General features: G+C 44.0%; 1 protein-coding gene across 7 annotated transcripts; it reads right to left on the bottom strand.

Moving 5' to 3' along the window:
* Nucleotides 1–69,349: 69,349 nt before the first annotated feature.
* On the bottom strand, nt 69,350–143,708 carry LOC117892558 (protein O-glucosyltransferase 2). 7 transcript variants are annotated; one of them, XM_034798873.1, is made up of 8 exons: nt 143,572–143,703; nt 142,784–143,142; nt 122,062–123,068; nt 121,660–121,970; nt 99,304–99,435; nt 99,037–99,224; nt 71,317–71,503; nt 69,350–69,751 (listed from the first exon to the last, which is right to left on the bottom strand). In XM_034798873.1, exons 2-8 carry the CDS (start codon nt 143,092–143,094, stop codon nt 69,560–69,562), a joined length of 2,328 nt encoding a protein of 775 aa, XP_034654764.1. In that variant the 5' UTR covers nt 143,095–143,142; nt 143,572–143,703; the 3' UTR covers nt 69,350–69,559. The 7 variants fall into 7 exon arrangements, with proteins under 7 accessions (XP_034654764.1, XP_034654762.1, XP_034654763.1 ...); XM_034798871.1 differs by having other exon boundaries at nt 69,351–69,751; nt 121,660–121,999; nt 122,058–123,068; nt 143,572–143,702; XM_034798872.1 differs by lacking the exon at nt 143,572–143,703 and having other exon boundaries at nt 69,351–69,751; nt 121,660–121,999; nt 122,058–123,068; nt 142,784–143,152.
* Nucleotides 143,709–144,179: the final 471 nt, after the last annotated feature.

The following is a 144,179-nucleotide window of genomic DNA, read 5'->3' as shown; positions in this document are numbered from 1 at the left end:
ACCCCCTTGGTGGTCGAAGAACACTGAAGTCCTACGTAAAAACTGCAGAGCTAATTTTAATAAAGCCAAAAACAGCAACGAGGACGAACTATGGGCAGACTACAAGACCAGCCTTGCCCTATACAAGAAAGCAACTAGGAGAGCGAAAAGAGCCTCCAGGCAAAAATGCTGTACCGAAATCGAAGAAGCGGCAGAAGCCGCGAGGCTGCGCAAGATCCTCTCGAAAACAAATACCTCTGTGGGATACATCAAGAGCGCAGATGGTGCATGGACCAACTCCAGCAAGGAGTCCCTACACATCCTACTCGATACCCACTTCCCAGCCACCTCGATGGCGCACCTACTCACAAAACGGAATATTTGCTGGGCGGTGAACAGCTTCAAACCGTTCAAATCGCCAGGTCCAGACAAGGTCATCCCAGCTCAACTTCAGAGAGCTGGGGACCAACTTATCCATTGGCTACAATGTATCTTCAAAAATATACTAAAGGTAGGAAAGATTCCTAAAGCATGGCTCAAGGCGGAAATTGTCTTCATCCCGAAAGCGGGGAAAGCCTCCTACTCGACGGCAAAGGACTTCAGACCGATTAGTCTTACCTCCTTTCTCCTTAAAACATTCGAAAGAATAGTCGGACTACATCTGAGGACAATCAGCAACCCTCGGATGCTGTCAGACTCACAGCACGCATACCGGAAAGGCAAAGTAGTGGCATATGCAGACGACGTTGTCCTAATGTTCAAGGGAAAATTCCCACAAACACTCTGTGATCTTATGACCACAAAGCTTGCTCGATTGTCAGAATGGACAAGATCGTGCGGATTAGGTGTAAATGCCTCGAAAACGGAACTTGTGCTATTCACTAACAAGTACAAAACTCCGCCACTCAACATCCCAACACTTAACAAATGTAGGTTAACCTTTAGCGACAGTGCCAGTTACCTTGGATTGATAATAGACAGGAAGTTAAATTGGAACCTAAACACAAAAGACAGAGTGAAGAAGGCCCCAATGGCCCTATACACCTGCAAAAAAGCCATCGGACCAAAATGGGGCATGAACCCACGTATAGTCCAATGGATATACCAAGCTGCAGCCAAACCAATACTGCTCTACGGAGTCACAGTATGGTGGCCGGCTCTGTCAAAAAGACAATCACCGCTCAACTGGCAAAAGTCCAACTTTGCATCAGTGGCACTCTCCGCACCACACCAAATGATGCAGCCTTAAAGGCTTTATTACATGCCTCCGTGAATCTATTTACAAGACTGTTAAGGTCGTCTTGTGTATCAGGGTAAGTTGGTGCTGTTGGGGGAAGAAGTTCTTCCAGGGTTTTAGATTATGTCTCCCAGTTGTCTTTCCTGGGGTTGATATAACTATCAGCTATTGGGCATTCGAGAGATATTAAATGCCATCGTATGCCTGCAGGGCATAGACCTTGCAGGGAAGGAACAGGCAGCAAGGGCAGCAATACGTCTGCGAGACTCGGACCTATGGACGTCACGACCATATGGTCACTCAGCGATCTTTAGGTATGGATCCAAATTAGACAACAAAGTCGGCGGAGGAATCTACTCCGGACATCTAAATATGAGGCATGCATTTCGCCTTCCAGACCACTGCATTGTCTTCCAAGCCGAAGTCATTGCTATAAATGAAGCGCTAAGATGCCTTCAAGAGATCTCAGTCGCGGCTACTCACCTGAACATTTATAGTGACAGCCAGGCGGCACTGAAATCACTGAACGCGATTTCGTCGAATTCGACCACAGTGGCAAATTGTCGCAGATGGCAGGGCAATATGTTATTAGCCTAATATGGGTCCCGGGACAACAGGGCATTGAAGGCAACTGCATAGCAGACGAGTTGGCCAGGTCTGGCACTACACTCCCCCTTAATCAAGATAAGGAGGAAATACGTATGCCAATGGCCACTTGCAAGCTCAAAATAAAAGAGTACTATACCCTGCAGACAACCAACAGGTTGCAAATGGTCACGGGTTGTCGCATCACCCGACAAACGTGGCCAGACATCTCGAAAAAACGCACCGCTGAACTATGCAAACTCAGCAGACATAGGTGCAGCGTAGTCATTCGCTCTCTTACAGGGCACTGGCTGATAGGCAACCATGCAAATAGGCTGGGTGCCCCCTACAACGACTTCTGTCGTAGCTGTAGAGACGAGGACGAGGAGGAGACAGTAGAACATCTGTTCTGCTCCTGCCCGGCTCTCAGTAGAAGGAGGCTAAAATATCTGGGCTCACCTTTTCTTAATGACATTTCAGAAATGGCTACTATAGGCCCCAGGAAGATAGCAAACTTTGTGAGAGCATCTGGATGGAAGCACTGTTGACACCCTGACAAACGGGAGGAGACGAGGAAAAGATCCAAGCGGAATCACAAAGGGCCGAAACCGGCCTAAGTGTGTCTGGATTGTGAAATCCCGACGACCGCCTCAACCTAACCTAACCGTCTGTATGCTCACACTGTTACAAGTGTATTTAAAAAATGAGCCACTCCCCCTTCCTTCCCCGAAAAAAGGCGAAAACTTCACAGATCTACAATTTTGAAGATAAAAGAAAACTAAAATTTGCAGTGGCTAAACCCACCCCGTCCCGCAGCTTATATTTGTTTTTTTACACATTCTCTCATTCACACTCTGCTTTGCGCAGTGCCGCGTCTCTGCCCTGACTCTGCTGTGTGTGGCTCTAGGGAAGGGTGCCGAGCTAAAGGTTTCATGGGCTTCCATATATGTGTACATATTTATATAATTTATAATACTCAAATGCAATGACTAACGACCGTCCTGGTTTCTTTCCTGCAGATATTTCGTTGATTGTCCTCCTCCTCCCATCATGCAAGAGCCGCAAATCCCACTAAAAGCAATCTCCTGCATGGATCCATTTAGCATTCATTGTTTTATTAACCTTTTATTACATTTTTTCTTTTAATTAATTAATTTCTTCATTCTGGCTATAATAATGATCCAAGGATCCTAAGGATCCCTACGGAATGGCGTTTTTAGTTTTCTTTTATCTTCAAAATTGTAGTTTTGGGAGGTTTTCGCCCTTTTGCGGGGGCGGGGCTAATTTTTGAAATATGTACACTTGGAACGGTGTAATATCACATGAGTCTTCTCACAAAATTGGGTGACTCTAGCTCTTATGCTCCCTGATATCCAGACGCTCTTCAAGACGGACGGACAGACAGACAGTCAGGCAGACATAGACTTGGCTATTGATGCTGATCAAGGACATATGTAAATTTACATATGTATACTGTATGGGGTCGGAAAAGTTTCATTCTTCGCCTTTTTTTGAACAAATACAATATACCCTATTTACTCTAAGGGTATATCATATCTTTCAGAAAAAGCTGGTTTGTTTCGTAGAGGGAAATCGTGCGGGTATCTTGTAGGTGTATTTTAATAAATTAATTAAATAATTACTTATTAACTAAATGAAATTGTTTCATTAACACAATGACACCGATAATACCTATTTCTAATAATCATAGCCTAATCACTATGGGTAAAAAAGCCCGAATTTTTTCATTTATGTAATTTTTTTTGGGTAAAATATTTAAATGCGACTTAACTTTTCTGATTTCTAAATATCCAGATAGAACAAAACTCGTTTTAGAACATTTTTTGCTTTGACTTGTGAAAAAGTGCGGAAAAAATTGAGCAACATGCAGCTGTAATTGTAGCTCGATTACAAAGTTTATATACAAGTAAAAATATGGAAATAACAGGTCGAGGTATTTAAATTAATTGTTAATACTTGTTTTAGTATGGTTGTGTGTAGTTATTTAATTGTCCAATGTTTTGTTCGTGTGTCTTTTTAGCTTAATACTAACAATTGCACGTGTTTTCTGTGGAATATTACTTTTGCACAGCACACCAATGCACAGAGGTTCAAGTTACATGTTATTAACCAAATATTATAGAATCACGTGGTGTTAATGCTTTTTGACCGTTTTTGCCTTTATCGAAAAATTTTAAATTTTGCAGATGCTTATGACTTCACTCATGCAGCGCTGCTGGATGTCTGGACCAACAACAATCGTGAAGCAGACGCAATAAAATGTTGTAATTTATAGAGTATTGACAAAAACTGACGAACTAAAGATGAAACTATTACAATTCAAACGAAAACGAGAAGGGACGTGTGAGACGCATCTTACGCGTCACAACTTTTATACCCGGCACTCAGTCAGTGTTCATGCCGAAAAGCATGCACCATGTACTCACTCTACACAAACACAACAAAAACAACAAACTCACCTATAACCCAAAAGCTCTAGGCCGAGCAGCGGCCTGCGCGCCCAACTAGAGTAGAAGTAAGCATAGAATAGAAAAAACAGTGTCACGAATAAACTGAACACGCACGCTCGCTGTGTTATTACTTCGTCGAAATCCCGCGACTTTCCCCCAACTACCAGAAGCAAGTTGAAGGAAGACTAAAACTCGGAACTTACTGGCAAGAACCTCCCCCCACAGACATTGGTCCTTCGAGCCGGATATTCATCATTGGATTTTTTATCGTACGACGAAAAATCAAGGAGATCATCCCCCAATCCGCTCGCCCCAGCTTGCTCCAGAGAAATTGCCAGCTAAGTACATAAAAACCCGTCCAATTCCTCAATTTGTCATATTGCCTAAGATTGGCCTCCAATTTCCAACCGAAACGGTTCTGTGTATAGTGTATAGTGTGTGTATAGAGTGTGGAGAAAAAAGTGAAAAAGTGCAAGTGAAGACGAGAAAAACCGCTATTGTCTCCATTCTTTCTTTCCAAACGTACTGGCATATGTATATACATACATATCTGCCTATTTCGAAATATATGTACATATATTCCAAATATAAGTTTTTCCGCCAAAAATCGTACAAGTGCAACAACCCTTCAGGCGCACATATGTACGTACACATGTACATACATACATATATACATAGGCACTCGCAGATCTCCGCCAATTCCATTCCGCTTAGAAAAGCACTGCATCGAACTAGTGCATCGAACATGTTGGAGCGCACCTATGTGGGGTGGCGAACATACATACGCACATACATACGGTTTTTTTTCTTTGGCGCTCTCGTCTCTTGCACTGTACCAACATACACACATACGCACATATATGTACATAATCCGCACAAGTTATTTTAAATAATAAACACAAAATTCATAAAATAAAAGAAAGTTTAAGTGCATGTCCATAGTACGACTGTTTTGTAGGTGTACTTTATGTTTTTGTTCCTTTCCTCTGCCAAAAACTAACTCCATACACCCAATCCACTTTATATTATTTAAGTGCATGCTAAATCCATTTAATATTTCAGCAATTGTATACAAAATCCGCAGCCTGCAATAAAATGAAATATACACAGCGTTTTTCTTATATTAAAACAAATCATACCACATCTAAAACACCTTACATTCGTACATACATACATACATGCATGCATATCCACACCGTACGGGACCCGCTCCAAGCTTTTGCATACGTATGTACATACAAGTTAACACATAAGCAATAACATGGGCCACCCTAACTTAGCGCACAAGAAATGTGAAATATCATGTGCCGCCTTAACTTATCCAGTCCGATACGGAGGGCGCCGATGCAGTAGATTCCGTTGCAGCGGGCGGTTATCTGATTGGGCGCCAGCGATCGCATGATCTTGTTTACGCGCGGGCGGCTCTTATCTCTTGTGTGCGCGGCCGGCTCGCCGGCTAGGTTTCGGTGTAGGTTTAGAAGTAAGCTTTAGTTTAGAATTGGACGAATAAATGAACGGAGCGTTCACACAACTCCGACACGAGTCGTAAAACGTGCTTTGATATAATTATATTGTTGAGCCTTAAGGGCCAACGAAATAGAGGGCAGTTCTTCTGTAGAAGACCCAGTTGCCAAGGGCAACCACCATCCCCCGCTACAAGAGCGGGCCACGGGAACCCGATCGCTGCCGCCGGAGATAACGCAACGCATACCGCAGCTCGGACCAACACTACATAAAGATAATTGGCGCCCAACGGGATTTAGGATCCGCGTCCCCAAGAAAAATAACATGTAAGTGACTGTTCGGAAAAAATAAAGCTTGTGAGAGAATTTTTATTTCCCCTTCGCTGATCGTTCATGAGTTGGGACTATAGAAACAAGGTCGAATACGACAGCGACGAGAGCCTAGACTTATTGTACCAGCCCCCAGTCAGAACAGTGCAGAATCAATTTAAAATGGACCCAGCCATGATAAAAGCGTTAGTAGAAGGCGCAGTAGAAGCCCTCGTCGAACAGGAACGACGACTGAGTGCAGAATTTAGCAGGGAACTCGAAAAAGTTAAAAATAGTGTGAGCGCCCTAACTGTAGGTGTCCCTCAGGTGGAAACTTATAAGAGAGTGACCATTGACACTAATATAAAATGTGAAGTGAAACTAGATATCGTAAAATCAGTACCAACTTTCAACAGGAATCATGAGGAATATGTGTCTTGGAGACAATCTGCTCTAGATGCGTACGAAGTTTTCAAAAACTACACTGGTAGTCAGACACACTACGAGGCTGTGGTCATCATAAAAAATAAAATCTGTGGAACAGCTCGAGCATTGCTCACATCGCACAACACGGTGCTCAATTTTGATGCAATCATAGCTAGATTCGATTGCACATATGCGGACAAATACTCCCTACGAGTATTACGTCAACACTTGGAAATGGTTAGGCAGGGTGAAACCGATCTAATGGAATATTATGACGAAGTCGAGAGAAAGCTCACTCTCGTCACTAACAAAGTGGTCATGACTCATAATGAGGAGGCAGCTACCATTCTCAACGAGGAAATTACTAATGATGCTTTACACGCATTCATAGCGGGCCTCAAGAGGCCGCTAAAATTGTTCGTTCTCCCGGCACAGCCCAAGGATTTGCCATCCGCCTTAGCTCTAGCTCGCGAGGCCGAAAATAGCATTTGCCGCTACGTATGCAAAGGTGATCGAGGATAAAATCCATTCAGGCGACGGCAATAGACAGGGTCATCGGGCCCAGGCCAGACAAGGTAGAGGTCAGGAAAAGAACCCACATTTTGTGGGAAAAAGTAATCAAAATAGGCAGAAATCCTTGGGTGATCCTTGGCCAAAGCCAAACGATAAAGAGGCCCCACAACAAAACCAAGTGCAGCCTATGGAAGTCGACCCATCGATGTCTAGGTTTAGGCAACAGACCAATTGGGGGAAACCACAGAGCGACGTCACACAGGGCGAAGCTCAGAAAAGGCGGAACACGTCAGATCGTATATCTGGGCAAAGACGCCAACGGATAAATAATATAATACAGCAGGCCCCTAACCAAGGGGAACAAGAATATGCAAACTTAGCCGAGGCCGCGGTTGCGGAAATTGACGAAGAAAGTGACTCGGCTAGCGGCAACGACCTGTTGAATTTTTAAGGGAGCGCTCCCAATTGCCGTTCGTCGAGCGACAGTTGGCTGGCAGAACACTAAAAATTTTAATCGACACTGGTGCGGCTAAAAATTACGTAAAGCCCATAAAGGAGCTGAAAAACGTAACTTCGGTCGACACCCCCTTCACCGTGAGCTCGATACATGGCTCCAGTGAAATAAAAAACAAGTGCCTAATGCAGATTTTCGGGCTAAGCGCCCCATTTTTTTTGTTAGAAACTCTAAGTACGTTTGATGCCATTATAGGTTCCGATTTGCTAACGCGAGCGGGAGCGACATTGAACCTGCGCAGCAGAACAATCAGACACGGAAACGCAACTGAACAACTTAGGTTCCACAACTGTGACAAGGTAAATTTCACCAAAGTCGATGACCTGGTGATCCCAGGCTCGGTAAAATCCGAGTTCAAAAAGATGATACTGAAGAGAATTCAAGTTTTTTCGACCTCTAACGAGGCGCTTCCCTTTAACACCTCAGTCGTCGCCACCATCCGAACTGAGAATGACGAGCCAGTCTACTCCAAATTATACCCCTACCCTATGGGAGCAGCAGACTTCGTAAACAAAGAAGTCAAAGAACTGTTGAAGGACGGCATAATCAGGCCATCTAGGTCGCCATACAACAGCCCAATTTGGGTTGTAGACAAAAAGAAATCTGACGCCAACGGCAACAGGAAAAAGCGGCTGGTAATCGACTTCAGAAAACTGAACGAGCGAACAATCGCCGATCGATACCCCATGCCAAGCATACCCATGATTCTAGCGAACTTGGGAAAGGCAAAGATTTTTACTACCCTAGATCTAAAATCAGGGTACCCACCAGATATACATGGCGGAAAAAGACCGTGAAAAACTTCGTTTTCAATTAACGGAGGGAAATACGAGTTTTGCCGGTTACCCTTTGGACTAAAGAATGCTGGGAGCATTTTCCAAAGGGCAATCGACGATGTTCTACGAGAACAAATTGGGAAAATATGTTATGTCTATGTAGATGATGTAATAATTTTTTTCCGAAAACGAAAATGATCACGTTAAACACATCGACACAGTGCTAAAACGCCTCTGCGATGCAAACATGAGAGTGGCCCCAGAAAAGACAAAGTTCTTTAAAGAAAGCGTAGAGTTCTTAGGCTTCATAGTTACCAGGGGAGGAGCCAGGACCGACCCAGAAAAAGTAAGGGCAATAAAGGAATACACTGAACCCAAAACACTGTTCAGCCTCAGGTCCTTCCTCGGGCTGGCCAGCTATTACAGGAGCTTTGTCAGAGATTTCGCGACAATAAAATGGCACAGTCAGCAAACACATGTCCAAGAAAGTTGCGATTCAGTTCGGTGAAACGCAACGCATTCGACCGTCTGCGAAACATTTTGGCGTCAGAGGACGTCATCCTTACGTACCCTGATTTCAAACTACCCTTTGATCTAACTACCGATGCCTCAGCAAGCGGCATTGGGGCGGTCCTGGCCCAAAACGGCAGGCAAATCACAATGATATCGCGAACACTAAAAGATTGTGAAGTAAACTACGCCACAAACGAAAGGGAATTGTTGGCAATTGTATGGGCTATAGGGAAGTTACAAAATTACTTATACGGTACCAAGGAAGTAAGAATCTTTACCGATCACCAGCCCTTGACATTTGCTGTGTCCGATAGGAAAGCCTTTATAGATGAACATAACGCTAAGGTGTTCTACAAACCGGGTAAGGAAAACTTCGTGGCCGACGCCCTGTCCCGACAAAACATTAATAACCTACAAGAAGAGCCTTAGTCCGATGCTGCCACGGTGCACAGCGAGCTCTCTCTGTCTTACACAGTCTTACACAGTCTTACACCACGGATAAGCCCCTCAACTGTTTCAGAAACCAAATAGTTCTGCAAGAAGCTAGCCAGCCTCTACGGCGAAACTTCATAATTTTCGGCGGAAAAACACGCCACATTATTCACTTCAACAATAAGGACTCACTAATTAAGTCAGTAAAGGAGGTGGTCAATCCCAACGTCGTGAATGCAATCCACTGTGATCTTCCGACTTTAGCTACCCTCCAACATGCTCTGGTGCTGGAGTTTCCCGCAACCAAGTTCTGGCATTGCAAAAACTTCGTGAACGATATCACAGACGCAAGCGAGCAGGCGGAGATAATTACAGCCGAACACAATCGAGCCCATAGGGCCGCCCAAGAAAATGTTAAGCAGATCCTTCGTGACTACTATTTCCCGAAAATGACCAAACTTGCTAACGAGGTGGTTATGAACTGCAGAGTCTGCACCAAGGCAAAGTATAACAGACACCCAAAAAAACAAGAGCTGGGGGTCACCCCTGTTCCGTCATACGCCGGAGAAATGCTGCACATTGACATATTCTCCACAGACAAGAAACTTTTTTTGACCTGCATCGACAAGTTCTCAAAGTTTGCCATCGTACAACCCCTCTCCTTCAGGGCTATAGTAGAGGCACGAGCCCCCATTATACAATTGATAAATTTTTACCCGAATACCAGGACCATATATTGTGACAATGAGCCTTCCTTCAACTCCGAAACAATTACCTCTTTGCTTAAAAACCAATTTGGCATCGACATCGTAAATGCACCCCCTTTACATAGTAGCTCCAACGGGCAAGTAGAGAGATTTCACAGCACGTTGGCAGAGATAGCAAGGTGCATGAAAATCGACCAAAAGATTGAGGACACCGTCGAGCTAATCATGCGCGCCACTGTAGAATACAACAGGACGCTACATTCGGTCATAGACCAGAAGCCTGTAGAAGCAATCCATGTAAGCAACAACGATCTGAAGTTAGCAATTAGAACCAGAATTGATAAGGCACAAAAGGCCAATATCGACAGGTTTAACATCTCGAGGCAGAACAGAGTCTTTGAAGTGGGCGAAAAGGTTTACCCAAGGAATAACAAAAGACTAGGGAACAAGCTAACCCCGCTGTACTCAGAAGAACGGGTACAAGCGGACCTTGGAACGGCCGTTCTAATTAGGGGGAGGGTGGTCCATAAGGACAATCTGAAATAATCAAAACTTTTCGTGTGTGGTTACTACAGATTTAAGGTATCATTCCCGCAGGTTTGACGGAATACTCTTCCTAATCCCTTCTACTACAACTGCGCGGATCACCGCCTTTTATACCGTTAAAATGTTCGAGTTGTTCCCACATCCAGACATAGAACATAAAAAAAAATCCGTTGTCCGCTTTAATGATAACAGCCCTAAAGGTCGTAGCAAGTACCCCCGACGAGTTGGGCCTCGAAAAAATAGCAGCTTGTAGAATCAAACAATAGACTGATTAACTGAGTACTGATTAACACAGAGGCAGAGAAACAGGATGCTAATTTCGGAAGTCCAAATCTCATGATTACGATCACACTTGCCAAAGCGAATATCCCACAAAGACCTAAAATCTATTTTTACCGAACAGCTCACAGAGGTCCCAGTAGCTTATTTGTTGGGAGTATTATAAGAATATAAGAATTTTTCATTTCATATTTAAGTAGAATACCCCCAGGTTAAAATTATCTTTATGTCGCGAAGTACGTCGGCTCTGCTTCATGACGCACGCAACCCAGCCACCTGGCCATCACCATCCTGTTGCATCAATGCTGTAGTAGTGGACGATGGCATAATCATCATAAATGGGCAGCGAGCAACGGTCAGCGTTGACAACGGACCCCTAAGGACGACAAGAGAGGCCGACCTCATCACGCTCGAAGACAGAACCGTGATCAACAGCACCCTGTTCTTAAACCTCAACAATGCATTGAGGAAAGTTCCAGGAATCGTAGCTTCGCCTTTGCTGTCAATAACGGGGCACGATGAAGTCCTAAGCCTACCACTACTACAATCGATGAACGAGCACAACCTAAGGGTCATCCAGAACTTAGAAGCGACATGACATCCGGTGGGTCACCCAAGACCTGGTTCATTGCAGGAGTGGCGGTCAGCCTCAAGCTCTGTGGCCTTATCCTGTTGCATCAATGCTGGGGTCGAAGGAACTCCTCAATCGAGTTGCAAAAGGTCATCAGAGAGATAGGTATCGCCGAGGACGGAGATGATTTAAGGGGGGAGTAGTTAACACATAAGCAATAACATGGGCCACCCTAACTTAGCGCACAAGAAATGTGAAATATCATGTGCCGCCCTAACTTATCCAGTCCGATACGGAGGGCGCCGATGCAGTAGATTCCGTTGCAGCGGGCGGTTATCTGATTGGGCGCCAGCGATCGCATGATCTTGATTACGCGCGGGCGGCTCTTATCTCTTGTGTGCGCGGCCGGCTCGCCGGCTAGGTTTCGGTGTAGGTTTAGAAGTAAGCTTTAGTTTAGAATTGGACGAATAAATGAACGGAGCGTTCACACAACTCCGACACGAGTCGTAAAACGTGCTTTGATATAATTATATTGTTGAGCCTTAAGGGCCACCGAAATAGAGGGCAGTTCTTCTGTAGAAGACCCAGTTGCCAAGGGCAACCACCATCCCCCGCTACAAGAGCGGGCCACGGGAACCCGATCGCTACCGCCGGAGCCAACGCAACGCATACCGCAGCTCGGACCAACACTACATAAAGATAATTGGCGCCCAACGGGATTTAGGATCCACGTCCCCAAGAAAAAAAACATGTAAGTGACTGTTCGGAAAAAATAAAGCTTGTGAGAGAATTTTTATTTCCCCTTCGCTGATCGTTCATGAGTTGGGACTATAGAAACAAGGTCGAATACGACAGCGACGAGAGCCTAGACTTATTGTACCAGCCCCCAGTCAGAACAGTGCAGAATCAATTTAAAATGGACCCAGCCATGATAAAAGCGTTAGTAGAAGGCGCAGTAGAAGCCCTCGTCGAACAGGAACGACGACTGAGTGCAGAATTTAGCAGGGAACTCGAAAAAGTTAAAAATAGTGTGAGCGCCCTAACTGTAGGTGTCCCTCAGGTGGAAACTTATAAGAGAGTGACCATTGACACTAATATAAAATGTGAAGTGAAACTAGATATCGTAAAATCAGTACCAACTTTCAACAGGAATCATGAGGAATATGTGTCTTGGAGACAATCTGCTCTAGATGCGTACGAAGTTTTCAAAAACTACACTGGTAGTCAGACACACTACGAGGCTGTGGTCATCATAAAAAATAAAATCTGTGGAACAGCTCGAGCATTGCTCACATCGCACAACACGGTGCTCAATTTTGATGCAATCATAGCTAGACTCGATTGCACATATGCGGACAAAACATCCCTACGAGTATTACGTCAACACTTGGAAATGGTTAGGCAGGGTGAAACCGATCTAATGGAATATTATGACGAAGTCGAGAGAAAGCTCACGCTCGTCACTAACAAAGTGGTCATGACTCATAATGAGGAGGCAGCTACCATTCTCAACGAGGAAATTACTAATGATGCTTTACACGCATTCATAGCGGGCCTCAAGAGGCCGCTAAAATTGTTCGTTCTCCCGGCACAGCCCAAGGATTTGCCATCCGCCTTAGCTCTAGCTCGCGAGGCCGAAAATAGCATTTGCCGCTACGTATGCAAAGGTGATCGAGGATAAAATCCATTCAGGCGACGGCAATAGACAGGGTCATCGGGCCCAGGCCAGACAAGGTAGAGGTCAGGAAAAGAACCCACATTTTGTGGGAAAAAGTAATCAAAATAGGCAGAAATCCTTGGGTGATCCTTGGCCAAAGCCAAACGATAAAGAGGCCCCACAACAAAACCAAGTGCAGCCCATGGAAGTCGACCCATCGATGTCTAGGTTTAGGCAACAGACCAATTGGGGGAAACCACAGAGCGACGTCACACAGGGCGAAGCTCAGAAAAGGCGGAACACGTCAGATCGTATATCTGGGCAAAGACGCCAACGGATAAATAATATAATACAGCAGGCCCCTAACCAAGGGGAACAAGAATATGCAAACTTAGCCGAGGCCGCGGTTGCGGAAATTGACGAAGAAAGTGACTCGGCTAGCGGCAACGACCTGTTGAATTTTTTAGGGAGCGCTCCCAATTGCCGTTCGTCGAGCGACAGTTGGCTGGCAGAACACTAAAAATTTTAATCGACACTGGTGCGGCTAAAAATTACGGAAAGCCCATAAAGGAGCTGAAAAACGTAACTTCGGTCGACACCCCCTTCACCGTGAGCTCGATATATGGCTCCAGTGAAATAAAAAACAAGTGCCTAATGCAGATTTTCGGGCTAAGCGCCCCATTTTTTTTGTTAGAAACTCTAAGTACGTTTGATGCCATTATAGGTTCCGATTTGCTAACGCGAGCGGGAGCGACATTGAACCTGCGCAGCAGAACAATCAGACACGGAAACGCAACTGAACAACTTAGGTTCCACAACTGTGACAAGGTAAATTTCACCAAAGTCGATGACCTGGTGATCCCAGGCTCGGTAAAATCCGAGTTCAAAAAGATGATACTGAAGAGAATTCAAGTTTTTTTTTTTCGACCTCTAACGAGGCGCTTCCCTTTAACACCTCAGTCGTCGCCACCATCCGAACTGAGAATGACGAGCCAGTCTACTCCAAATTATACCCCTACCCTATGGGAGCAGCAGACTTCGTAAACAAAGAAGTCAAAGAACTGTTGAAGGACGGCATAATCAGGCCATCTAGGTCGCCATACAACAGCCCAATTTGGGTTGTAGACAAAAAGAAATCTGACGCCAACGGCAACAGGAAAAAGCGGCTGGTAATCGACTTCAGAAAACTGAACGAGCGAACAATCGCCGATCGATACCCCATGCCAAGCATACCCATGATTCTAGCGAACTTGGGAAAGGCAAGATTTTTTACTACCCTAGATCTAAAATCAGGGTACCACCAGATATACATGGCGGAAAAAGACCGTGAAAAAACTTCGTTTTCAATTAACGGAGGGAAATACGAGTTTTGCCGGTTACCCTTTGGACTAAAGAATGCTGGGAGCATTTTCCAAAGGGCAATCGACGATGTTCTACGAGAACAAATTGGGAAAATATGTTATGTCTATGTAGATGATGTAATAATTTTTTCCGAAAACGAAAATGATCACGTTAAACACATCGACACAGTGCTAAAACGCCTCTGCGATGCAAACATGAGAGTGGCCCCAGAAAAGACAAAGTTCTTTAAAGAAAGCGTAGAGTTCTTAGGCTTCATAGTTACCAGGGGAGGAGCCAGGACCGACCCAGAAAAAGTAAGGGCAATAAAGGAATACACTGAACCCAAAACACTGTTCAGCCTCAGGTCCTTCCTCGGGCTGGCCAGCTATTACAGGAGCTTTGTCAGAGATTTCGCGACAATAAAATGGCACAGTCAGCAAACACATGTCCAAGAAAGTTGCGATTCAGTTCGGTGAAACGCAACGCATTCGACCGTCTGCGAAACATTTTGGCGTCAGAGGACGTCATCCTTACGTACCCTGATTTCAAACTACCCTTTGATCTAACTACCGATGCCTCAGCAAGCGGCATTGGGGCGGTCCTGGCCCAAAACGGCAGGCAAATCACAATGATATCGCGAACACTAAAAGATTGTGAAGTAAACTACGCCACAAACGAAAGGGAATTGTTGGCAATTGTATGGGCTATAGGGAAGTTACAAAATTACTTATACGGTACCAAGGAAGTAAGAATCTTTACCGATCACCAGCCCTTGACATTTGCTGTGTCCGATAGGAACACAAATGCCAAAATCAAACGGTGGAAAGCCTTTATAGAGGAACATAACGCTAAGGTGTTCTACAAACCGGGTAAGGAAAACTTCGTGGCCGACGCCCTGTCCCGACAAAACATTAATAACCTACAAGAAGAGCCTCAGTCCGATGCTGCCACGGTGCACAGCGAGCTCTCTCTGTCTTACACAGTCTTACACCACGGATAAGCCCCTCAACTGTTTCAGAAACCAAATAGTTCTGCAAGAAGCTAGCCAGCCTCTACGGCGAAACTTCATAATTTTCGGCGGAAAAACACGCCACATTATTCACTTCAACAATAAGGACTCACTAATTAAGTCAGTAAAGGAGGTGGTCAATCCCAACGTCGTGAATGCAATCCACTGTGATCTTCCGACTTTAGCTACCCTCCAACATGCTCTGGTGCTGGAGTTTCCCGCAACCAAGTTCTGGCATTGCAAAAACTTCGTGAACGATATCACAGACGCAAGCGAGCAGGCGGAGATAATTACAGCCGAACACAATCGAGCCCATAGGGCCGCCCAAGAAAATGTTAAGCAGATCCTTCGTGACTACTATTTCCCGAAAATGACCAAACTTGCTAACGAGGTGGTTATGAACTGCAGAGTCTGCACCAAGGCAAAGTATAACAGACACCCAAAAACAAGAGCTGGGGTCACCCCTGTTCCGTCATACGCCGGAGAAATGCTGCACATTGACATTTTCTCCACAGACAAGAAACTTTTTTTGACCTGCATCGACAAGTTCTCAAAGTTTGCCATCGTACAACCCCTCTCCTTCAGGGCTATAGTAGAGGCACGAGCCCCCATTATACAATTGATAAATTTTTACCCGAATACCAGGACCATATATTGTGACAATGAGCCTTCCTTCAACTCCGAAACAATTACCTCTTTGCTTAAAAACCAATTTGGCATCGACATCGTAAATGCACCCCCTTTACATAGTAGCTCCAACGGGCAAGTAGAGAGATTTCACAGCACGTTGGCAGAGATAGCAAGGTGCATGAAAATCGACCAAAAGATTGAGGACACCGTCGAGCTAATCATGCGCGCCACTGTAGAATACAACAGGACGCTACATTCGGTCATAGACCAGAAGCCTGTAGAAGCAATCCATGTAAGCAACAACGATCTGAAGTTAGCAATTAGAACCAGAATTGATAAGGCACAAAAGGCCAATATCGACAGGTTTAACATCTCGAGGCAGAACAGAGTCTTTGAAGTGGGCGAAAAGGTTTACCCAAGGAATAACAAAAGACTAGGGAACAAGCTAACCCCGCTGTACTCAGAAGAACGGGTACAAGCGGACCTTGGAACGGCCGTTCTAATTAGGGGGAGGGTGGTCCATAAGGACAATCTGAAATAATCAAAACTTTTCGTGTGTGGTTACTGCAGATTTAAGGTATCATTCCCGCAGGTTTGACGGAATACTCTTCCTACTCCCTTCTACTACAACTGCGCGGATCACCGCCTTTTATACCGTTAAAATGTTCGAGTTGTTCCCACATCCAGACATAGAACATAAAAAAAAATCCGTTGTCCGCTTTAATGATAACAGCCCTAAAGGTCGTAGCAAGTACCCCCGACGAGTTGGGCCTCGAAAAAATAGCAACTTGTAGAATAAAACAATAGACTGATTAACTGAGTACTGATTAACACAGAGGCACAGAAACAGGATGCTAATTTCGGAAGTCCAAATCTCATGATTACGATCACACTTGCCAAAGCGAATATCCCACAAAGACCTAAAATCTATTTTTACCGAACAGCTCACAGAGGTCCCAGTAGCTTATTTGTTGGGAGTATTATAAGAATATAAGAATTTTTCATTTCATATTTAAGTAGAATACCCCCAGGTTAAAATTATCTTTATGTCGCGAAGTACGTCGGCTCTGCTTCATGACGCACGCAACCCAGCCACCTGGCCATCACCATCCTGTTGCATCAATGCTGTAGTAGTGGACGATGGCATAATCATCATAAATGGGCAGCGAGCAACGGTCAGCATTGACAACGGACCCCTAAGGACGACAAGAGAGGCCGACCTCATCACGCTCGAAGACAGAACCGTGATCAACAGCACCCTGTTCTTAAACCTCAACAATGCATTGAGGAAAGTTCCAGGAATCGTAGCTTCGCCTTTGCTGTCAATAACGGGGCACGATGAAGTCCTAAGCCTACCACTACTACAATCGATGAACGAGCACAACCTAAGGGTCATCCAGAACTTAGAAGCGACATGACATCCGGTGGGTCACCCAAGACCTGGTTCATTGCAGGAGTGGCGGTCAGCCTCAAGCTCTGTGGCCTTATCCTGTTGCATCAATGCTGGGGTCGAAGGAACTCCTCAATCGAGTTGCAAAAGGTCATCAGAGAGATAGGTATCGCCGAGGACGGAGATGATTTAAGGGGGGAGTAGTTAACACATAAGCAATAACATGGGCCACCCTAACTTAGCGCACAAGAAATGTGAAATATCATGTGCCGCCCTAACTTATCCAGTCCGATATGGAGGGCGCCGATGCAGTAGATGCCGTTGCAGCGGGCGGCTCTGTTATCTGATTGGGCGCCAGCGATCGCATGATCTTGTTTACGCGCGGGCGGCTCTTATCTCTTGTGTGCGCGGCCGGCTCGCCGGCTAGGTTTCGGTGTAGGTTTAGAAGTAAGCTTTAGTTTAGAATTGGACGAATAAATGAACGGAGCGTTCACACAACTCCGACACGAGTCGTAAAACGTGCTTTGATATAATTATATTGTTGAGCCTTAAGGGCCACCGAAATAGAGGGCAGTTCTTCTGTAGAAGACCCAGTTGCCAAGGGCAACCACCATCCCCCGCTACAAGAGCGGGCCACGGGAACCCGATCGCTGCCGCCGGAGCCAACGCAACGCATACCGCAGCTCGGACCAACACTACATAAAGATAATTTACATACATACCGAGAGCATAGCTTAAAGCAGCTGTTCCATTCCTCTTTGTGCTTATGGTGATACCCCGTACGACGCGGGTATATAGTTTTAATAGAAGGGTACGGCACTTAGAATATTTTTGAAATATTTATTTATTTTTTTTTTTTTTTGCCTCCTCAATAATTTTTTGTTGCCAATCATGACCCTCTTTGACCACTCCATTCCACTGTTCCGGGAGGAATAATAATACGAAATCAAAGAGGGCTTTGCAAAAATATAAAAAAAATTTGTGCCAAGTACTTTTGGGTGACACTCCGTAAACCTTTTACTCGATCGGTACGTTCCATTCCACTGTTCCGAGTGGAAATAATAATATGAAATCCAAGAGGGCTTTAGGAAAAAAACCTTTTGTGCCAATTACTGTTGGCTGACACTCCATAAAATCTCACGTACATGTTCCATTCCATCGTTCCAGATTTTTTGGTACATATAAAAAATAAATCAAAAATATAATTGTTCGGGGGGCAAGCTAACCTCTCGTTTTTTTTTTTTCCAAATTATCTCTCTCATCCAATCTCCGTTCCGTTTCCAACGTTTCATTTTCATAAGCTTTGCTTATAGCTTATTATGTCCATAGATCCTTCGGGTTCATCAAAAGTCGAACCCAAACTTACTCCAGTCAGCGTTGCTCGCGCACAGGGGCAAAGACTTTCGGAGGTCAAGAGAATGGCGTTAGCGGATTTTATCGCGGCATCAGACCGTCTCGGCAGTTTCGAGGCGAAGCTCGCTACTCCGTCCTCAGTGGTGGTGTCCACGTTTACCCTTAAGATCCGCCTAGAAGAAGTGAGGACCTTGTGGGAAAAGGTACGGCTAGAATGCGAGCGTTGCACCAAGGCTCTCAATGACACTGAACCCGATGGTGATGCGATGCAATCCATGCAAGCCAAATATGCGCATTGTTACTCAGTATATGAGAGGTGCGCTACAAGCCTACAGGAGCAAATCGAGAGCGCTTCGGCACCCCCCCCGTTATCCATCCCTAGCTCTCATCAAAGAGGCTACAGTCGTCTGCCCCCAATTGAAATCGAGGTCTTCCACGGCGATTATTTTAAAGTGGCCCACTTTCCGCGATCTATTTTCCGCAATCTACATAAGCAATCCAAGGCTGACTCAAGTGGAGATGATATATCACCTCTGCCACAAAACTCGAGGTGAAGCCAAGGTCATTGTGGAAAAAGCTCCGCTGACGAACGAGGGTTTCTGGTCCGCATGGACCGCCCTAAAAGAACGTTTCGAGAACAAGAGAACTCTTGTCAACAGCCAACTAAGAATCCTATTTAGTTTCTCCCCTATCCAAAATGAATCCGGGTCCGCTTTAAAAGAGCTCCAAAGTGCCATCCAGGGATGCCTCACGGCCTTAGAACACTCAGAGGTTTCCATTGACAACCGTTTCGCGGACGGCGTTCTGGTATTCCTGGTTTCCTCAAAGTTGCCGCAAGTGACCTTGTCTCTTTGGGAACAGTCACTTCCGAGCAAGAGCGACATACCGTCGTGGAGCGCCATGAACAAATTCCTGAGTGAGCGATATTTATCTCTAGAAGCAATGGAGAACGCGAATGCCTCCATGCAAGCGCTTTCCAGGCCCGAAAAAAGGGAAAAGGGCGGAAAAAAGGTTAATTCTTTTGAGGCAAAAGTAAGCTCCGACCTCCGCCAAAGCTCCGTCAAGATTCGCACCTGCAGTCTTTGTTCCAAAGAAAACCACCCGGTACGCCAATGCACACGCTTTCTCCAAATGACAGCTCGTGATCGAGCCAACTACATTAAGCAGCAAAAGCTATGTGTTTGTGGGAGGGCGGCTTCCTAGTGCTGCAGATAAGCCCTCAGAAGATCCAAAGTGTCCCGCAATGAATAGGCACAGTGGTGGTTAATAAATGGTGGTTTATTGGGCACTCGAACGGCGCGGTTGTTGGATTGTATGGGTGTATGTATGTGGGTGTGGAGAAAAACGATTATATGTATCGACGCGTACCGGAATGTACGGGGGTGGGTAGAATACTACTGCCCGCGAGCGCCAGCAAAGAAGGAGAGGGCGAGAGCGTAGGGAGTGAGAGCGCGAGCGAAGTCCGGCTGTTAACAACAGCCCGCTGCTAACTCGCTGCTGCTACTTTCAACACTATGCATGAACTGTTTTGCAAGAGGGCACCAAATAAAAGATTGCAAAAGTCAGCATAATTGCTTCACGTGCAAACGTCGGCACCACACGCTTCTGAACCGTGGCAGCCCTCCTCCAGATCCCTCTACAGCAGTTCCTCCCAAATCAAACCCAATTCAAGTCATAAAGTCCACTCAATCCCCCAATGTCCAAAGTCATTACACAGCAAACACACAAGGTGTTCTGCTAGACACGGCTATAATGCGAGGCTACATTCATCTCAGAGCGTCTCTTCAGAATCATCAAACTTCCGTTTCAACCAGTTCAAGTTCAAGTTGCGGGCTTGAACCAAGCAATCGCCGCCAGGCCTCAGAAGATATGCCACTTCCAAATCGGTTCTCCATCCAAACCGAGAGTTCATGTAGAAACCTCGGCATTCGTACTTCCAAATGTGGCAGGCGCCTTACCTTCGTATCCTATTCCTCAAGGTTTCATAAAGGACCTGCCAAATCTTCCGTTGGCTGACCCTTCTTTCCACAAAAGTTCGCAGATAGATGTGCTCCTAGGTGCAGATTTCCTTCCATCCATTTAGCTTGGCGGCTCTCAACACAACATTTGCGGATCACTGCTCGGTCAAGAGACCATTTTTGGATGGATCCTTACAGGACCTGTAGCTGAGTCAACTCGCACCTCAATTTCCTCATTTGCTACAAGAATAAATGTCAGCGCAGAACAGCGTTTAGAAAACCTTCTAACGAAGTTTTGGGAGGTGGAGGATCTTCCAGCCAGTAGGGTTGAAGACTATTCGGAGTCCCTCTGCGAGGACAATTTTGTTCGAACCACCCGTAGAGATGCAAGTGGGAGATATACGGTGTCGTTGCCCTTTCGGAATCCCGAATGCATAAACCTAGGGCATTCCAGATCAATCGCGCTAGCTCAGTTCCTGAAAAACGAAAGTCGGTTGAAACGAAACGTTCCGTTAAAAGAGCAGTACGATGGAGTCCTCCAGGAGTACCTAGACTTAGGTCATATGCGCAAGTGCCACAAAGCAACGATTCCGATAACTTCTATCTGCCCCATCACGCTGTCCAAAAGCCGGACAGCACCACTACAAAATTGCGGGTAGTCTTTAACGCCACCAGTAAGTCCTCGAACGGCAACAGCTTAAACGACATTCTCTATCCAGGAGCTGTTCTCCAATCCGATCTAACCATTCAGATACTGAAATGGCGGTTCTTCCGATATGTCTTTGGTGCTGACATCACAAAAATGTATCGAAAAATTACTCTCGACCCTTCGCATACAAGATTCCAACAAATTCTGTAAAGGAATATAAATGGCGAGCTCTGTGATTATGAGCTTATCACTGTTACGTTCGGGGTAAACTGCGCTCCATTCGTGTGCTGAAGGAACTTGCGCAAGAAGTCCTGAAGCGATTCCCACTGGCAAGCGACATCATATCCAATTCGATGTATGTCGACGATGTGCCCATACAATACAAGGTGCAATCTCATCTATAAAGGAGCTTCGCGCTGCACTTGACAGTGCGGGTTTTCCGCTGAGGAAGTGGACTTCGAATACAAAGCCGGTCCTCCAGGACATTCTTACGGACCATTTACTGTGTGCCGATTTCCTTGAGATGGAGGACTCTAGTTCCGCGAAGACCTTAGGCATACGGTGGCAAGCTGAAAGTGATGAATTCTTTTTTCGGCCATCCGAGGTAGCCATAAGCTCCTCTTACACAAAAAGAGAAGTTCTATCCCAAATATCCAAATTATTCGATCCAGCAGGATGGTTGGCTCCCTTCATAGTCCGAGCAAAGATCTTTATGCAGGAAATCTGGCTTAAAGAGCTCGGGTGGGATGACTCTCTGCCAAAAGACCTCCTTACAAGATGGCAGGACTTCCTCCTTAGCTATCCTGCTCTTCAACAAATTCGCATACCGAGATGGGCGCAGTATCACCCTCTCACGAAACTACAATTTCATGGGTTTTGTGACGCATCCCAGCGCGCTTTCGGCGCAGCCATCTACGTTCGTGTAGAGAGGGACAACCAGGTCTCCGTCCATCTCCTAACAGCAAAGACGAGAGTTGCTCCTGTGAAGACCGTGTCTTTACCACGCTTGGAATTTTGTGGGCCGTTCTTCTCGCTGAGCTGTCCTCGTATTCCTCCTCAACTATACCTTGATAGCTGATAGTCATGAGGGTCCTATACTTTGTCTTCCGTTTTATAAAGCGGTGTCAGAAGCCCGATACTCTATTTCAAGTCCAGCTCGGTAGCAACGAGCTCTCCGAGACTCAGGAGCGTATGGAAAGAATTCCAGCGCTTGCTAGACAAGTAGTCACTTCCAGCGTCCAGAACCATCAGTAACCTCAACCCCTTTATCGACCAGAAAGGTGTTCTCAGGGCATGCGGTCGGGTGCGAACCGAGTTATGATGAGAAACACCCGGTCATTCTTCCTTATTCCTGCGCACTCACGCGTCTCCTCGTTCGGTTTACTCATCGCATCTCCTTGCACGGTGGGAACCAACTTGTGATGAGACTCGTCCGATCCAAATACTGGGTCCCGAAACTGCGGACCTTAGTGAAGACGACTATTAATTCTTGCCGAGTTTGTACGATTTATCGACAGAAATTGCAAACCCAGCTTATGGGGGACTTGCCCAAGGAGAGGACATCCTTCTCTCGTCCATTTATTCGAACGGGGGTCGATTTTGCGGGACCGTTCGATGTCAAGACATACACTGGTCGAGCCTGCCGTATAACCAAGGGATATGTTTGTGTCTTTGTGTGCTTCAGCACGAAGGCGGTCCATTTAGAAGCAACCTCAGATCTCACAACCGAAAGGTTCCTGGCCGCCTTTCACCGGTTTGTGGCAAGGCGGGGTTGTCCTCAGCAAATATACTCCGACAATGGAAAAACATTCGTAGGTGCCTTAAAAGCCCTGTCCCATGACTTTCTAGTAGCCACAAGGGAGTGTTTTATTTCCGCAAATCCTCAACAGAACCTCACGTGGAGGTTCAATCCTCCAAGCGCACCTCACATGGGTGGCTTGTGGGAAGCGGGAGTGAAAAGTTTCAAGACGCTTTTCTACAAGTCCACGTCGACCTCGAAGAACACTTTTGAAGAGTTGTCGACCCTCCTCTCCAAGATTGCAGCGTGCTTGAATTCGCGGCCGATTTCTCCCATGTCAGAAGATCCGACTGATCTCCTAGCCCTCAGTCCAGGCCACTTTCTGGTTGGCGGTCCGTTGATCTCCATTGCAGAGCCAGGAATAAAAGAGGAAGCTGGGTCAATAATCAATAGATGGCAACGTCTGAAGGCTCAAAACCAGCACTTTTGTCTCCGTTGGAAAGACGAATACCTCAAAGAGTTACACAAAAGGAATAAGTGGCAACTCCCGACAAGAAATCTTCAGGCAGGCGACATGGTTGTCATCAAGGAAGACAACCTACCCCTCAATGAATGGCGCCTAGGAAGAATTGAGCGAACGCATCCAGGGGTCGATGGCATGGTCCGCGTGGTCGACGTTTTAACTGTCCGCGGCACCATTAAGCGGCCAGTAGCAAAACTCATTCTTCTTCCGGTAGACAGTGCTGTCCACGTCCCAGTATCCAACTAACCTATATGTTTGATGTTGTTTGTTGAAAATGATCCATCCGCTAATATTCCACGATCTCTCTTTTTGCAGCATGACACCTCGCCAACGTTCAGTACAGCGCAACCAGCCGAGAGGATCCAACAGCTTCCGCTGTCGAGTCTGCCGAGGAATCCACGCGCTAAGGAAGTTCCAACGTTTCCTGAAGCTGACCGCGAAGAAACGTCTACGGGCAGTGCTGATTAACAAGTACTGCCATAATATCCTGGCTCACCAGCACTCCGGGCGCTCATGCCGAAGCGGCGACAGATGCCGGGTGTGCGGAAAAGGCCACCCACACACTCCTTCACCTTCACATCGCTCCAGACTTCACGTCCGAAGTCACGCTCTCTTCCATCAAGGGAAGACTCTCCACCAGCTCTCCAGATCCACTGCTCCTCCGACGACACTGGCATCGCTCCTGCAATCCAGGAGCACCAGCATCCTTCCGACGGCATGGGTCGTCGTCGATACGGGGCACAAGACCTTCGAGGCTGGCGCACTCATTGATCCGAGCAGCCCAACCAGCTGCATCAACGCATCATTGGCAACGGCCTTTGGGCTTTCCGTCACTCGCGTTGGTGCCGAAATAGTCTTGCACCGCCTTCATCCAATCAAGGACAAGGAGCGATGTCAAGCTGGAGGTTGTGCTGTCTGTGCGACCTCAACTCCTGACAAGGACTCCGGCGAGACCCTTGGGCGACCACGTCAAGGACCACTTCGCTAACATGCACTTGGCGGATGAGAACTTTCATCATTGGTACTGGGGGCAGATGTCTACCCCAAGATTATTCTGCCGGGAGTGATCCCAAGCACAGAAGGCTTCCCTGTGGCCCAGAACACGGTGTTCGGATGGACCCTTTCCGGAACATGCAGCACGGCTTAACGTTATTACTTATTATTATTATTACTTCGTCGAAATCCCGCGACTTTGCCCCAATTATCAGAAGCAATTTGAAGGAAGACTAAAACTCGGACCTTACTGGCAAGAACCTCTCCCCACAAACAGTCAGTATACCTGTACCATATTGTTTTTTTTCGCATTTTACGTTTGACATTTTAAATGTTTTCTACACATCACATCTACATCTACTTCTACATAACTTCTCACGCCAACACGCTATTTTCGCACGCCCCTTTCCCCTAGAGCCGCACACTACAGATCCACGTCAGATGCAGAGCAGCGGCAGAGGCAGAGGCATAGGCCGCACACTGCAGAAGCAAAGTGTGAATGAGAGAATGTGAAAAAAACAACAAAAAGTGCTGGACAGGGTGGGTTTCGCCACTGCAAATTAATTTCTTCATTGTGGCTATAATAATGATCCAATCAGATCCCAATTTGGTGATCTGATAAATATGGTCATTCCCTACGGAATGGCGTTTTTAGTTTTCTTTTATCTTCAAAATTGTAGATTTGTGAGGTCTTCGCCCTTTTGCGGGGGCGGAAGGGGTCTTCACTCATTTTTGAAATACACTTGTAACAGTGTAAGCATACAGACGTCTGAATGCAAAATTTGGGGGCTCTAGCTTTTATAGTCTCTGAGATCCAGGCGCTCAACAAGACGGACGGACAGACGGACAGACAGACATGGCTCTATCGACTCGGCTATTGATGCTGATCAAGAATATATCTACTTTATGGGGTCGGAAACGTTTCCTTCTGTGCGTTACATACATTCACTTTGTGCACAAATACAATATACCCTATTTACTATTCGAGTACCCGGTATAGCAACTCACAACAAACTCACCTACAACCCGAAAGCTCTGAGCAGAGCAGCGGCCTGCGCGCCCAAGTAGAGTAAGAATTAAGCTTGATATATGAAAATAGTGTCACGAATTAACGGAAAGAACCTATACGCACGCGCGACTTTTTACTTTGGCGAAACCTCGAATTTTCCCCCCGAATAAACGAGAAATTGGAAGGAAGACTAAAGCAAGAACTTCCTGGCAAGAACCTCCCCCCACGAACATTGGGCCTTCAAGCAGTATCCTCATCATTGGATTTTTTATTTTTCAACGAAAAATCACGGAGATCATCCCCCCAATCCGCTCGCCCCAGTTTGCTCCAGTGAAATTTCCAGCTAAGTACATAAAAACCGTCCAATTCCACAATTTGCCAAATTGCCTCCAATTTGCAACCGAAAAGGTTCTGTGTATAGTGTATAGTGTGTGGAGAAACTCCATAGTGAAAAAGTGCAAGTGAAGACGAGAAGAACCTTTTTTTTGCATTTTTCTTTCCAAACGTACTGGCATATGTACATATCTGCCTATTTCCATATATGTATGTACATATGTACATACATACACCTCGCCAGTTTTTTCGCCAAAAATCGTACAAGTGCAACAACCTTTCAGGCGCACATATGTACATACATATGTATACATACATAGGCACACGCAGATCTCCGCTAAATCTATTCCGCTTAGAGAAGCACTGCATCGAACATGTTGGATCGCGACTAGGGTGGCGAACATACATATGCACATACATACGATTATTATACCCGGTACTCGAAGAGTAAATAGGGTTTATTGTATTTGTGCGAATAACGGTTGTATGTAACGCACAGAAGGAAACGTTTCCGACCCCACAAAAGTATATATATTCTTGATCAGCATCAAAAGCCGAGTCTATGTCTGTCTGTCTGTCTGTCCGTCTGTCCGTCCTGATGAGCGCCTAGTACTCAGAGACTATAAGAGCTAGAGCCACCAAATTTTGCATCCAGACTTCTGTATGCTGACACTGTTACAAGTGTATTTCCAAAATGAGCCACGCCCCCTTCCGCCTCCGCAAAAGGGCGAAAACTATTTTGAAGATAGCAGAAAACTAAAAACGCTATTCCGTAGGGAATGACCATATCTATCAGATCACCAAATTGGGATACGATTGGATCATTATTATAGCCACAATGAAGAAATTAATTTGCAGTGGCCAAACCTACCCCGTCCCGCAGCATTCACACTCTTTTTCGCGATGTTTATGGCCTCTACCCCTGACACGTCTCTGCCTATGCCACTGCCTCTGCCGCGACTCTGCAGTGTGTGTCTATACTATAGACTCTATAGGGGAGGGTGGCGAGCTAATGGAGCGTGTTGGCGTGAGCAGTGTTGTTGATGTAGATGACAGATGAAGAAAAAATGTAAAATTTGACAAAAAATGTAAAATTTGACAAATAACCGCTAAGTTGCAGATGTAGTACTGAGTGCCGGGTATAAAAGATGTGACGCGTAAGAAGCGTCTCACACGTCCCTTCTCGTTTTTCTTTGGCGCTCTCGTCTCTTGCACTGTACGTACAGCTGCGGCGTTTAAAATAGCACCATGAAAATATTTTTTTTCTTTGAGATATTTTGTTAAAATAGTGATTCTAAGGAAGGCTTTTAAAACTATTATATCAGCTTTGAGGCTTAATTCAACTTATCCGAAAGAAATGGTATGCTTTGATGGCTTAAGTTGGAAATATTTGGAAGGAAAAGGAAATTATTCCGGTATTTGGGCGGCAACAAAAATAGCACCAATTTCATAAAAGCTCAAAGAACTTCAAATTTATAAGAAAATTTCCCAATTTTTCATTACTATAGTTTACTTTAATTGTATTCAAAGGTTAATAATTTGTTTTAAAACTTTTGGAGACAAAAAAAAGGACTCAGAGTCATGTCATAAAGTGTTACCCGTTCGCGTTTTTCCTGGGGGATTCATCTCCACAAATCTGGCAGGACCCCAAAATTTCAAGCTTTTTCTTTGAATTCTGTCTGTTTACAGACGACTTAAGCTACCGGATATTAAATCAATTAAAATCATAATATATCAAAAAGCTTTTTATGATATACAAATTTTGGTGCTATTTTTGTTGCCGTTCAATTTCGCTTCTTTTTCGAAAAATTACCTAAATTATTGAGAGCCGCCAAAGTTGTAAGAGTAAGGACCTTCTTTCAGTTAGGAGACATCTCAACCTACTTTATATTACTTCAAAGTGCAAAAAATGTTGCATAGAACCCATTTTGTTAAACAATTAAGAATGTTGTACCACGCGGTGCTATTAATTTCGACGCAACTGTATGTACATACACACATACACGCACTTATACATAATCCGCACAAGTTATTTTAAATAATAAACAAAAATTCATAAAATAAAATAAAGTTTAAGTGCATGTATGTACATAGTACCACTTTTTTGTAGGTGTACTTTATGTTTGTGTTCCTTTCCTCCGCGAAAACTAACTCCATACACCCAATCACCTTATATTATTTGAGTGCATGCTACAATCTTTAAATACTTCAGCAATTGTGAACTCAAATCCGCAGCCTGCAATAAAATAAAATATACACAGCGTTTTTCTTCTATTAAAACAAATCATACCTTATACCAGGGCTCTGCACCCATTCAGTGAAGTGCGGTTGTGTGTGTAGCTTAAACACGAAGATGCCTACGCCAAAACCGGTTTATTGCTTTACACTGGGCGTTAGTTAACTCTTAACTTCCCAGCTGCGGACCCTTAGCTGCCGGCCACGGCGCTCGTCGCTGCCCAGCAAAAGTGCCGACCTTGCGCCTCGTGTGTGGTGTCCAGTGGCGGCCGGCATTCGGCGATCGCGACGACGGCGATCCCACGGGTGACGAAACTGCTCATTTTACAATATTGCAGAATTCGTCCCACCCAGTGGTCAATTCAGTTAACTCTTGTTAACTACTCCCTCCTTCAAGACTTGACCGTCCTCGGTCAAGCTCATGCTCTTCAGCATCTGCTCGATAGCGACGGTGTTACCCTTATGCTGCCTGCGCCGCATCCGCCAGGAAACGCCGACTAGTGCAGCGCACACGGCCACGCCCACGACAGCGGCCAGTACGGGGCCGATCGTAAGGTTTGTTTCGACTTTGGTCAGGTGCTGCAGATTTTCATCGTTCAGCTTGAGAAGATACGGCAGGCTCAACAGCGTTTGGTGGCGGGTTACATTAATCCTCGTCGAGGTAGCTACGCCAGGTACTTTCTTTGGCGCGTTGCGGAAGTTGGTGTATTTTGTCCCGTTGACGTGAGCGATTTGGTCAAAGGTTACCAAGTACGTTCCCGTAACATTTTGCTCGGGGCCGTCGTCGGTGGTCACAATGGCGGTGGCATCGTTGATTACCACGATACCCTCATCTATCTCTAAGAACAGGGGGAGGTTATTCGGCTGGGTGTCGCTGTGGGCCACAGCGCCAAAATGCAGTTCTTGGGCGCAGCTATTCGCCGGTGCCTCCTTACAGAAGGCTAATGATGGGGGCCCCTTGCATGATGAGACAGCGATGATCTTGCTGACGCGCTCTGCTATAATGTCCTCGGGTAGATAGATCGTTACACCCTAGTATTCTGGGAAGATGGTTATTTTCTTATAAATGAGCTTAGGTCTAGTCATTTCAATTACAAAGATGATTAATTCCTTATTAGCAGCGCCCAAAAGTTGGGCTACACTGATATCGGTGGAACCTTTCTTCAAAATCGCCTCTAAGTCATCGCTATCGATGATAGCTGGGTTTACGATATTTATTTTAGCCAGCGTAGTGGGGATCATTAAGTTCTGCAATTCGAGCGTCAACATTCTGTTTCTAGTTAAGAGTGTTTCATATAAATGGGCAGTGTTAATTTCTTCCTGCTTGTTTACTTTTAATAACTGGTTAACGGTTTCGGTGAGGGCATTTATCTGTGTTTGAGTCCTTGAACTTATGGCTATCTGTCTATTGTTTCTCGAATGCATCGGTCATACTCTGTCAAGTTCGTGGAGTGTTGGATGTAGAAGGTCTCGTTCCATATTACTGTCCGTCCGTCAATTATGGGGATGTAGTCTGCGTGCGTGTGTCCGTCAGCTTTGGGTCGGTCATGGCTGTCAAGGTCAAGACTGTTAGGAGGCAAATTGTCTTTGTGGACCACCCTCCCTTTAATAAGAACGGTGGTTCCCAGGTCTGCCTCTACCTTTTGTTCAGCGCAGAGGGGAGTTAGTGTGTTCCCTAACCTCCTGTTGGTTTTCACCAGGACCTGCTCGCCTACATCAAAGGTCATATTTTGCCTGGCCGAGTTGTTCCTATCTAGCTGTTCTTGTTGGGCTTTTATTAATTTCAACATAATTTCTTCCCCAAGGTCGCAATTTAAGTGGACCACATCCATTGGTGCCTTGTTTGTGACAGAGTAGATGGTTCGATTAAATTCGATGGTCGCTAGAATAACTAGTTCAACCGTATCGTCCACCTGGCGTTGCAATTTTAAGCACCTGGCTATTTCTAAGAGGGTGCTATGGAAGCATTCCACCTGTCCGTTTGATGTGCTGTGCAACGGTGGGGCATTCGCTATATCAATGTCGAACTGGTTCTTCAGTAAAGACCGAATGGTCTCTGAATTGAAAGCTGCCTCATTGTTACAGTAGATAGTTCTAATAGCTGGGAAGGTGTTTACCAATTGTAAAATTGGTATTTTTATACCCGGTACTCGAAGAGTAAATAGTATATTGTATTTGTGCACAAAGTGAATGTATGTAACGCACAGAAGGAAACGTTTCCGACCCCATAAAGTATATATATTCTTGATCAGCATCAATAGCCGAGTCGATTGAGCCATGTCTGTCTGTCCGTCCGTCCGTCTGTCCGTCTGTCCGTCTTGTTTGTCGGCTAGTTCTCAGAGACTATAAGAGCTAGAGCCACCAAATGTTGGCACCAGACTGCTGTATGCTCACACTGAAACCAGTGTATTTCAAAAATGAGCCCCGCCTCCTTCCGCCTCCGCAAAAGGGCGAAAACCTTCCAAATCTACAATTTTGAAGATAACAGAAAACTAAAAACCATTCCGTAGGGAATGACCATATCTATCAGATCACCAAATTGGGATCCAATTGAATTATTATTATAGCCACAATGAAGAAATTAATTTGCAGTGGCCAAACCCACCCCGTCCCGCAGCATATATTTGTTTTTTACATATTCTCTCATTCACACTCTGCATCGCGCAGTTTATGGCCTCTGCCCCTGACACGTCTCTGCCTCTGCCGTGTCTCTGCCCTGACTTTGCAGTGTGTGTTTCTAGGGGAGGGTGGCGAGGTAAAGGAGCGTGTTGGCGTGAGTAGTGTTGTTGATGTAGATGACAGATGAAGAAAAAATGTAAAATTTGACAAATAACCGCTAAGTTGCAGATGTAGTACTGAGTGCCGGGTATAAAAGATGTGACGCGTAAGAAGCGTCTCACACGTCCCTTCTCATTCATTATCAATTCTTTGAATTTCGCGTAATTGGGTATATCTATGAGTTTTGAACTTGATTTCAAACCTTTTGTGAAATTGTTTGGATTGATAATTTCCAAATACGCTAATGCACTCTTTTTGGTACATAGATATTCCTTAATGAGTTCTTTAGCCAAGGAGTTGGTCATTTCCTTTTATGTGATTTTGATAATCAATTTATGGAAATAGTGTTGTGTAGTTACTTTATCTTCATCTCCCTTGATCAATCTGGCGATTGAAATAGTTGATTGGTCGTTCTGTAATAAGAAAATGATTGAGATTGTATTGTGGCGCCTGCACTGTCAGAGACTTCTCCGAGTAGGTTTTCGTTAACTTTAACTCGGGAAAGGGCGTCCTCTACATGGTTTTCTTTGCCAGGTAGATATGTGAGTTTGAAGTCGAATTCGTTTAATTTGATCTTCCGCCTTTGTAGTTTCAAGTTTGGTTCTTTGAGATTGTTTAATCGCTAAGTATTTCGAATGTTCTTCCGAACAAGTATGATCGGAAATACTTAGTAGCCCAAACAATTGCTAACAATTCTTTCTCGATAGCGGAATAATTGATCTCATGTTCGTTCAGCGGTCGGCTGGCGTAGCAGATCGTCATAGGCTTGGCTATGTTAGCGAAATAAGGAATGAACTTCCTATAAAATCCGCATAGTCCTAAGAATGACTTGATTTGTTTTGTGGTTTCGGGGATGGGAACCCTTGTAATGGCTGTGATCTTGTTGGGATTTGGTACTATTCCTTCGGGTGTAACTATATGACCTAGGAACTCAGTTTCTTTCTTCAGAAGCTCACACTTATCCATTTGTAGCTTGAGGTTTGCGTCTCTCAGCTTGCCAAAGACTTTTCTTAGTGACAGAAAGGTGTTCGTCCAATGAAGTGGAGATAATTATTATGTCATCTAAGTACACCAAACAGTCTGTGAAAATTAAGTCCTCCAAAAGATCGTTCATGCATCTTTGGAATGTGGCAGGGGTGTTGGTTAGCCCAAATGGCATTCGAGTATAATCGTAATGACCATGTTTGGCGGAGAAGGCCGTTCTCGCGATCGAACTAGGTTCCATTGGGTTTTGATGGAAACCTTTTGCCAAATCGATTGTGGTGAAACATTGGCACTTTCCTTATTTGTCTAGGATTTCATCCATTCTTGGAGTTGGAAACTTATCCTTTGTGGTTATCTCGTTGAGCCCTCTATAGTCACGACTAACCTGTACTTCTGTTTTCCAGAAGCGTCTATCTTCTTCGGAATCATTGAAATGGGGGAACAGTAAGGCGATTTCGATTTATGATTTATTCCTTGTTCAATCATTTCTTTGATTTGCTTATTGACTTCTTCGTCATGTATTTGGGCATACTTGTACGGCTTTCTGTATACCGGATCTTCATGTTGTGTTTGAATTGGATGTTTAACAGTACTTGTGAAAGTCAAATTGTCAATCTCTGTACTGCACATCGCTGAATTCATACAACACCTTCTCCAATTTTTCTTTCTCTTCATCGTTCAGATGCTCTAGCCTTAGCTCGTGACATTCCCTTAGTTCATTATCGATAGCGGAAGTGAAGTATTGATCCCCTTCTGAGGATAAGTCAAGGCACTTCTGTGCGATATTATCTTCTTCTGAAGATGTATCTTTGCACTTATGTGCGATCTTAACTTCTTCAATTGCTTCTCCACTAATAATGATTGTCGCTGTAATTAATTATGGCTTTGCTAGCCATCAGATATTCTCTTCCTAGAAGGATATCATAGTTGTCCGAGAAGTTATTCAGGTAAAACTTCTGCTCACTGGGACAGACTTTTTTGGGGGCCCTAGATATTCTTTTGGTTAACTTAACTGGTCCGTTGATGGTATGGACCTTGAGGTTTTCTATATTTATAGGGGCATTCGGAATGTTTTCTTTTATGATGTTTATTGATGATCCCGAAACCTAAGGATTTTATTATTTAATTTTAGGTTTATATAGGATCCCCTCGGTTTCTTCCGAGGCTGTTTGATGAAAATTTACATCCATTTTCATCTGGTCGCTTTGGCTTTAGTTTCTAGATCTTCTATAAACTTACGAAGACTCCCATGGAATTTTGTGAAGAGATTTGTAGCAGAAGTTCTTCGTATGGTGTGTGGTTCTTGAATTCGTCTATTAGAGCATTCTTCAGCTCCAGCCAGGTGTTGGGTTGCACCATTTGTGAGAGTCGTTGTGCTTCTTCGGTCAGCTGCACCTCAATGGCTCCAAACAGTATTCGTGACTGTCTGGCGTCTTGCGTCGGGTACAGTTCTTGTGTGTACTCAACGCGTTTGATGAAGGAGCTCAGCTTTCCAGCGGATCCGTCATAGGCTGGCACTTGTCGAATTGACAGGAGTGCTTTGTTTAGGTGAATTTCACTAATAGTTGCAGGTGGTAATGCCTAATTAATTTTAGTTCACTTCACGTGTGTTTCACTCAATTGATTATTTAGTTGTTGGTTTATTTAAATCGTTGCTGTTGGTGATTTATATAATCGTTGCGATTTTGGTTACACAATTATTTCTTTGTATGGACTTTGATATGCAATGACTGCACCATCAAGTGGCCCATGCGACACCAAGCCAAATTATTGTTTTGTTGAACGTTTGTGTTTGGCCTATTGCTACGTTGCACCTAGGTTCCTTGGCGGCTTCACTTGGTCTATCTAGCTTCACTAATCTCCAGCAATCTAGTCGTTTAGATTTCTTCTAGTAGAATAGTACCGGAACACGTTAGTGTTTGTGAATCCCACCGGCTGCGCTGTAATGGGTGCATAATATGATGTAACACACGGGCACGTTTTTCTTAATCCAAATGCTTTATTTAATATCTTCGTAGTTTTTCTTATTTGTAACGCGTAATTGGTAACGCGTTATTGGTAACAAGCACGATCAAGTACCATCGTAAGACTGACCGTTCGAGAGCTCAAAGCACTGGCAGATGCCGCTTGCAAGACGTCAGCTGCCAGACGTCGTTTGCCAGATGTCGTCTGCCAAATGTCACCCGCCAGAGGCCAATCACAAGTGGTTATATTTATGCCTAATTGATTGGTACAGTGTACCCTCAATATATGCACATACTACAGAGCCAATAAGAATTCCCGACTTAAAAGTTTTTTTAAAAAGATATTTTATTTAACCGAACTTATATAATAGAACATAAGATATGATAATGAATTCCCCAACTCAATGTTAGAAAGTCTCAAACGGAGCTCTCTTCTTGTTCTCGAGTTATTGATCTCGAGACCTAAGTTGGGAAGCTTAAAGCTTATCTCCGTAAGCTTTCGGCTTTTCTGATATATGCTTTCAGCTTCGGCTGAGGGAGACGAAGCTTCGGTTGCGAGGGGCGTTGCTTTGGTGAGAGCGGCTGATGAGCGATGCGTTGGCCTATGTGTGGGAGGCTTGGGAGATACGTCGGCTTGGATGAAACAGGCAGCCGCAGCTGGTGATTGGTGTCAGCTTTCATCTTGAGAACTCACTTGTTTACAAGAGTTCTCCCTTCTATTGGAGTGTGGGACTGATTCTGAATAAGTCATAGTGTGGTGTGTGGGAACGAGCTGATAACGTATTGGTCAGCGACGTTCTATTGCTTTCCAGAGTTTTGGGTTGCATGGGACTTCCTGTTGTTTTCGGTATGGACGAATCATGCGTTGTTTATTCAGGTGTTGGGGTATCTTCTTATATGTTTATCTTATTTCATATAGATGCGAATACATGGGTGTAAAGGTGAGTGCTGGGCATATGCATAACGTGTATAGGTGTGGGTGTGGTTATGAATATGTCTAGTGCTTAACGTATACTTAATGCGTATGTGGGTGTAGGGCATTATGGATATGTTTATATACAATATTCAATGAAATAGTAGTGCCGCACCTCACCACTTTCAAAACTATTTTGAAGACATTTTCAATCATCCAAATTAAACAAGTGATACCTTTTTAGAAAGCCTGGAATGTACACATTACGAACCAGAAAGAATTTTGATTTACATGACTTTACAAAAATACCCATTAAAACTGCTGTTCAATGAAATAGTAGTACATTTTTTAAAAATCGAAAAAAAAACCGAAACTTAAGTTAATACCTATCTTTCATATTCTACATGTTTCTTGAGGTTTAATATTTAGTTTTTTAATAATTTTGATTTAGTTACTTCCTTACTCCCGCCTGGAAGGAATTAATAAGGTCCTGCCCAAGCTCCAATAGGATTTTAGCCAATCCTTTTTCAACCACTGGCTCTAACCTTACTCTGGATGCCGGAATTGCATTTATTATAATGCATTTGGCATTTCCCCATAAGATTTTGATAACATTCAGATCCAGGGACTGATTTGAACATCGAAAAAGGCCGATCTTTTCAGATGAAACCCAATTTTCCCACCCAGTTGGCGAGCTTTCTTGAGTATTTCGGATCATTTTCTTGTTGAAAGCTCCTTTTCAAAGGTTTTTTTCAACTGGAATATGAATGTAATGTATGAAAAAGCATGCTGGCCCACACAATTTTGTAAAATGCTCCAACTAGGAGGCTAGGAATTACCACTTCATGTGGACTGGAGCTCATAAGGATAAGCCCAACATGCCCAAAACCGTTTTTTTCCAGAATTTTAACACTAATCTGATGTCTGTGAACGCCAAACCTATTCTTTTTGTTATTTCTTACCATATTATACAACTTTACACTCATCAGTCAAAAGTATTTTTTTGTCACTGCTACACAGCTCAGCCACATGCGTTCTTGCAAACTTTAGCTGTATACCCCTATACTCTCAGAGACAAACGCGTAGCTTTCTGGGACTTCTTGCAATTAAATAATATGAAGTCATTCGTCAACGAGCTGTCATAACACTTACAGTGTGATATAAAATTGTTTTCATAATTTTTGAGGATATTGAAGACCTTCTCCTTGCCTTCGACCATCTTCGACCATCTACTAAAAGACAATTTTTTCGCATAAAAAATCATTTTTCAGGTTGCTTTTTTTAGTTTAAACTATTAAATTTAACAGTAAAAGCACATTCAAATTAGTTTTGAATTCCATTATACCTCCTGATTTTAGTTTTTAGTCTAATTCTAAAGTCTCCCATATTGGACCGTTCAATGATTACTTCTACGCTCCAAAAACAAAAGTAGCGCTACATTCAACATTTCTTTCATCATTATATTCAATATATAAACTAAGCTTACTGATGGTAACTCTTTTGAATTGATTTAATTTGTTTTCAATTTTTTTTTAATACTTGCACCCAGCACTACTATTTTATTGAACAGCAGTTTTCGTGGGTATTTTTCTAAATTCCTGTAAAACAAGAAGATGGAATACAAATGGAATAAGATTTCATCGGGTTTATATTGCTTACGTTCCAATCTTTTCAAAAAGGTATAAATTGTTTAATTCGAAAGACTGGAAGGGTCTCAGAAATAGTTGTGAAAGTGATGAGGTGCGGCACTACTTTCATTGAACACAACTGTATATATATACTACTTATACTAGCTCTTATACTATACTAACCTCACCCAAAGTTAGTTTCATATTCTTTTTTTTTTTTTTGTTTCCTATTTTGATAATTTTGCCTTCTTTGCTCTTTTAGTTGGGTTTAGCTTTAATTTTTCCCGAATATTAGCCTAACATATATCTTTCCTGCATGTTCGCGACCGGTTCGGTTAAAACGTCCAGACTTAAGTCATTTGCTGTTGAAAAGGAGGCTTTTCCCGCTTTTGGGATGAAGACAATTTTTGGCTTAAGCTATTCTTGAGGAATCTTCCCCACTGTCAGCATATTTTTGAAGATGCATTGTAACCAGTTGATTGGCCGGTCCCCAGCCTACTTCAGTTGAGCTGGGATGACCTTGTCTGGACCTGGCGATTTGAACGATTAGAAGCTGTTCAACGCCCAGCAGATATTCCGTTTTGTGAGAAGGTGCGCGATCGAGGTAGCTGGGCCTTCACTGAGGCGTTCCGGTTGTTGTGTACTCCGTGAAGTGAGTGCCGAGTAGGATGTGTAGGGACTATTCGTTGGAGTTGGTCGACGTACCATCTCTAATCTTAATGTATCCCACAGAGGTTTTGGTTTTTAAGAGGATCTTGCGCAGTATTCAGTTTCTGCCGTCTCCTCGATTTCAGTGCAGAATTTTCGCCAGGAGGCTCTATTCGCTCTCCTGGTTTCTTTTTTATATAGGGCTGATAGGGCTGATCTTGTAGTCTGCCCATAGTTTGTACTTGTTGCTGTTTTTGGCTTTATTGAAATTAGCCCTGCAGGAACTACGAAGGACATCAATTGGCTTTGACCACCAAGGGGGTTTCTTTCTCCCTCTAGGTTTAAATTAGACGGAGTATGTGCCCTGCGCGCCTCTTTTCGGCGTATGTGAACCGTTTAGCTTAGCCGCAATGTTGCTTAGCTGCCTCTCCAAGGTGTCAGTGTTGGGTGGAGCTGTGCCACCCACCACAAGATTGGGATATCTTTTTACATAACACAACATGTACATAATATTAATGTATTGCGTACCCATACTCTAATGGAAAATATTTTAAACGCAAAGTCAATTGTCGCTATACATTATTGGCATACATGTTTTGATATTTATATCCATTTATCCCTTGAATCTTAAATGTATTAAAAAAAAAATATATGAGCATATAAAGCATACACAAAATATATTTACATTGATATTATCTAGCAAGCTTCTTCATAAAGCCTAGTACTCAGATCGAAAAAAAGGAGCCGCTAAAAAATCAGGGATGATATTCGTATGGAACCGATAAGAAATTTTTGTGCGCACAAGTGCTGTCCACGTCCCAGTATCCAACTAACCAATATGTTTGATGTTGTTTGTTGAAAATGATCCATCCGCTAATATTCCACGATCTCTCTTTTTTTAAGCATGACACCTCGCCAACGTCCAGTACAGCGCACCCAGCCGAGGGGATCCAACAGATTCCGCTGTCGGGTCTGCCGAGGAGTTCACGCGCTAAGGAAGTGCCAACGGTTTCTGAAGCTCACCGCGGAGAATCGTCTACGGGCAGTGCTAATTAACAAGTACTGCCACAATTGCCTGGCTCACCAGCACTCCGGTCGCTCATGCCGAAGCGGCGACAGATGCCGGGTGTGCGGAAAAGGCCACCACACACTCCTTCACCTTCACATCGCTCCAGACTTCACGTCCGAAGTCACGCTCTCTTCCATCAAGGGAAGACTCTCCACCAGCTCTCCAGATCCACTGCTCCTCCGACGACACTGGCATCGCTCCTGCAATCCAGGAGCACCAGCATCCTTCCGACGGCATGGGTCGTCGTCGATACGGGGCACAAGACCTTCGAGGCTGGAGCACTCATTGATCCGAGCAGCCCAACCAGTTGCATCAACGCATCATTGGCAACGGCCTTTGGGCTTTCCGTCACTCGCGTTGGTGCCGAAATTGCTTGCACCGCCTTCATCCAATCAAGGACAAGGAGCGATGTCAAGCTGGAGGTTGTGCTGTCTGTGCGACCTCAACTCCTGACAAGGACTCCGTCGAGACCCTTGGGCGACCACGTCAAGGACCACTTCGCTAACATGCACTTGGCGGATGAGAACTTTCATCGGCCGAGCACCGTGTCATTGGTACTGGGGGCAGATGTCTGCCCCAAGATTATTCTGCCGGTAGTGATCCCAAGCACTGAAGGCTTCCCTGTGTCCCAGAACACGGTGTTCGGATGGACCCTTTCCGGAACATGCAACACGGAATAACGGAGAGATGAATGTCCTCCCCCGTTCCTGGGCGCCTCCTTCTTGTTGTTATTATATTGCAAGGGGCGGAGGATGTTCATGCCGAAAAGCAATGACCATGCGCCCTATCATTTCGACAAACACAACAACTCACAACAACCTACAACCCGAAAGCTCTGAGCAGAGCAGCGGCCTGCGCGCCCAAGTAGAGTAAGAATTAAGCTTGATATATGAAAATAGTGTCACGAATTAACGGAAAGAACCTATACGCACGCCCACCTTTTTGCTTTGGTTAGGCACGCTCCGAGGAGACGAGATTAATGCCAAGGTTAGGAGAGGATTCAGATATTGAAGCACACTCTGGAGAGGATTCCGAGGCTAAGCACACTCGGGGGGGAGGGTTCAGAGGTTGGAGCACACTCGGGAGGATGATTCATAGATTGAAGTACACTCAGGAGAGGATTCCGAGGTTAAACACACTCGAGAGGAGCGGGGTAGATATTGATAGCAGCAGAGTAAATAACTATCTTGTCGCCAGTACCGCTTTAAAATGTTGGGATGTTACTCCCAGGCTGTCCAAGATGGACTGCTCCAATTCGATACGGCGATCCTCCTTTTATTGCCGGCGATCAGGTGCTGGCGTTCAGGCAGGTCTAACGGGTTTTGGGGTTTGCCCGACCGCGTTCTGCGCACTGCTGTTGGTGTGGACGTTTTTCGGTGGGTGTTTAGCGCGCACGCCTCTTTTGTTTGTAGTTGAATATGTTTGTAATTCTTTCTGGTTTATTATAATTATTATTTTCTATTAAATCTTAGATATAATTATTTGCACAGTGGCTTCTTCTCTTAATTCCTAGGCTGATTGGGTATACATATATATGTGGTTATTAATATTGGTGAGTAATTATATGTGAGTATGTATATATATGCTTTATGGCGTCGGGGCTTTGTGTTGCGGCGCTGGGCGGCACAACTGTTTAAGTCGTCTACCGCTGCTTTATACAGCTGTACGGAGCGTTCGTCTTCGCAGGCTATTACTTTTGTTGTTCCCTGGAACCACCCCATGTCCTTGCAGACTGGAGGTGGGCCGGGGTCCTTGTCCAGGAGCTCGAAGCAGCGGTCGGCCAATGCCGCTTCCACCCACTTCCACTGGCTCCTCGGGATTCTGCCAGTGGCGCTGCCTTTGTCGATGACGCCTATCAGCGTCATCTCCTTGGAAATCTGCGCTAAGGACACGTTCGGCAGTATCCTGGATCGCTTTGCAGCTGGTCCAGGCGTCTCCTGAGAGCGTTGCCTTTTGGGTTGCTAGGCCGGTCTGTGTGGTTCCAGACTGAAGTTTGTAAGCATTCCTGGGGACCATTCCACCTTTTTCAGCCAGTCCTCTGATGGGATGGCTTATGTGCTGGCATACTGCCGACGGAGTATGTGCCCTGCGCGCCTCTTTTCGGCGTATTTGAACCGTTTAGCTTATCCGCAATGTTGCTTAGCTGCCTCTCCAAGGTGTCAGTGTTGGGTGGAGCTGTGCCACCCACCACAAGATTGGGATATCTTTTTACATAACACAACATGTACATAATATTAATGTATGGGTACGCAGAATACTCTAATGGAAAATATTTTAAACGCAAAGTCAATAGTCGCTATACATTATTGGCATACATATTTTGAAATTTATATCCGTTTATCCCTTGAATCCTAAATGTATTAAAAACGAGAAGGGACGTGTGAGACGCTTCTTACGCGTTACAACTTTTATACCCGGCACTCAGTACTACATCTGCACTTCAGCGGTTATTTGTCAAATTTTTTCTTCATCAGTCATCTACATCAACAACACCACTCACGCCAACACGCTCCTTTAGCTCGCCACCCTCCCCTAGAGACACACACTGCAGAGTCATGGCAGAGTCGCGGCAGAGACACGGCAGAGGCAGAGATGTGTCAGGGGCAGAGGCCATAAACTGCGCGATGCAGAGTGCTGCGGGTCGGGGTGGGTTTGGCCACTGCAAATTAATTTCTTCATTGTGGCTATAATAATAATTCAATTGGATCCCAATTTGGTGATCTGATAGATATGGTCATTCCCTGCGGAATGGCGTTTTTAGTTTTCTGTTATATTCAAAATTGTAGATTTGGGAGGGTTTCGCCCTTTTGCGGGGGCGGAAAGGGGCGGGGCTCATTTTTGAAATACACTTGTAATAGTGTGAGCATACAGAAGAACAAGATGGACTGACGGACGGTCAGACGGACATTGATGCTGATCAAGAATATATATACTTTATGGGGTCGGAAATGTTTCCTTCTGTGCTTTACATACAACCGTTATTCCCCACAAATACAATATACCCTATTTACTCTTCGAGTACCGGGTATAAAAACCATAAAGAATTACTTCACCCTGGAATAGAGAAAACAATCAATTGGTTTAACGAAAAATACTACTCCCTGACCACCAAAAATTGATACAAAATATAATAAACGAATGCACAACGTGTAAAATTGCCAAGACTGAGCATAGAAACACCAAGTTGTCATTTAAAGTAACACCGGAAGTCTTAAACATCCGAGAACGTTACGTAATGGACTTCTATCTGATAGGTAACCAACAGTTCCTATCATGTATCGATATATGCTCAAAATTCGTTACACTAATAGAAGTGAACAGTCGTGACTGGTTAGAAACCAAAAGGGCGATACTAAAAGTCTTTAATGAAATGGGAAAACCCCAAGAAATTAAAGCCGACAAGGATTCAGCCTTTATGTGCGCAACATTGCAAGCATGGCTTATCTCGGAAGATGTCAAGATCTTAATCACATCCAGTAAAAATGGAACATCAGACGTTGAAAGATTCCATAAAACGGTGAACGAAAAATTGAGGATCATATCCAGTGAGAATGACCTCGAAAACAAATAAACTAAATTTGAACGGATAATATACACATATAATCACAAGACCCGACATAATACTACCAACAGAACACCTGCAGATATATTCATATACGCGGGAAGTCCAGAGTACGACACTCAACTGAACAAGGTGAATCAGATCACCCAGTTGAACCAAAGTCGTAATGACTTTGAAGTAGACGCTAGATTTAGAAAATCACCTCTAGTGAAGTCCAAAATAACTAACCCTTTCAAAAAGACGGGTGAAACAACCAAAATAGATGAAAAACACTACGAAGAAAAGAATAGGGGACATAATACTACCAACAGAACACCTGCAGATATATTCATATACGCGGGAAGTCCAGAGTACGACACTCAACTGAACAAGGTGAATCAGATCACCCAGTTGAACCAAAGTCGTAATGACTTTGAAGTAGACGCTAGATTTAGAAAATCACCTCTAGTGAAGTCCAAAATAACTAACCCTTTCAAAAAGACGGGTGAAACAACCAAAATAGATGAAAAACACTACGAAGAAAAGAGATAACACATTACAAAATCAAATAGAAAAAAAAAGAAAATTAATATTAGCAAACACAATAATTCCAGGCCGCCCATCGAATCGGAAGGTAACGATCGACGGCAACATAATTAAAATCATCGTCCTCAACACATTAATGTTCCTTACAACAGAAGGTCCAGAAACGGATACCTCGACCTCACGATTAACTATGAATACCATTACTTAACAGTTAATGTAACAAAAACCGAAGAAACCTATCAAAACCTTCTAGTAATGGCTAACAAATTTCAAAACGTAATCCAAGTAAAATACCTAGTAGATTGTAGATTACAAAATATATAGTAAAGAAACTAAGCAAATAATAGAAGACAATTGTATAAAAGGGATTTTAAAACATAAAACCCACTAAATGTCCATACACAAGAACATTTAAGAATTTCCAAATTAATTACGTTGCACCAAATACATATATTGTTAACATAGAACCTTCCAAAATCCAAATTAAACCAAAACTGTTTAGACAAAGAAGTAACAATCGAAGGAAATAACATAATTAAGATTTACAACTGTTCAACCCAATTAAACGAATTCACAATAACTAATTCAATGCTTTCACACAAAATGTCTATGTGAGTTGTTCGGTGCAACAGCAAATACATAATCATTAAGATCAGCTCGACTTGTTTATATTCATACTTTCTTTATAATCTCTTATACTATTTTGCTATTGTCGCGCTCATCGCTCCCTCTTACAGTGAATAGAAGCGCACGCATATGTATGCACCCTTCGTACTGCTTATATTGCAGTGCTTTGACCTTTTCTTTGTCCCAGTCTAAAATATTGTCGATCGCCGCGCATCTCCGAGCAGTCCAATTATTTTCTATGTCCAACACGAACCCGTTATATTAATCGAGCTCTAAATTATTGTGAAGTTTACCTCACCGAATCGTAGTTCACGGCCACGCCCCTATAAATTGTATAAATTCGTCGAATAATAAACAAAATATATAAAAACGAGAAGGGACGTGTGAGACGCTTCTTACGCGTCACAACTTTTATACCCGGCACTCAGTACTACATCTGCAACTTAGCGGTTATTTGTCAAATTTTACATTTTTTCTTCATCTGTCATCTACATCAATAACACTACTCACGCCAACACGCTCCTTTAGCTCGCCACCCTCCCCTAGAGACACACTTTGCAGAGTCAGGGCAGAGTCGCGGCAGAGGCAGCGGCAGAGACGTGAGGGGCAGAGGCCATAAACTGCGCGAAGCAGAGTGTGCTGCTATAAGCTGCGGGACGGGGTGGGTTTGGCCACTGAAAATTAATTTCTCCATTGTGGCTATAATAATGATCCAATCGGATCCCAATTTGGTGATCTGATAGATATGGTCATTCCCTACGGAAGTTAGTTTAGTTTTCTTTTATCTTCAAAATTGTAGATTTGGAGGTTTTCGCCCTTTTGCGGAGGCGGAAGGGGGCGTGGCTCTTTTTTGAAATACACTTGTAACAGTGTGAGCACACAGAAGTATGGATCCAAAATTTGGTGGCTCTAGCTCTTATAGTCTCTGAGAACTAGCCGACAAACAAGACGGACAGACGGACAGACGGACGGACGGACAGACAGACATGGCTCAATCGACTCGGCTATTGATGCTGATCAAGAATATATATACTTTATGGGGTCGGAAACGTTTCCTTCTGTGCGTCACATACAACCGTTATCCGCACAAATACAATATACTATTTACTCTTCGAGTACCGGGTATAATTAAAACGGAGAATAATTTGTCGTAAATGTGTAGTCAGAGTTGCCGAAAAAGCTCGGCAGCTTCCAACATTTTGGTGACCCCGCCGTGATTGCCGTGAACTTATAGTGCGTTAAAGTGTTTAAACATTTAATTCTTCGAATTTTAAACATATAACTCAACATTTGCTAATAAAAGTAGCGAACCAAAAGTCGTTGTGGCTGACCGTGGCAGTGCTAGCGGCCCGCTATTCGTTTTCGTTTTCTATTTCACGCACTGTCGAGACCGGCTGCATAGAGCTCTAAGCGAGGTCCGATAGCTTTTTTCGCCTACTCTTTCGTCGTTTGCTTCAGCCATCACTCGTTACCGGCTGCAAGAACTCTCTTTGGAATTCGAACTCAAAATCAGTGCACTCTCTCGATCGCTTTACCGGTGCATAAGCTTAGCAAATAACAAGTGCCGAAAAGTGAACACACAAACGCTTGAAATTATATGTAAATTATACAATTCCCTGCGTCCCGGATTACATATTTGAAGTTGAAATCTAGATATATTTTTGATAGGCTAGAATCAATACGCACGGATATGGATATTGAGAAGCTGTGCCAAATGGATGAGTACGACTTTCGCGGACAGCTGTAATCACTTACGGAGCTTAAATCGAGTTTTGTTGTGGCACACACCAGCTTAGAGGAAATGGATTTTGAGTCCATGTCCAGGGAAGTACCTGCTAAATTCGACTCGTCCGTATTATCACTGCGGACCATTCTTCAGCGCGAGCTTGGAAGTCGGTCCAGCACCAAGCATTGTTCGACAATCAACCCCAACTCAAGTGCATCCCAATCAATCGTCAGCAGGAGCTGCCAAAGTTTAGTGGAATTTACACGGAGTGGGCCAATTTCTTCTCAATGTTCACCGCGATCATTGACAAGGAGTCCGAGCTGACCCCTATCGAAAAGCTGCAGCATCTACGTTCCTGTTTGAGTGGCGCAGCCCTCAATACCATCAGCTCATTGGAGATAAATGAGGCTAATTATATCGTGGCATTAGATATTTTAAAGCGTCGCTTTGATAATAAACGTTTTATTTTGCAGGCACACATCAGAGGGATATTTGGGTTGGAGAAGGCTGACGCATCGGTGGGCAAGCTGAGGGAACTGACTGACAGAGTCACCTCACATATTCGTGCAATGGAATCGCTGGCTAGTAAGGAAGAAGTAGCAGACTGTATTCTTGTACAGACAGTACTTCAGAAGCTGGACAAGGCCACTCAGAGCAGATGGGAGGAAACTTCGTCGAATCAAGAGCTGCCGTCATGGGAAAAATTGTCTGGATTTTTGGAAAAAAGATGTCGAACGCTTGAAAATGCGGATCAATCGACGCAAGGGCAAGATCAGTTTGGCAAGTCCTGAAAAACCGTGAGTACGCATCATGGAAAATCATTCGTCGCATCGAGCGCCCCGTTTCTTGTGTGTTATGTGAGGGCACGAACCATATGATTGCCAATTGTCCACGGTTTGCACCTCTGTCGCCGAATGATCGTCAGGTGGAAGCAAAGCGGCTCTTATTATGCCTTAATTGCCTACGAAAGGGCCATCATGTGAAGAATTGCAAATCCGGTCCCTGCCGCACTTGCCGATCCAAGCACCACACCCTTTTGCATTTCGTTCGTCCAACAGAGACATTTCAATCTGCTTCTACGAGTTAAGCCTCGCAACAACAACCAAGTCATAGCGCTATGGTTTCCATGTCGTCCTCATTGCCTCAAGCCCTAATATCCCAAAGTCATTCTGATGCTGTGCTGTTAGCCACCGTCGTCGTTTTAGTAAAAAATAGCGTTGGAACTTTTGGACTCGGGATCGCAAATACATTTCGTCACAAGTCTTCTAGCTAATCAGCTAAAACTTAGAAAAACCAAATCGCTTACCGCGGTCTCTGGCATAGGAGATGCTAGCTTCTCAACTGAAGGTATCTCGGTGGATCTCGTTCTGAAATCGCGGATTTCAGAGTTCACCACTAGCATCACTTCCGTCGTTGCCCAGAAGATCACGGACAATCAACCTAGCATCCCAATTAGGGCCTCTAATTGGAATATCCCGTCTAATATACAGCTTGCTGACCCTTCGTTCCACAAGCCGCAACGGATTGACCTGCTCATCGGAGCTAGACTGTTCTTCGAGTTGCTGTGTGTGAGACAAATTCAGCTGGCGCCTGGACCTCCGTTGCTGCAGAAGACACATTTCGGATGGATCATTTCTGGTGGCGGGCACTCGGCCCCAGACTGTCTTCGGGCGGGCAATCGTCCCCATTCTATCGTCGCTTATAGCAGCCCAATCTTCGGATTGCGGGCACTCGGGCGGGCATTTGGCCCCCAACACATCGTCGGTTATCGCAGCCCAATCTTCGGATGACACCAATCACAGCATTCGGCTTGATGAGCTGGTTCGTTAATTTTGGGAAGTAGAGCACATCTTTGAGCCAATCGCTAGGGCAACAAAGGAGGAGCTGCACTGAGAGGAACACTTCGTAAACCATCACACTCGTCTACCCTCCGGGGAATATTCTGTTCGCTTGCCTATGAAGCGAAGTCTGGAGTCCTTGGGTGATTCTCTTCTTGCAAGCTAAACGAAGCTTGGAAAATTTGGAGCGGAAGGAGTACTTGTCCCTCGGCCATATGTATGTCTCTGGTGCCCAGCGAAGATAGGCAAAAGTGCCAATATTTCTTGCCGCATCACTGCGTCATCAAAGAGGACAGCTCCACAACAAAGCTGAGAGTCGTATTCGATGGCTCTGCAGCTACCACATCTGGTCTTTCGCTAAACGATCTGCTTATGTCTGGTCCCACCATTCAAGCCAAGCTGTTTCACACCCTTATCCGTTTTCGTGCATTTCCTATTGCTCTTACTGGTGATATATCGAAAATGTATAGGTGTGTGCGTGTCTCTATGCCTGATACCATGCTCCAATGCATATTGTGGAGGGACTCTCTGGACGACGACATACAGGTCTTCAAATTAAACACAGTCACCTATGGTACTAAGCCTGCATCGTTTTTAGCTATTCGAGCTATGCATCAGCTAGCCATGGATGAGTCTTCGTCGTACCCATTAGGATCGCAAACCATCCTACAAGACTTCTACGTGGATGACATGATTTCTGGAGGCAATTCGGTCGAGGAAGTGTTGGAAATTATGACTCAAACCAAGGATCTTCTCGCTCGAGGCAATTTTCAATTGCGGAAATGGTGTTCCAACTCCCCTGATGTTCTTCGTATGGTCCCAGATTCCGAAAAGGAAAGTTTTTGAAGTTGGATGATGGAAGCGATGTAACCAAAGCCCTTGGGCTCATTTGGGAGCCCCATAAGGACAACTTATTATTTACATTTGCTCCTCAAATTGGTGTTGGCAAGCACACTAAGCGTTCGGTGTTGTCAACAATTGCACGATGCTATGATCCTATGGGTTTGGTCGGGCCCACATCATCATGCAGCGCATGTGGAGAGACAAGCTGCATTGGGATGAAAGTCTTCCTCAGCCTTTGGAATCGGCTTGGGCGGATTTTTGCTCGGACTACCTAAATCAAGGTTCGAACTACATGCCTTCTTTGATGCAAGCCTCCAAGCCTATGGAGCCTGTATCTATGCTCGATCAGCATAGTTCATTTACTTTGCTCGAAGGCTAGGGTTGCTCCATTAAAGAACTTCACGGTGCCTAAACTTGAATTATGTGCAGCGTTCTTATTCCTTCGTACCTTCGATTGCCCAATCCATTGATGGTCGGACTCCACTGTAGTCTTGTCTTGGCTACGAGAAGAGTCTTCCAAATTCAACGTCTGCCATACAACTTACTAGGGGCATGGAGTGGCGCTATGTGCCAACTGAGATGAACCCGGCTGACATTCTATCAAAGGGAGCAGCACCTCAGGAGCTCTTGCAATCGAGCTTGTGGATGCATGGACCATCCTTCTTGCAAGGCGAGAGAAGTTGTTGGCCTGAAAGGTGCTCGCCAGAAGTCAACCTTCCGGAAATTCGACATCGGGTGTTGCTGTCAGCTGAGCGGTTCGCCATCTCGCTGTCGTTTAAGCACATCAACTCATTCGGAGTCATGATGCCCATCTTTGGCTACGTTCACAAGTTCATCAGAGGAAAGAAGTCACCGGAACTCATTTCTGAAGACCTTCGAAATGGAGCACATCTGCTATGTCGAATCGTTCAACACGCCCACCTTTACCCTGAATACCGTGCTCTTCGAAATAGATGACTTTATAGATGACTTTGGTCTCATGATCGTTTGTGGCCTTCTACATCACTCAACTCTCAACTTCGATGCTCGTCACCCAATCATTTTGCACAGGGATCATCCTTTGACGTTCGCCATAATAAATAATTTTCATCGAAAACATCATCATGCTGGTCCGCATGAAAACCGTATCTCGAGCCTTGCGGAAATGCATTATCTGCTGTAGATCCAGACCTCGTCTAGTTGAACACATCAAGCCTGACCTACCAAAGGATCGAGTGCAGGATTCGCCTGCATTTAGAGTCAGTGGAATTGACTACTGCGGTCCCTTCTACTATAAGCCAGAAGGGCGCAGTCGATCGCTGATGAAGTGCTACATCAGCGTCTTCATCGGCTTTGCAACAAAGGCCGTCTGGTTGGAGCTCGTGAACGACTTAACAACTGCTGCTTTCTTGAGTACCCTCAAACGGTTCGTTGCCACTCGCGGCATTCCCCGGTGCATATGGTCGGACAATGCCACAAACTTTGTGGCTGCACAATCACTGCATCAACAACGGCTTTGATTGGAGATTTATACCACCTCGCTCGCCCCATTTCGGTGGCTTATGGGAGGCAGCTGTGAAGATGCCCAAGAAGCATTTTATTGCTCCATGGGATCTTCCCTCTTTACCTTCGATGAGCTGCGGACCTTGGTTTGCCAAATCTAGGTAGTAATCAATTCTCGACCTCTTATTGCTATTTCAGAAAACCCTGAAGATCTTGGCGTCCTCACACCAGGACATTTTCTAATTGGTCGTCCGCTGATGGAGTTTCCCAAGCCAGACGTAACGGGTCTCAACTACAATAGATTGGATGGCTGGCAACGCATCACCTGTGCCCAGCAGATCTTTTGGAAACGTTGGAGTGAGGAGTACTTGACTCTGCTCCAACAACGTGCCAAATGGTGCACACCGCAGCCATCGATTCAAGTCAACGACGTCGTCTGCATCAAGGATGAGAAACTGGCACCGTTGAAGTGGCCGTTGGCCAGGGTGATCGAGGTCATCGCTGGAGCTGATGGGACTGTGCGAGTCGCCGTCCTGCGGACACCATCCGGAACCACTCTTCGAGCTGTCAACAAGCTGTGCGTCCTACCCGTTGAGGATCCTGTTAAAAGCCCTGGTCTTTCAACGAGATCAGCTCGCCTTGTTTATATTCATACTCTCTTTATAATCTCTTATACTATTTTGCTATTGTCGCGCTCATCGCTCCCTCTTACAGTGCATAGAAGCGCACGCATATGTATGCACCCTTCGTACTGCTTATATTGCAGTGCTTTGACCTTTTCTTTGTCCCAGTCTAAAATATTGTCGATCGCCGCGCATCTCCGAGCAGTCCAATTATTTTCTATGTCCAACACGAACCCGTTATATCAATCGAGCTCTAAATTATTGTGAAGTTTGGCGCACCGAATCGTAGTTCACGGCCACGCCCCCATAAATTGTATAAATTCGTCGAATAATAAACAAAATATATAAAAACTAAAACGGAGAATAATTTGTCGTAAATGTGGAGTCAGAGTTGCCGAAAAAGCTCGGCAGCTTCCAACATGAGTAATAACATAACTAGATTAGAACCATTGTCTTATGTACAGACAAAAGAAATAATTATACAACAAACAAAATATAGTAATATATGGCAGATAGTTATAATAATTATGTGCATTTTATCAATAATAAGCATAACTGGGTATCTAATTGTCAAATTTAAGAAAATACCTAAAAATATAACTATTAAATATGTAAAACCTAAGGAAGAAGACGAAAAAGAAGAAAATAGTACTCCAATAGTTATAGAGGAAATTCCTTCCCTATACCCTAAAGTGAAAACCTGAGGACAGGCTTATAAGAAATGCCGGGGGAGTAACATATCCATAATGCCCTACACCCACATACGCATTAAGTATACGTTAAGCACTTGACATACTCATAACCACACCCACACCTATACACGTTATGCATATGCCCAGCACTCACCCTTACACCCATGTATTCGCATCTAAATGAAATAGGATAAACATATAAGAAGATACCCCAACACCTGAATAAACAACGCATGATTCGTCCATACCGAAAACAACAAGAAGTCCCATGCAACCCAAAACTCTGGAATGCAATAGAACGTCGCTGACCAATACGTGATCAGCTCGTTCCCACACTCCACACTATGACTAATTCAGAATCAGTCCCACACTCCAATAGAAGGGAGAACTCTTGTAAACAAGTGAGTTCTCAAGATGAAAGCTGACACCAATCACCAGCTGCGGCTGCCTGTTTCATCCAAGCCGACGCATCTCCCAAGCCTCCCACACATAGGCCAACGCATCGCTTATCAGCCTCTCTCACCAAAGTAACGCCTCTCGCAACCGTAGCTTCGTCTCCCTCAGCCGAAGGCATCATCACTCAATTACGAAGACGAAATATCAGCCGAAGCCGGCTTGTTTAAGTAGCTTTGGGTTAAAACTACCAAGTCTTGTTAGTTGCATTCCCATTTCTTTATCCTCTATGTATTCTGTGAAATGTAGTAGGTTAAAGATTAAAATTTCTAATTGCTGATTTTTGTTGTTTTCTTCGTTTAATTGGTTTATTATCTCAATTCCATGGTTTACTACTTCTATAACTAAATTAAGTTAATTTGTGTGGATGCCATGTGTGGCGAGATTTTCTATTATCTGTTCTAATTCTTTCCTGTCTTCTTGATCTAATGTGCCAAATAAGTATTTATAGGCGGTACCTACGATATTTATTAGGCCTCTCTTAATGCGTTTAGCAATTTTTAAGCCATTTATTTCCCTATTTAATTTATCTACTAGGTATTTTACTTGGATTACGTTTTGAAATTTGTTAGCCATTACTAGAAGGTTTTGATAGGTTTCTTCGGTTTTTGTTACATTAACTGTTAAGTAATGGTATTCACAGTTCGGATTTATTTCAATATTTTGTCCTTCTGTTGTAAGGACCATTAATGTCATGAGGACGATGATTTTAATTATGTTGCCGTTGATCGTTACCTTCCGAATCAATGGGCGGCCTGGAATTATTGTATTTGCTAATATTAATTTTCTTTTTATACCCGGTACTCGAAGAGTAAATAGGGTATATTGTATTTGTGCGGATAACGGTTGTATGTAACGCACAGAAGGAAACGTTTCCGACCCCATAAAGTATATATATTCTTGATCAGCATCAATAGCCGAGTCGATTGAGCCATGTCTGTCTGTCCGTCCGTCCGTCCGTCCGTCCGTCCGTCTTGTTTGTCGGCTAGTTCTCAGATACTATAAGAGCTAGAGCCACCAAATTTTGCATCCAGACTGCTGTATGCTCACACTGAAACCAGTGTATTTCAAAAATGAGCCCCGCCCCCTTCCGCCCCCGCAAAAGAGCGAAAGCCTCACAAATCTACAATTTTGAAGATAACAGAAAACTAAAAACGCCATTCCGCAGGGAATGACCATATCTATCAGATCACCAAATTGGGATCCGATTGGATCATTATTATAGCCACAATGAAGAAATTTATTTTCAGTGGCCAAACCCACCCCGTCCCGCAGCATTCACACTCTGCTTCGCGCTGTTTATGGCCTGGCCCCTGACACGTCACTGCCTCTGCCTCTGCCGCTGCCTCTGCCGCTGCCTCTGCCGCTGCCTCTGCCCTGACTCTGCAGTGTGTGTTTCTAGAGGAGGGTGGCCAGCTAAAGGAGCGTGTTTGCGTGAGTAGTGTTGTTGATGTAGATGACAGATGAAGAAAAAATGTAGTACTGAGTGCCGGGTATAAAAGTTGTGACGCGTAAGAAGCGTCTCACACGTCCCTTCTCGTTATATTTATACTCGGTACTCGAAGAGTAAATAGGGTATATTGTATTTGTGCACAAAGTGAATGTATGTAACGCACAGAAGGAAACGTTTCCGACCCCATAAAGTATATATATTCTTGATCAGCATCAATAGCCGAGTCGATTGAGCCATGTCTGTCTGTCCTTCCGTCCGTCTGTCCGTCTGTCCGTCTTGTTTGTCGGCTAGTTCTCAGAGACTATAAGAGCTAGAGCCACCAAATTTTGGCTCCAGACTGCTGTATGCTCACACTGAAACCAGTGTATTTCAAAAATGAGCCCCGCCCCCTTCCGCCCCCGCAAAAGGGCGAAATCCTCCCAAATCTACAATTTTGAAGATAACAGAAAACTAAAAACGCTATTCCGTAGGGAATGACCATATCTATCAGATCACCAAATTGGGATACGATTGGATCATTATTATAGCCACAATGGAGAAATTAATTTTCAGTGGCCAAACCCACCCCGTCCCGCAGCATTCGCACTCTGCTTCGCGCTGTTTATGGCCTCTGCCCCTGACACATCTCTGCCGCTGCCTCTGCCGCTGCCTCTGCCGCTGCCTCTGCAGCGACTCTGCAGTGTGTGTCTATAGGGGAGGGTGGTGAGCTAAAGGAGCGTGTTGGCGTGAGCAGTGTTGTTGATGTAGATGACAGATGAAGAAAAAATGTAAAATTTGACAAATAACCGCTAAGTTGCAGATGTAGTACTGAGTGCCGGGTATAAAAGTTGTGACGCGTAAGAAGCGTCTCACACGTCCCTTCTCGTTGGTTCTGTAATGTGTTATCTCTCTTCCCCTATTCTTTTCTTCGTAGTGTTTTTCATCTATTTTGGTTGTTTCACCCGTCTTTTTGAAAGGGTTAGTTGTTTTGGACTTCACTAGAGGTGATTTTCTAAACCTAGCGTCTACTTCAAAATCGTTACGACTTTGGTTCAACTGGGTGATCTGATTCACCTTGTTCAATTGAGTGTCGTACTCTGGACTTCCTGCGTATATGAATATATCTGCAGGTGTTCTGTTGGTAGTATTATGTCGGGTCTTGTGATTATATGTGTATATTATCCGTTCAAATTTAGTTTATTTGTTTTCGAGGTCATTCTCACTGGATATGATCCTCAATTTTACGTTCACCGTTTTATGGAATCTTTCAACGTCTGATATTCCATTTTTACTGGATGTGATTAAGATCTTGACATCTTCCGAGATAAGCCACGCTTGCAATGTTGCGCACATAAAGGCTGAATCTTTGTCGGCTTTAATTTCTTGGGGTTTTCCCATTTCATTAAAGACTTTTAGTATCGCCCTTTTGCTTTCTAACCAGTCACGACTGTTCACTTCTATTAGTGTAGCGAATTTTGAGCATATATCGATACATGATAGGAACTGTTGGTTACCTATCAGATAGAAGTCCATTACGTAACGTTCTCGGATGTTTAAGACTTCCGGTGTTACTTTAAATGACAACTTGGTGTTTCTATGCTCAGTCTTGGCAATTTTACACGTTGTGCATTCGTTTATTATATATTGTATCGATTTTTGGTGGTCAGGGTAGTAGTATTTTTCCTTCAACCAATTAATGGTTTTCTCTATTCCAGAATGAAGTAATTCTTTATGGTTTTTCATTATCAATTCTTTGAATTTCGCGTAATTGGGTAAATCTATGAGTTTTGATCTTTATTTCATAACTTTTGTGAAATTGTCTGGGTTGATAATTTCCAAATACGCTTGTTGGAAAGTTGGGAAATTAGTCTCGTTATGGAAATATGTTTGTGGGGAGGTTCTTTCCAGTAAATTCCGAATTCCAATCTTCCTTCAAATTGCTTCCGGTAATTGGGGGAAAGTCGCGGGATTTCGACGAAGTAATAACAAGCGCGCGTGCGTATATATTCAGTTTATTCGTGACACTAGCTTTTCTATTCTATGCTTACTTCTACTCTAGTTAGGCGCGCAGGCCGCTGCTCGGCTTAGAGCTTTTGGGTTTTAGGTGAGTTTGTTGTTTTGGTTGTGTTGGTGTAGCGTGAGAACATGGTGCATGCTTTTCGGCATGAACATCCTCCCCCCTTGCAATATAATTGCAACAAGAAGGATGCGCCCAGGAACGGGGGAGGACATTCGTTACTTCGTTAAGCCGTGCTGCATGTTCCGGAAAGGGTCCATCCGAACACCTTGTTCTGGGCCACAGGGAAGCCTTCTGTGCTTGGCTTCACTCCCGGCAGAATAATCTTGGGGTAGACATCTGCCCCCAGTACCAATGACACGGTGCTCGGCCGATGAAAGTTCTCATCCGCCAAGTGCATGTTGGCGAAGTGGTCCTTGACATGGTCGCCCAAAGGTCTCGCCGGAGTCCTTATTAGGAGTTGAGGTCGCACAGACAGCACAACCTCCAGCCTGACATCGCTCCTCGTCCTTGATTGGATGAAAGCGGTGCAAGCACCTTCGGCACCAACGCGAGTGACGGAAAGCCCAAAAGCCGTTGCCAATGATGCGTTGATGCAGCTAGTTGGGCTGCACGGATCAATAAGTGCGCCAGCCTCGAAGGTCTTGTGCCCAGTATCGACGACGACCCATGCCGTCAGAAGGATGCTGGTGCTCCTGGATTGCAGGAGCGATGCCAAAGTCGTCGGAGCAGCGGATCTGGAGGTCGATCTCGCTGGTGGAGAGTCTTCCCTTGATGGAAGTGAACGTGACTTCGGACGTGAAGCCTGGAGCGATCCGCCCAGGTGGAGGAGGGTGTGGTGGCCTTTTCCGCACACCCGGCATCTGTCGCCGCTTCGGCATGAGCGACCGGAGTGCTGGTGAGCCAGGCAATTGTGGCAGTACTTGTTAATTAGCACTGCCCGTAGACGATTCTCCGCGGTGAGCTTCAGAAACCGTTGGCACTTCCTTAGCGCGTGAACTCCTCGGCAGACCCGACAGCGGAATCTGTTGGATCCCCTCGGCTGGGTGCGCTGTACTGGACGTTGGCGAGGTGTCATGCTGCAAAAGAGAGATCGTGGAATATTAGCGGATGGATCATTTTCAACAAACAACATCAAACATATTGGTTAGTTGGATACTGGGACGTGGACAGCACTGTCTACCGGAAGAAGAATGAGTTTTGCTACTGGCCGCTTAATGGTGCCGCGGACAGTTAAAACGTCGACCACGCGGACCATGCCATCGACCCCTGGATGCGTTCGCTCAATTCTTCCTAGGCGCCATTCATTGAGGGGTAGGTTGTCTTCCTTGATGACAACCATGTCGCCTGCCTGAAGATTTCTTGTCGGGAGTTGCCACTTATTAGTTTTGTGTAACTCTTTGAGGTATTCGTCTTTCCAACGGAGACAAAAGTGCTGGTTTTGAGCCTTCAGACGTTGCCATCTATTGATTATTGACCCAGCTTCCTCTTTTATTCCTGGCTCTGCAATGGAGATCAACGGACCGCCAACCAGAAAGTGGCCTGGACTGAGGGCTAGGAGATCAGTCGGATCTTCTGACATGGGAGAAATCGGCCGCGAATTCAAGCACGCTTCAATCTTGGAGAGGAGGGTCGACAACTCTTCAAAAGTGTTCTTCGAGGTCGACGTGGACTTGTAGAAAAGCGTCTTGAAACTTTTCACTCCCGCTTCCCACAAGCCACCCATGTGAGGTGCACTTGGAGGATTGAACCTCCACGTGAGGTTCTGTTGAGGATTTGCGGACATAAAACACTCCCTTGTGGCTACTAGAAAGTCCTGGGACAGGGCTTTTGAGGCTCCTACGAATGTTTTTCCATTGTCGGAGTATATTTGCTGAGGACAACCCCGCCTTGCCACAAACCGGTGAAAGGCGGCGAGGAACCTTTCGGTTGTGAGATCTGAGGTTGCTTCTAAATGGACCGCCTTCGTGCTGAAGCACACAAAGACACAAACATATCCCTTGGTTATACGGCAGGCTCGACCAGTGTATGTCTTGACATCGAACGGTCCCGCAAAATCGACACCCGTTCGAACAAATGGACGAGAGAAGGATGTCCTCTCCTTGGGCAAGTCCCATAAGCTGGGTTTGCAATTTCTGTCGATAAATCGTACAAACTCGGCAGGAATTAATAGTCGTCTTCACTAAGGTCCGCAGTTTCGGGACCCAGTATTTGGATCGGACCAGTCGCATCACAAGTTGGTTCCCACCGTGCAGGATGCGATGAGTAAACCGAACGAGGAGACGCGTGAGTGCGCAGGAATAAGGAAGAATGACCGGGTGTTTCTCATCATAACTCAATGACTCGGAAGTTCGCACCCGACCGCATGCCCTGAGGACACCTTTCTGCTCGATAAAGGGGTTGAGGTTACTGATGGTGCTGGAATTCTTTTGCATACCCGGCACGTTGAGCACAGATGACCATACGCTCTTGAGTCTCGGAGAGCTCGATGCTACTGAGCTGGACTGGAAATAGAGTATCGGGCTTCTGACACCGCTTCATAAAACGGAAGACAAAAGATAGGACTCTCATGGCCTTTCCGAATTCTGAGAAGCGGTCGATGACGTTGGGTTCCGGGGACGGCTTGGACAAGTTGCACTTCACCGTGCGCTGCTCCAGTTCCGTCTCATGTGGAGGTTCAGCTGGGATAGGCCAATGGTCTTGTCTGAGTTTCAACCATTCTGGCCCATGCCACCATAAATTGCTGCTCGCCAAATCTTGTGAAGAAACCCCTCTGCTAGCTAGATCCGCGGGGTTGTGCTCCGATCTTACGTGAGACCACGTTCCCTGGATGACGGACTGGGTGATTCTAGTCACCCTGTTGGCCACAAAGGTTGTCCATCGACATGGAACTTTGTTAAGCCAGGCTAGCACAATTGTGGAGTCTGTCCAATAAAAGCATTCGTAGCTATCAAGGGACAGTTGAGGAAGAAGAGACGAGGACAGCTCAGCGAGAAGAACGGCCCCACACAACTCCAAACGTGGTAAAGACACGGTCTTCACAGGAGCAACCCTCGTCTTTGCTGTTAGGAGATGGACGGAGACCTGGTTGTCCCTCTCTACACGAACGTAGATGGCTGCGCCGAAAGCGCGCTGGGATGCGTCACAAAACCCATGAAATTGTAGTTTCGTGAGAGGGTGATACTGCACCCATCTCGGTATGCGAATTTGTTGAAGAGCAGGATAGCTAAGGAGGAAGTCCTGCCATCTTGTAAGGAGGTCTTTTGGCAGAGAGTCATCCCACCCGAGCTCTTTAAGCCAGATTTCCTGCATAAAGATCTTTGCTCGGACTATGAAGGGAGCCAACCATCCTGCCGGATCGAATAGTTTGGATATTTGGGATAGAACTTCTCTTTTTGTGTAAGAGGAACTTATGGCTACCTCGGATGGCCGAAAAAAGAATTCATCACTGTCAGCTTGCCACCGTATGCCTAAGGTCTTCGCGGAACTAGAGTCCTCCATCTCAAGGAAACCGGCACACAGTAAATGGTCCGTAGGAATGTCCTGGAGGACCGGCTTTGCATTCGAAGTCCACTTCCTCAGCGGAAAACCCGCACTGTCAAGTGCAGCGCGAAGCTCCTTTATATATGCGATTGCACCTTGTATTGTATGGGCACCCGCCAGCACATCGTCGACATACATCGAATTGGATATGATGTCGCTTGCCAGTGGGAATCGCTTTAGGACTTCTTGCGCAAGTTCCTTCAGCACACGAATGGCCAAGAATGGAGCGCAGTTTACCCCGAACGTAACAGTGGTAAGCTCATAATCACAGAGCTCGCCATTTATATTCCTAGACAGAATTCGTTGGAATCTTGTGTGCGAAGGGTCGAGAGTAATTTGTCGATACATTTTTGTGATGTCAGCACCAAAGACATATCGGAAGAACCGCCACTTCAGTATCTGAATGGTTAGATCGGATTGGAGAACAGGTCCTGGATGGAGAATGTCGTTTAAGCTGTTGCCGTTCGAGGACTTACTGGAGGCGTTAAAGACTACCCGCAATTTTGTAGTGGTGCTGTCCGGCTTTTGGACAGCGTGATGGGGCAGATAGAAGTTGTCGGAATCGCTGCTTGGGCACTTGCGCATATGACCTAAGTCTAGGTACTCCTGGAGGACTCCATCGTACTGCTCTTTTAACGGAACGTTTCGTTTCAACCGACTTTCGTTTTTCAGGAACTGAGCTAGCGCGATTGATCTGGAATGCCCTAGGTTTATGCATTCGGGATTCCGAAAGGGCAACGACACCGTATATCTCCCACTTGCATCTCTACGGGTGGTTCGAACAAAATTGTCCTCGCAGAGGGACTCCGAAGAGTCTTCAACCCTACTGGCTGGAAGATCCTCCACCTCCCAAAACTTCGTTAGAAGGTTTTCTAACCGCTTGTAACCGCTTGTAACCGCTTGTAACCGCTTTATCCTTGTAGCAAATGAGGAAATTGAGGTGCGAGTTGACTCAGATACAGGTCCTGTAAGGATCCATCCAAAAATGGTCTCTTGACCGAGCAGTGATCCGCAAATGTTGTGTTGAGAGCCGCCAAGCAAAATGGATGGAATGATATCTGCACCTAGGAGCACATCTATCTGCGAACTTTTGTGGAAAGAAGGGTCAGCCAACGGAAGATTTGGCAGGTCCTTTATGAAACCTTGCGGAATTGGATACGAAAGTAAGGCTCCTGCCACATTTGGAAGTACGAATGCCGAGGTTTCTACATGAACTCTCGGTTTAGATGGAGAACCGATTTGGAAGTGGCATATCTTCTGAGGCCTGGCGGCGATTGCTTGGTTCAAGCCCGCAACTTGAACTTGAACTGGTTGAAACGGAAGTTTGATGATTCTGAAGAGACGCTCTGAGATGAACGTAGCCTCTGACCCAGAATCGATCAACGCACGAGCTTTATAATTAGTGCCCAAGTGGCACACGTTTATTATAGCCGTGCCTAGCAGAACACCTTGTGTGTTTGCTGTGTAATAACTTTGGACATTGGAGGATGAAGTGGACTGTATGTCTTGAATTGGGTTTGATTTGGGAGGAACTGCTGTAGAGGGATCTGGAGGAGGGCTGCCACGGTGCAGAAGCGTGTGGTGCCGACGTTTGCACGTGAAGCAATTATGCTGACTTGTGCAATCTTTTATTTGGTGCCCTCTTGCAAAACAGTTCATGCATAGCTTTTGCTGCTTAATGTAGTTGGCTCGATCATGAGCTGTCATTTGGAGAAAGCGTGTGCATTGGCGTACCGGGTGGTTTTCTTTGGAACAAAGACTGCAGGTGCGACTCTTGACGGAGCTTTGGCTGAGGTCGGAGCTTACTTTTGCCTCAAAAGAATTAACCTTTTTTCCGCCCTTTTCCCTTTTTTCGGGCCTGGAAAGCGCTTGCATGGAGGCATTCGCGTTCTCCATTGCTTCTAGAGATAAATATCGCTCACTCAGGAATTTGTTCATGGCGCTCCACGACGGTATGTCGCTCTTGCTCGGAAGTGACTGTTCCCAAAGAGACAAGGTCACTTGCGGCAACTTTGAGGAAACCAGGAATACCAGAACGCCGTCCGCGAAACGGTTGTCAATGGAAACCTCTGAGTGTTCTAAGGCCGTGAGGCATCCCTGGATGGCACTTTGGAGCTCTTTTAAAGCGGCCCCGGATTCATTTTGGATAGGGGAGAAACTAAATAGGATTCTTAGTTGGCTGTTGACAAGAGTTCTCTTGTTCTCGAAACGTTCTTTTAGGGCGGTCCATGCGGACCTGAAACCCTCGTTCGTCAGCGGAGCTTTTTCCACAATGACCTTGGCTTCACCTCGAGTTTTGTGGCAGAGGTGATATAACATCTCCACTTGAGTCAGCCTTGGATTGCTTATGTAGATTGCGGAAAATAGATCGCGGAAAGTGGGCCACTTTAAATAATCGCCGTGGAAGACCTCGATTTCAATTGGGGGCAGACGACTGTAGCCTCCTTGATGAGAGCTAGGGATGGATAACGGGGGGTGCCGAAGCGCTCTCGATTTGCTCCTGTAGGCTTGTAGCGCACCTCTCATATACTGAGTAACAATGCGCATATTTGGCTTGCATGGATTGCATCGCATCACCATCGGGTTCAGTGTCATTGAGAGCCTTGGTGCAACGCTCGCATTCTAGCCGTACCTTTTCCCACAAGGTCCTCACTTCTTCTAGGCGGATCTTAAGGGTAAACGTGGACACCACCACTGAGGACGGAGTAGCGAGCTTCGCCTCGAAACTGCCGAGACGGTCTGATGCCGCGATAAAATCCGCTAACGCCATTCTCTTGACCTCCGAAAGTCTTTGCCCCTGTGCGCGAGCAACGCTGACTGGAGTAAGTTTGGGTTCGACTTTTGATGAACCCGAAGGATCTATGGACATAATAAGCTATAAGCAACGCTTATGAAAATGGAACGTTGGAAACGGAACGGAGATTGGATGAGAGAGATAATTTGGAAAAAAAATTAGCTTGCCCCCGAACAATTATATTTTTGATTTATTTTGTATATGTACCAAAAAAAAAAAAAAAAACTGGAACGTTGGAATGGAACATGTACGTGAGATTTTTTATGGAGGTCAGCCAACCGTAATTGGCACAAAAGGTTTTTATTTTGCAAAGCCCTCTTTTATTTCGTATTATTTTTTCACGCGGAACAGTGGAATGGAACGGACCGAGCGAGAAAAAAGGTTTACGGAGTGTCACCCAAAAGCACTTGGCACAAAATTTTCTTATTTTTTGCAAAGCCCTCTTTGTTTTCGTATTAGTATTCCTCCCGGAACAGTGGAATGGAATGGTCAAAGAGGGTCACGATTGGCAACAAAAAATTATTGAGGAGGCAAAAAATAAAAAAGAATAAATAAATATTTCAAAATATCCCAAGTGCCGTACCCTTTCATGAAAACTATATACCCGCGTCGTACGGGGTATCACCATAAGCACAAAGAGGAATTGATCAGCTGCTATTAGCTATGCTCGCGGAATGTACATACATATGTATGTACGTATGTAAAAGTTTGGAGCGGATCCCGTACCGTGTGGATATGCATGTACATATGATTTGTTTTAATAAAACGCTTTGTATATTTTATTTTAATGCAGGCTGCGGAAATTGCTGAAATGTTAAATGGATGTAGCATGCACTTAAATAATATTAGGTGGATTGGGTGTACGGAGTTAGTTTTTGGCAGAGGAAAGGAACAAAAACATAAAGTACACCTACAAAACAAAGTCGTAATATGGACATGCACTTAAACTTTCTTTTATTTTATGAATTTTGTGTTTATTTAAAATAACTTGTGCGGATTATGTATATGTGCGTATGTGTGTATGTTGGTACAGTGCAAGAGACGAGAGCGCCAAAGAAAAAACTGTATGTATGTGCATATGTATGTTCGCCACCCTAGTCGCGCTCCAACATGTTCGATGCACTAGTTCGATGCAGTGCTTCTCTAAGCGGAATGGAATTAGCGGAGATCTGCCTATGTATAAATGTACATATGTGCGCCTGAAGGGTTGTTGCACTTTTACGATTTTTGGCGGAAAAACTTATATTTGGAATATACATATATTTCGAAATAGGCAGATATGTGTATACATATGCCAGTACCTTTGGAAAGAAAAATGGAGACAATAGCGGTTCTTCTCGTCTTCACTTGCACTCTTTCACTTTTTCCTCCACACTCTATACACACACACTATACACTATACACAGAACCGTTTCGGTTGGAAATTGGAGCCAAATTTGAGGAAATTTGGCAAATTGAGGAATTGGACGGGTCACTCGACCCGTGCCAAGAGTCAGCCTGGCTGGGGGCCCGGTATAAAAACTAGCCCAGTCGTGAACGGAGAACTCAGGGACTTGGCAGCCCCTGTTCTAATTATGCCTTACCCGGGTAACGCAGAGCTCTGCCGGGGTGGACCGTTCCCCTTCTCTGCAGCTCGTGGGAATTTTATGGAAAAAATACTAAATATCGACAACAACAAAAACAAAAACGAGAGAGGCACTCCCCAAATGCCTGCAGGGAGAAATCCCAAGCGGGAGAAGGCAACGGCCCAAAGGCCTGGCCCGATCCGCTCAGACGCAGGAAAGACCTGCACGGTGAAGGACGCGGGTATGAATCCGTGTGGATCCCATCCCAAACCTGGGATAGGTGGAAAGTCAACACCCAAAACTGATACCATGGTAGGGCAGCTAAGCAATATTGCGGCTGCTCAACCTTCCGGTGAAGCGGCGGGTGATGGCTTACCTTCAACCAGCGTCCAACCCAAAAAATATAGTTATGCCGAAAAGAGGAGTGCTGGGCACATACTCCGTCGGCAGAACGCCAGCCAGGAAGTCAGTCCAACAGCAGACTGGCTGAAGAAAGTGGAATGGGCCTCGGTGGTGTTGCCCAACTTCAGTGTGGAGCCACAGAAGGTGGCCGCACAACCGAAGAGGCAACGCTCTCAAGAGACGCCCGGACCTGCCGCGAGGCGATCCAGGGTTCTACCTAACGTATCCTTCGCGCAGATTGCCAAGGAGGGTACGCTGATAGGCGTTCTCGATAAAGGCAGCGCGGAGGGGAAAATACCCAGAAGCCAATGGAAGTGGGTGGAAGCGGCACTGGCCGACCGCTGCTTCGAGCTTCTCGAGAAGGATCCCGGGCCACCCCCAGTCTGCAAAGACATGGGATGGTTCCAGGGAAACATAAAAGTGGTAGCCTGCGAGGATGAGCGCTCCGTAAAGCTATACAAAGCTGCGGTGGCGCAAATCGGTGAGGTCTACGCAGGGGCGAAGCTCGTTGCTGTGGACTGGAGCGAGGTGCCAAGTAGGCCAAGGGCCCGTATATGGGTACCGGCCACGTTCAAGGAGCCCGAGCGGATCCTAACGATGTTGCAGAGATGCAACCCCACACTGCCAACCTCAGATTGGAAGGTGGTTAAAGTGGAGGCATCAAAGGGCCCCACAAATTAGGCGGTGGTTATCCTGAACAAGGAATCGCTAGCCCCGATCGAGGCAGCCAGGGGAGAGCTTAACTTCGGGTTCAGCTCGGTGACCATGAAGGTCTATAAGTTGGTTGCAGCGGCCGAGGCGCGTTCTGTCAACAACCCAGTTGAGCAGGACGTTGTCTCGGAGATCGAGGCACCCGAAGTAGACTCGGAGCCGGAGCCGGCCCTGGAGAGCTACTCCTCGGAGACGGAGCTGATGCTCGATTTTGAGGCGCTGTGTCGGGACGAGATCCTCGACGACTCGGACGCCGATATAACAGTGGTGGAGAATGACTCTAATGAAGTCTCTGAGGCTTCTGCAGATAAATCTCCACCACTGTAAAGCAGCATCCGCTGCCCTGATACTCCGCTTAGTCGCGAGCGGAGGGGACATAGTCCTAATCCAAGAGCCCTGGGTGGTAGGAGGCAGGGTCTGTGGATTAGCGACGAAGGATTACAAGCTGATTGTAGCCCAAACGGAAGGTAAACTTAGAACCTGCATATTAGCAAGAAAGCACCTAAATATCTTTCTGCTCCACAATTTTAGCAATGGCGACAACACGGCGGCTAGCCTAGAGCTACAAGGGACACGCCTGAACCTGGTGTCGTCCTACATGGCTCATGAGGAAAGCGATCCTCCCAGTGACCTCGTTCGCAAGATTGTCAGCGACAGCGAGAGGTCGGACACAAGCCTACTAATAGGCTGCGATGCCAACGCTCATCACACCCAATGGGGGAGCTCGGATACAAATGTAAGGGGTGAGTCACTTTTTAGCTTCATCCTTAACTCCAACCTATTTATTGGAAATCGGGGTAATGACCCCACTTTCATTATAAAAAACCGCCAAGAGGTTATTGACCTCACTCTGTTATCTCACAAACTGTTAGACACTATGAAAAGTTGGAGAGTCCTAGAGGACCACTCCTTCTCCGACCACAGGTACATCGAGACAATCCTATCGCTCGAAAGCACCATACCCACTAGCTATACAAACCCAAGAAAAGCCAACTGGGATATGTATAGTGCAAAAATGGAGGAATTACTCCCCCCTAAGCTGGACAACAAGGTCGTAGGAGGAATCTACTCCGAACAGCTGAACATAAGTTACTCCTTCAGGCTCCCGGATCACTGCAGTGTCTTCCAAGCGGAGGTCATAGCGATCAAGGAAGCTTTGAGCTGTCTTCAGGAACTAACCCCTGCGGCAACTCACATAAATATCTATAGTGATAGCCAAGCTGCAATCAAATCACTGAATGCGATAACAACAAGCTCGGCTACCGTGGCAAACTGTCGCAAATCTCTTCATGAAATGGCTTATCAGTTCGTCATCAGCCTAATATAGGTCCCGGGCCACCAGGACATTGAAGGCAGCTGTATAGCAGACGAGCTGGCCAGAGCTGGAACAACAATCCCCCTTCTCAATGATAAGGAGGATATTCGTATGCCAATGGCCACCTGCAAGCTCAAAATAAAAGAACATTTTAAGCAACTAATAATTGACAGATGGATAACTGTGCCACTATGTCGCATAACTCGGCAAACATGGCCTAACATTAATAGGAAGCGCACCGATGAGCTCTTCAAATTCAGTAGGAGTAGGTGCAGCTCAGTCATACGCTCCCTTACGGGACACTGGCTAATAGGCACACATGCAAACAGGCTGGTTGCCCCATATAACGACTTCTGTCGAAGCTGTAGAGATGAGGACGAGGAGGAGACTGTGGAACACCTGTTCTGCTCCTGCCCGGCTCTCAGTAGAAGGAGACTCCAATACTTGGGCGCTCCTTTTCTAAATGACATTTCGGACATGTCTACAATAAGTCCCAGACGGATCGCTGGGATAATGGATAAAATAGGGTCTCACGAGGGAGAAGGGAACGAAACATGCGGTATCACAATGGGCCGAAACCGGCCTAGGTGTGTCGGGTCTCTGACAACCCCGACAGCCGCCTCAACCTAACCTAACCTACTTTATCTTCATCTCCCTTGATCAACTCAATCTGGCGATTGAAATAGTTGATTGGTCGTTCTGTAATAAGAAAATGATTGATATTGTATTGTGGCGCCTGCACTGTCAGAGACTTCTCCGAGTAGGTTTTCGTTAACTTTAACTCTGGAAAGGGCGTCCTCTACATGGTTTTCTTTGCCAGGTAGATATTTGAGTTTGAAGTCAAATTCGTTTAATTTGATCTTCCGCCTTTGTAGTTTCATGTTTGGTTCTTTGAGATTGTTTAATCGCTAAGTATTTCGAATGTTCTTCCGAACAAGTATGATCGAAATACTTAGTAGCCCAAACAATTGCTAACAATTCTTTCTCGATAGCGGAATAATTGATCTCATGTTCGTTCAGCGGTCGGCTGGCGTAGCAGATCGTCATAGGCTTGGCTATGTTAGCGAAATAAGGAATGAACTTCCTATAAAATCCGCATAGTCCTAAGAATGACTTGATTTGTTTTGTGGTTTCGGGGATGGGAACCCTTGTAATGGCTGTGATCTTGTTGGGATTTGGTACTATTCCTTCGGGTGTAACTATATGACCTAGGAACTCAGTTTCTTTCTTCAGAAGCTCACACTTATCCATTTGTAGCTTGAGGTTTGCGTCTCTCAGCTTGCCAAAGACTTTTCTTAGTGACAGAAAGGTGTTCGTCCAATGAAGTGGAGATAATTATTATGTCATCTAAGTACACCAAACATTCTGTGAAAATTAAGTCCTCCAAAAGATCGTTTATGCATCTTTGGAATGTGGCAGGGGTGTTGGTTAGCCCAAATGGCATTCGAGTATACTCGTATTATTAGGTTCCATCGAATTAGGTTCCATTGGGATTTGATGGAAACCTTTTGCCAAATCGATTGTGGTGAAATATTGGCACTTTCCTAATTTGTCTAGGATTTCATCCATTCTTGGAGTTGGAAACTTATCCCTTATGGTTATCTCGTTCAGACCTCTATAGTCACGACTAACCTGTACTTCTGTTTTCCGGAAGCGTGTAGCATGTCACCTACAACAATAGTTGTTGTAGCTGTGCCACTCGAGCTGGTGGGGGGTGTAACCAATAAGGAGGGTGCACGCGCTGGCTCCGGCTGTATGATCGGTAGTAGGGGGGGTTCCGATAATTTCCTATTGTTAAGTGCTCGCATTGATGCTATTTCTTATTCATTTTTATTTCGCGTGCAGACCTATGCTAGACCGTAGGGAAGGGAAGGAGGGGGCTAAGGGGATGACTTAGGAAAAGTCGAAGTAATAGGAAGGGGAAAACCTAACCACCGAAATAACTATCCACCATGATTGACGTCTGCGCTGGTCTTGTTGCGGCAGTCCTTGCCCACCCAACCATGATCATCCTATAAATTCCAAGAGAGTTAATAGTTTTGGGTGATCCCTTTTAGTCATGGTTAATCTATGTTCTCACAATATTAATTCAATATGTTTTAGACTAATATGTAACTATTTTTAATTCATTAATTTCATTTTTATTCCAACGCAAATTATTCCAATGCTCATAAGTGTAAAGCTCCATAGATAAAGTCAAGCTTTGAAGAAGCTCAGAAAGCTCGCAAGCTTTACATTGGCCGAAATCGCAACAACAAGGAAAAACCGATCAAATATTTTTTTTATGTTCATGACAGTAAAGCAGGGCTCGGCACCCATACAATTAACGAACCGTTTTTGCGTTTGTGTGTGAAGACGCACGCAAAGCGGAACATTGGTATTGGTACGAATCACTGTAGTACGCGTGTACGTGAGGGCAGCGCAGCAGCAGCGCATTTTTCCGCACCCCAGGGATAGGGCCGTGCCGATCTGCGCAATGACTCGAGATGTTTTGGTGGTGCGATGATTTTATTATCTGGCAATTTCCTACAAACACTACCAGTCATTCCAAGATCTACTGCTGCAGACGAAATAAACGCTTGCCTCAAAGCATCAAATATCGCAAATATGTAAAGAAACTTCAAAAAAAATACTTGCCTTCAACTGTCTGTAAATATGAGAGTTGCATTGTTGAACGATCTATCTGCTGATGATTTCTCGAAGCAATTGCTGACTATCGGTAATGGCCGTGTTCCTGTTGACAATTCAATGTTTGATTTCATTTCCTCCAAATTTTAGCAATTTCGTATCATCAAAAGTCGAGCTTATCAACAAAATATTCCCGGAAATCATTGCTAACCACAAAAATACTAAATGGTTAAGTGAGCGAGCAATTTTGGCAGCTAAAAATAAAGATGTAGATGACCTCAATCTTATAATTCAAAATCAAATCGTAGGTACTCTGTATTCATTCAAATCTATCGACTGTGTAACAAACGAAGAAAAAGCCACTAATTATCCAACTGAATTTTTAAACTCCTTGGATGTGCCTGGTTTACCACCGCACAATTTAAAACTTAAAGATGGCTCGATAGTCATCATGCTTAGAAATTTAAACCAACCAAAACTGTGTAATGGAACCCGTTTGGTGATAAGAAATCTGATGAGCAATGTGATATCGACACGCGTCGATACTTAACGGAAAATTTAAAGATGAGGAAGTTCTTATTCCAAGGATTCCGATGATCCCAACGGATATGCCCTTTGAGTTTAAACGAATTCAATTCCCGATTCGTCTTGCCTTCGCCATGACGATCAACAAATCACAGGGCCAATCCTTGACTATTTGTGGCCTCAATCTAGAAAATGCATGTTTTCTCATGGTCAATTGTACGTGGCATGCTCACGTGTCGGCAAACCATCCGCTTTATTTGTTCTTGCGCCTGACCAAAAAAACAAAGAATGTCGTTTACCACAAAGTGCTTGAATGAAAATCCTATTAATGAATTAATCCGAGTTTTATTTTTTTTTCCCCCAATCTGCACAACATAGTTTTCAATCTTTTTTTTCTGACATGAGTTTGAAGTACTTAATTATTATTTTTTATTTTTATTCTCATTCTGTATGTATGTATGTATTCATCATCATTCATCATAATAAAATAATTTTTTGTTTCTATCTATATAAATATATTATTTTGTTTAATTTGTTTTACGTTCATCAAAGCCTAAATTAGTTCAGCTAAAAAGTAACACGACATTCATTGACTGTTAGGCGGTACGAAGTCGCCGGGTCAGCTAGTTATATATACAAATAAAAAAAATAAATAAAAATTATTTTCTCAAAAAACAAATAGCAGTGGAACCAGTGTGCCGACAAATGCAAATAAGCAGAGCTTATAGCGTGATCGAAAGCAGTTGAGCGCAGAGAGGAGAGAAGAACAAACGCAGCGACAGCTAGAGCCATGGTAGAATTACTAATAGGTAACGTCGTCAGCTGAGTGGAGCATGGTGAAATTACTAATAGGTGACGGATTCACCACAGTGCTTCTCATTCGAGGCCGATAAATCTTGTCAGTCGTTTGCCAAACGTCGACGAAAGAGGTTGTGTAGCGCACGAATTTTTTCATTGTCTTCTTCTTCTTTTTCTTCATTGTTTACGAATGAAGGCGTAATCGGAAGACAATGAAATTAAGATTTTATTATAACATATGTACCTATTAAAATGTTATTATTTGTTTTGAACTATAAGCTTTGGACCATAAGCTTATTCACCACGCTCTCTCAGCTCTCAGAGAGGCAAGCTATCTCTCTCTAGCAGATAGCAAACGTTTTACGTTCTGCACTCTTCGTTTTTATTGTTTCTGATGACAGCAAAGAAAAGATGTTCGATAATAAATGAAACGAAATAGTTCAAAACAAATAATAACATTTTTGTAGGTATGTTATAACAAAATCTTAAGATATTTTTTTTGACCAATTAGTCTTTGTTTCTGCTTTTGAATTTTAATTCTTCTATTTAAATTTTTAATACGGAATTTTATCCGCATTTTAAAAAAGAATTCTTTGGTTTTTGTGTCTAATTCTAATTTCATTGTCAATGAAGAAAAAGAAGAAGAAGACAATGCAAAAATTCGTGCGCTACACAACCTCTTTCGTCGACGTTTGGCAAACAACTGACAAGATTTATGGGCCTCGAATGAGAAGCACTGTGGTGAATCCGTCACCTATTAGTAATTTCACCATGGCTAGAGCGAGCGCTACTGCACAGAAAGTATTGAGAGCGAGAGAGGGAGAACAGTTACTCGAGCTAGAGAGAGGAAGGCAGAAGCGCAACTACAAGAGAGAGCGGCTAATAGTGAGGGCGTACTTACAAAAAGAAAAAGCACAAACACACAACTAACCGACGCACAAATGAATACGAAAGAGAACGAACGAAAAGTCGGCAGGATATCTCGGGGTCTCGTAAATGTATCAAAAAGATTCATAAAATTCGTGCATTTATTTGCATGCTTAGAAAAAATATTTAAATCTTTTGACATATATTTTTATAAAACTTCTTCCTTACATTTTTGAAGGGATGGTTTTTACAATATATTTATGTATATATCTATTTGCATACAGGTCATTTTCTAACTAGCTAGAATGTTCTGTGATAGTAGATGTTCAATTTGGAACATGAGCTGTACATATGAAAATTATCTAATATATAAATTACTTTAACTAATTAGTCTACAGTACATATTTAAAAATAGGTTAAAATATTTTTAACACAACAAAACAATTGGAGAATCAATTCTTCAATTAACTAAACAGACGTTACCATCATTGACTGTGGTTGCGGTGCTCGGGGACGAATCATCATCGTGGCCTTTTTTAGTGTGTAGTCCCAGCCTCTCCAACGAAACCATACAATTCCTTGACGAGCAGTTAGATCTTGAGGATCATGAAGGTATAGTCCATTTAAACCACGGCCACAGGACTTCCACCACCAGCCCCCCTAAATGATAAATGCAGAAAATTCGTTTTGTAATAGTATTTAACTAGATTTGTATTATTTTCATACCCGGTACTCGAAGAGTATTTAGGGTAAATAGGGTCGAAAAATGTAACAGACAGAAGGGAGCGTTTACGACCCTATAAAGTATATATATTCTTGATCAGTATCAGTAGTCGAGTCGGTATAGCCATGTCTGTCTGTCCGGCCGTCTCCCCTTCTTGTTTGACGTATTGTTCTCGGAGACCATAAGAGCTAAAGTCACCAAATTTTGCGTAAAGACTCGTGTGATATCACACTGAATCAAGTTGTCATCTACATCATCACTTCTCACGCCAACACGCTATTTTATCTCTAATTTTTATTTGCACAATGGTTTTTTTGCTAAACTGAATTTTTTTCTCAGACTTTGAACACTTAATTTATATTCTTTTAAGCTAGATTTAGCTTTGCTTATCTTTGGAAATTTTGTAAGATCAATTTTAAGCTCTGTGGCCCGCTTAAAAGCTCTCTGAAAACAGCATTTTCAACCGAAAAGTGAATATTGCGCCAATTCTTTCACCAGTTTTTTTAGTACCAACCATGTTTTTAAGCATTACGAATCATTTTAGATGAAGAGCCTACTATTTACCTCACATAAGGATAGATTTATTCTTTTGGAGTATAAGTTTTGATCCTTTGCTTTTTTCTACCTTAAAGTGTTTTCGACGACCCATAACAACTAATATTTTGTAACTATCTGTTTACAAACGACTTAAACCAACGATTATTATATCAATTAAAAAATAATATATCAAAAAGCTCGGAAAAGTAAAAGTTTATATAAAATAAAAATTGTAGTGCTATTTTTGATGTCGTTAAATTTCGCTTCTTTTTCGAAAAATTTGCTAAATTATTGAGAGCCGCCAAAATTGTAAGAGTAAGGAACAATTCTCTTAGATAGGGGACATCTCAACCTACTTTATATAACTGCAAAATGCAAAAAATGTTCCTATATATATACATATATATATATACGGGACGGGGGTGCCCACTGAAATTTAATTTCTTCATTCTGGCTATAATAATGATCCAATCTAATTCAGTTATCTTATAGATGTGCCCAATCCCTTTGTGGCGGCGGAAAGGGGAGTGGATAGTTTTTGAAATACACTTGTAAGCACACAGCAGTCTGGAGTAAAAATTTGGTGGCTCCTGCTTTTATAGTCTCTGAGAATAAGCCGACAAACAAGACGGACAGACGGACGGACAGACAGACATAGACTCGGCTATTGATGCTGATCTAGAATATATATGCTTTATGGGGTCGGAAGAGTTTCCTTCTTTGCGTTACATACATCCACTTTGTGGTACTCTTCGAGTACCGGGTATGAAAATTATCATCAAAGCATTTCTAAGCCCCATATCTTTCAGAAAAAGTTAGTCTGGATCGAAGCGACAAAATCGTGCCCAGTAGTGAAATGATAGACTTTATTGAAGAGAGAATTTAGGTTCTGTTCCGAACATTTTTTAGCCTTTCTTTGTATACTTGGCCTACGCATTGTTCATAAGTAATACATATTCCTTACCTTTAACATGCTTGCGCAGTTGAGCGAGCTTCGATCATTGTCTTTATTGTATGTAGAAAACGGACTATTATTTGATCCATACCATGGATCGTTAAGCGAATCGCCTGCGTTTCCTTCATATCCATCGATCTCAAGCTTATAGTAATCCGCCTCTGAGTGTATTTTAAAGTGAGAATACTGGGCATATCTGTAATCAAATAAATAAGTTTCTTAACTTAAACATATTATAGCATATTTTACCAGGTATTCGATAAATTTAGGACCATATTAGATTTGTCTTTTTATACCCGGTACTCGAAGAGTAAATAGGGTATATTGTATTTGTGCACAAAGTGAATGTACATATGTAACGCACAGAAGGAAACGTCTCCGACCCCATAAAGTATATATATTCTTGATCACCATCAATAGCCGAGTCGATTGAGCCATGTCTGTCTGTCCGTCCGTCTGTCCGTCCGTCCGTCTTGTTGAGCGCCTGGATCTCAGAGACCATAAAAGCTAGAGCCACCAAATTTTGCATCCATACTTCTGTGTGCTCACACTGTTACAAGTGTATTTCAAAACCTCCCAAATCTACAATTCAAGATAGCAGAAAACTAAAAACGCCATTCCGTAGGAAATGACCATATCTATCAGATCACCAAATTGGGATACGATTGGATCATTATTATAGCCACAATGTAGAAATTAATTTGCAGTGGCCAAACCCACCCCGTCCCGCAGCATTCACACTCTACTTCGCGCTGTTTATGGCCTCTGCCCCTGACACGGCTCTGCCTCTGCCGCGACTCTGCAGTGTGTGTCTGTAGGGGAGGGTGGCGAGCTAAAGGAGCGTGTTGGCGTGAGCAGTGTTGTTGATGTAGATGACAGATGAAGAAAAAATGTAAAATTTGACAAATAACCGCTAAAGTGCAGATGTAGTACTGAGTGCCGGGTATAAAAGTTGTGACGCGTAAGAATCGTCTCACACGTCCCTTCTCGTTTATTAATCATTTTAATAACAATGCCGCGTCCTAGAAGATCTAATCTTTCCCAGCGAAGCCGTAATGCAATTAGGCAACGGAATATCGCGAGTCAATTATCTGAAATTGCACGAGAACAGCGCTGCGTTAGTATGGAGCAAAGAAGGGCCTTAATTCGTGCTTCTCAAACACAAGAGCAAAGAGAGAGAAATCGTCGAGCTTATCGTACAGATGAACAGAGGAATAATCTTCGAAGTGCAAGGAGAAATGGGTCAAGTATTGATTTGAATCGAGCAGCGTTTCTGTATAATGCACCATCGATTACAGCTTGCATCGTTTAGTTTGCTTTGGTCCAATGGAGGTTGTTTGCCAGCATTGTGGAGAATTGAAGTTTGCTGGTGAAACGCCTGGTTTGTGCTGCCTTAGTGGTAAAGTGAAATTACCATTATTGGTCCCGCCACCAGAGCCATTGTGTTCCCTGCTTTATGGCGAAACACTAGAATCACGACATTTTCTAGCTAACACTCAAAAATACAATGTCTGTTTCCAAATGACTTCATTTGGGGCGGAAATTATCGAAGAACACAGATATAATCCGACATTGCTAACCACAAAAATACTAAATGGTTAAGTGAGCGAGCAATTTTGGCCGCTAAAAATAAATATGTAGATGACCTCAATCTTATAATTCAAAATCAAATCAAAGGTAACAAACGAAGAAGAAGCCACTAATTATCCAACTGAATTTTTAAACTCCTTGGATGTGCCTGGTTTACCACCGCACAATTTAAAACTTAAAGTTGGCTCGGTAGTCATCATGCTTAGAAATTTAAACCAACCCAAACTGTGTAATGGAACGCGTTTGGTGATAAGAAAACTGATGAGCAATGTAATTCACGCGTCGATACTTAACGGAAAATTTAAAGATGAGGAAGTTCTTATTCCAAGGATTCCGATGATCCCAACGGATATGCCCTTTGAGTTTAAACGAAATCAATTCCCGATTCGTCTTGCCTTCGCCATGACGATCAAGAAATCACAGTGCCAATCCTTGACTATTTGTGGCCTCAATCTAGAAAATGCATGTTTTTCTCATTGTCAATTGTACGTGGCATGCTCACGTGTCGGCAACCATCCGTTTTATTTGTTCTTGCGCCTGACCAAAAACAAAGAATGTCGTTTACCACAAAGTGCTTGAATGAAAATTCTATTACCATCGCATTGGATCATTGCAACCTATAGAAGATGCACAGCATAAATTCTTGCAAATAGACTTCATGGGCAATATGGAAGAACAACTTGACAGGCGTCAAGGGATCAACACAGCTACAAAGAGAGCAATTCTCTAAGGTCAGGCTGTTCAAGACTGCTTTAGCCAAGCCAATTAAATACATTTGCAAATATGTCACGAAAGAGAGCGACATGGCGGTTTTTGGTATCCAAACATGCCATACCAACGATGAAATCACGCGCTATCAAGTTGGTACTTTTTTGTTTCTATCTATATAAACATATTATTTTGTATCCTTGTTTTACGTTCATCAAAGCCTAAATTAGTTCAGCTAAAAAGTAACACGACATTCATTGACTGTTAGGCGGTGCGAAGTTCGCCGGGTCAGCTAGTTTATCTATAAAGCATCTATAAAGTGTAACCAAACACTTTGTGGTTTTATCTTACCGTTTGCAAAAGTTTAAACTTTGAAATGCAAAAATCTTGTTTTTTGTGAGTTATTTTTTACGAAATATTTAATTCATAAATTCGGGAAAAGTCGAAACAAAAAATCATGTGTCATCAGGTGCATTATCAGGGCGTTGTTTAAGGTATTGCTCGTCAAAATCTATGGAGATGACGGATGTGAAATTTTTCAAACGGTAAGGTAAAACCACAAAGTGTTTGGGTACACTTTATAGATGCATTATCCGCTTTATGGAATGGCTAAAAAAGTTCTGTATTGGTGTTGGGGCAAGGCCGGCTAGCCAGTCATCCCAGGGATAGGTTTTTCCCAGGCCCCCATTTCACACAACAAACAAACTGTTCGGACATCTCGAACCAACAAACGATAATTAAAAAAAAATACAACGGACTTTACTCTACTATCTAACGAACACATCTCTCCGACGCAGAACAGCTAAAAATCTCCTTTCCCAAGTGCAGAAGCCGATCTCCATTTCGCCGCTGTGGTCCCCTTTCCCCCCCATACTAAACACACTAGCAATTCATTTCAAAACGTTATAATTTGTAACTCAAAAACTTAACACATACCTAATTAATATTCCCTACCCTAAAACTTGGTGGCGCGTCCGCCTACTCCCGCCTCCTCAACTCACTAGAACTGGGTGGAAATAAGTAGGGGTAAATAAATATAAATAAATAAACGTAAATATAAATACAAAAACTGCATATAAATGGTTACATAAATTCGGTTATAAGTATAAATGGGGCGGTTAATAAATTAAATATTATATTTAATATATTCACTTCACTTCATAGTCCAGGTTTCACAAGACTTGGAATTCCTCTGTGTTAGACTGATTCTTCCCGGCCAGTCTATTTATGTCACTTGCTCGTATATTCCACCGACTTCGGATGTATTAATATTCGAGCAGCACTTGTCCACCTTAAAAACTGTATCTTCCTCGCTATCTGACAAAGACCATTTAATAGTTCTTGGGGATTTCAACCTGCCAGGTACTGGTTGGTTTTCGGTTAACGAGTCAAATAACCTTGTGCCCATGTCACGACATGATTTTATTGATGGCTTATTAGACCTATCCCTGTCTCAAGTCAACCATGTGAAAAACTCCTTGGGTCGATTGCTTGATCTGTGCTTTGTCTCGGATCCGACCTTAGCGTTGTTAACACGAGCACTCCCGCTCACTATTCCTGAAGACTGCTATCATCCTACTTTCGAAGTGTCGGTAGATATTGGACCTAATGTATCGGATCGTGCGGGTAGGCTCTGAACGCGTCCGCTGCTTTCGTAAAGCCGATTTTACGAAGCTCAATAACTTAATTAGGGATTTTGATTGGTACAATGTACTTGACACAATTTTTGACACGTGTGTCCCACTCTCATGTCCGACTAGATCTGCGAAACCTCCTTGGTTCACCAAAGAGTTATCCTGTCTAAAGAACCTAAAATCAAGACTATTTAAAAAATCTCAAGAAGTTGGTTCTCCCTCTTCTCTTTCTAATTACTTAATAGCTCGGTCAAATTTCACTGTTCTTAATGCACAATGTCCGATGATCCTATTGGGCTTTGAGGTGGCTCAGAGGGGGCCTAGCTGAGGCCACCGGACGGGTCGCAGGTTGCGGATAGCGAACGGCCTACCCCAGTGGGTAGGTCAGCTGCGAATAGGCGGGCATCCTAAAGAGCATCAACTAAGTTGGCTCTGAGGGAGAGTACCGAAATAAGCAGTCCCGGACAGCCAGCGGGTGTTCGCGACGCAGCAACACTGACGATGCGCTTGTGGTGCCGCCTCTCATTAAGTAGCTCACACAATCCCATCCCTACACAACACCTACCCACATCCTAGCCCCAACACTCACCTCACACCGGGCCGGACTAAGGTGTCACTCGACCCGTGCTAAGAGTCAGCCTGTCTGGGGGCCCGGTATAAACACTAGCCCAGTCGTGAACGGAGAGCTCAGGGATTTGGCAGCCCCCTGTTCTAATTATGCCTTACCCGGGTAACGCAGAGCTCTGCCGGGGTGGACCGTTCCCCTTCTCTGCAGCTCGTGGGAACTACATGGAAAAATTAAATATTGCTAATAATAAACAAAAACGAGAGAGGCACTCCCCAAATGCCTGCAGGGAGAAATCCCAAGCGGGAGAAGGCAGCGGCCCAAAGGCCTGGCCCGATCCGCTCAGACGCAGAAAAGACCTGCACGGTAAAAGACGCGGGTACGAATCCGGGTGGATCCCATCCCAAACCTGGGATGGGTGGAAAGTCAACACCCAAAACTGATACCATGGTAGGGCAGCTAAGCAATATTGCGGCTGCTCAACCTTCCGGTGAAGCGGCGGGTGAGGACTTGCCATCTACCAGCGTCCAAGCCAAGAAGTATAGCTATGCCGAAAAGAGAAGTGCTGGGCACATACTCCGTCGGCAGAACGCCAGCCAAGAAGTCAGTCCGACAGCAGACTGGCTGAAAAAGTAGAATGGGCCTCGACGGTGTTGCCCAACTTCAGTGTGGAGCCACAGAAGGTGGCCGCACAACAGAAGAGGCAACGCTCTCAAGAGACGCCCGGACCTGCCGCGAGGCGATCCAGGGTTCTACCTAACGTATCCTTCGCGCAGATTGCCAAGGAGAGGACGCTGATAGGCGTTCTCGATAAAGGCAGCGCGGAGGGGAAAATACTCAGAAGCCAATGGAAGTGGGTGGAAGCGGCACTGGCCGACCGCTGCTTCGAGCTTCTAGAGAAGGATCCTGGGCCACCCCAGTCTGCAAGGACATGGGATGGTTCCAGGGAAATATAAAAGTGGTAGCCTGCGAGGATGAGCGCTCCGTGAAGCTATACAAAGCTGCGGTGGCGCAAATCGGTGAGGTCTACGCAGGGGCGAAGCTCGTCGCTGTAGACTGGAGCGAGGTGCCAAGTAGGCCAAGAGCCCGTATATGGGTACCGGCCACGTTCAAGGAGCCCGAGCGGATCCTAACGATGTTGCAGAGATGCAACCCCACACTGCCAACCTCAGACTGGAAGGTGGCTAAAGTGGAGGCATCAAAGGGCCCCACAAATCAGGCGGTTGTGATCCTGAACAAGGAATCGCTAGCCCCGATCGAGGCAGCCAGGGGAGAGCTAAACTTCGGGTTCAGCTCGGTGACCATGAAGGTCTACAAGTCGGATGCAGCGGCCGAGGCGCGTTCTGTCAACAAACCAGTTGAGCAGGACGTTGCCTCGGAGATCGAGGCATCGGAAGTAGACCCGGAGCCGGAGCCGGCCCTAGAGAGCTACTCCTCGGAGACGGAGCTGCTGCTCGATTTTGAGGCGATGTGTCGGGACGACATCCTCGACGACTCAGACGCCGATATAACAGTGGTGGAGAATGACTCTAATGAAGTCTCTGAGGCTTCTGCAGATAAATCTCCACCACTGTAAAGCAGCATCCGCTGCTCTTATACTCCGCTTAGTCGCGAGCGGAGGAGACATAGTCCTAATCCAAGAGCCCTGGGTGGTAGGAGGCAGGGTCTGTGGATTAGCGACAAAGGACTACAACCTAATTGTAGCCCAAACGGAAGGTAAAATAAGAACCTGCATATTAGCAAGAAAGCACTTAAATATCTTTCTGCTCCACAACTTTAGCAACGGCGACAACACGGCGGCCAGCCTAGAGCTACAAGGGACACGCCTGAACCTGGTGTCGTCCTACATGGCTCATGAGGAAAGCGATCCTCCCAGTGACCTCGTTCGCAAGATTGTCAGCGACAGCGAGAGGTCGGACACAAGCCTACTAATAGGCTGCGATGCCAACGCTCATCACACCCAATGGGGGAGCTCGGATACAAATGTAAGGGGTGAGTCACTTTTTAGCTTCATCCTTAACTCCAACCTATTTATTGGAAATCGGGGTAATGACCCCACTTTCATTATAAAAAACCGCCAAGAGGTTATTGACCTCACTCTGCTATCTCACAAACTGTTAGACACTATGAAAAGCTGGAGAGTCCTAGAGGACCACTCCTTCTCCGACCACAGGTACATCGAGACAATCCTATCGCTCGAAAGCACCATACCCACTAGCTATGTAAACCCAAGAAAAACCAACTGGGATACGTATAGCGCAAAAATGGAGGAATTACTCTCCCCCCTAGCCACAAAATGCCCGGATACACAAGACGATCTTAATCGTCTTGTGGACAATTTCACGGAAGCTTGCAATAAGGCCTTCATGGCAGCTTGCCCCTCGACCAAACCAAGAGGGAAAAAGAAACCCCCCTGGTGGTCTAAACATATAGATACCCTCCGAAAAGACTGCAGGACTCTCTTTAACAGAGCCAAAAGCAGCAGCGAGGTAGCGCACTGGGAAAATTACAAAAGTAAGCTAGCCCTATACAAAAAGAAACAAGGAGAGCAAAAGGGCCTCTTGGCATAAATTTTGCTCGAAATTGAGGACACGTCAGAAGCCGCAAGGCTACGCAAGGTCCTGTCAAAACATCCCCTCGGTGGGATATCTCAAGAGAACTGATGGTACGTGGACAAACTCTAGCGAGGACTCCCTACACATTCTTCTCGAAACTCACTTTCCTGGGTGTACGACCATCGAGCCGGCAGACACCCCAAGTGAAGGCCCGGAAACCTCGATGGGGCACATCCTCACAAAACGGAATATAAGCTGGGCAGTAAACAGCTTTAAATCCTACAAATCGCCTGGCCCGGACCAAGTCATTCCGGCTCAGCTACAAAAAGCCGAGGACGTGGCCATCAACTGGCTCCAAAGTATCTTCAGGAAGATACTGACAGTGGAAAAATCCCCGCGCTTGGCTAAAGGCTAAAATAGTCTTTATACCCAAGGCAGGGGAAACCCTCACACACAACCCCAAAAGACTTCAGACCAATAAGTCTATCGTCCTTCCTCCTTAAAACCTTTGAAAGACTAGTCGGGATGCAGCTGAGGACAACCATTAAACCTCAGTGGCTGTCAGGCGCTCAACATGCCTACCGAAAAGGGAAATCCAAGGAAACGGCACTCCATGAAGTAATCTCGGCGGTAGAGAAATCTCTTCACGTCAAAGAATACTCCCTAATCGCTTTCCTAGACATTGAGGGAGCTTTTAACAACGTCATACCGGGAGCCATCACAGAGGCACTGACTGACCTGGGGGTGGATCGTCACTTGGTGATGCTCATAGATCAATTGCTCACATGCAGGACAGTGACATCATCAATGGGATCGTCCACTCAGTCAAGGTATGTCAACAGAGGCACACCCGCAAGGCGGTGTCCTGTCTCCCCTTCTATGGAACATAGCCGTCAATAAGATCTTGTGTGACTTGGAAGGGGAGGGCTGCAAGGTGGTAGCATACGCGGACGACGTTGCCATTATCTTCTCGGGAAAATTCCCTCAAACACTCTGCGAGCTAATGACCGCAAAGCTCGCACGACTGTCAGAATGGACAAAGTCGCGTGGACTGGGAATTAATCCCTCTAAAACAGAACTTGTGTTGTTTACAACCAAATACAAAATCCCGCCCCTCAACCCCCCAATACTAAACGGATGCAGGCTCTCCTTCAGCGACAGTGCCAGTTACTTAGGGTTGGTAATTGATAAAAAGCTCAGCTGGAACCTAAGCATCAAAGACAGAGTGAAGAAGGCTACGATAGCCCTCTATACTTGCAAGAAGGCCATTGGGCTAAAATTAGGCATGAACCCAAGAATAGTCCAATGGATCTACCTAGCAATAGTTAGACCAATACTGCTCTACGGAGTCACAGTGTGGTGGACTGCCCTATCGAAGGGGACCATCACAAAACAACTAAGCAAGGTGCAGCGAACTGCAGCCCTAAGCATCAGTGGAGCTCTGAGCACAACGCCAACGGATGCGCTAAATGCTATACTTTGCCTGCAGAGCCCTGACCTTGCAGGTAAGGAGCAGTCAGAAATGGCAGCAATCCGTCTCAGAGACTCCGACCAATGGGTGTCACATCGCACCGGCCATGCATCCATCCTAAATGGAAACAACATCGTCCCTGCAAAAACGGACTACTGCGTTCCGAGGGAGTATACAGATACCCCCTTTGAGACAATCATCCCTCACAGAAACGACTGGCTTGAGGGACCACCTGGTCCAAAGGAAGCCATTCAAATTTTTACTGATGGCTCAAAGCTGGACAACAAGGTCGGAGGAGGAATATACTCCGAACTGCTGAACATAAGCTACTCCTTCAGGCTCCCGGATCACTGCAGTGTCTTCCAAGCGGAGGTCATAGCGATCAAGGAAGCTTTGAGCTGTCTTCAGGAACTAACCCCTGAGGCGACTCACATAAACATCTATAGTGATAGCCAAGCTGCAATCAAATCATTGAATGCGATAACGACAAGCTCGGCCACAGTTGCGAACTGTCGCAAATCTCTTCACGAGATGGCTTATCAGTTCGTCATCAGCCTAATATGGGTCCCGGGCCACCAGGACATTGAAGGCAACTGTATAGCAGATGAGCTGGCCAGAGCTGGAACAACAATCCCCCTTCTCAATGATAAGGAGGATATTCGTATGCCAATGGCCACCTGCAAGCTCAGAATAAAAGAACATTTTAAGAAACTTACAAATGACAGATGGCAAACTGTGCCACTAAGTCGCATAACTCGGCAAACATGGCCTAACATCAATAGGAAGCGCACCGATGAGCTCTGCAAACTCAGTAGGAGTAGGTTAGCTATTTAAAAAATCTCAAGAAGTTGGTTCTCCCTCTTCTCTTTCTAATTACTTAATAGCTCGGTCAAATTTCACTGTTCTTAATGCTCAATGCTATAGGAACTACCTACTTCGATGCAGGATACGTTTTTCACAGGACCCTAAACAGTTCTACAGCTTTGTAAACAGTAAGCGTAGAACGTCCGCGCATCCATCCATGCTATCATTTTTGAATATGTCGGCAAACAATGATCAGGCAATCGCCGATCTTTTTGCACAATTTTTCCAAACCACCTATTCCCAGGAAAGCTACCCAGGCACTATGTATCCATATAGTTTACCAAGGTCGAATGGCATTTTCTGCCCTATGTTAAATGAAGGCTCCTTACTTCATGAACTTAAATTAGTTAAGCCGGTATTTTCACCGGGCCCTGACGGAGTTCCCGGCTGTGTACTCAGGTACTGTGCCGAGTCTCTGTGCGGACCTTTGCTTAAATTATTCAATCTTTCCATCCATTCTTCTAGCTTTCCCCCCATCTGGAAGGAATCCTTTATAATTCCTCTCCATAAGAAAGGTAGCAAGTCTGACGCCAAAACTATAGAGGTATATCTAAGTTATCCGCTATTCCTAAAATGTTCGAGAAAATTTTAACTCCGCACTTGCAACATCTTTGCAAATCACTTATATCTCCAGCTCAGCACGGATTTATACGGCGACGATCAACAACCACTAATCTTTTAGAGTTCACCTCCTTTGTCATTAAAGGATTCCAAGGTAACTTGCAGACGGATGTTATTTACACTGACTTCAGTAAGGCATTCGATTCTGTAAACCACTCTCTTCTTGCACAAAAGCTCGACCTTCTAGGGTTTCCGCCCAATCTGTTGAGATGGATTTCTAGCTACCTGTGTTCTAGGTCTCAAAGGGTCCGTTTCAAAACTCCTTATCTTTACCTGTCATGGTTACATCTGGAGTACCACAGGGTAGCCATTACTTTTCACACTCTTTATTAATGACCTGCCTTCTGTCTTAACAAATTCTCTAATACTTATGTATGCGGATGATGTTAAGCTCTGTGTCCAGTATAAGGACATCTCATTTCACTCTCGCTTGCAATCTGATCTCAATAGCTTTCAGTCATGGTGTTGCGCAAATATGTTACACCTTAATGCCTCGAAGTGCAAAGTAATGACTTTTCATCGCTCCAGCCCCTTACTGGCACCTTACACCTTCTGCGGTAGTTCTCTTGAGAGAATTACATTAGTTGATGATCTTGGTGTTAAACTAGACCCCAAGTTAAAGTTTTCTGAACACATTTCTACCATGGTAAATAAAGCCATGGGTGTGCTTGGGTTTATAAAGAGGTGGTCAAAGGAATTTGATGACCCCTATATAACGAAGACTCTCTATATCTCGCTTGTTCGTCCGATTTTTAGAATACGGCTCATGTGTATGGTGCCCTCAGTACAACATACATCAGGACCGTATTGAATCAGTACAGAAAAAAACTTCTTATTATTTGCCCTACGGGGCCTCAACTGGGATGCAACTGTCAGACTGCCATCCTACCGTAGTAGACTTCTTTTAATAAATCTTCCATCCTTAGTTAGTCGTAGAAAAATGCTTGGTGTAATTTTTATGCACAACTTGATCAAGGGGGATGTAGACAGCCCTGACTTGTTGAGCCGCGTAAACTTTACGATTCCCATTAGACCCACTAGAAACTATATTCCTTTGTTCCTTCCAATGTGTAGATCGAATTATGCCTTGCACGAGCCCCTTTAGAGTGTTATGCTCGGATTATAATTCTCTCTATCACATTATATCCTCGACTCACTTCCTTCCTCTTCTTAAATCTCTTATACTAGCCTACCTCTCCCGTAGTTAATTTAATTTTTGACTTTGATAATTTTGCTTGCTTAGCTATAGTTGCTCTAGTTTAGTTGTGTTTAGTTCTAATTTTCCTCGAATATTAGCCTAACATCTATCTTTCCTGCATGCTCGCGACCGGTTCGGTTAATCGCGCCGCGCGTCATGCGGCAGCGCCCCTCGGTCGGTTGGGCGGGAGGAGGGCTGCGTTCTGCTGGGTTCCGCGCGTAACAGGCTTTGGCTTGGTGTCGCATGGGCCACTTGATGGTGCAGTCATTGCATATCAACGTCCAGACAAAAGAGGTGCAGCTCAGTCATACGCTCCCTTACGGGACACTGGCTAATAGGCACACATGCAAACAGGCTGGGAGCCCCTTATAACGATTTCTGTCGAAGCTGTAGAGATGAGGATGAGGAGGAGACTGTGGAACACCTGTTCTGCTCCTGCCCGGCTCTCAGTAGAAGGAGACTCCAATACTTGGGCGCTCCTTTTCTAAATGACATTTCGGACATGTCTACAATAAGTCCCAGACGGATCGCAGGCTTCATAAGGGCATCCGGATGGGATAATGGATAAAATAGGGTCTCACGGGAGAGAAGGGAGCGAAACATGCGGTATCACAATGGGCCGAAACCGGCCTAAGTGTGTCGGGTCTCTGACAATCCCCGACAGCCGCCTCAACCTAACCTAACCTAATGCTCAATGCTATAGGAACTACCTCCTTCGATGCAGGAAACGTTTTTCACACGACCCCAAACAGTTTTACAGCTGTGTAAACAGTAAGCGTAGCACATACGCACATCCATCCTCGCTATCATTTTTGAATATGTCGGCAAACAATGATCAGGCAATCGCCGATCTTTTTTGCACAATTTTTTCAAACCACCTATTCCCAGGAAAGCTACCCAGGCACTATGTATCCATATAGTTTACCAAGGTCGAATGGCATTTTCTGCCCTATGTTTAATGAAGGCTCCTTACTTCATGAACTTGAATTAGTTAAGCCGGTATTTTCACCGGGCCCTGACGGAGTTCCCGGCTGTGTACTCAGGTACTGTGCCGAGTCTCTGTGCGGACCTTTGCTTAAATTCTTCAATCTTTCCATCCATTCTTCTAGCTTTCCCCCTATCTGGAAGGAATCCATTATAATTCCTCTCCATAAGAAAGGTAGCAAGTCTGACGCCAAAAACTATAGAGGTATATCTAAGTTATCCGCTATTCCTAAAATGTTCGAGAAAATTTTAACTCCGCACTTGCAACATCTTTGCAAATCACTTATATCTCCAGCTCAGCACGGATTTATACGGCGACGATCAACAACCACTAATCTTTTAGAGTTCACCTCCTTTGTCATTAAAGGATTCCAAGGTAACTTGCAGACGGATGTTATTTACACTGACTTCAGTAAGGCATTCGATTCTGTAAACCACTCTCTTCTTGCACAAAAGCTCGACCTTCTAGGGTTTCCGCCCAATCTGTTGAGATGGATTTCTAGCTACCTGTGTTCTAGGTCTCAAAGGGTCCTTTTCAAAAACTCCTTATCTTTACCTGTCTTGGTTACTTCTGGAGTACCACAGGGTAGCCATTTAGGCCCTTACTTTTCACACTCTTTATTAATGACCTGCCTTCTGTCTTATCAAATTCTCGAATACTTATGTATGCGGATGATGTTAAGCTCTGTGTCCAGTATAAGGACATCTCATCTCACTCTCGCTTGCAATCTGATCTCAATAGCTTCAAAGGAATTTGATGACCCCTATATAACGAAGACTCTCTATATCTCGCTTGTTCGTCCGATTTTAGAATACGGCTCATGTGTATGGTGCCCTCAGTACAACATACATCAGGACCGTATTGAATCAGTACAGAAAAACTTCTTATTATTTGCCCTACGGGGCCTCAACTTGGATGCAACTGTGAGACTGCCATCCTACCGTAGTAGACTTCTTTTAATAAATCTTCCATAATTAGTTAGTCGTAGAAAAATGCTTGGTGTAATTTTTATGCACAACTTGATCAAGGGGGATGTAGACAGATTCCCATTAGACCCACTAGAAACTATATTCCTTTGTTCCTTCCAATATGTAGATCGAATTATGCCTTGCACGAACCCTTTAGAGTGTTATGCTCGGATTATAATTCTCTCTATCACATTATATCCTCGACTCACTCCCTTCCTCTTCTTAAATCTCTTATACTAGCCTACCTCTCCGTAGTTAATTTAATTTTTGACTTTAATAATTTTGCTTGCTTAGCTATAGTTGCTCTAGTTTAGTTGTGTTTAGTTCTAATTTTCCTCGGATATTAGCCTAACATCTATCTTTCCTGCATGCTCGCGACCGGTTCGGTTAATCGCGCCGCGTGTCATGCGGCAGCGCCCCTCGGTCGGTTGGGCGGGAGGAGGGCTGCGTTCTGCTGGGTTCCGCGCGTAACAGGCTTTGGCTTGGTGTCGCATGGGCCACTTGATGGTGCAGTCATTGCATATCAACGTCCAGACATAGGTGTTTATGTATGCATGTTTTTGCGGGCTGTGTATTTAATTTATTTATCTGTTGGTGCTGCGGCGGCGGGCTCGCGCCCGTGCACAGGCGTGACTTGGATTCTCGGGCCAGGGGATGGAATTTTTGCCTATCTGCGGGAGGCCTGCCGGTTCAATCTATCTTCTATGGGTTTTAAAATATTGAGTTTGGGATTCTTCCCCTTTGGAATGGACTCACTTCCTAATTATATGCTAATAAAAGGGTCCTCTAGATTTTCCCGCAGGTCTGTTTTCTTCTCCCGATTTGTTTCCGAACTTTTTGTTGTTCCACGGTCACACAAAAAAAATGCTCCAACACCGCCGATATTTAATTTTCAACTAAATGCAAGCTGCCCTATGCAGTCCCTCTTACTGCAGCTGATCTGTTCTCTTCTATTGCCCTTGAACCTAGTTCAAGGGCATGGCATGGCATTCTTGAGGGTATAGGTGAACTGGCTCGTGGATCCCGCAATATTCGAGCCTCTCTTAAATTCCCCCCTCTCTCTCACCGGCACCGTTGCCCGCCTTCCCCTTCGCCTATCGACCTGCCAACCTCCAAGAAAATACTGCCAAATCCGGTATTTTGCCTATCGATCTCCTTCGAATGCAACACCTCGCGAAAATTCAGGCGTAACTGGACGGAAGAATTATTCGCAAACACTCGAAGGAAGTGAAGGAGGGAGAAACAGACGGACGGACGAACAGACAGACATGGCTTAATCGACTCGACTATTGATGCCGATCAAGAATATATATATACAGTATATATATATATATAGTATATATATTCTTGATCTATTGCTATTTACTATATTTTATTGGTAACAACTTTTATTGATATATTTATTTTTTCCAACCCCCAAGGGTCTGGCCACCAACCCCCACCCCTCATTCTGCACATGTTGCGGCAGGTCAATTTCATACGCCAAGCCCCGAAAACAAAATCAAATCATCAAATCGAATTTTCGTTCCATCGCAGTTCAGCAAGTCAACGCACCAACACATAGATTGCTTGCCGTGTCCGTGTGAATGAAGACAAAACCGGTTTGGAGCGCTACAAAATCATTTGGTACACGCACTTATACAAATGTAGCTTCTAGCTGCGCTCTCTACACGCACTAATACCCATGTAGCTTGGGCTTCTAGCTGCGTGTTCTACACGCACTAATACTTGTAGCCGGGACTCCAGGCAGAGACCTGGGACTCCAAGACGCACATTTAGCGGTGACGTTTCGCTTATATGAAGCTGGCATGATGCAGAGTGTGCGAGCGAGAAAGAATGACATCAACAAGCAAGCATAATCAAAGCTGCTGGAAGGGGTGGGTGAAGCCACTGCAATTGAATTTCTTCATTCTGGCTATTATAAAGATCTGAGCCAATCTTAATTCGGGTATTCGAGGATGTGGATCAAGTTTCTAGTTGGTTTAATGGGAATCTTAAAGATTATGCGGCAAATTGTGCATAAATATTACCCCAAGCATTTTTCTACGGACAACTAAGAATGGAATGTTTGTTAGATGTAATCTACTACGGTAGGATGGCAGTCTCACAGTTGGATCCCAGTTGAGGCCACGCAGGGCTAAAAGTAAAAACTTTTTCTCCACTGATTCAATACGGCCCTGATGTATGTTGTACTGAGGCCACCATACACATGAGCTGTATTCTAATCATCAATTTAATCAACTCTCGAGACTGTTCTCCAGACTAGTTGCTCCTGCAGCTGCAGCTCCTGCAAGCTAGTCACTAATCCTCCGTTTCATGGCCAAGCCGCTTCAGGTACGACCGAAAGCAGTCGTGACCGTTCAGCATCTGAGCAACATAAAAGTCTACCTGTCCATTCTTCTGCTCCAGGCACACCCTGATATCCGGGTTAAGCCAGTGGGACCTGCGACCTTTGGTCGAGTGCTCGGCACGTCTGTGACACCTTTTCGTTGGCGTACTCCATACACTTCCTGTACGAGAGCCTGGTGTCCATCACGATCCCTAGGTATTTTAGGTATTGCGCTGGCCCTCTGACTGTCACGCCGCTCATTGCCTCAAAAAAATCTAGAACCCGAACCCGGTTTGTGGGCTACTGTGATTACACAGTCGCCAATTGGATAGGAAAATAGCGAGCTCGTGACGAAGGGAAGTCAAGGACTGAACCTGCACATCCTCGGTTAAATGTGACCGTAACGTCGAGGGTCGCAAAGGTCCTGCCTCTGCAATAAAGTCACTTGATATGATGAACTGAAATATTTCTATGATTTCTTATTTTCTTGACGATGCCGACAAGAAGGACCCGCTCACAATAACGTTCGATCGGGTTTTCGATTTATTTGCTAGTGACTAGTAGCTCGACCTTTTGTTATTGCCCGCCAGATTCGGAAACCACATTCGGCCCCCGAGACGAACCAGGCCATTGCATCATATACTTCGGACTCAGGCTCTTTCTACCTAATAACGTTCTTGCTCCTTAGTAGCTACTACCTTATACGGTCCTAAGAATTTTCCCTTGAGGTTTAGGTCACTCCTTATTCGGCTTTCTTAATCGCAACTACATATATCGTCCACTTTCTATTCCTTATCTTTCTTATTATACCCGGTACTCGAAGAGTAAATAGGGTATATTGTATTTGTGCACAAAGTGAATGTATGTAACGCACAGAAGGAAACGTCTCCGACCGCATAAAGTATATATATTCTTGATCAGCATCAATAGCCGAGTCGATTGAGCCATGTCTGTCTGTCCGTCCGTCTGTCCGTCCGTCTTGTTGAGCGCCTGGATCTCAGAGACCATAAAAGCTAGAGCCACCAAATTTTGCATCCATACTTCTGTATGCTCACACTGTTACAAGTGTATTTCAAAAATGAGCCACGCCCTCTTCCGCCCCCGCAAAAGGGCGAAAACCTCCCAAATCTACAATTTTAAAGATAAAAGAAAACTAAAAACGCCATTCCGTAGGGAATGACCATATCTATCTGATCACCAAATTGGGATTCGATTGGATCCACAATGATTGGCCACAATGAAGAAATTAAGTTGCAGTGGCTAAACCCACCCTGTCCAGCAGCTTTTGTTGCTTTTACACATTCTCTCATTCACACTCTGCTTCGCGCAGTGGCAGAGGCCTCTTCCCCTGACACGTCTCTGACTCATCTTCTGCCACGACTCTGCCGCTGCCTCTGCCCTGACTCTGCAGTGTGTGTCTCTAGGGGAGGGTGGCGAGCTAAAGGAGCGTGTTGGCGTGAGTAGTGTTGTTGATGTAGATGACAGATGAAGAGAAAATGTAAAATTTGACAAATAACCGCTAAGGTGCAGATGTAGTACTGAGTACCGGGTATAAGAGTTGTGACGCGGCTTAAGACGCGTCTCACAACGTTCCTCCTCGTTTTCTTATCTCCTTATGTTTTTCATGAACAAATTTCAGCAGCCCTTCCTTTTTACCTGGCTTTGCATTCACGAGAACGCATCTGACACCTCCATTGAACTTTCTCTTTAAACTCTGGGATATAGTATGACTTTTCTATTATATTATTCGTCTTCTTAGCTGACAAGCACATTCGAAATAACCTCGTTCTCAATTACTGACGGTACCACGACTAGCTCGAATCGAATTTATCGAATATTCGATGGTATCTAATATACCACTCTTTATAACTTTCTTTCCTCACCAGGTTGCAACGTCCAATCCTCATTAAATTCAGCTAAATCCAATACCCTTTCTAGTTTTAACAGTCCTTTCGCAATATCTTGGCTTATCTTTTACACCGATTTTCTCGACTAGCCCTTTTGTGACTTGTTTGTCACCCTTTGTTTTCCATCATCTGAGAAGTCATTTCTCAAACTACTTTATACCTGAGATGGAAGTCGCTGCATGAACCGTCCTTCATAGTTTATTATTTATCTTGTTTTTCCGATTTACTTCTGAGCATGAACGCAGTTCTACGTTTTGTTTCCTTCATAACGATTCTATCCAAAATAGTTCTGCCTAAAATTTCGTCAAAAGTCATATCATCTTCAATATGCACTGGCAGAGTTAAGCTACCAAAAGTCAGTACCAGGTCTTTTCATATTCTGACAAAGGTTTCCTGTCAAGACCTCATTACTTAGTTTAAGGAAAACACGTCTACCCATCTTACGGAGATTGACACCTATGTTTACTAGATCTTGAAATTCTACTACGAGATGAACATTGTTCAGTTCTAGAAAGAATACACCATCAAAGAATCCATTAAAGAATACACAAATTCGAGGAACGTTGCAACTTGTCTTTGTACCCGTTGACCTATCATGCGTTAAGGATATTTGAACGGCAAATTTCTGCTTCAATTATTTCTTAAGTAAATCCCAATCTCTAATATTTTTCTGCCTGCGTTCAAATAATTTTAGCAGTTCCGCCTAGTACCTGTTTCGAATAAATAAACAACTGAATCTTACTCAACTGCACTGTTTTCGGACATTGTTCTAACTCGTTTACCATCAACATCTGGGCTATTTGTTCATGAGAATATGGAGACGGTACCTTCGACTTCTTTTAGTTTAAACAAAGATCTGTTCTGTGTCGTGGCAGTTACTGGTCATTTAATTGCAGTGGTTGTTTACTTCTTTAGCTCTGATAGCTTCGAGCGCAACTCGCATTAAACTAATATCTCTAATTAGCTTTTAACTAATTTTTTTAAATTCACTGGTTTCAGTGTGAGCATACAGATGTCTGGATGCAAATTTGGAGGCTCTGGCTTTTATAGTCTCTGAGATCCAGGCGCTCAACAAGACGGACAGACAGACAGACATAGAATCGGCTATTGATGCTGATCAAGAATATATATACTTTATGGGGTCGGAAACGTTTTCTTCTGTGCGTTACATATGTACATCCACTTTGTGCTCAAATACAATATACCCTATTTACTCTTTGAGTACCGGGTATAAAAACTGAGTTATTCTAAGATGTAAATAAGGTATATGTAAATTATTAAGTTTCTCTAAGGTGGCTTCGGCCAACGGATATGAGATACGATATTGATGTTCAGATATTTTATTGCCGGCACTACAGGCTCGGTAGAATATGAGTGTAAAACTATGTAAATCGACAACTAAAACACTGCTATCACTGCACTTGCCGATACCCTGCGATTGGTGGGGAGTGTTAACTTCTCCCCCTCTACAAGAGTGGTCGCCCTCGAACCTCTCAAGTTCTCTATGATTGCGTTGACCAGAACCAACTCCCTTTTCCTCTTGAGTAGGGATCTGAGATAGAGGATGATGCCGATGACTCCACAGAAGGTTACTCCTACTCCAATGGTAAGGATGGGATTCACCTTGCCCATTGTGGATCGTTCAATCTCCCTGACGTAGTTGCGGTTGTCCTCGCTGAGCTGGTGTAAGAATGGTAGACTCAGGACCTTGTGGTGCTCCATGATGTTCATGGCAAGCACCGAGGCTATTCCGAAAACGGGAGCCGTTAATAATGGCAAAGTCGTCGAAGGCGACTAGTTGCGTCCCGGAGGTTTAAACCAACGTATCGGAGTCACAACTGATCAAGAAGGGTCTGTTGTTGATGATGATGACCCCATCGTCCACGAGGGTGATGGGCTCCAGGTGGCTGGGTTGAGAGCGACAATGCGCTGTGCCTCCGGAGTGTAGACCTTGCGCGCAGGAGCCCTCCGATTCCCTTCTTCAGAACGTGGTGATAGTAGTAATGGTGCAGCCCGTAACGGCCCACACCTGGCTTCCGCACTCGACCACGACGTTGTCCTTAAGTTGCAGTATGGTACCGTTGTGCTCAACCGGGAATAGCGTGACCTTCTTACAAGCTAAAATTACTCTAGGGTACCCAATAATAAAATGGATAATATTATTTGATTGTAAGACCTTAATACTGGATACTTCTAAGTAATAGATTTGAAATTATGACCCCTGTTTTAGAATTGTTTTAGTGAGGATGGTTTCTATGTTAGCATGGTCAAGTAGAGAAGGGTTTACCAATTTGTCTTTGGCCAAGGTGATTGTGAGCATTAAATTACCTATGTAATTCTGTGATAAGAATTATATTTCTGGCTAAAAGTGTTTCGTACAAGTGGGCAGTGTTGAAGTGTTCCCTTTCTGTTCTATGCTTAGAATCTTATCACCGTATCTGTAAGAGTGTTTAGTTGGCCCTGAATCTTCGTGTTTATGGAAATCTGCCTATTATTCGATTGGACTAGCTGCGCTTTCGTAATCCTAATATTCTCCAAGTCTGAGGCGTCTGGTGTACCGGCCACTACCTTGAAGGCCGTCCCTAGGAAGTCTAGACTCCTTTCTCTCCCATGGTGAATCCCATTGTTGGTTAGCATGTCTTTGACATGGTTTGAGTCAGCTTCCAAAAGTAATCTCATGAAAAGGTCTGTCATCTTAGCGGTCTCGTCAGCAATGCATCCGTATTCTGTTAAGTTTGTGGTGTGCCTAATGTAATCTAGCTCCTCCCACACTAGTACAGTCCCATCTGTGATGGAAATATAGTGGGAGTGAGAGTAGTCAGTGATGCGGGCCACAACTATTGTAAAGAGGTCAAGTATCCAGAGAAATTTGTAATATTGTAATGTTGTCTTAATGGACCACCCTCCCACTAATCAGGACTGTTGTCCCCAAGTCCGCCTCCACAGCTTCTTCCACGTATAGCGGAGTCAACTTGTTCCCGAGGCGTCTGTTAGATTTTACCAACCCCTTTTCTCCTACCCTAAAAACTCTGCATTGTCGCGTCTAGTTTACTCGGTTATTTTGCATAATCTGAGCTTTTTGAACCTTATTCTGTTTTTCCTTGTAGGCACCTGCTTCAGCAGAGTGAAAAATGTGTACTGGCCTTTTATTAGGACCGAATGTATTGACCTGTTGTACTCTACAGTTGCCTGCAAGAATAGATCGACGGTGTCGGTGATGCCCTTAGCCATTTTGAGGCACCTGGCAATTTCCACCAGAGTAAGGTTCCAACCTTTCCACCTGGCCGTTCGAGATACTGTGGAGTGGAGACGCGTTGGGATGAGACTCCGAAGTTATTTTGAGAAAGAGACCTGATCGTCTCAGAATTAAGTGAGGGCTCGTTGTCGCAATATATCTGCTTTGTATTAGGGAATACATTCATAAGCTATAAGTGCGGAGCCTTTAGGTCCGCAATGGTGCGGGAAGCTATTGGCTGCGTGATGGCAATTTTCGAGAACTTGTCCACACATGTCAGGAAGTATTTCCTATCGGTTGAGACTATATCAACATGCAGCATTTCTCCCGTGCATGAAGGAATTGTCGTCGTGCCCATCTCCTGTTTCCTAGGGTGTCTGTCATACTTTGCTCGGGAGCAAATCTTACAGTTCATGACTACCTACCTGGGAAAATAGTAATCGGTCCTAACCTGTTTTACATTTTCCTGAGCGGCTCTCATTATCATCAAATACGTCTGCGATAAGATTCTTGCAATGCCAAAATCTTGTCGACGGAAAGGCTCTTACCAACTCATGCTGAACGCATGCTAGAGTTGGGAAAACGCAATGGATCGCATTTACGACCTGCGGCTTTACTATCGATTTAATGATAGCGACAAGGGCGGCTTTGTCTGTAAAGTGTACGATATGCCGAGTCTTTTCCCCGAAGAGAATGAAGACTTGCTTTAGAGGGAATTGGCCTTCCTCTCGGACTATCTGGTTTCTAAAACAATTGACGGGCTTATCTGTCGTTTGTATAGTATAGGACAGCGATACCTCGCTATGAACCGACGCTGCGTCCGACTGTATGGCGCTTTCCAACGCATTGACATTTTGTCGAGACAGTGCGACAGCAACGTGATTATCTTTGCCTGGCTTATAGAAAAGCTTGGCCCCAAGCTCGTCAATGCGAGCTAGCGCTTTATTTTAGCGTTGGGATTGCTTTCACACACCGCAAATGTAAGCGGCTGGTGGTCTGTAAAGATGTTTATGTCCCTTACCCCATAGAGGTAGTGGCGAAGTTTGGCTAGGACCCACACGATGGCCAGCAACTCACGCTAGTTAGTCGCGTAGTTTGCCTCCCTGTCTTTTAGAGCTCGGGATATCATCGTGATTGGTTTCCCATTTTGGAAAAGGATTGCTCCTATGCCATAGGCTGAAGCGTCCGTAGTTAAGTCAAAGGGTTTTTTAAAGTCAGGATACATCAACTGATTACATCTTCTGATGCAAGGATGTTCTTGAGCTTTTGGAACGAACGGCGCTGAGCCTCGTTAAGGTCAATCTCGATTTTCTTTGACATTTCACATTTCAGAATATCTGAGAATATCTTTTATGAAACAACGGTAGTAGCTGGCAAGGCCCAAAGATTACCTAATTTCTAAAACTGTATTTGGCTTTGCGTAATGCTGGCTACCTTTTACCTTCTCTCGGTCTTTCTTTGAGCCATTGCTTGTCTCAATGACCCTGAGGTACTCGACGCTTTCTTTAAAAAATTTGTGACTTCTCTTGAGCTATTCTCATGTTTGCCTCGTATAGGCTATTCAGTATCCAATCAACACGTCTCACATGGTCGTCTTGGGCCGTCATCGACGTAGACGTAGCAAAACATCATCGATTGCGCTCTGGAAAATGCTTCCCGCATTCCGAAGACCGAAGGGCAGTCGGCAAAATTCACGGAAAATTAGGTTTTTTCTCTGTCGCACTCCGCCAAAGCTATTTGGTGGTAACCGGATTTTATGTCGAGTGTGGTGAAATATTTGTCCGACCCCAGGTTGGCTAAGATCATTGAGATGATCGGCATGGGGCATTTGTCGGCGACTGTCTTCTCGTTGAGTTTCCGAAAGTCCATTACTTTTTTGTCCACCACCCATATGGGATTGTTATACGGTTATATTGTTATATGGACCTGCGAATAATGTTGTCCTTTAAGAGGTTCCTGACCTCGGATTCAACAAAATTTGCTACACCCACGGGTAAGGTAAAGCTTGGAGTATATGGGCTCGTTGTCCACCGTGCGAATGGTGGCAACGACCGAAGTGTTGTAAGGTAGTGTCCCCTTAGGGTCGGCAAAAGCCGCACTCCTTCTACTCAATATCTGCATAAATTTCTCTTTTATGGCTGGTGGTGCGTCGACGTCAACTTCGTTAGTCTGGTTGACGTCAGTGCACTTGTGGAATTTGATGGCCTCGGTCGTGTTACCGAATCTGAGTGTTCCATCTTTTAAGCACAATGTTGCCCTTATCTGCGTTGGCAGGTCGAGACCAATTATGTTAATAGGGATTCTTATTCGTTCCGTTGACAAAATGGGAACGGTGTTTCTACCGGAATGACGCCCCGAAGTCGCTTGTGCGAGTGGCTTGATTTAGTTCTTCGACGCGCCCGTGTCTATTAATAACTTCATGTTAACCCCCTCTACTTTCCGCCAGAGGAATGGCAGCAGGGACTTTCCCCTAAAAAATTGATCGAGTCTCTCTCGTAATCGTTCTCCTCGCCAGCCCCTATTTCGGCGACTGCCTATGCAGCGGCCTCACTGTAGCTGCCCTGGTCTTGGTGGTTACCCGTGGCAATATGTTCCACTCTTTGCCTCCAGTTCACAGCGGTACGCATTGACGCGTCTTGTTTTCTTGTGAAATTGTTATTTCACCTCCCCGACCTCAATGGCTTTTGGTAGGCCGTGGTCTGTCTGAATTTTGACGAGGAAGGGTCCACGTCCATCGCGTTGTTGGTTGAAGCCACTTTGCTGGTCATTAAATCAGCGCTTGAGGTTTGCGCTCACCCTGCCTATGAGATTTCTCTTCAAATGCCCTGTCGTAGTTTGCAGCTAGATCGCAGCGATCCTCGCTGGATTCTGCTGACTGGGCGAGGGCCAGAGCGGAAAAAACCGGCGTTCTACCTCTTCTCAAGTCCGAAAAAAATACCTCTAAGGCATCCTCCCTGGCTTTGTTGTTACAGACGTTTGCCGCGTCTGCCGAGTGAGCCATCATGTTTTTTATACCCGGTACTCGAAGAGTAAATAGGGTATATTGTATTTGTGCACAAAGTGAATGTATGTAACGCACAGAAGCAAACGTTTCCGACCCCATAAAGTATATATATTCTTGATCAGCATCAATAGCCGAGTCGATTGAGCCATGTCTGTCTGTCCGTCTGTCCGTCTGTCCGTCCGTCCGTCTTGTTTGTCGGCTAGTTCTCAGAGACTATAAGAGCTAGAGCCACCAAATTTTGGCACCAGACTGCTGTATGCTCACACTGAAACCAGTGTATTTTAAAAATGAGCCCCGCCCCCTTCCGCCCCCGCAAAAGGGCGAAAACCTCCCAAATCTACAATTTTGAAGATAACAGAAAACTAAAAACGCCATTCCGTAGGGAATGACCATATCTATCAGATCACCAAATTGGGATCCGATTGGATAATTATTATAGCCACAATGAAGAAATTAATTTTCAGTGGCCAAACCCACCCTGTCCCGCAGCTTATAGCAGCACACTCTGCTTCGCGCAGTTTATGGCCTCTGCCCCTGACACTTCTCTGCCGCTGCCTCTGCCGCTGCCTCTGCCGCTGCCTCTGCCGCTGCCTCTGCCGCTGCCTCTGACTCTGCCGCGACTCTGCCCTGACTCTGCAGTGTGTGTTTCTAGGGGAGGGTGGCGAGCTAAAGGAGCGTGTTGGCGTGAGTAGTGTTGTTGATGTAGATGACAGATGAAGAAAAAATTTAAAATTTGACAAATAACCGCTAAGTTGCAGATGTAGTACTGAGTGCCGGGTATAAAAGTTGTGACGCGTAAGAAGCGTCTCACACGTCCCTTCTCGTTTTGTTTGTAATGATAGAGAGCTGTCTCTCAATCTCGTCATAGTACTCTGTCAGAGATAGGTTTCCCAGAGCATAAGCTATCTAATCTATTAATGATGACCTTGAAATTCAAGACCCTGTTAAAAGAAGATAAAATATTGTTTGTGACCCCTTTCACCTTATTTCTCATGATACCTGTTGCCATGTGATGCCCAGTGCTGGCCTCATAGTGCTCGACATAGCGACATAGTGTTCTCGTGTCCCGTCGAAGTCTTGGAGGGATTTTACCATGTCAAGTGAATGATCGCACTCGACCCCAGGCCTAATAGATATTTTTTGAAACACCTCTACCTCTGGCACGGTCAGAGGCCCGTTCATAGCCGCTCGTAATTGATCAATAGTGGTTAACATTTTCTGGAGTCTGGCCTCATGGTTGTTCGGTGTGGCCTGTATGGCCGCTAGTATTTCAGGTTCCATGGTCTTTGGTGTTTTCTGAGTCGGCCGTCTGTCAATGTCGGTAAGTCGGAGGCCCTCCATAAGGGATTTTAAGCTATCGTAATCTCTTTCCTCGTTTCTCATATGATGCGAACTACTACTTTTAGCAGCACTCTATGAAACAACAAGCTATCGTAATCTCTTTCCTCGTTTCTCATATGATGCGAACTACTACTTTTAGCAGCACTCTATGAAACAACAACACTGCAGTCCATATCATAAATAGCGTGGGCCAAGAGAGAACTGAGTGACTCTCATAATAATGTTTAAAAAGAAACTAAACGCACTCTTTTATCTTTTTTTTTAACTCCTCACTGTTTGGGATTTTGTGGAAAGGAACTATTTAGGAGCTCCGTGATTTGTTTCTTGTATATTTTTTATTTATTTATTTAATATCAATATATTTTTCTGTACACGGGGACTTTTTATGGGCTGACATAAAAAACATACAGAACAATTCACTTACATTCTTTATTTTCCTTCTGGCTGCTGCGTTGTTTAAATAAAATTAATTAATTTTCTCGACCGGTTGAGCGCTGGTCCACGGTAAGCGTCAGTTTGTTGTACTTTAATTGTTTTCTTTTGAGGCGAGGGTGGGCCCTTCAGATCATGTTGGTGGCAGCTAGGGATGCCCTTCTTTTCCTTTTTTTTATACCCGGTACTCGAAGAGTAAATAGGGTATATTGTATTTGTGCACATAACGGTTGTATGTAACGCACAGAAGGAAACGTCTCCGACCCCATAAAGTATATATATTCTTGATCAGCATCAATAGCCGAGTCGATTGAGCCATGTCTGTCTGTCCGTCTGTCCGTCTGTCCGTCTGTCCGTCCGTCTTGTTGAGCGCCTGGATCTCAGAGACCATAAAAGCTAGAGCCACCAAATTTTGCATCCAGACTTCTGTATGCTCACACTGTTACAAGTGTATTTCAAAAATGAGCCACGCCCTCTTCCGCCCCCGCAAAAGGGCGAAAACCTCCCAAATCTACAATTTTAAAGATAAAAGAAAACTAAAAACGCCATTCCGTAGGGAATGACCATATCTATCTGATCACCAAATTGGGATCCGATAGGATCATTATTATGGCCACAATGAAGAAATTAAGTTGCAGTGGCTAAACCCACCCTGTCCAGCAGCTTTTGTTGCTTTTACACATTCTCTCATTCACACTCTGCTTCGCGCAGTGGCAGAGGCCTCTTCCCCTGACACGTCTCTGACTCATCTTCTGCCACGACTCTGCCGCTGCCTCTGCCCTGACTCTGCAGTGTGTGTCTCTAGGGGAGGGTGGCGAGCTAAAGGAGCGTGTTGGCGTGAGTAGTGTTGTTGATGTAGATGACAGATGAAGAGAAAATGTAAAATTTGACAAATAACCGCTAAGTTGCAGATGTAGTACTGAGTACCGGGTATAAGAGTTGTGACGCGGCTTAAGACGCGTCTCACAACGTTCCTCCTCGTTTTTTTTTGATTTATTGAATGTTTAACGTTATACGTTTAATGTTATAAGAAAATTCGAATTATTTGTGACAGAATTTCCGCAACTTTTTTTTTTTGAATGAATCGAAACAGCTCGACAGCGACGAATGCACTGTAACGAACTGTTTTAGTTTTGGTTTTTAATTTTTAGCCCCACGTTGGACTCCAATTATTAAGTTTCTCTAAGGTACCGTGGCTTCGGCCAACGGAAGTGAGAGACGATGTTGATGTTCAGATATTTTATTGTCGGCTCGGTTGAATATGAGTGTACAACTAAATTGACAACTAAAACACTGCTATCACTGCTGCTAGACGGGGCCTGCCAGATGTCGTCTGCCAGACGCAGCCCAGTTCTACTCGATGCCCGTCCGCTCCAGCGCTGTATCAGCATTCTTACAAAGTAAGAACATTGCCGATACCCTGCCGTTGGTGGGGAGTGTTAACTCGTACATAGTGAGTATTGTGTTTTAACAATATACTTAATATATGCTTATGTAATATATTTTGAAAGTGTATGTGTATTGTGTTTTGTGTAATACACATATATAAATATACTGTATTTATGGGAAATAACGGATGTAAGTAACGCACAGAAGGAAGCGTGTCCGACCCCACAAAGTACATACATATGTATATTCTTGTATATACATTTTTTCTACATCTGTCATCTACATCAATGTACATCATTCTCACGCCAACACGCTCTTTTTGCTGGCCCCCCTCCCCAAGAGCCATACTCTATACGAAGCAGAGTGTGAATGAGAGAATGTGCATAAAACAAAATAAAGCTGCTGGACTGGGTGGGTTTAGCCACTGCATCAATTTCTTCATTCTGGCTAAATTAAATATGAAATTTTATCCCAATTCAATGATCTGATAGATATGGTCATTCCCTACGATTTGGCTTTTTTAGTTTACTCGTATCTTCAAAATTGTAGCTGTGGGAGATTTTCGTATTTTGTGTGGGCGAATTTTTGAAATACACTGGTTTCAGTGTGAGCATACAGCAGTCTGGAGGCAACATTTTGTCACTCTAGCTTTTATAGTCTCTGAGATCCTGCGGTGTGTGGATCTAGGGAAGGGGGGCGAGCTAAAGGAGTGTGTTGGTGTGAGAAGTGTTGGAGATGTAGATGACAGATGAAGGAAAAATGTAAAATTTGACAAAAAACCGCTAAGGTACACATGTAGTACTGAGTACCGGGTATAAAAGTTGTGAAGCGTCTCACACGTCCCTTCTCGTTTGCTTTTATGGTCCTGACTGACATCGACACGGAAATGCCCATAGACTATGTTCTATACAAGTACCGACTATAAACACTTACCGTTTGTTACCTTCAAAGTCTTCCAGCTCGACTCTCAGAGTATACTCCTCATTGTTCGTCAACATATAAATATTTTCATTTCCCAACCAAAACTCCTTCGATGGTTCACCAAATCCGTTTTTGTAATCTGACCAATCTCGATTAAAGTTTTCACGTGGCTCCCCAAAGTCATCACGTCTTTGAATCACCTAAAAATGAAATTATCATTGAGCCGATTCGATGATGAAACTTATTGGAACTGAAATTTGATGTGAATGAAGTTTTTACCGTCCAGCCTCCATCAGAAATTTCCTGTTCACAGTATACTTTCAGGAACCAATATGTTGTGCCTCGAATTTGTAAGTAAAAAACTCCAGAGCTTTTCATTCCGGCATTCAACAAGTCCACACACGAAAATCCCTATAAATATACAAGGGGATACGTTAAATCTAAATATGAATATTTGCATTTATAAAATAAATAGATTTCAGGAACTCAAAAACGCCTGAGCTGTTTTTTAATAATGTTTGATCTGTCTTCCGTAAGCGTAGATAGGCACATATGTAAGTCGAACTCATGCTAACGATCGCGCATTCGTAGGGGAATGAGTCAGGGTGGTTAGACAACCTACAGACGCTCACGACACTCTTGTTTCCTTTTTTTTTATACGCGGTACTCGAAGAGTAAATAGGGTATATTGTATTTGTGCGAATAACGGTTGTATGTAACGCACAGAAAGAAGAAGCCTCTCACACGACCCTTCTTGTGTCTCTTTTTGTTCTATTCCGGTTGTCTCCCTCGCTTTGAATTAATTTTGCACTAGTCAAACTAGTGAATAAGCACCCTAGCACCCTGAAAGTTAGGGGAGGAATACGCCTGTGCAGATAAAAACCTGTGTATTATCTCTGTATGCACTGTTTCTTTTAAGTCTAGTGTAAAACCATAACGAATCTGATACCGCCGACAACATTGATTAAACCCATATCTGCAGGAAACAAAAGAGGGGCGGTTGTCTATACATTTGAGTATTATAAGTATTCAGTATGAGTATGGAAACCCATCTAACACTACCATTTGCACATTCCGCACTTTGAAAATATGTTTAATGATAATTTTTATACCCGGTACTCGAAGAGTAAATAGCGTACATTGTATTTGTGGGGAATAACGGATTTTTGTAACGCACAGAAGGAAACGTTTCCAACCCTATAGTGTATATAGATCCTTGATCAGCATCAATAGCCGAGTCGATTGAGCCCTGTCTGTCTGTCTGTCCGTCCTTATGAGCGCCAAATACTCAGAGACCATAAGAGATAGGGCAAACCAAGTTTTGCATCCAGATTTCTGTATGCTCACACTGTTACAAGTATAAAAAAAAAACAAAAATGAGCCCCGCCCCCTTCCACCACCGTAAAGGGCGAAAATCTCACACAGCCACAATTTTGAAGATAAAAGAAAACTAAAAACGCCATTCCGTAGGGAATGACCATATCTACCAACCGAATTTGGATCAGATTGGATCATTATTATAGACAGAATGAAGAAATTGATTTGCAGTGGCTAAACCCACCCCGTCCAGCAGCTTTGCTTATTTTTTGCACATTCTCTCATTCCACACTCTGCTTCGTGCAGTGTGCGGCTCTAGCGGAGGAGGGCAAGCTTAAAGAGCGTGTTGGCGTGAGAAGTGATGTAGATGTAGATGACATATGTAGAAAAATTTTAAATGTAACATTTAAAAAAAAAACCACTAAGGTACGGATGTCCTACTGAGTACCGGGTATACAAGTAGTGACGCATAAGAAGCGTCTCACACGTCCCTCCACGTTTTAACTCATATTGAACCAATTGAACACAATGAACACAAATGGGAAACTTTTGAACGTTCTTTTTAGGAGACAGACTTAGGTCGTGAAGGGCTTGAATGATCATTTTCTCATTCGTTGAATTTGCAAAATACCACCGAAGACTTTTATAAATATTCAAAATGTGCAATTAGGACCGGATTTCCTCAAAATAATTCCATAGCTATTGAAACTTAACAGTCGAAACTAATCAAAAACTTACACAAATGGTATGATTCGTAACATAGTATAACTGCCTTTTTGTAACCCCAAAAACACTGCCTACAGATGCATTTTCACACAGCAAGATAATAATCACGACAAGAGCTGCAGGGTGATCTAGATCTATACGAATATGGGAAAAAACCAAAGTAAGAATTAACGAGGAACATTTTTAAACCAGAATTTTTAAACAAACTTTTGCCTACGACCATTTTTTAAAACGGTCTGAAAAAGATGCATCGGCTTCGGACTTTCTCAGTTCGCTCTTCGCTCAACCACGAGAGCAACAAAAATATTTGTTCTGTTCTGAGAGCGAGTTGGATTTCTTCGTTTGTCTCTGTCCTTTTCGTGAGAAGAAACCCTGGTTGATCTTTGTTTACGAGCTCTGGTTTAAACTCAAAATGTCGTAAAAAATACTGCACAAAAACCATAATTTTTGCATTTCAAAGCATATTTCCCTGACGGTGCGCTAAAACCACAAAGTGCTTGGGTTCAGTTTTTAGCTGCTTCAATCAGCTTTTCAGATAAAGTTCTTTACAACCAGCTTTAAGATACTTAAGTTATGTGAAAAAACAAACCGCTACCTCTGAAAAAACCATAAAAAAATACCACTTTCAAAAATATACAAAAAAAAGTTATGCCATAGAAAACGAGAAGGGACGTGTGAGACGTTTCTTACGCGTCACAACTTTTATACCCGGTACTCAGTAGACCATCACTTTCACCAAAATTTACATCTACATCACTTCTCACGCCAACACGCTCCTTTAGCTGTATTTCAAAAATGAGCCACGCCCCCTTCCGCCTCCGCAAAAGGGCGAAAACCTCCCAAATCTATAACGCCATTCCGTAGGGAATGTCCATATCTATCAGATCACCAAATTGGGATACGATTGGATCAATATTATAGCCACAATGAAGAAATTAATTTGCAGTGGCCAAACCCACCCCGTCCCGCAGCATTCACACTCTGCCACGCGCTGTTTATGGCCTCTCCCCCTGACACGTCTCTACCTCTGCCTCTGCCGCGACTCTGCAGTGTGTGTCTATAGGGGAGGGTGGCGAGCTAAAGGAGCGTGTTGGCGTGAGCAGTGTTGTTGATGTAGATGACAGATGAAGAAAAAATGTTAAATTTGACAAATAACCGCTAAAGTGCAGATGTGGTACTGAGTGCCGGGTATAAAAGTTGTGACGCGTAAGAAGCGTCTCACACGTCCCTTCTCGTTTTTTTAATACACTTGTGAGCATACAGAAGTCTGGATGCAAAATTTGTTAGCTCTAGCTTTTCTGGTCTCTGAGATCCAGGCGCTCATAAGGACGGACATGGCTCAATCGACTCGGCAATTGATGCTGATCAAGACTATATTTACTTTATGGGGTCGGAAACGTTTCCTCCTGTGCGTTACATACAACCGTTATTCCCCACAAATACAATATATGTACCCTATTTACTCTTCAGCATGCATTTACCGGGTATAAAAAGTTGGTTTGGTTCGATTTTGTCGAGTAGTGTAATCGACTTTAGAACCAGTTCTAAGATTGGTTGTTGTTTTTTTTCCAAAAGTACTCTAAAAAGTTAGGAGAAATCAATTTTTTCTAGTGTTTTAAGATTTTATTTTTATGTTTCGATTAATGAGGCGTTCATTTAAATCGTTCGTACAAATGTATGTATCTTTTTATAAACGGCTGAGCTGACCAATCGTCCAAAAATCATATTCTACCGTTAAATACCGTTTGGATTGTTTCTGCCAACTGCTATTTTTGTTTCTACTCCAGTTACAAAGAAAAAGGCCGATTTTGACTTTAATATAGGCGTGACTTCAAAATCTAGCGCAGAAAGAGATGGGATATTAAATGAAAGAAAAGTGCGGTGAAATTAACGCTGACGGAAATTTAATTTCGGAACTACAGGGAATGGGCAATCACGGCTTTAAATCTTTTATACTCGCTACAAGGTTAATTTGCATGTGAATTTATGCAGTTATGTCGAATTTTAATATATTTTATTTAATGCTTAAATTTGTTCACCAAGACGACATTTTAGCCCGTTCTCCTCCGCCAGAGGGCACATACTGCACAAGGCCCAAATAATGAGCCGAAACGAAACTGTCTTTCCCTCGTATCTTCAAAATTGAGGATAACACAGATGTTTGTGGGGGAGGAGGGACCGCTACAAAATGTTGAAGTACTCTTATAAAAATGTGATTTCATTGCAACCTAGATCCAACATGTGGTTGCGCTTGCTTTTATAGCCCATGAGAAAAAATTTAGAACGTTTGGAAATAGTGTGTTTAGTTTGTTTGTACTCAATTTTTAAAATATCCTTGTTTCTCGAATTGATTATTAATGTCTGTGCGGCGGATTACCAAAATAAATTTTGAAACAAATGATGCAGGTCAAAATGGCCGAGTATAAATCCGTGAGCTCTTGTTGAAGTTATTGATATAACCAATAAAAAATAGTTTTTAAAGCCTAAATTAAGTTACTAATTAAGTTAAACAAGTTACTGCTGTTATTCTATTCTCTACTTAAAAAAAATATCCTCCTCTGGATATTTACATATATGGGTCACAAAATATATGAATAAGTTTATGTGTATTATTGACTGGAGCTGTTTAAAGATGTTAATTTATGTTATGATTAAATCTTTTTGACAAGACTATTATGTACATTAATATATTTACTTTATGTCATTTGTTGAACATCCTGAAAAAAATAGCAAATTGCTGTCGTTTAACTTCCTCTGAGCTTATAGTTCATCCCTATTCTTGCCTTTTTTACATGAACATGAGTAACTTAAACTTAGTTTTTCCATTCCTGGCAGAACTTCGACTGGCGATATTAGGCGATTGCTCCATTCTTTAAATAATGTCATATGATAACAATAAATGTGCTGAGGTAGAAGGTTTTCGTCAACAAATTTCCGCGCAGCCAAAGTGATCTCCTTTGCACGCATGTCGTTGTCTCTTGCCCATCTGATTTTGTCTATAACATCGCTAAGATCTCGTTTAATTGGCACATAATGTTTGTACGGAAGCAGTTTGTTATAAAAATGCTCATAATAATGCGATTCTTGTTTAAACACTAAAGAACCACCAGCCAGCAGGTAAGGTAACCGATATGCTGCCACTGCCCCATCAATGTTTAGCTGATATTTATACTAAAAAAATAATAATGAGTGTGATGTAAGGCGATGCTATGTATTTTTACGTACCCTGAAAAACTCCATAAATGATATATGAGGCACTCTGGGACCATATTTTTGTTCTTCATTGCGAAAAAAGAAAAAGTTTGTAATCGATGCGTTGATCATGTCAGGAAATTTCCTCGCCAACTCTATTAAGTTTAGTCTTTCTCGCCTGGAATCTCGTCCGCGGAAGAACCCTTTCTCCTCTTTGTTGTCCCATGGAATATCAGTTTGCTGAACTGAAAGCATATCTAACATGACTCGTCCCATGTTCTCCAACGTCGACTCAGTTATATCATACGTCGGTAACGTAATGTCATAACTATCGTCACTTCCACACCAGGAAAATATAGGATAAGGTCCTGAAGCTCTTTGTTGGCCACCTTTTCTTGAAAGTGGCCAATCACCCAGATTTAAATAAAACTCCATTTCTGGTAATACAACTACACGTGCAAGCGATGATAACGTTGCATCCATAAACATCTTAAAGCCTGTATATTTACCAAAACATTTTCTCCAAATGTGTTGCTTTTTCACTACATAATGGCATAAAGAAATACTTTCAGGGGCGTTATACCGTTTTAATATATTTTCTCTAATTGCGCTAAAGTTTACGCGCTTAAACAAATGTAAGTCCCAAGATATCTGCGAGTCTTTTGAAAATTCTGAGCATCCATTACTTAACAACCAAAGATCTAAGTCCTGTGGGCAATAGCATCGCTCTGAATATACTTTCTTCTGTATATAATATGGAGACTGTGCCACGTGCAAAGAATTATGTTTTACAATAATTTTCATTTGTTCACACCAATCCACAAGCGTGTATCGAACAATAACAGATCCATCTTCGCGGTCAATATAATTTATATTTGATCTGCATTTTCCATCCTTGGAATAGCCGTCTATGCTGACTTCATAATTTTTATGTGTCATGGACATTCTGTGGATAATTTACATTAACACTTTCTTGACGTGCATTTTTGGTATATGTATGTACGTACTTTTTGCCACTATTGTCGATGGCATGAATAAAAAAATACCTTGCTGGCAGAACAATATCGGCAGGCTTGAGTCCAGGCCCCCACACCTGCGATTTTGCCACATCTATTATCTGCTTTTGGCAATTCGAAAACAAGAAAAAAGTTGAGATTACGCAGTATTGAACCGAAATCATTTGTTTTGTTATTTCTCAACAACAAATAGAATTAGCATTAGCGGTGTGAGGTAACCGATAAATTATCTGGCTAGAGATGTGATGTTATTCGATAGAATTTATTCAGGAATTAGTTCTACTCATTGCGATTTAGTCCCAGTTCACAAATGAGCTACATTTTGAGTATGACCAAAGGGAACAAAGTACACACTCTCTAGGTATACTTTCTTGTGTTTGCTTACAAAATGAAATCCGTTACAAATTTCAATTTTGTATGAAAGCAGGAGGAGTGTGTTATTTCAGAGTGGATATGGAGCTTGGAGGACAACAATGCATGGAGAAAGCACCGCATTATTGGATAAGTCCGTTCCGGTGGGACAGAAATGCAATAAAAATGTGTTTTATCTCCTTATAAATGGATAAAATGATTAGAGATTGTGGGATTACTAAATTATAATATCCATATAACCAGTTTTCGTTCGACTTTATTAATAAGTTTTGAAACGTCACCATTGAATGATCTTTTCTAGCCTTCTCGCGCTTGTTTCGATGGTTTCCTTCCTTGTTTCTTATTTCTGTCGACAGAAAATATAAATATTCTTTCTTTCGCTGTATATTTTGTGATGATCTAAGAAACTGCGAAAAGATTGCAGTTAAATGTTCTATGGAACAAAATACAGGGTTGATTTCTTATCGTTAAGCCTAGTATTCAGATCGAAAATCACGTTTGCTAGCAAAAACATTTTGTTTGCAGCAGAGTGTGACCAGAGGTGAAAACAGCATTCCGTACGGTTACACTTCTCAGGCAGATGGGTTGTTTTATTTACCTTTTTGAAAATGTGGGAAAATTGAATAAAAGGTTAATAAAACAATGAATGAAAAATGAATCCATGCAGGAGATTGCTTTTAGTGGGATTGGCGGCTCTGGCATTAGCGCCGACAACTTTGATTAAACACATATCTGCAGGAAAGGAACCAGGACGGTCGTTAGTCTACATATGTATGCATTTGAGTATTATAAATCATATATGTAAATATGTGTACATTTATGGAAACCCATGAAACGATAAACTTTGCATATTCCGCTCGCTCGGGGTCTCGCAGCCTCGCTGTCCACCGGGTAGGTCTTTCCTGCTGTCGAGCGGGCTAGGCGAGGCCTTTGGGCCTGCTTGGGACTACTCCCTGAAGACGTGTCTTTCTCATTCGTTTTTATACCCGGTACTCGAAGAGTAAACAGGGTATATTGTATTTGTGCGAATAACGGTTGTATGTAACGCACAGATGGAAACGTTTCCGACCCCATAAAGTATATATATTCTTGATCAGCATCAATAGCCGAGTCTATGTACATATGTCTGTCTGTCTGTCCGTCTGTCCGTCTTGTTTGTCGGCTAGTTCTCAGAGACTATAACAGCTAGAGCCACCAAATGTTGGCTCCAGACTGCTGTATGCTCACACTGAAACGTGTATTTCAAAAATGAGCCACGCCCCCGCAAAAGAACGAAAACCTCCCAAATCTACAATTTCGAAGATAACAGAAAACTAAAAACATATCTATCAGATCACCAAATTGGGATACGATTGGATCATTATTATAGCCACAATGAAGAAATTAATTTGCAGTGGCCAAACCCACCCCGTCCCGCAGCATTCACACTCTGCTTCGCGCTGTTTATGGCCTCTGCCCCTGACACGGCTCTGCCTCTGCCTCTGCCGCGACTCTGCAGTGTGTGTCTATAGGGGAGGGGGGCGAGCTAAAGGAGCGTGTTGGCGTGAGCAGTGTTGTTGATGTACATAGATGACAGATGAAGAAAATATGTAAAATTTGACAAATAACCGCTAAAGTGCAGATGTAGTACTGAGTGCCGGGTATAAAAGTTGTGACGCGTAAGAAGCGTCTCACACGTGCCTTCTCGTTTTTTTTTTTTTTGTATTATTAATATTTTTTAGCATTCTGATCCCGCGAGATGTAGAGAAGGGGAACGGTCAGCCCGGGCAGAGATCCACGTTGCCCAGGTATGGCCTCATTAGAACAGGGCGCTGCCATTTCGCTGAGCTCTCCGTTCACGACTGGGCTAGTTTTTATACCGGGCCCCCAGCCAGGCTGACTCTCGGCACGGGTCGAATGACACCTTAGTCCGGACCGGTTTAAGGTGGGTGGGTGGTATGTGGGGAGGGGAAGTGTGTGAGCTACTTATACGAGGCGTTACCACAAGCGCATCGTCAGTGTTGCTCCTGCGCGAACAACCGCTGGCTGTCCGGGGCTGCTTATTTCGGTACTTTCCTCAGAGACAACTGTGTTGAGATTCTTTGGGATGTCCGCTTATTCACAGCTGAACTTCCTACCAAGGTAGGCCGTTCGCTATCCGCAACCTGCGACCCGTCCGGTGGCCTCAGCTAGGCCCCCTTGAGCCACCTCACGCTCGTTTGATACGTCGGAACTTAAGATTCTAAAGAGACCCAATTCTTTAATGCGGGGTTTTGATCTCCGGACATGACGCTGTTTTGCTGATATATCTTAGGCATTTTCACCTAAAGCCCAGTACTAAGATGCGCAAAATTTCCGGTCGACCAAATCAGTGATGATATTCCCATGCAAAAGCCTATGCTGATAGGCAAACACGCAAAGAGGCTTGGTGCCCCCTATAACGACTTCTGTCGCAGATGTAGAGACGATGACGAGGAGGAGACAGTGGAACATATGTTCTGCTCTTGTCCGGCTCCCAGTAGAAGAAGGCTAAAATATCTAGGCTCACCTTTTCTAAACGACATTTCAGAAATGGCTACTATAGGCCCCAGGCAGATAGCAAACTTTGTAAGAGCATCTGGATGGAAGCACTGCTGACACCGTGTCAAACGGGAGGAGAAGAGGAGTAGATCCAAGTGGAATCACAAGGGGCCGAAACCGGCCTAAGTGTGTCGGGATTGTGAAATCTCGACAACCGCCTCAACCTAACCTAACCTAGAATCTTAACTTTAGATGCAGCAGATAATGGGAAATTCTTTGGCAGCAGAATTTCACATTGGCGGCTGTCCAAAAATTAGAACCGACCAATTTAATGCATTAGCGGCTGTAAAATTAGAACGTTTGGTTCTAATTTCTGGAAGATTTTGTGTATTGCCTAGGCAGCTTTGCTATTTCGGCAGAATTAAAACTATAACTGGGAGTCCCCGAGGTATTCGTGGTGTTAAAACGCTTAATACGCTTTTTCAAATGTATGTCAGATGCTTACTGAAGGTCAAATTACAATTAAAAATCTTTACCCTGAAGAAGTGACAACATTTTTAAATGTTTTTCTATGAATAAAGTGAAATTCTATAAATTTTTGAATTATATTAATGAACAACTCTATTTGTGGAGTAGATATCGGGCATTACATTTTTGAATGAATTATGGTTTTTATTCTATGGAGGAATTTTTATACCCGGTACTCGAAGAGTAAATAGGGCATATTTTATTTGTGCACAAAGTGGATGTATGTAACGCACAGAAGGAAACGTTTCCGACCCCATATATATTCTTGATCAGCATCAATAGCCGAGTCTAGGTCTGTCTGTCTGTCCGTCTTGTTTGTCGGCTAGTTCTCAGAGACTATAAGAGCTAGAGCCACCAACTTTTGCATCCAGACTTTTGTATGCTCACACTGTTACAAGTGTATTTCCGCCCCCGCAAAAGGGCGAAAACCTAACAAAGCTACAATTTTGAAGATAAAATAAAACTAAAAACGCCATTCCGTTGGGAAGGACCATTAAGATCCGATTGGATCATTATTAAAGCCACAATGAAGAAATTAATTTTCAGTGGCTAAACCCACCCTGTTCTGCAGCTTTTGTTGTTTTTTTTCACATTTTCCGATTCACACTCTGCTTCTGCAGTGTGCGGCCTCTGCCTCTGCGCGTCTCTGCCTCTGCAGTGGATTTGCAGTGTGCGGCTCTAGGGGAGGGGGGCTAGCGAAAATAAGGATGGCGTGAGAAGTTATGTAGATGTAGATGACAGACATAGCTAAAATTTAAAATGTCAAATGTAAAATTCGAAAAAAAAAAAACTTTACAGTACAGGTACACTGACTGTTCGTCGGCTAGTTCTCAGAGACTATAAGAGCTAGAGCCACCAAATTTTGGCACCAGACTGCTGTATGCTCACACTGAAACCAGTGTATTTCAAAAATGAGCCCCGCCCCCTTCCGCCCCCGCAAAAGGGCGAAAACCTCCCAAATCTACAATTTCGAAGATAACAGAAAACTAAAAACGTCATTCCGTAGGAAATGACCATATCTATCAGATCACCAAATTGGGATCCGATTGGATCATTATTATAGCCACAATGGAGAAATTCAGTGGCCAAAAACACCCCGTCCCGCAGCTTATAGCAGCACACTCTGATTCGCGTAGTTTATGGCCTCTGCCCCTCACACGTCTCTGCCGCTGCCTCTGCCGCATCCTCTGCCGCGACTCTGCCCTGACTCTGCAGTGTGTGTTTCTAGGGGAGGGTGGCGAGCTAAAGGAGCGTGTTGGCGTGAGTAGTGTTGTTGATGTAGATGACAGATGAAGAAAATATGTGAAATTTGACAAATAACCGCTAAGTTGCAGATGTAGTACTGAGTGCCGGGTATAAAAGTTGTGACGCGTAAGAAGCGTCTCACACGTCCCTTCTCGTTTTTTTTCGATATGAGTACAGATTATGCGCGACAATATTTCTTATCGGTCCGATTCGAAGATCACTTTAGCGGTAGTAGTACCGCGTCAGCCCCAGGTCTGCTGAACAGCATGATGGTGGTGCAGATCATTCTGCGGTTTCTGGAGGAGAAGGCGGTATACGTCGCCCTTATGCAGGAGCCCTTGATCGTCAGTGAAAGGGTTCGGGGACTGATTGGTCGCGGATACCGTCCAACCTGTATCGTGGTAAGAAATGAGCTTTATGTTTTCTTTTCTTTCAGGTTCAACACTCCAGACCTAACTGTGGCACTATGCGAGAGGAGTTACGGGAGGATCCTATACCTAGCCTTAAGTCACTAAGGCTTTACAGGGGCTGTCTCAAATCCTTACCGATTAGTCGACCCCAAAGTCCAACCTCAACCAGTGGTGGACTGAGCGAAATCAGAACGGGTATCGAGGAAACTCTTCAACATGAAAAAGTGATGAACACACAAGAAAGCTGGGACTAATGCTGCCACAGCTTCAATCTCTACAAGAACTATAGAAAAGGAAAAGGGGCAGCCTTCTGCGATGCCATCGACGGCACTACTGAAGCCTCAAGGCTTCGACGGGTACTGTCAAAGGCATCAAGCACACCAGGCCTGCTCCGCAACCTGGACGGTGCTTTCGTAGAAAGCAGCCAAGAGTCCCTAGAACTCCTCATGAGTACCCACTTCCCTCCGAAGGGTGGAGGGAGGTGAGAGTGTCTCCAAGGTTGGTAAGATAAAACGCATCTCCCCAAAAGACTACAGACCCATCAGCCTGTCATTTGGTTTTCTGTAAACGACTCCGTTCTCTTGAATCTGGTTCTGAACGACCTTATTCTTCGGATACAAGGTCACCTACGCGGAAGATCTATTAGAACAGGTAACGGGAAAGTACCTGCCCATAATTGGTGATCTTTTAGAATCTGCACTAGGAATGACCGCCGAATGGGTACGCCAGAACTGTATAGCGGTCAATCCTCAAAAAACTGAATTGGTGCTCCTAGAATATGGTAGCTTTCTTACTTCAGTAGGAAGACTTTTACAACCGCATATAATTCTCTGGATGTATAAAGCGATAATTAGAACCATCCTGACATACGGAGGCCTCGTATGGTGGGAAGCGGTTAACACCTAATCTCACCTGGAGAACCTGCGTAGAGTCCAGCGGACAGCATTCCTGGGGATCTCCGGATCTCTCAAATCCACCCAACAGGCGGCTCTTGACACTATGTTAGATCTGGGACCAATAGACCTGCACATAAAGTGTAAGGCAGAGACTAGTGCTGTGAGGCCACTAGCCATGCAGTTCTTTGGGCCAACGCTGTCTGGCCACGCCACTGTTCTCCGTAAGGAAGAAGGTGGAAAGGTCGGTCAGAGTGACTACTGTGTTTCGGAATTCTCAAGGAAAAGGAACTTCAAGAAAGAGCCGAGGCGAAATACTGCGATCGGACAGAATCGGACGATCTCCATCTTCACAAATGGTTCTGAAACAGCCGAAGAGACAGGCGCTGGAATCTACTCTGAGGAGCTAGCAACCAGCATATCCTTACGACCACCAGACTGGTGCAGTCTATTCCATGCTGAGATATATGCAGTCTGGCAATCGGCATAGTTGTTAAACATCCTGGATATACCTCCGAATAACATAGCAATCTGCGTCGAAAGCCAGGCTGCTATCAATGCCCTGTATCCTGCAAGACCACAAGCAGACTAGTTCGCGATACGCTGGACGCTCTAAACCGGAGCAGAGCGCTCTCAATCACACTCACGTTGGTCTCGGGTCACACTGCTCCAGAACTGGAACTGGAAAACACCCTCTGACACAGGATAACATCCAATGACGAGTGTGGCCATCACAATGGGCAGTACTGACTCCGAGTGACCTCGGCTTGACCGATCAGCCCAATAAACCTAACCTAACCTAGTTGACGCTACTTCGCGCCAAAAACGTCACAAAAAAGACTGTCTCAGGATAAAATCACGTACAAAATCGTATTTTTACCGTTTTTTTACGAGAGGTAGCGTACCTTAAATCGATATAAAACCCAAAATGCTCAAAAGCGCAGAGAATGACTTCCCACAAAGATTAAGAAATATCCAATGATGGCCAAAATAATATCAGAAAACCAAAAATATGTACATATATTTATTATTTTAAATCAAAGTTAAAAAAAAGTATCAAACCATATATGTACATACATATGTACATCTGGTAATAAAGAACTTTTCCATTCGAAAAAGCATATTGATGCAGTTGAAAACGGGACCCAAACACTTGCCACGTGGATTGCCAACTGGGAAATATTAAGTTTTTCAAATGAAACGAGTAGGAAACGGTACTCGGTCAGTATGAAATTATAGTTCGTTCTCTTTCGTAGTGACCAGACGAGTTCTTGTTTTGCGCTCCGTATTTTCCTTTCTATTTTGTATAAACGTCCAATTTATAAGCGTAACGGTCTGTATTACAGTTTTGAGGCATGTCGGTTTGTCGAGAATGACATGGTCACGTTTATTAGGCAGACGCAAAAGGGCTTTAAGGAGCTGGGCTCAGAACGATCGGCTTCTAGCCATGGAGTCTCAATTCAGCGGTTTAAACTGCTGTTCGAGTCTGATAGGCGCAACAAAGTCACTCCACGGGATCTGCAAGTCCTTTGACCGCTTGCTACTGATCTCCGTCTCACCGTCTCCGTCCATTCCGATAGTGAAGCAGCTAATTTCGTTTGCAAATCCAAGGCAACGACAGCCGTTGGTGATCCAGTTTCGGCTACCAAATCGATCATCTCGGAGAACATGGAGCCAGTTACGACTGTAGCGTCCGTTTCCCTGGAGTCCGCTCTAAGCCCCTTATGTATCGCATCTATTTTGATCCCACCAACCAATAAACGTCCCGGACCACCGGATATTGCCGTCACAGCTACCAAAATGGTGCCAAAATGAACCTGGTAGGAGTTTTACCAAAGCGCCAAGTTTTATGTCACTCGGCTTATCCCTGACCTCCCTGACCGCTTTTATACAAAGCAAAATAAAAGCCGATGGCTTAAAGGTCGAGAAGTTTAATTTATCTTATGAAAGGGAGAGATGATTTTCTCAGTCAATCTCCGCTATCTGATAAAGACCATATACTAGTTATTGGTGATTTCAACCTGCCAGGTACTGTTTGGTCTTCGGTTAACCTTGTGCCCATGACACGACATGACTTTATTGATGGCTTAGACCTGCCCCTGTCTCAAGTCATCCATGTAAAAAACTCTTTGGGTCGATTGCTTGATCTGTGCTTTGTCTCGGATCCGACCGTTCCGTTGCTAACACGGGCACTTCCGCTCACTATACCTGAAGACTTCTATTATCCTACTTTCAAATTGTCGGTAGATATTGGAATTACTTTATCGGATCGTGCGGGTAGGCTATCTGAACGCATCCGCTGCTTTCGTAAAGCCAAGTTTATGAAGCTCAATAATTTAATTAGGGATTTTGATTGGTCCGCTCTGTACTTGTGCACTGACGTTATTGAAGGCACAAACATTTTTAAACCCTCTAAGAGTAAATAGGGTATATTGTATTTGTTCACAAAGTGGATGTATGTAACCCACAGAAGGAAACGTTTCCGATCCATAAAGTATATACATCCTTTATCAGCATCAATAGCCGAGTCGATAAAGCCATGTCTGTCTGTCCGTTTGTCCGTCTTGTCGGCTAGTTCTCAGAGACTATAAGAGCAAGAGCCACCAAATTTAGGTGGTATTTTGGTAGTCGCTAAAAGAGCGTGTTGGCGTGAGATGTTATGTAGATGTAGATGGAATTATTGATGGAATGATATCGTCTTCTCCAGCTGAATTTAAGTAAGTCATATTTGGACAATCTTCTTTAAGCATTCTGCTGGCACTTCATAAAGCAACAAACCGTTATATGTTAGTTTTTACAAAAGCACACGACGAAAACTAATTTATGTTTGGGTGTCTTGGCTGTTTTGCATTAATGCTGGATTTATAATGCAGAAGAATCTCGCAAACTAGAACTATGGCTAAGCTGCATTTTCCAGTAATAAGAACCACACATTGTGAAATACTTCGTTAGAATTATTATACAAGTCGATTCTTGTGAAATACTTCGTCAGTTACGTCAGTACTTATCAATCTTTTCCAAAATATCTTGGAAAATAACTATAGTGTCCGCAACCCGCTATTTTACAATATTTACCGCATTTGGCTGTGGAAAAACGCTAGATCTAGTGGGAAAATTTGCAACGCTGACTGTGAGTGCTCAGTTCCCCACTGCCAATGTGTGCAGATCTGCTGGCAAAAATAGTTTTTCCAGAGCAGGTGGCAGCCCAGAGGGTGTTGTTTAGAATGCCTCCCCTGGAAATTGAAGAAACCACAGAAGCACTAATCCTCGAAGCTTTTAATCGGACCGAAGGCGGCAAAGCACCAGACCCTGACGGGGTGGCTAATGCCGTACTCCGCACAGTAGTTGAGGCAAGTCCACAAAGTTTGTGGATCTTTTCGATGCGTGCATATCAGAAAGAATCTTCCCCAGCCTATTGAAGCGAGAACGGCTTGACAACACAAACGCAACAAGCCGACCGAGGAGCTACCACAGACACATCACTAGACACAGTGGGTAAGATCATCGAGTGCGTAATCCACACAAGGCTGGAGGAAGTTTTAACGTGTTAACTCTCACCGATAAAGTACAACAAGCTTTAAACGGCACCCGGTGGATGTATGGGAGCAAAGATTACTGCATAGTGGCAACACTTGACATTCAAAATGCGTTTAATTCTGCAAGTTGGGACCGCGTTGGGAGACCAATTGCGAGCCAAAACATGGCTATCTTGGAGGGGTCTAGCGTTATCCGCCCACAAAACATAATCCACAGCAATAAGGTAGGTGAGACGACCACAATCAGAGTAGGCTACTCCACAATTACCTACTGGTACAAGCCAGAAGTACCTGGGGGTGAAGATAGAGCATAGGCGGCAACACGGAGGCCAAATAAGAAAAGGCGGAAGCTCCTAGCCAGTGTTGTTAGCTCGAAGCTCTTGTATGCGGCACCGATAAGGGATGATGCATTGAGCCAAGAAACATATGCCAGTAAATGCAACTCTGAACAGAGACTGTGCACCCTGAGAGTGTGCTATGGATTCAGAACAATTTCCCAACTCGCAGAAGCCGCAGGGATCAGATAATGACCCGGAGACCAGAGGTGTCGCTATCACTGACCTGTGGAGTTGGACCGAGCCCAAGTACAAGGAATACCACCTGACCCAATTGTTGGCAGGACATGGGTGCTTTAAGTCCTACCTGCTCAGGTTTAAGAACGAGCCTGACCAGTTCTAAAACTGACAAAAAATTTCCTCCTATCAAAATGTGTTCGAAACGAGAAGGGACGTGTGGGACGCTTCTTACGCGTCACAACTTTTATACCTGGCACTCAGTACGACATCTGTACCTTAGTTTTTTGTCAAATTTTAAATTTTTTCTTCATCTGTCTACATCTACATCTAAAACACTTCTCACGCCAACACGCTTCTTTAGCTCGCCACCTTCCCTACAGCCACACACTGCAGACTCATGGCAGAGGCAGAGACGCGGCAGAGGCAGTGGCCGTATACTGCAGAAGCAGAGTGTGAATGAGAGAATATGAATAAAACAAATATAAACTGCGGGACGGGGTGGGTTTAGCCACTGCAAATTAATTACTTCATTCTGTCTATAATAATGGTCTAACCGGATCCCAATTTGGTGAACTGATAGATATGGTCCTTTCCTACAGAATGGCGTTTAGGTTTCCTTTATCTTAAAAATTGTGGGCTTGGGAGGTTTTCGCCCTTTTGCGGGGGCGGGAGGGGGCGGGGCTCATTTTTGAAATACACTTGTAACAGTGTGAGCATACAGAAGTAAGGACGCAAAATTTGGTGGCTCGAGCTTTTATAGTCTCTGAGATCCAGGCGCTCAACAAGACGGACGGACAGACGGACATAGACTCGGCTATTGATGCTGATCAAGAATATATATACTTTATGGGGTCGGAAACGTTTCCTTCTGTGCGTCACATACAACCGTTATTCGCCCAAATACAATATACCCTATTTACTCTTCGAGTACCGGGTATAAAAATGAAATAAATGATGGTAGTTCGCTAGACCGCGGGAGGGGTAGCCGGAGCCTTCCAGAAAAATGAAGTAATAAAGGCCCATTAAATCTATTTAATTGATTTAATTATATGAATCTAAAAATGATTTTATTATTGCTCCTTCGCCAAAGAAAGCGCTGCTAGACCCATGTAATATAAATTCATAATATTTGTTTTTGGGTTGCGTATTTAATTTATCTTCATAAAATGTTCTAAATTAATGTTAAGTCAAGTATTTGCTTGGGGAGGTCTTGTACTCAGATCCGAAAACACGTTTGATAGCAAACTTTTCTAGCGGCAGAAGGTGAAAACAGCATTCTTTTCAGGAAGCTGTTTTGTTTTGTCTACTTTTCATAAAACAATGAAAGCAAAATGTATCTGTTGGAAGCAGCCGACCTTTTTCGGCAACTCTGAATCCACATTTACGACAATTATTCTCCGTATTTAGTTTTTAATAATTTTGTTTATTATTCTACGTTTTTGTACAATTTAAAGGGGCGTGGCCGTGAACTGTGATTCGGTGTGTTAAACTTTACAAAATTTGAGAGCTCTTTTCTGAATATAACGGGTTCGCGTTGGACATAGAAAATAATTGGACTGTTCGGAGAGATGCGCGGCGATCGACAATATTTTAGACTGGTATAAGAAAAGGGCAAAGCACTGCAATATAAGCAGTACGAAGGGTGCATACATATGCGTGCGCTTCTATGCCCTGTGAGAGCGAGCGATGAGCGAGACAATAGCATATTAATATAAGAGAGAATAAAGAGAGTGTAAATATAAACAAGGCGAGCTGATCTTAATAATTATATACTTGCTGCTGCTCCGAACATACTCCCCCCCGTTGAAAGACCTGGGCTTTTAACAGGATCCTCAACGGGTAGGACGCACAGCTTGTTGACAGCTCGACGATCCTGCACTCGATCCTTTGGTAGGTCAGCCATGATGTGTTCCACCAGACGAGTTCTGGATTTGCAGCATATGACAAATTTCCGCAACGCTCGAGAAACGGTTTTCATGCCGCCGATGGGCATCGCTCCAAGTAGCGCCTGTGGACCAGCATGATGATGTTTTCGATGAAAGTGATTTATTATGGCGATCGTCAATGGATGATCACTGGGCAAAATGATTGTGTGACGAGCATCGAAGCCGAGAGTTGAGTGTTCAGAGTTGAGTTAAGACCAAAGTCGTCTATAAACGGCGACACCGATAAGATACTGCTAGAGAACTCCACGCAGTTCCCCTTTCGCACTGCACAGTACTCAGGGTGAAGGTGGGCGAGTTGAACGATTCGATGAAGCAATTTCGATCCTTTTCATAGTTTTTTAGACGAGAGATGCGGTGATTTCGTACCACTGTTGAACTTCTGAACGTATCCAAAAAGGCGCATCATAACTCCGAATGAGTTAATGTGCTTTAACGAAAACGAGATGTTGACACGCTCAGATGATAAACGACGAGAGAGTGGGGGCCTAGTGCCCGCCACCAGGCGAGTGTTATTAACGAAATGCTCCTCGCAATGATGCTCTTCCTTTGCTGCCCTAGTGATCGGCCCAAAGGTGTGCTCCACTTCCCAAAATTGATGAATCAACTCATCGAGCCGAGTGTCTGTGATTGGTGTCATCCGAAGATTTGGTAGTACTGAACGAAGATGTGCTGTGGGCGAAATGCACGCCCGAGTGCCAGGAAGCCACAGTTCCCTCAGTTCCCTCAGCCAGCCCACCGATGCGTCAGCCTTCTCCAACCCAAATATCCCTCTGATGTGTGTCTGCAAAATAAACCGTTTATTGTCAAAGCGACGCTTTAAAATATCTAATGCCACGATATAATTAGCCTCATTTATCTCCAGCTTTTCAATAGGGGTCAGCTCGGACTCCTTGTCAATAATCGCGGTGAACATTGAGAAGAAATTGGTCCACTCCGTATAAATTCCACGGAATTTTGGCAGCTCTAGCTGAGGTAACCGAGATCGACTGGCCATAACGACGATTGATTGGGATGCACTTGAGCTGGAGTTTATTGTGGAACAATTCCTAGTGCTGGACCGACTTCCAAGCTCGCGCTGGAGAATGGTCCGCAATGATAATACGGACGCGTCAAACCGTGCAGGTATTTCACTGGACATGGACTCAAAATCCGCGTCCTCTAAGCTGGTGTGTGCCACAACAAAATTTGTTTTAAGCTCTGTCAGTGATTCCAGCAGTCCGCGCTAGTCGTACTCATCCATTTGGCACAGCTTCTCAATATCCATATCCGTGCGTATTGATTCTAGCCTATCGAAAATATATCTAGTTTTCCACTTCAAAAATGTAATCTGGGACGCAGGGAATTGTGTGCTGTGTGCTGCGTTGGCGCTGAAGCTTCCACCACTTGGAGCAGCGTCAAATGCTACCGACTCGATATGTGTTTCACCAGCCTCATTTGCCATAGCAAACGATACACTTTTTCTATTATTTTTCCTATTTCCCATTTTTATACCCGGTACTCGAAGAGTAAATAGGGTATATTGTATTTGTGCGAATAACGGTTGTATGTAACGCACAGAAGGAAACGTTTTCGACCCCATAAAGTATATACATATATTCTTGATCAGCATCAATGGCCGAGTCTATGTCTGTCTGTCTGTCTGTCCGTCTGTCCGTCCTGATGAGCGCCTAGTACTCTCAGAGACCATAAGAGCTAGAGCCACCAAATTTTGCATCCAGACTTCTGTATGCTCACACTGTTACAAGTGTATTTCAAAAATGAGCCATGCCTCCGCAAAAGGGCGAAAACCTCCCAAATCTACAATTTTGAAGATAACAGAAAACTAAAAACGCCATTCCGTAGGGAATGACCATATCTATCAGATCACAAAACGGATACGATTGGATCATTATTATAGCCACAATGAAGAAATTAATTTGCAGTGGCCAAACCCACCCCGTCCCGCAGCTTATATTTGTTTTTTTCACATTCTGTCATTCACACTCTGCTTCGCGCTGTTTATGGCCTCTGCCCCTGACACGTCTCTGCCTCTGCCTCTGCCGCGACTCTGCAGTGTGTGTCTATAGGGGAGGGTGGCGAGCTAAAGGAGCGTGTTGGCGTGAGCAGTGTTGTTGATGTAGATGACAGATGAAGAAAAAATGTAAAATTTGACAAATAACCGGTAAAGTTCAGACGGTCTCGACAGTTCGTGAAATAGAAAATGAAAACGAATAGCGGGCCGCTAGCACTGCCACGGTCAGCCACAACGACTTTTGATTCGCTTCTTTTCTTAGCAAATGTTGAGTTACATATATGTTTAAAATTCGAATAATTAAATGTTTAAACACTTTAACGCACTATAAGTTCACGGCAATCACGTCGGGGTCACCAAAATGTTGGAGCCTGCCGATGGTATATCGGCACCCTTAGGCACCTTTCATATTCAAAAATATTCAAACCTTGTGGAGCAGTGCTTGGTCCCAAAAGGAAAACAACTTTAAACATTTTGTTAACAGCCCAGCCGTTCAGGCGTTCAAAGTTCAAAAGAAATACCAATGCAAATAAATAAATTCAATATATTCTCAGTCATATATAGTAATTGTTTCCTTTTTCGCCTTTAAGATGGCCTCAAGCTCTTAGAAAAGACGGTGTTCATTTTTCTTTCCACTTTTTGCCTCCATTTTATTGAGACTTTACTCTCTGTTTGTTAGTTAGCCTCGCGGAACATAAAACAAATGTTTCTTTTTCGTGCTGCTCGAAAACTACCATCGAATACCACAAAATACCATCGCCTGATTTTCTAGCATTCATTGGCTAGTTTTTTTTTTATCTGAGTAGGGCCGCTAGAAAGTAGTTTGTGCCCGACCATGGTGAAATTACTAATAACAAAATAACTAAGTAATTTCACCATGGTCCCGCACAAACTACTTTCTAGCGGCTCTACTCAGAAAGAGTAGTACTTAGAAGATGAGCCCAATTTTCTTGAGATAGAAAGTGCTAAATATTTTAACCCAGTATGACCAAAGTGCGCAAGGTACACTATTTCCTTTTTGTTTACAAAATAAAATCCGTTAAAAAATTCCAATTTTTTATGAAAGCAGGAATGTGTTATTTCAAAGGGGTTATGGAGCTTGGAGGACAACAATGTATGGAGAAAGCCCCGCTATATTGGATAAGTCTCTTCCATCGGATCTTCCATCCTTAGTTAGTCGTAGAAAAATGCTTGGTGTAATTTTTATGCACAACTTGATCAAGGGGGATGTAGACAGACCTGACTTGTTGAGCCGCGTAAACTTTACGATTCCCATTAGACCCACTAGAAACTATATTCCTTTGTTCCTTCCAATGTGTAGATCGAATTATGCCTTGCACGAACCCTTTAGAGTGTTATGCTTGGATTATAATTCCCTCTATCACATTATATCCTCGACTCACTCCCTTCCTCTTCTTAAATCTCTTATACTAGCCTACCTCTCTTGTAGTTAATTTAATTTTTGACTTTGATAATTTTGCTTGCTTAGCTATAGTTGCTCTAGTTTAGTTGTGTTTAGTTCTAATTTTCCTCGAATATTAGCCTAACATCTATCTTTCCTGCATGCTCGCGACCGGTTCGGTTAATCGCGCCGCGCGTCATGCGGCAGCGCCCCTCGGTCGGTTGGGCGGGAGGAGGGGCTGCGTTCTGCTGGGTTCCGCGCGTAACAGGCTTTGGCTTGGTGTCGCATGGGCCACTTGATGGTGCAGTCATTGCATATCAACGTCCAGTCCGTTCCGGCGTGACAGAAATTCAATAAACATGTGTTGATTGTCTTTATAAATTTATAAAATAAGTACCGAGTATAAGATTAATAAATTATAATATCCAAATAAGCAGTTTTGGCTATGCTGCACTAATATGTTTTAAATCGTCTCCATTTAATGCTCTTTTCTAGACGTCTTGCGCTTGTTTTGCTTTTTTTCTTCCTCTTGTGGCGATTCTGTCGACAAAAGATAACATTTTTCTATCTTTTGCTTCGAGATGGAAGTATTTAATCGGCTAGTTTTCTGGTATAATTTCTGATGATATGAGTACTCAACTGCAAAATTCTTGAGGCAAAATTTTCTGCGAACAAAAAGCAGGGTTCATTTCTTATCGCTTGTGTGGGAAAATCGTCCCTGATTCTGTAGCAAGAATATTTTGAGCGTCTGAGTGCTGGTCTTTCCGTACGAATATCGTCCCTGATTTTTCTAACAGACCCTTTTTTCGGATATGAGTACCATGCTTGAGCAGTGTCAGATCTCAAAAGCACACTCGGCTGCTAGAAAAATATATGGCACTTTTAACTAAGCGACGTTATGTCTGATCTGTACTAGGCTGAAGGCGAAGAGATCATTTTAGTAGGTAAATGCTTAAGGTTGACGCTTAGCTTAATTTATTCACGTATTTTATCTTAAGAAGAAAGTGAAATATTTTTCTTTACTTACTCTGATATCCTTAAGTGATAAAATATCATTGGTAAATGTGTTATTTATAACAGCTGGCTTATTTTTAACGCTGGGAAAAATAATGCCACCTTTTCGAATAGTTGATTTTGTAGGAATAGGGCTGTTGGAACTTGTCGAAGAGGAAAGTGTTCCACTTTGCATACTTATGTTGGCACTCATTGACAATATTGGCACATCACTTGTTATGACATCCCCAGTAGAAGTAGCTGTTGGTGATTGGGAAGTTGATGTGGATGTTGTGGTCGACAGAGGTAAAGAAGGCAATATTGGAGGCAATGGTGTGTTAACCTCTGTAAAATTGTCATCTATTATTGAATATCTTTCAAAAAATTTAGAAATGAGAAAATGTCCTTAAAAAAGAAAATAAATTAAATTACTTGCTTGGGTCATATTCCACCAATCGATCAATGGTCGAGTCCACTTCAAGTTCCGTGGGACCAGGACGCGTTGCCAGTATTTGCACATCATTCTCTTGTTTTTTTAAACGCTTTTCGACCATATCTAAGTTGTTGATAATTAAGTTAGTTTTTGTTTTTAGATCTTGGTGAATTTCATCAATGGCTCGTTCCTGTCGTTGTGTTTGTGTCAAAATAGCATCTGACTTTGGTAAAAGATGATCAACTGTAGATTTTGTACCGACCACAACGTCCCAAACTTCCTCCATTTTTTCAGAAACAGAAACCATAGGCCGTATTTGCTTAACTAAAGCATCAATTTTGCTTGATTTGATGGGTGGCGATGCAGTTGTCGTGATATTGAATGCATTTACCTGCTCGTGATGATTTACCACCGCATAGTGAATATCGTGTATCATTCGAATCATTCGCCCAATATTTTCGGACACAATGTTAATGTGAAATTGCAACTTTTTGTCGATACTGTCTGTTGAATCACGAAGACCACTTAGTTCTTCTGACACATGAGTCATCGCTTCTGGGTTTAAAGGCTTTGTGACATCAATTACATTCATTGCTATAGGCTTTTTCTCACTTGCCTCGGCGTTAAAATCTTCTCCTTGTAAAAAGTTATTATCTATTTGTGATTTTAGAACCTCTAGCTTGATATCAATATTAGTAACTTTTTCGTCCAACTGTACTAATTGATTCTCAAGGATATTGCTTGAAGAACTAAGAGGTTTTGTTTTTTGTTTGTCCTTATCCGAACGGGCAACTTGTATTGCAGGAACATCTTGAACAAGGTGGGCCTCTAATCTGTGAAGCTTAGATATAATCAATTCACTTTTTCCTATATTATCAGACACTCTACTATCCAAATTATCCATGTGATTCATCATAAGTTCCACTGTTTTGTCTAAATTATCAATTCTTTTTAGTTTTCCTTCAAGTGTGGTTATAATAATTTCAAATATATTCAGTAATTGTTGCTCTCTAGAAATCAAAACAGAAAGATAATAGATTATAACCTTGATTTATTTCGGTTGTTTTCTTAACACTTATTCCGCAGCAGAATCTAAGAAAAGCTGGGAGAGTATTACTGGAGAATGCTACACCTTGAAATACTGAAATGCTAATGTAAAGTTTACTATTACACTACTCGACAAAATCGAATCTCAGATTTCGTTGTAAAGACCATTGCAATGGAGAAAAAATTGAATTAGATATTGGAAATATTAAGCTTGCAAAAGACTTCAAAAACTCTTTCGTTATACCCGGTACTCGAAGAGTAAACAGAGTATATTGTGCGAAACGGAAAGAAGGAAACGTTTCCGACCCTATAAAGTATATATGTACATAGTATATTCTTAATCAGCATCAATAGCCGAGTCGACACAGCCATGTCCTTCTGTCTGTTCGCCTGAGCGCCTAGTCTCAGAGCAACAAAGTTTTGGCTCCAGATTTCTGTAATATCACACTGTTACAAGTGTAACACAAAGAGCAAAAATCTCCCACATTCACAATTTTGAAGATAAGATATCACTAAAAACACAGTTCCGTAGAGGCCATATCTATAAGATCCCCGGGGGATCTGGGGGAGAGTGGCGAGCTAAAAGGGCGTGTTGGTGTGAGAAGTTATGTAGATCCTGCAGTACCAGAAAGCATCGATGAAAAATGTCAATGGCGTATAGTAGCGTATACTAGGGGGCAAGACCCCTGCAAACTTGATTATATGAAATACTAATGAAATGATAAATTCATCTAAAAAAAAAGAACAATAAAAACAAAAAATATTAAAAAGAACATAGCTTTTAACTTAACATTTAATATTATTTGTTCTTCATTTGCTAATGATTCATATATTTACTGTGACGATGCACATTTTTGTATTATGTAAGTAGTTATAGTTGTTAGTATTAAGTATTCTGGAGTTATACTATTATGGTTTTAGGTTACAGGTCCTTTGTCATTAAAGGCTTCCAAGGTTGTTATTTACACTGATTTCAGTAAGGCATTCGATTCTGTAAACCATTCTCTTCTTGCACAAAAGCTTGGTCTTCTAGGGTTTCCGCTCAATCTTTTGAGATGGATTTCTAGCTGACTGTTTTCTAGGTCTCAAAGAGACCTCTTCAAAAACTCCTTATCTTCACCTACTATGGTTACTTCTGGAGTACCACAGGATAGCCAGCTAGGCCCCCTACTTTCCACACTCTTTATTAATGAACTGTCTTTTGTATGCGGATGATGTTAAGCTCTGCGTCCAGTATAAGGACATTTCATTTCACTCTCGCTTGCAATCAGATTACAACAAATTTCAGTCATGGTGTTGTGCATATATGTTACACTTTAAGGCCTCGAAATGCAAAGTAATGAGTTTTCATCGCTCCAGCCCCTTACTGGCTTCTTACACCCTCTGAGGTAGTTCTCTTGAGCGAGTACTTAGAGAGTTCGGGCAACCAACCAGACTTCGGAACTGACGGGGTGGGTTTAGCCACTGCAAATTATTTGCTTCATTATGTCTATAATAATGATCCAATCTGATCCCAATTCCGTTATCTGATAGATATGGTCATTCCCTACGGAATGGCGTTTTCTTTTATCTTCAAAATTGTGGCTGTAGGAGATTTTCTACCTTTGCGGGGCGGGGCAAATTTTTAAATACACTTGTGTGAGCATACAGAAATCTGGATGCTAAATTTGGTGGCTCTAAATTGTATAGTCTCTGAGATCCAGGCGCTCAACAAGATGGCTCTATCGACTCGGCTATTGATGCTGATCAAAAATATATACATATACTTTATGGGGTCGGAAACGTCGGAAACGACAGAATGAAGAAATTAATTTGCAGTAGCTAAACCCACACCGTCCCGCAGCTTTGGTTTTGTTATTTGCACATTCTCTCATCCACACTATGCTTCGTGTGGTGTTCGGCTCTGGGGGAGGGGGGCGAGGTAAAAGAGCGTGTTGGCGTGAGAAGTGATGTAAATGTAGATGAAATTGTAGAAAAAATTTCAAATTGTAGAAAAAACCACTTAGGTACAGTTGTAGCACTGAGTACCGGGTAAAAAAGTTGTCTCACACGTCCCTCCTTATTTACAATGTACTTGACAAAATTGTTTACTCGTGTGTCCCACTCTTATGTCCGACTAGATCTGCGAAGCCTCCTTGGTTCACCAAGGAGTTATCCAGTCTAAAGAACCTAAAATCAAGACTATTTAAAAAATCTCAAGAAGTTCGTTCTCCTTCTGCTCTTTTTCGTTAAGTAATAGCTCGATCTTATTTCTCTGTTCCTAATGCTTAATGCTATAGGAACTACCTATTTCGATGCAGGATGCAATTTGACAGCTTTGTTAACAGTAAGCGTAGAGCGTCCGCACATCCATCCTCGCTATCCTTTCTAAATACGTCGGCTAACAATGATCAGGCAAGTGCCGATCTGCCGAAAGCTACCCTGGTTATGTGTATCCATACAGTTAAGCAAGGTCGATCCCATCTAGTGGGCTCGCAGCCAGGGCATTAAAGGAAACGCGGCAGCGGACGCTCTAGCTAAAAAAGACAATTAAGCTGGCAAATGAAAGACTCGGGAACGTGCCGGTCGGACGGATTGCCGACTACTAGCAGGAGTCCTCAAAGCCTCACAGAGCATGCAGTCAAGCTAGGCATTACCAATCGAGACGGCTGCAGGAAATGTGATAAGCCTGTGGCCCTGCCCTCGCAGGAGCAAGAAGAAGACACCTAGGCGCCTCGGTGCCTAGCCTACCTAACCTAACCTAAGGCCGTGCTTTTGGAGCTCGATTTGTCGACGTTCATCAGCGATCTTAATCGATTCATTCCTTGTGGGAGATAAGAACGAGTTGGTGGAGTTGAAGAAGCGACTCCTTTCCGAAGCGAATCTGAAGGCAGCTCAGCAGTTATGCGTAGCGGACCACCCACCATCTCGGACCTGGGGTGGGTGGTGCATGGGCTCCCAAAACTTATACCTTGGCGGAGTGGCTATGTAACCATGCAGCTACTCTTCCTGCTGGTAACGTTGCGGGGGGCGAGTCGCCATCGTCAAGTGCCCAAGCAAAACATACGCCGTGAGGAGAAGTGCTGGCTACCTTCTCCGCAGTCAAAATGCCACCAAGATGTCCAGCCCATCAAAGCAGGTTTAGTAGCCATCGAAGACGCTGCCTAACCTCGGAAAAGAAGCGCCGAGGAGAGAAGCAGCTCTCGCAGGAGACAGCTGGGCCAGCCCCGCGTTCTCTCGACAGCCCAGTCAAGCATGACGTTGCCTCGGATATCGAGGCACCGGAAGGTGAATTCGAGTCGATCCAGGACGGGTGCTCCTCGGCGATTACGCTGACGCATGACTTCGAGTCCATGTGTCTCCAGCATGACGCGATAGTCGACGAATCTGACGCAGATATTACAGTGGTTGAGAAACCTGATGCCAAGACTAACAATCTTACAAATCCCTGTAAAGCAGCAGCAGACTCCCTAATACTCCGCTTGGACAAAAGCGGAGCGGATGTAGTCCTGTTCTATGAGCCTTGGGTGGTTGGAGAAAAGGTCTGTGGACTAGCGAAGGCATCTAAACATCTTTCCGCTTTTTATACCCGTTACTCGAAGAGTAAATAGGGTATATTGTATTTGTGCGAATAACGGTTGTATGTAACGCACAGAAGGAAACGTTTCCGACCCCATAAAGTATATATATTCTTGATCAGCATCAATGGCCGAGTCGATTGAGCCATGTCTGTCTGTCCGTCCGTCCGTCCGTCTGTCCGTCTTGTTTGTCGGCTAGTTCTCAGATACTATAAGAGCTAGAGCCACCAAATTTTGGCACCAGACTGCTGTATGCTCACACTGAAACCAGTGTATTTCAAAAATGAGCCCCGCCCCCTTCCGCCCCCGCAAAAGGGAGAAAACCTCCCAAGCCTACAATTTTGAAAATAAAAGAAACCTAAACGCCATTCCGTAGGAAAGGACCATATCTATCAGATCACCAAATTGGGATCCGATTGGATCATTATTATAGCCACAATGGAGAAATTTTCAGTGGCCAAACCCACCCCGTCCCGGAGCTTATAGCAGCACACTCTGATTCGCGTATTTTATGGCCTCTGCCCCTCACACGTCTCTGCCGCTGCCGCTGCCTCTGCCCTGACTCTGCAGTGTGTGTTTCTAGGGGAGGGTGGCGAGCTAAAGGAGCGTGTTGGCGTGAGTAGTGTTGTTGATGTAAATGACAGATGAAGAAAAAATGTAAAATTTGACAAATAACCGCTAAGTTGCAGATGTAGTACTGAGTGCCGGGTATAAAAGTTGTGACGCGTCTCACACGTCCCTTCTCGTTTTAAATTGAGGTGCTTGACGAGATCTACTCCTCTTCTCCTCCCGCTTTGCAAGTTGTCAGCCGTTGTTCCATCCCGGTGCCCTTACAAAGTTTGCTACCTTCATGGGAAATTTCGTTTAGCCTTCTTCTACTGAGAGCCGGACAAGAGCAGAACAGATGTTCCACTATCTCCTCCTCGTCCTCGACTCTACAGCTGCGACAGAATAGGGGGCACCAAGCCTATTTGTGTGTTTGCCCATTAGCACTAAGCAAACAACCCATAGAGACTCCAAACATCAAAAACCCTGGCTGCGGATCTTTTTGTCTGGACGTTGATATGCAATGACTGCACCATCAAGTGGCCCATGCGACACGAAGCCAAAGCCTGTTACGCGCGGAACCCAGCAGAACGCAGCCCTCCTCCCGCCCAACCGACCGAGGGGCGCTGCCGCATGACGCGCGGTGCGATTAACCGAACCGGTCGCGAGCATGCAGGAAAAATAGATGTTAGGCTAATATTCGAGGAAAATTAGAACTAAACACAACTAAACTAGAGCAACTATAGCTAAGCAAGCAAAATTATCAAAGTCAAAAATTAAATTAACTACGGGAGAGGTAGGCTAGTATAAGAGATTTAAGAAGAGGAAGGGAGTGAGTCGAGGATATAATGTGATAGAGAGAATTATAATCCGAGCATAACACTCTAAAGGGTTCGTGAAAGGCATAATTCGATCTACACATTGGAAGGAACAAAGGAATATAGTTTCTAGTGGGTCTAATGGGAACCGTAAAGTTTACGCGGCTCAACAAGTCTGGGCTGTCTACATCCCCCTTGATCAAGTTGTGCATAAAAATTACACCAAGCATTTTTCTACGACTAACTAAGGAAGGAAGATTTATTAAAAGAAGTCTACTACGGTAGGATGGCAGTCTCACAGTTGCATCCCAGTTGAGGCCCCGTAGGGCAAATAATAAAAAGTTTTTCTGTACTGATTCAATACGGTCCTGATGTATGTTGTACTGAGGGCACCATACACATGAGCCGTATTCTAAAATCGGACGAACAAGCGAGATATAGAGAGTCTTCGTTATATAGGGGTCATCAAATTCCTTTGATCACCTCTTTATAAACCCAAGCACACACATGGCTTTATTTACCATGGTAGAAATGTGTTCAGAAAACCGTAACTTGGGGTCTAGTTTAACACCAAGATCATCAACTAATGTAATTCTCTCAAGAGAACTACCGCAGAGGGTGTAAGGAGCCAGTAAGGGGCTAGAGCGATGAAAAGTCATTACTTTGCACTTCGAGGAATTAAGGTGTAACATATTTGCACAACACCATGACTGAAAGCTATTGAGATCAGATTGCAAGCGAGAGTGAAATTAGATGTCCTTATACTGGACACAGAGCTTAACATCATCCGCATACATAAGTATTCGAGAATTTGTTAAGACAGAAGGCAGGTCATTAATAAAGAGTGTGAAAAGTAAGGGGCCTAAATGGCTACCCTGTGGTACTCCAGAAGTAACCATGACAGGTAAAGATAAGGAGTTTTTGAAAAGGACCCTTTGAGACCTAGAACACAGGTAGCTAGAAATCTATCTCAACAGATTGGGCGGAAACCCTAGAAGGTCGAGCTTTTGTGCAAGAAGAGAGTGGTTTACAGAATCGAATGCCTTACTGAAGACAGTGTAAGAAACATCCGTCTGCAAGTTACCTTGGAAGCCTTTAATGATAAAGGAGGTGAACTCTTAAAGATTAGTGGTTGTTGATTGTCGCCGTATAAATCCGTGCTGTTATGGGAGGCCTATTTTTCTTCTTAGCCTTAAACTCTTTCACAACCAGGTGGTCTGGCCAAAATTTGGAAGAGCAAATGGTCTCGAAATGAGTTGGAGACACGCTAATCTTGAAAGAGGATATCTCCCTGGCATATGAGAAATTAAACTTCTCCACCTTTAACCCATCGGCTTTTATTTTGCTTTTTATAAAAGCAGTTACATCATTAGATTTGAGGTCGGGGTCAAGCCGAGAGACAAAAACTTGCCGCTTTGGTGGGACTCCCACCAGAGGTTTTAACACCACAGATCTGGTACCTTTGACGGCAATATCCGCTGGTCCGGGACGTTTATTGACTGGTGGGATCGAAATAGATGGGATACGATGTGGCTTTGGAGCGGACTCGACAGACACGGACGCTACAGTACTAACTGGCCGCATGTTCTCCGAGATGAAAGATTTGGTAGCCGAAACTTGATCACCAACAGCTGTCGTTGCCCTTGGATTGGCAAACGAAATTAGCTGCTGCACTATCGGAGTGGACGGAGACAGGTGATCAGCAGCGAGCGACCGAGGGACAGGCACTTGCAGATCACGAGTTTAACATTCAATAGTTTAAAACCGCTGAATTGAGACTCCATGGCTAGAAGCCGATCGTACTGCTTCTTAAAGCCCACGGTCAGCTCCTTAAAGCCCTTTCGCGTCTGCCTCATAAATGTGACCATGTCATTCTCGACAGACCGACATGCCTCGCAACTGTAATGCAGACGCTTTGAAATTGCGTCACCCACGAGGCCTGAAAACCCAATACATTTTGCGTGCACTACATTATCGCAGAGCCAGCATGGGATGTTCGGCTGGTCGTGTGTGATCTGCTTCTTGCAAGCCTTAGCGGAACACACAACCACGTATTCCATTATTTCTATTATTTATATTAAATATAGAAATACAAAAAAGAAATAAATAAATGAAATAAATAATAATTATTTTCTCAAAAACAAATAGCAGTGAAACCAGTGTGCCGACAAATGCAAATAAGCAGTGCTTAAAGCGGGATCGAAAACAGATGAGCGCAGAGAGGAGAGAAAGAAGAAACGCAGCGACAGCTAGCGCGCGCTACTGCACAGAAAGTATTGAGAGCGAGAGAGGGAGAACAGTTACTCGAGCTAGAGAGTGGAAGGCAGAAGCGCAACTACAAGAGAGAGCGGCTAATAGTGAGGGCGTACTTACAAAAAAGAAAAAGCACAAACACACAACCAACCGATGCACAAATGAACACGATTAAATTACAATTCTAAACAAATAAAAGGCATGCACTCGCGTATTAGCATATGTAAGAAAAGTGGCAAGTTATTAGGCAATTATTAGAAGAGTTATTTTGAAAAAAACCCGGTTGTTTATCCAAAATAGAAAGGAAAATACGGAGCGCAAAACAAAAACACGTCTGGTCACTACGAAAGAGAACGAACGAAAAAAATCTCTTATTATAGCCTACCTAGTTAGTTTAATTTGAGTTTTGTCTTGTTTCTGATTATGGTAGTTTAGCATGCTTAGCTATAGTTGCACTAGTTTAGTTGTGTTTAGTTCTAATTTTCCTCGAATATTACCTAACATACATCTTTCCTGCATGCTCGCGACCGGTTCGGCTAATCGGGCCGCGCGTCATGCGGCAGCGCCCCTCGGTCGGTTGGGCGGGAGAAGGGCTGCATTCTGCTGGGTTCCGCGCGTAACAGACAAATAGAATAACACTTGCACTTTTTTCTCCGCATTCGCATCAGCAAATTTAGATTTGGTCAACTGACTTCAAGTTTGATACCCAAGTATGGCACTAAAACCTAAGTGTGTCGGGATAGCAAAATTCCGACAACCGCCTCAACCTAACCATGGCACTAAAATCACCGAATGGGGTCCGATGGGTTCATTATTATAGCCAGAATAAAGAAATTCATTTGCAGTGGTGTATTCCCGCAGCTATTTTTTTTTTTTGAACATTCTCTCATCCACACTCTAGGAGGCTATAGGGGAGGGGGCGAGCTAAAAGAGCGTGTTGGCAGTGAGAATTTATGTAGATGCAGATGGCAGACGAAGAAAAAAATATAAAATTGGAAGAAAAACCGCTAAAGCGGGCCATCCACGATGGAATTTGTTCGTAAAACACGTTGTGTTCGAATCGTTGGTGGTAGTGTTCGGGTCGATTTTTACAGTTAAGAGTTGTATTCGAAGAGAATAGAAATGGTTATATCTTGGTTGTATTCGAGCGAACGTGTTCGTTAATGGATGGCAAGGTTGGAACGAACATCATTTGTAAAAATTGTCGCTTGAGTGAACACCTTCATTTAAAATGTCCAAACAATTTTTGCAAGCATTTATACATTGCCGGGCCGGACTAAGGTGTCACTCGACCCGTGCCAAGAGTCAGCCTGGCTGGGGGCCCGGTATAAACACTAGCCCAGTCGTGAACGGAGAGCTCAGGGACTTGGCAGCCCCCTGTTCTAATTATGCCTTACCCGGGTAACGCAGAGCTCTGCCGGGGTGGACCGTTCCCCTTCTCTGCAGCTCGTGGGAACTATATGGAGAAATCATTAAATATTGTAAACAAAAACAAAAACGAGAGAGGCACTCCCCAAATGCCTGCAGGGAGAAATCCCAAGCGTTAGAAGGCAGCGGCCCAAAGGCCTGGCCCGATCCGCTCAGACGCAGGAAAGACCTGCACGGTGAAGGACGCGGGTATGAATCCGGGTGGATCCCATCCCAAACCTGGGATGGGTGGAAAGCCAACACCCAAAACTGATACCATGGTAGGGCAGCTAAGCAATATTGCGGCTGATCAACCTTCCGGTGAAGCGGCGGGTGATGACTTACCATCTTCCAGTGTCCAAGCCAAGAAATACAGTTATGCCGAAAAGAGGAGTGCTGGGCACATACTCCGTCGGCAGAACGCCAGCCAGGAAGTCAGTCCAACAGCAGACTGGCTGAAAAAAGTAGAATGGGCCTCGGCGGTGTGGCCCAACTTCAGTGTGGAGCCACAGAAGGTGGCCGCACAACCGAAGAGGCAACGCTCTCAAGAGACGCCCGGACCTGCCGCGAAGCGATCCAGGGTTCTAGCTAACGTATCCTTCGCGCAGATTGCCAAGGAGAGGACGCTGATAGGCGTTCTCGATAAAGGCAGCGCGGAGGGGAAAATACCCAGAAGCCAATGGAAGTGGGTGGAAGCGGCACTGGCCGACCGCTGCTTCGAGCTTCTCGAGAAAGATCCCGGGCCACCCCCAGTCTGCAAAGACATGGGATGGTTCCAGGGAAACATAAAAGTGGTAGCCTGCGAGGATGAGCGCTGCGAAGCTATACAAAGCTGCGGTGGCGCAAATCGGTGAGGTCTACGCAGGGGCGAAGCTCGTCGCTGTGGACTGGAGCGAGGTGCCAAGTAGGCCAAGGGCCCGTATACGGGTACCGGCCACGTTCAAGGAGCCCGAGCGGATCCTAACGATGTTGCAGAGATGCAACCCCACACTGCCTACCTCAGACTGGAAGGTGGCTAAAGTGGAGGCATCAAAGGGCCCCACAAATCAGGCGGTTGTGATCCTGAACAAGGAATCGCTAGCCCCGATAGAGGCAGCCAGGGGAGAGCTTAACTTCGGGTTCAGCTCGGTGACCATGAAGGTCTACAAGTCGGATGCAGCGGCCGAGGCGCGTTCTGTCAACAACCCAGTTGAGCAGGACGTTGCCTCGGAGATCGAGGCACCCGAAGTAGACCCAGAGCCGGAGCCGGCCCTGGAGACGACCTTAATCGTCTTGTGGACAATTTCACGGAAGCTTGCAATAAGGCCTTCATGGCAGCTTGCCCCTCAACCAAACCAAGAGGGAAAAAGAAACCCCCCTGGTGGTCTAAAAATATAGATACCCTCCGGAAAGACTGCAGGACTCTCTTTAACAGAGCCAAAAGCAGCAGCAAGGACAACTCAACAACAACTCAACATGCCTACCGAAAAGGGAAATCCACGGAAACGGCACTCAATGAAGTAATCTCGGCGGTAGAGAAATCTCTTCACGTCAAAGAATACTCCTTAATCGCTTTCCTAGACATTGAGGGAGCTTTTAACAACGTCATACCGGGAGCCATCACAGAGGCCCTGACTGACCTGGGGGTGGATCGTCACTTGGTGATGCTCATAGATCAATTGCTCACATGCAGGACAGTGACATCATCAATGGGATCGTCCACTCAGTCAAGGTATGTCAACAGAGGCACCCCGCAAGGCGGTGTCCTGTCTCCCCTTCTATGGAACATAGCAGTCAATAAGATTTTGTGTGACTTGGAAGGGGAGGGCTGCAAGGCCTGCCATTATCTTCTCGGGAAAATTCCCTCAAACACTCTGCGAACTAATGACCGCGAAGCTCGCACGACTTTCAGAATGGACAAAGTCGCGTGGACTGGGAATTAATCCCTCTAAAACGGAACTTGTGTTGTTTACAACCAAATACAAAATCCCGCCCCTCAACCCCCCAATACTAAACGGATGCAGGCTCTCCTTCAGCGACAGTGCCAGTTACTTAGGGTTTGAAATTGATAAAAAGCTCAGCTGGAACCTAAGCATCAAAGACAGAGTGAAGAAGGCTACGATAGCCCTCTACACTTGCAAGAAGGTCATCGGGCTAAAATGGGGCATGAGCCCAAGAATAGTCCAATGGATCTACCTAGCAATAGTAAGACCAATACTGCTCTACGGAGTCGCAGTGTGGTGGACTGCCCTATCGAAGGGGACCATCACTAAACAACTAAGCAAGGTGCAGCGAACTGCAGCCCTAAGCATCAGTGGAGCTCTGAGCACAACGCCAACGGATGCGCTAAATGCTATACTTTGGCTGCAGAGCCTTGACCTTGCAGGTAAGGATCAGGCATAAATGGCAGCAATCCGTCTCAGAGACTCTGACCAGTGGGTGTCACATCACACCGGCCATGCGTCCATCCTAAATGGAAACAACATCGTCCCTTCAAAAACGGACTACTGCGTTCCGAGGGAGTATACAGATACCCCCTTTGAAACAATCATCCCTCACAGAAACGACTGGCTTGAGGGACCACCTGGTCCAAAGGGAGCCATTCGAATCTTTACTGATGGCTCAAAGCTGGACAACAAGGTCGGAGGAGGAATCTACTCCGAACAGCTGAACATTAGTTACTCCTTCAGGCTCCAGGATCACTGCAGTGTCTTCCAAGCGGAGGTCATAGCGATCAAGGAAGCTTTGAGCTGTCTTCAGGAACTAACCCCTGAGGCGACTCACATAAACATCTATAGTGATAGCCAAGCTGCAATCAAATCACTGAATGCGATAACAACAAGCTCGGCTACAGTGGCAAACTGTCGCAAATCTCTTCACGAGATGGCTTATCAGTTCGTCATCAGCCTAATATGGGTCCCGGGCCACCAGGACATTGAAGGCAACTGTATAGCAGATGAGCTGGCCAGAGCTGGAACAACAATCCCCCTTCTCAATGATAAGGAGGATATTCGTATGCCAATGGCCACCTGCAAGCTCAAAATAAAAGAACTTTTTAAGCAACTAACAAATGACAGATGGCAAACTGTGCCACTATGTCGCATAACTCGGCAAACATGGCCTAACATTAATAGGAAGCGCACCGATGAGCTCTGCAAACTCAGTAGGAGTAGGTGCAGCTCAGTCATACGCTCCCTTACGGGACACTGGCTAATAGGCACACATGCAAACAGGCTGGGAGCCCCATATAACGACTTCTGTCGAAGCTGTAGAGATGAGGACGAGGAGGAGACTGTGGAACACCTGCTCTGCTCCTGTCCGGCTCTCAGTAGAAGGAGACTTCAATACTTGGGCGCTCCTTTTCTAAATGACATTTCGGACATGTCTACAAAAAGTCCCAGACGGATCGCAGGCTTCATAAGGGCATCCGGATGGGATAATGGATAAAATAGGGTCTCACGGGAGAGAAGGGAGCGAAACATGCGGTATCACAATGGGCCGAAACCGGCCTAAGTGTGTCGGGTCTCTGACAACCCCGACAGCCGCCTCAACCTAACCTAACCTATACATTGCCTGCATTGCCTATTTTCTTTTTTTTCTCCAAAAATATATGTATTGCCATCAAGACAATTACTGTCTCGGTGTCCGCTGACATGTTTACTCGTTGACAACTTAAAGAAAATGATGTTTGCGAGAAATATTCGCATATTGGTGGTAAAATGAAATTCAGATTATACAAAATGTTTTCCAACAAATTCTATCGTGTATGGCCCGCTTTAGGTACAGATGTAGTACTTACTGAGTACCGGGTATAAAAGTTGTGACGCGTAATAAGCGTCTCACACGTCCCTTCTCATTTAATATATATTTCTTTTCTTAGGCTCTTAATTCTAAAATAAGTTCCATCTTTCTTGCTGCAAAAACTAAAATATTGTGCGAAGGGAAGGGATAATTTTTGCAAAAAAAAATTTTTTACCTCGCCCAACCTTTCGCTTCGACAAGCAAACAAGCACTGAACTCTAGGGAAATAACACAACGAACGCAGCCGACGACGGGTCCTCCTTCTATAATTTCTTCATGCTTATATAATTGCTTTATGGACCGTCGTTGCCGAAATCAGTTCTATGCTCATCTCTCGCCGCATAGGTTGCATTTCGAACCCGGGCCGGGCGAGAGCGAGCAATTGCCTTCAGCTAGCCGCCGGTATAAATAAACAGGTATAACGTGTAAACCTCAAACTTATTCGAATTCGATATTGGATAATAGGTGCCAAAAGAGCTTGGCACCTCTCGGTCTCTGCGCAGCTGCAGCTGCGGCTCTTGACTTTTCGTGTATTCCATTGTCCCGCTTGCGCTCCCGATTCTGTTCACCGTAGTCTTGCATATACCGTTGTTTCGTCGCATTGCACATCATTAAGCATGGACAACAACCCGAATCTAGGCGCGGTCGATTATATTCCGATGGTCGATATTAAACTGAGTCTTTACAAAAGTAAATTTCAATTTTTATATGATCCCCTGCACCGTCTAGGCGAACAATTCTCGGGCAATAGAATCGACAAATTTAGTGCCGCGGAAATCGATGTGCTCCTCGATATGCTTATTGAAATCCGCGAGGAATTTAATAGATCCCTCAATGAGCTGGAATTGCTCGAGCTTAAAGAGATTGAAGGTGAGCTGCGCGAAACCTTCGATACGCTATTCATTTCATTGAAGGCTGAGCTGCTGGCTGCTCTCGAGCCACAGTTCCAAACCATTCTGGAAATCACACCATCATCATGGCTCACAAACAGAGGCTTCCTGAGTTAAAGCTACCTAGCTTTTCTGCTGGCTACGTGGAATATGCGGACTTCGTTGCCATGTTCAACTCGGTCATCGAAGCGGACGCCGATCTCAGTGACATCGAGAAGTTTCAGCATCTTCGCTCCTCTCGGATGTGTCTTTGGATTCGGTTCGATCGTTGGAGCTTTCCAGTGCTAATTAGCTCTAGACATACTCAATAAATGTTTTAATAACAGGCGTCTTGTTTACCTGGCACACATCAAGGAGATTCTTGGGCTCAAGAAGGTAGGAAGGCTGGAAGGCTCCGAAAGTTCTCGGACGCAATCAACCTGCATACGCGTGCCCTGCAGACATTGGGAAGTGCTGAGGAGATATCAGGATCAACCAAGTGGGAGGAGACTGCGTCACCGGACAAGATACCTACAGCTGGGGAGTTCTACGATTTCCTGCAGAAACGACGCCAGAAAATGGAGAACGTGCAATACGCTATAGTGACACCCACTGGTAGCGCTCAGGTGGGTAAAAGCCATACCTTTGTTGTCTCTTATAGTTCTGCAGAGCCGTCTCGATGCCCTTTCCACCTTTCATTGGGACACGGAATATCTTCACAAACCTGTCGCCTTTCCTTCGCCACAAGGAAGTGAAGAAGCAGTCGCTCTGCTTTAAGTGCATTAAATCGGGGCATCGGACTCGTGGACAGGTGGCCAATGTAGAGTATGCGAAAGGAGGCATCATACCTTACTGCATTTCGACGCGCTTCAACCCACAGCGTGAGGCTCCCCAGCTGGTTCTACTCAAGAACGACAATTAGGAGTTATTCCGACTTTTCAGAATTCTGCACGGAGTGCGCCGTCCCATCCGTCTACTTCTCTTGCCCAAGATGTAGATGTTGTGCTTCTGGCTTTCTAGTTCCTTGTCGTGCCATCCTCGATTTTGAATCACAATGTCATCTCGTCACATCCAGGTTCGCCCAGCAGCTTCAACTTAGGAGAGCTCTATCCTCTGCTCTTGTCTCTGGGCTGGACGATACTAGCGTGTCCACAGAAGGATCCACCGTGAGCATTTGCATGCAGTCTCGCACTTCGGAGTATTCGACCACACTTATTGCTGTTATCGCCCCCACAATCACCGATTGCCAGCCGAGTCTGGCAGTTATTGCAGCCGATTGGAATATTCCCACCAACATTCAGTTTGCCGATCCTGCATTTTTCCATCCCCAGCGGGTAGATCTCCTCATCGGTTCGAGCATATTCTACGACCTTCTCTGCGTAGGGCAAATCAAGCTCAGCGATGGATTGGCTCTTCTACAGAAGACCCGGCTTGTGTGGATCGTATCGGGCGGTGGGCAGAAGGTAGCAAGCTCGGCCCTCTTGCCAACGATCAATTCTCCAGATTCGGAATCCAGGATGAATGCAAGGTTGGCTGAGACTGAGTCGAGAATTGTGTGGAGGCTTGTTATAATACAAAGGTACATGCTGTTGATCGCTTAGGAGAATCTTACACTCAGGCTTATCGGCGATTTCTTAGTTTGGAACGAAAACTAATCGCAGCCGCTGCAAGTATTTCATGCGTCATCACTGCGTCTTGAAGGAGGAAAGTACCACAACAAAGCTCCGGGTAATTTTCGATGGCTGGCCGATGATGACAGGCCCTTTTATTCAGCCTGCCGATCTCACGTTTGCAAGTTTGCAAATTCGTTCTTTGCCATGCAGCGCACATTCGCATACACACACAAATTGGTTCATTGTCTTAGGCATTCTGGGCTCACTGTCTCGGATATTCAGCACGGAACGCATCTTCTTGTACGGCACGTTTAACTGGCCAATTTGTGGACCGACATAAAGGAGATCAAACGCAATGTGATCGATGGGCAATGGGGTCTTGGTAATTCATCGCTCCCGTTTAAGGCTCAGCACCCGCTTATTTTGCCCAAGGGACATCCTGCACTTTCTGTCTCAAGAATATTTTGCGTGTCTGAGTACTGGCCTACAGAAAAAAAATACTTAAATTCAAAACGAGAAGGGACGTGTGAGACGCTTCTTACGCGTCACAATTTTTGTACCCGGCACTCAGTACTACATCTGTACCTTACCGGTTTTTTGTAAAATTTTTAATTTTTCCTCATCTGTCATATACACTAACAACACTCGTCACGCCAACACGCTCCTTTAGCTCGCCCCCCTTCCCTAGAGCCGCACACTGCAGACTCACGGCAGAGGTAGAGGCTGCGGCCGCACACTGCGCGAAGCAGAGTGTGAATGAGAGAATGTGTAAAAACAAATATAAGCTGCGGGACATGGTGGGTTTAACCGCTGCAGTGACAGAGGCAGAGGAACGGCAGGGGCAGAGGCCGCACACTGAGCGAAGCAGAGTGTGAATGAGAGGGTTTAGCCACTGAAAATTCATTTCTTTATTCTGGCTATAATAATGATCCAATCGGATAAAAATTCGGTGATCTGATAGATATGGTCATTCCCTACGGAATGGCGGGTTTAGTCTTATTTTATCTTCAAAATTGTAGCTTTGGGAGGTTTTCACCCTTTTGCGGGGGCGGAAGGGGGCGGGGCTAATTTTTGAAATACACTGGTTTCAGTGTGAGCATACAGCAGTCTGGTGCCAAAATTTGGTGGCTCTAGCTCTTATAGTCTCTGAGAACTAGCCGACAAACAAGACGGACGGACGGACGGACGGACGGACGGACGGACGGACAGACAGACATGGCTCAATCTACTCGGCTATTGATACATTGAATATATATACTTTATGGGGTCGGAAACGTTTCCTTCTGTGCGTCTAGAACAGGAACAACAGTCATAAAAACTGTAAATGAAGCAGAGGAGAAAAAACCCTATAATGAATGTAGTTGGATCGATGGAGTACTCTGCATACCCTCGATTGAAGGTCCATTGGCAGCGACCAGTGTTGTGCTGCCAATTTGTTTTCTTCTTTTGTAATTAAGAGAACAATCAGAAGGCAATCGCTTCACAATCTTATCTTCCGTCCCTTCCAAGTGTGCACACGTACAGGGTATAGAGCATAGCAGAGAGACCCGATTCAACAACAAGAACAGTCGTAAAACAGCGCGACTCGACTCCGAAACCATTTACGTCGTATTTGTTATAAAAAATAAAAATACAAAATTTTAAAAGATTAATTATGATAAAAGATATTTTAAAACATTTTAGAACTTTAAAAAAATATATTTGATATACTGATTGATTGGTTAATTTGTCTGGACGTTGATATGCAATGACTGCACCATCAAGTGGCCCATGCGACACCAAGCCAAAGCCTGTAACGCGAGCATGCAGGAAAGATAGATGTTAGGCTAATATTCGAGGAAAATTTGAGCTAAACACAACTAAACTAGAGCAACTATTGCTAAGCAAGCAAAAATTACCAAAATCAGCAAGAAGACAAAACTAAAACGAGAAGGGACGTGTGAGACGCTTCTTACGCGTCACAACTTTTATACCCGGCATTCAGTACTACATCAGTATCAACAGTACCATACCATGACTGAAAGCTATTGAGATCTGATTGCAAGCGAGAGTGAGATGAAATGTCCTTATACTAGACGCAGAACTTAACATCATCCGCATACATAAGTACTCGAGAATTTGTCAATACAGAAGGCAGGTCATTAATAAAGAGTGTGAAAAGTAAGGGGCCCAAATGGCTACCCTGTGGTACTCCAGAAGTAACCAGAAAAGGTGAAGATACGGAATTTTTGAAGAGGACTCTTTGAGACCTAGAACACAGGTAGCCAGAAATCCATCCTAAAAGATTGGGCGGAAACCCTAGAAGGTCAAGCTTTTGTGCAAGAAGAGAAATCAGTGTAAATAACATCCGTCTGCAAGTTACCTTGGAAGCCTTTAATGAAAAAGGAGGTGAACTCTAAAAGATTAGTGGTTGTTGATCGTCGCCGTATAAATCCGTGCTGAGCTGGAGATATACATTTGTGATTTGCAGATATGTTGCAAATGCGGAGTTAAAATGTTCTTGAACATTTTAGGAATAGCGGATAACTTAGATATACCCCTATCTCTTTTTGCGTCAGACTTGCTACCTTTCTTATGGAGAGGAATTATAAAAGATTTCTTCCAGATAGGGGGAAAGCAAGAAGAATGGATGGACAGAGCGAATAGTTTAAGCAAGGGTCCGCACAGAGACTCGGCACAGTACCTGAGTACACAGCCGGGAACTCCGTCAGGGCCCGGTGAACATACCGGGTAATACCATGAAGATCATGAAGCAGGGAGCTTTATCTTAACAAAGGGTAGATAATGCGGTCGACCTGGCTAAACTGTATGGATACACTTGACCTGGGTAGCTTTCCTAGGAATAAGTTGTTTGAAAAAATTGTGCAAAAAGATCGGCAAATGCCTGATCATTGTTTTGTCGACGTATTTGAAAATGATAGCGAGGATGGACGTTATACGCCTACTGTTTAAAAAGCTGTAAAACTGTTTAGGGTCCTGTGAAAAACGTGTCCTGCATCGAAGTAGTTAGTTCCTAAAGCATTGAGCATTAATATCTGTGAAGTTTGACCGAGCTTTTAAGTGACTAGAAAGAGAAGAGAACCCACTTCTTGAAATTTTTTAATTTGATTTTATTTTCTAAAGACTGGATAACTCTTTGCTGAACCAAGGAGGCTTCCCGGATCTAATCGGACACGAGAGTGGGACTCGCGAGTAAAAATTTGTGTCAAGTACATTGTAAACGAGAAGGCATGTGTGAGACACTTCTTACATCTACATAACGCTTCTACATAATTTCGTCCGCCAACACGCTCTTTTAGCTCGCCCCCCTCCTTTAGAGCCGTACATTGCGCGAAGCAGAGTGTGGATGAGAGAATGTGCAAAAAAAAACAAAACGAGAAGGGACGAGTGAGACGCTTCTTACGCGTCACAACTTTTATACCCTGCACTCAGTACTACATCTGCACCTTAGAGGTGTTTTGTCAAATTTTACATTTTTTCTTCATCTGTCATCTACATCTACAACACTTCTCTCACCAACACGCTCCATTAGCTCGCCCCTCTTCCCTAGACCCACGCACCGCAGAGTCTTGTATGAGAGAATGTGAAAAAAACAAATATAAGCTGCTGGACAGGGTGGGTTTAGCCACTGCAAATTAATTTCTTCATTGTGACCATAATAATCGTCCAATCGGATCCCAATTTGGTGATCTGATAGAAAAGGTCATTCCCTGCGGAATTTTTAGTTTTCTTTTATCTTCAAAATTGTAGGTTTGGGAGGTTTTCGCCCTTCTGCGTGGGTGGAAGGGTGCGGGGATCATTTTTGAAATACACTTGTAACAGTGTGAGCATACAGAAGTCTGGATGCAAAATTTGGTGGCTCTAGCTTTTAGACCATAAAAGGCGCTCCAGGCGCTCAACAAGACGGACGGACAGACAGACATGGCTCAATCGACTCGGCTATTGATGCTGATCAAGAATATATATACTTTATGAGGTCGGAAACGTTTCCTTCTGTGCGTTACATACATTCACTTTGTGCACAAATACAATATATGTACCCTATTTACTCTTCGAGTACCGGGTGTAAAAACCTGTGCGCTTTTTAAGCTTTTCCCACTCCGTACAGTAATCAATTAAATGTATGTCCATATGAACATACATACATATGTATGTACACATTTGAATCACATTCACTTTCAACAAAGTGAACACAGTCAACACATCTGGGTTGACCATTTCCCACACCAATGAACAGACCGGTTTTCCAGCAAGCTGCGTGAACTAAACCAAAAACTCTTTCTTCTCCCTACTTTTAAGTTTTATTAGGATTGGAAATGTTTTCTTTATTCAGAAAATATTAAATTATTGAGAAAAAATTGTAAATAATTTTGAATTAATGTGTACATACATATTGTATGTACAAATGCACTTATTCCGAAATAGGTTTCCTATCACTTTCCTTGTATTTATTAGTAAGCACATGCATGTATGTACATATGTATGTTCATTTGTGTATGTATATATGTAGGTATATATGTACATACATACAATACGTAGGCCTCATGGACGATTGTACATTTATGTACATAAGTATGTATGTGCTTGCACACATTATTAAATAGGTTTAGGTTTTGGTGTGTATGCCTGCGAGGTTTACAGTTAACCACTGTGCAAAAAACCTGTTTGTTAGCGCAATCTTTTGTTTTGACCAGCGGATTTCTTAAATATGTACATACCTTGCATACACCTACATACATACATACATATGTATGTACATACATATAATCTCTGTTCATACATACATAAATAAGTACATACGAACAACAAACGTTTAAAAATGCAAAATAACAGACCTTGTTCGCAGGTTTCCATTTCGAGTTGTATTTAATGATTTTGTGGCAAGCTTAAAACTTGTGGTGGCGCTGTTGCCACTATTGAGTTGACTGGCACTTGTACGAGGTAACCGCGGATTTGTATTCCCATTTCCTGACAAGGGGCGCGCCGCGCTACCAGCATTATTGCTCACGGCAAGTGCTCCCGGTAACATATTAAGGTGCATGATGATTCCGATGCACAGTAGCATTAATGTAAGCACCGCCCGGCTAATGAATTTACCCCTCCTTGTATAATCCAGAAAGGCTACCATGACTGCGAACCGTATCATCTCTACACTTTCATATACATATATTGCACACGATCACGACGTTTTTACCTGAAATTATTTATAAATTTGTAAGTGGAATGTTATTTATTTCAATGTACACACATTTGAACATACATATATATACATGTATATACATATACATATATGTACATATGCATGTATTACGACCCACAGAAAATGTTCAGACTGGTTCAGATTAAAAAAAATTCAACTATTTACATACATAGATTCTAAAAAGAAAATATTAAAAGAAAATTTGGTATATATCTTAATTTAATATTTGTTTTATATATACATTTGTATATATATGAATATGTAAATATATACAACACATATGTACATGTAAATAGCTTTTAAATAATATCGCAATAAATTTGATATCAATCTCTTGGGTGTTTTTTTTTCACTTTTGAATTAAATATTTAACCAAGCCCTTATCCGGCAATTTAAAATCTTTTCAAAATTAAATGGACATACAAAACCAATTTTCAGTCATAAATCCATTTTATTTACTTTAAAAAAAACGTGAATGTACATTTAGAGAAAATCTTATATCTTTAACATTCAACAATTCACAACCGATTAAAGCCTTGGGTGAAACTTTTCTGTTTCTGTTATAGATCTCAGTAGTTAAACAGCTGCCTAAGCAACCACAAAACACAGCTTTACAACATGACCAGAAACTCACCACAAAGATAGATATTGTGGAACTCGTTTACTCTATCCGAAAGTGAGAGTTGCTTTACAGTTCAATATAAGGCACATATACATATGTACATATGTAGATACTTACATTTGTACGAACATACATACATATGTAATATGCTATTGTAATACAATATTTAAATACTAGCGATCTGGTCGTGTTCTCTTTCAGTAAGTACATATGTGTTAATTTGATGATTACCCAAATCCAAATCCCAGATACAGGAGAACATCAAGCCAACTAACTTGATTGATTAGTTATTGTGCCCGGTACTCGAAGAGATAAAAGGGCATTCAGCAGAATCTCATGTATTAGAACCACTTTTTTCTTGGGGTGATTATAATTTCTAAAGAATTCTAATTCTAATTTCCCGGTACTC

This window comes from Drosophila subobscura, chromosome E (genome assembly GCF_008121235.1).
Source record: "Drosophila subobscura isolate 14011-0131.10 chromosome E, UCBerk_Dsub_1.0, whole genome shotgun sequence".
NCBI classification, from domain to species: Eukaryota; Metazoa; Arthropoda; class Insecta; order Diptera; family Drosophilidae; genus Drosophila; species Drosophila subobscura.
This window is presented reverse-complemented; position numbering and strand designations above follow the sequence as displayed.

Excerpts from the sequence above, each read along its gene's own strand:
- LOC117892558 (XM_034798871.1), bottom strand. The coding sequence starts at position 143,094 with ATGATACGGTTCGCAGTCATGGTAGCCTTTCTGGATTATACAAGGAGG. Across the intron at positions 123,069-142,783 it reads AATGGAAACCTGCGAACAAG|AGAGCAACAATTACTGAATA; the intron begins GTCTGTTATTTT and ends TTTGATTTCTAG. Across the intron at positions 99,225-99,303 it reads TTTCTGATGGAGGCTGGACG|GTGATTCAAAGACGTGATGA; the intron begins GTAAAAACTTCA and ends TTTCATTTTTAG.